This window comes from Gymnodraco acuticeps, unplaced genomic scaffold (genome assembly GCF_902827175.1).
Source record: "Gymnodraco acuticeps unplaced genomic scaffold, fGymAcu1.1, whole genome shotgun sequence".
NCBI classification, from domain to species: domain Eukaryota; kingdom Metazoa; phylum Chordata; class Actinopteri; order Perciformes; family Bathydraconidae; genus Gymnodraco; species Gymnodraco acuticeps.
This window is the reverse complement of record NW_022990440.1, coordinates 3,736,484-3,880,662: the sequence shown is the minus strand read 5'-3', so window position 1 is coordinate 3,880,662 and position 144,179 is coordinate 3,736,484. Positions and strand designations below refer to the sequence as shown.

General features: G+C 41.6%; 5 protein-coding genes across 6 annotated transcripts in view; 2 read left to right on the top strand and 3 right to left on the bottom strand.

Moving 5' to 3' along the window:
• Window positions 1-10,834, bottom strand: part of LOC117552044 (coiled-coil domain-containing protein 60-like) — a 70,674-nt gene extending 59,840 nt beyond the window's left edge. The window contains 2 exon segments of the mRNA XM_034225237.1: window positions 5,961-6,037; window positions 10,442-10,834. Coding sequence (XP_034081128.1) covers window positions 5,961-6,037; window positions 10,442-10,705 — 341 coding nt within the window. The 5' untranslated portion in view covers window positions 10,706-10,834.
• On the top strand, window positions 10,478-15,463 carry si:dkey-1k23.3 (heat shock protein beta-1). 2 transcript variants are annotated; one of them, XM_034225313.1, is made up of 5 exons: window positions 10,478-10,674; window positions 13,359-13,728; window positions 14,070-14,133; window positions 14,317-14,431; window positions 14,846-15,463. In XM_034225313.1, exons 2-5 carry the CDS (start codon window positions 13,362-13,364, stop codon window positions 15,329-15,331), a joined length of 1,032 nt encoding a protein of 343 aa, XP_034081204.1. In that variant the 5' UTR covers window positions 10,478-10,674; window positions 13,359-13,361; the 3' UTR covers window positions 15,332-15,463. The 2 variants fall into 2 exon arrangements, with proteins under 2 accessions (XP_034081204.1, XP_034081205.1); XM_034225314.1 differs by lacking the exon at window positions 10,478-10,674 and having other exon boundaries at window positions 12,040-13,728.
• Window positions 15,464-16,196: 733 nt separating this feature from the next.
• Window positions 16,197-29,477, bottom strand: hspb8 (heat shock protein b8). Its single transcript, XM_034225335.1, has 3 exons — window positions 28,828-29,477; window positions 25,252-25,315; window positions 16,197-17,556 (listed from the first exon to the last, which is right to left on the bottom strand). The coding sequence occupies exons 1-3, from the start codon at window positions 29,234-29,236 to the stop codon at window positions 17,382-17,384; spliced, it is 648 nt and encodes a 215-aa protein (XP_034081226.1). The 5' UTR covers window positions 29,237-29,477; the 3' UTR covers window positions 16,197-17,381.
• Window positions 29,478-32,808: 3,331 nt separating this feature from the next.
• On the top strand, window positions 32,809-35,845 carry LOC117552101. The gene is made up of 4 exons (XM_034225336.1): window positions 32,809-32,908; window positions 33,044-33,199; window positions 33,445-33,537; window positions 34,846-35,845. The coding sequence occupies exons 1-4, from the start codon at window positions 32,825-32,827 to the stop codon at window positions 35,152-35,154; spliced, it is 642 nt and encodes a 213-aa protein (XP_034081227.1). The 5' UTR covers window positions 32,809-32,824; the 3' UTR covers window positions 35,155-35,845.
• A 609-nt stretch (window positions 35,846-36,454) lies between these two features.
• Window positions 36,455-136,147, bottom strand: srrm4 (serine/arginine repetitive matrix 4). The gene is made up of 13 exons (XM_034225334.1): window positions 135,324-136,147; window positions 71,075-71,209; window positions 60,221-60,304; window positions 60,029-60,112; window positions 59,914-59,940; window positions 59,630-59,680; window positions 50,627-50,704; window positions 49,735-49,900; window positions 39,587-39,909; window positions 39,194-39,388; window positions 38,173-38,265; window positions 37,901-38,056; window positions 36,455-37,032 (listed from the first exon to the last, which is right to left on the bottom strand). The coding sequence occupies exons 1-13, from the start codon at window positions 135,533-135,535 to the stop codon at window positions 36,762-36,764; spliced, it is 1,875 nt and encodes a 624-aa protein (XP_034081225.1). The 5' UTR covers window positions 135,536-136,147; the 3' UTR covers window positions 36,455-36,761.
• Window positions 136,148-144,179: the final 8,032 nt, after the last annotated feature.

The window sequence follows — 144,179 nt, the reverse complement described above, 5'->3', positions numbered from 1 at the left end:
ATTTGACCTGAGAACAGTGAGAAGCAATTTTTTTCACATGGATTTTAGTATACCATTAGGCGCATTCACACCGCAGTACTTTTCCCACAAAGGTTCATGAGAACTCTTTGAACCTGGGGGAGGATTAGGCAAATGAAGCCGCTGACGTCACTTCTTCTTCTTCTGCTTTGGGTTTACTGGCAGGCCGCAAACCACTTCACGGCGTATACTGCCGCCCAAAGTCCCCGGCCGGAAGTCCCCGGAGTTGGGGACTGGCTTCAGTAGAAGCTGCTGGGAGTCCCAGCAGCTTCTACTGAAGCCTTCCGAGTAAATCGCCAGAACGCCGACACCTCCTCATCTCCACCGCTCCCATGTTTTATTTTGTGTTGCCATAAGTTAGTCTCTCTGCGTTTCTGCGCTGGGCTAATGCTAATAATGCTAATGCGAGGATATGGCGACAATGGCGGCTTCACAAAACTTTTTGGGAGTTTTACGGGGCGTGGTTTGCAATCCGCCCAGCCAATCAGACATATAGCTCTCTTCTCACAAGAGAGCCGTACGAAAGTCCCTGCTCTCTAGCAGGGACTTTCGTGGGGTGAACTAATTTTAGTACCGGTTCTTTTTGGTGTGAACGCGATAAAAGAGGCTAACGTCCACGCTAGCTTCCACGCTAGCTGCTATATGTTTTGCATTGAGGTGATACTTGAGGCTTGATGTGCTGCGGTGATATGCGAATTCCTTTTTGCATAATTTGCACACAACCGTGCTCTTATCGACGCTTCCATCCGTCCGTTTTTTAAAACAACATTTCCCACTGTTGTTCACTGTGGTTTGTTGTTGTCTGAAGTCATGAACGTTAGTTGGTGCTCCAGTATAATCGGTACGCCTGAAACTCATCCAGTGAGAAACGTTCCGCGGTGCAAAAATAAGTGCGATTAAAATGCGTTAATTTTTTTAACGCGTTAATTTTTGTGTAATTAATTAATCTTAATTAACGCGTTAAAGTCCCGGCCCTAATTCATATGTATACTTCTTTGTATATATCTTATAATGAGTTACACAGAGTTAACTCATACTATAGTCTGAAGTGAAGTTCACAGAGTTTACTTGATACATACTGAGATATATTGGCTTAAACCAATGCTTTCAAATTGAAAGCATTCTATTGGGTATCAGCTTTCATCAATTCAAGAGTACCCAAACAGTTACGACTGTCAGACAGCACCAATCCTTTATTTTTAGCATATTTTATCTTGCATCGCAGGTTCAGTTACGTGTTAAACCCCATTCTCTGACCCTGTGTTTCTCCCTTGTTTTATAGGGGCCCTATTATGCTAATGTTCAAGTTCCATATTTATATCCTGTGCCTTTATTGGGACACGTTAACATGCTTTAAGGTCTTTATTTTTGTAATCATACTGCCTGTGCTCTAGCACCTTTTTTCACCCTCTGTCTGAAACCAGAGCCCAGTCTGCTCTGATTGGTTAGTTTGACGGCTCTGTTGTGATTGGTCAAACACTTAGAGATGTCCGGCCCCTTAGCCTATCATGTGCAATGTGTTGGAGGGGATTTTTGCCTTTGCAGGCCATTTACATGCACACAAACCTATACAACACACTGCAGGGAAGGACAACCCCAAAAAGCATAATAGGGAACCTTTAACTTCCATTAAGCTTGGCTGCAAATGTGTTTCAGTGGCCATTTGCAATAATGCAATGAAAAAATCTTTGCAGCCTAAGAAGCATTTTCCCACCATTGTATTAGAGACGTATTTGAAAAGATGTATGCAAGTTGAGTGAGCCTTTAACTGTCTCTAGTCCTCTTGGTCTAAGAGCCTGAAAATGCAGAAGCTCAAGCAGGAACAACATCTTGAGTGTATTGCAGTAGGCACATACGTATTGGAACCCAGTATCTACTAAATCAATATATGAAACAAGAATGAAGGTTACAAAATACAAAGTTTTGCAAAAGTAGTAGAGTGAGGGGTCTGAGCCACGGTGACCATAGTTACTCTCGTAACCTTTCTGTTAAAGGCCAAGTGGAATTTGTGCGAGGATAAAGCACAAACGGCACATATGTCTGCATATCCTCTTCTACTCCAGTTCTTATTTGTTATCTAGCGAGCAGCTGGCTGGTAATATTTTTCCCACAAGTAGAGCCAAGCACTTCAGCCTAGGAGGGGGGCACAGAGCACTTGTACTGCAGCATGCTAATTTGGCTCAGTTTGGCGATACACAGAGTGCACCAGTTTAGCTCGGAGGCATGTCTGTTCTATTTGCATACCACCACACCCCTGATATTACTTATTCATCTTCAGATGTGACATCTAAGTCCAAAATGCAGCAGTCTTAATTAAAGTGTGTTTCTATCAGCATCGCTAATGACTCGTAGCTTCAAATGTGCAAACAAGTTTTTCCCCAGAGTAGCTGCCGGCTGCCAATAGAGTGGGAGGTTGCTTGGTGACCTTGCCTCAGACGTGACTCATTTTGTTAGCACTCTGTACTTAAGTGGCTCTTTCACTTTAGTTCATATAAGGTTGTTTTTTAAAATTGATTAATATATTCTTAATGGCAGGCTAGTGGGTGTCTTTTTGATTGTGTTTGATGCACCACATAAACAAATGTTTGTGCAACAGCACCGGCTAAGCCTGAATGTAACATGAAAGCTAAACAATAATGTGCTAAAGGGGAAGACAGGGGGCGAGAGGGAAAGCAGCAGAGAGAATAAAGCTGCCGAGTCAATGGAAGGCTGCAGCATATAAAAGGCATGGAGGAGAAGCAGTGTATCATCAATACGCAAACACACAATGAAACTTTTGTATTTGAAAGCCAAGAAGCTCTGAAGTGAAACCCCATTATGCCTTTTCTCATCACCACCGTCTGTCTTCCCAGTCAATAACAAGTTGTTCTTCTTTTGTGAGAGGGAATCATGACCACAAATCAGAGGCTGGCTTGAAAAGCTCATTAAAGACTACGGCGCTTGGAACGGAGTCTTGAACGGTGGTTAAAAATTGATTTAAAAAATGTCCACATTTGTGCATTGAGGGAGGGTGTTGGTAGAGGGGGGGGGTGTTTTTTTGGATGGCAGCTTGTTGCCAGGCAACAAAAAGAGATAGGGTTTGTGGTAGGTTAGGAATCCTTACAGTGATTAGACCAACTAAGATGTCCGTGTATCATAATCGCACAGGTGCATTTTTGAAGCATGAGTTATGATTCAAGCCTGGATTTCACAGGGTATAATGCACAAGCGACTGCAGCATGACATTAAGGAATTTCAAACACATTTCATAATTAAATCCTAATTATAAGTCTAGCAGAAGAATGCTACTTCTTGGAAGGTATTATCTGTCATCTGCAACGTGTTGAGAAACAGGATTCGCAGCAGTGTTGACAAGACAGCGTGGGATGTTTTGTGTCAACATCGCCAGAGACAAATGGCAGGCCACGACAACACAAGATGGCACAGTCATACGTGACAGACTGCCACAGGCAAGGGTACGAGCAAAAACGCTGATTAAGCTTTGTAGCGTCTACTGAAACAGAACAGGAAAGAAACGGCAAGAAATAAGAAATCAAACTGGACCCTGATGTTATTTTCACATCAGACAATTTCAAGGAGAACCAAAGTTCACCTCCATATTGTGACAGAAATGACTCAATGCATGCATAAGGACTGGTTAAAGCCATGAAAGCATTAGCAAGATGCACAAATGTCCTTAGACATCCTGTAAATAACATGACAGCTGTGGTGCAAAATCTTTAAATGTGTCCTAATTTCCACCTCATCTTCAAAAGGAGACAATTATTACAGTTGCGTATGTGTTTTTGGGATTACCTCCATTATGTGACAAATCCTCGTCCTACGGAGGATTAGGGCCATTTGCAATACATTATTAGACACCCTCAACCAGTTTTTCTGATATTTCTGTGTTTTTAATCTGAGGATAGTGATATTTTTTTCAGAATTCTGTCTATACATGTTAATGGATTGCATGTATATAGAGACGGGATCAGCATGTCAATATTTTCATATTGGTGGATGACATGCTCAAACTCCTGAGCTACAGCTGGCCCTTAAGTCAAAGAGCTCCAATGCTTTTTTTCCACACCACTCATCCTTACTCCTTTTGACATGAATGGAATTAATGAAGATTCTAAAAATGGGAATTATTTTCCCTTGTCAGGATACATTATGTTCTATCTGGATGTCACAAAGTGTTATCATACTTATACCACCTCTCAGAGAAGTTATGATCAAATCCTCCTCTTTAAAACTTTGTTTGCAGACCGCACTTAATGTACTATTATTGTTTCTAGGGATTAAATAAACCTTGTGAACTGATGGTTTAACAGTCTACCTTTAAAGGTCTTATACAGTAAACAAAATTATATATTAGTGTTTCTTTCCAAGCAGATCCATGTGCTACATTACATGTCATTTGTTAGATGCTTTAATCCAAAGCAATTTACATACATTCAGTATAGTGGAGCAATCCCCACAGGAGAAATTTGAGGTGAAGTGTCTTGCCCAGGGACACAACGACATGCTGACTGCAGTGGGACTCGAACCTGCTATCCCCTGAATCCCCTTAATCAGCTGTCAGCATCCAATGTATTCATGTGGCTCTGATCTGTAGCTTATAACCTGCCAGCCAGCAAACAAAAAGTATTGTCTGTCAAACATCCATGTCAAACAAAACTGATACTAAACCCATATTTGATAATCGTATTAGTTGCGTATGGTTTGTGTGAGCTGTATAGCTTAAAGAGTAAATAGAATTCAATAATAGAGCTGTGACAGCAAGACAAGTTGTTCACTGTTAATTACTTTGTTTGAATATTGAAACTACGTCCACTTGCTTTCTTGCAGAGAGTTGGAGTAGATCATCAAAACTATTCTCATATCTAATTATTAAGTATATCGTAGCCTTCACTTAAAACACTAAAGCTCTGATTCTCGATCTTCATCGATGATTTTCCTGTGTTTCAAAAAGCTGAACAGAAAGTGCTAATTTTGGTGAAAAAGAGGTATAAAGTTAAAAAAAAACACCAGTAACTCTTAAGATCATTAGTTTCTTCCTTAGCTAAACACACTAAAAGGGGACACAATTTATTTTTTGTTCTTAGGTTGAACTGACCCTTTAGTGCCATTACTGTTTTGTTTTTTTTAAATTATTTTTGTATTGCTTTTTATTCATTCTACCGTGTTGTGTAATGTTTATTTATACTGTTCATGCTCACTACTTGTAGCACTTCGGGATTTGAAATCAAATATGAAGTGCTTTATAAATGGAACCCATTATTATTATTATTATAGAAGAGACAATGTTGATAGTCATATTTCATGATTTTAGTTCATCAAAATGAAATATTGAGTGCTAAAAAACAGACCACTCTGTGTCAAATGTTTCCACCTGTCCGAGCTGAAAACAAAGTAAGATTGCCAGAAGAGCATTGAGACGTACAGGCTTTAGGCATGAGAGCTGAAAGTAAAATGGGATGCCATATGTCCTTAAAGGCATCACAGACCCAAATCATTAGTACTTTATTCACATGCAGGGACAAACTGCCACAATTCATCTGGGGGTTGCTATCTCCTGTGAAAATGGCAACCTTTCCCCATAACACCTGTATGAATAATTCAACACTCTAGGCTCTATCAGAGGCCGTCAGAAATGTCAGGTTGGAAGTACCCTTGGAGCCCCCAGAGGATGTTGTCTCTGGGGTGGTGGGTTGCACACACAAATACACACACACACATCGGACTAAATGCCAGCGCTTTTTCATTGCCAGGACTCCTCCCCTGCAGGACACACACTGAAACCTTTTTTTAAGAGGTATGTTATTTTTAAATGTAAAGTTTTCCATTTGCTGCTTTTGCAGTCATCCCCCAGGAAAACTCAGCTAGACACCACATATTTGTATCAACAGAAGAGGTCATTTGTTCCATATTTGCTTATCACTCACAGATGTAACTCTCACCTGGTGTGGCCCAGATGCTTCCTCAGGGAAACGATATCAGCTCTCTTTCCAGCCTGCGTAGGACAAACTGGCCATCTCTGGAAAAGAAAGTGCACAAAAACAAAGACGTAAAAACAAAAGGACTAGCAGCCAGCTATTATCTTTTTTTTCGTAAGAGTAGCTCTGGAGCTCAGAGCACTTTTTCACCCATGAAAGACTCTGCTGCATCCCCATGTGACCTCTGCAAATTGGGCAGAAGGCCAGGAGTAAAGATTGTGTCTCTAATATGACATCGCTTTTGGAAATGACAGTTAATCAGGCAATTAATCTTTACATAATTAACTGCAAAGGGTAAAAAAACTCCTTCTGTAAGATAAACTGATGTTTTCAACTATTTAAATTGGATGAGGGTGTGTACGGAGTATAAATGTGGGCTCGAAGATTATCAGTCACCTTACTTCCTCCTGTGGAATCTGGAGGGTTGCTGTTAATGGCTTAGTGGACTATCTATGGTAGGTCATCTGTAGATGAATAGATCATCAAAAAGAATGCAGGGAGGCATTGGCTTGGACTAGATGTTCATTATTAACATTCTTCATTTTCAATGTTCTCTTTACTTGCAAAAAAGAACAGAAATGTACTGTATGTTTTGTCTTCTACACAGATCACCTGGCGAGAAATGACAATGCTAAATTTTTGACACCCAGCTTTGCAGTCTTTTAGCCTGGTATAGTGTAGGCCTTTATATCAATCGAGTACATATTGAAGACTTCATTTACAAGACTGTTTTAAAACCATTAAGCTGAAACTTAAAGAGTCAGCCGGAGACTGCGTATCAACTCATTTGCAGAGCTAATGCTAGCTTACATTGCTAGCTAGCTCTAGCAGCTAGACTCTCTAAGTCTAGCTAAGACTAAGACTAAGACACTTAGCTAGACTAAAAACTTTTTTTGTCTACCTTTTTATGAAGAACCAAATCTTATAAAAAATGACTATAATATTGAGAGCTAAAACTGCCATCATCGTGGTCCACATATGGGCTATTAAAATGGTATGGCTTGAGTCGCTTGACACATTCAGTACATGAATTGGGAGTGAGCCTGAATCTAGAAGTCAAGCTTGTTTTTTTAAACACAAATTACCCTATAGGCCTAAGTGTTCCTAATTTGCAATTAAAGTTAAATGTTTATGTCTTTGCAGCATCTGGCTATTACAACGTTACTAAAAATGCCTACCCACGAAAGTATTTCTGACTGATGACATCTAGTACACCAATCACAATCAAGCCACCTCTTAAACTCTGACCACAGATCAATGACTTAAAGGCCAGCCATCTGTTGTTCCAGATCAATCTTGCGTCTTCTTCATCTTCAAAGGCCTTGTAAGTTAGTAGCCATGCACAATTAACCTGTTTAACTTCACCGAGCCCCTCGTAGGTCAGTTGGGACAAAAATAATTAGGTTCAGTTAAGCTCTTTTTAAACTCACAGAGCACTTATATTTTTATTCCAGGGCGATCCCAAACTTTCTAAAAATAGGAAATATATTTGGCTGCAATTTGGGTTAAATGTGCACAAGCATTCTTGAATATATTTAATTATGGCACCACCATGCTAATATGTCTTGCGTTTGAATATTTCACTCCCTTTTAATATGACATGTCTTCATTGAGAGGTTGGAACAGCATAACAGAGATACAACACAATCTGTTCCAGGGAGTAAACGCTGACTCGCTGGTGGTTAAAGCAGGTAAAAATGTGACTCCTCTAAATGTCATGACTTTCTTCAGAGTAATGGCAAAGCTTCAGGTGGACTCGACAAAGACCAGGCCGAGCTCAGGTCTTCAAGCAGCAACATCCAAAGGACAAAAGCAGGTGCCGGAGAGCATGGAAATGCCACGGCTGTCATATTTCACAGCCCCCTGCTCCGCCCCACCGTCTTTCTTCATCTTCCTCCTCACCCTCATCATCCCCTTGTCCACACACGCTTCTGCTGATGGATGAGCTCATTTGCTGCACATCTCTTTTGAGTTATACTGTTGAGTCACTGTTGTTCTCTCTCTGCTATTTGGACACAGATAATAGAGACCTCAGCCTATGATGCTGTATGTGAATGCAAACAGATAATGCATGTTCCCATACAAAAGTGAATCAGAAAAACTCCTAAAAGAGCTCAGTCATCCTTTCTAACTTTAGAAAATATCTGGGAAAAGGACTTAGGGATGCAGAGAGATGAAACTAATTGGCTCAATATTTGTGAAAGAACACGTTTTCCATTCACAAGCAATAAAATCAAAGAAGCAAACTTTAAATGTATCAACACATGTCACCTCTCACCCATAAAGATGCATACAATTTCCAAAGAAAACTCTCCAAAATGTCCGAGATGTAAAATAAAAGAAGGAACATTCATGCATCTGTTTTGGGATTGTGATCTCTTGAAACATTTCTGGGATTCGATTCATGCGCTCACAAAAGCCGTTTTAGGCATCGAAATGAGCCTAAATCCATGTTTGTTCCTGTTAAATGACATGCCAAACTTTAAACTGAACCCCAAACATTACAGAATACCAATCACAATAACATATTTTGCCAAGAAATGTATACTTTTATTCTGGAAGAATGAACGTCCCCCAACATTTAAACTTTTCATTGATCAGATAATATATTTTTTACCTCTGGAGAAAATGACATTGGAAAAATATAATCGTGGACATGTTTTTCAAGCTCTGTGGTTGCCATTGTTTTCTCACTTGGAAAATATATCTGAGATATGACCAGTGATGGAATGGTGCATTCTATGGCTATTAGTCCTGATGGCCGGAAATAGTAGTTGTGGTGTTGTCGCTGTATTGTATTATTTGTTTGTTTTACTTTGATGTTTTTCTTTTTCTTTTCCTTTCTATGTTTATTTTCATGGCTCTGTTGTTTAAGTTATCTTGATAAGCATGTTTTGGTTTGGCCTGTGTGGGCGTGTGCGGGTGGAGGGAGGGAGTGGGGAGTGTTGTGAGTGTACTGTGAAATGGCATCGATTATTGTACACTATAATGAAATAAAAAGACTTGTAAAAAAAATTAAATAAATAAAAACTCCTTCTGTTGGCCAGCCTGTGTATTTCCATCAACACCGAGGAGTAACAAACTAAACAATTTGTCTTAACAGTACCACAGGGAGGTGAATCAAACGCATTGCAAATACAATAACAGAGATTGCCTTGTTCTCCCTCCTTGTTGATTTACAGTCTATACCAGCTTACTCTTGTTCCCCACAGTCATAGCGGCAATGGATTGGCAACCGGCATGGCTAAACCAATTCAACAAATACATTCCATCTACTGATAGAATCAATGTATGCTAGATCAAGTTTGAAGCATCATTCCAAATTATTTCTGACTCTTTGCTGGCTGCAAAAACGTATAAAACAACTTTTCAAAAATATATTTCCATAGCCACTCCATTCTGATGTGTCAGTTCTGATATGCACCATGCAGGCTGGCCTCAGCAACTGAGCCAGACTCACAGTAACTATGATGAATGCATTGTCCACAGGAACAAACCAGCCATTTGACATTTCATCCCGCTTGATGCATTAGCTGCTAATATCCCATGGATCTGAGTCGCTGCACTGGACTCTGCTGAGCCCTCCCCAGCACATTGGTGGATGCAATCATCATAGAATTGAAGAGGTCTTACTTCAAATGCATTTATTAGTGGAAACTGGCTTTGGGGGATCAGATCAAATCATATCTGAGATTGTCTCCAACTGAAATTGCACTGAAGACAGTTAAAGGAGACTGGGTCATGGCATGAGTGGTTCCCTTCCTTTGATTGCAAGTCCGATTGTTTTCATCTAGGCTAGAAAATGTGGTTTTACAAAATTAAGAAACTGGTATCGGCTGGGACTCCTGTGTAGCCCGGAGTAGGCGGCTGGTGTAACTGATGAATAAAAGATGGAACTGGTGCTATGAATCGAAAGGAATCACACACAGGCCTACATACACAAAGACATATTAATATCACTTGAGAGGGAAAATAGCAGTTCAAAGGAGGAAAAGCAAGAGGGACCATGAAGACCACTGATCTTTAGCAGCTGCCTGATGGGATTTTTTAAATCAAAGATTGTTTTAAAAAAACTAGAGAGAGAGAGAGAGAGAGAGAGAGAGAGAGAGAGAGAGAGAGAGAGAGAGAGAGAGAGAGAGAGAGAGAGGAGAGAGGAGAGAGAGAAGAGAAAAGAGAGAAACGGAAGAAAGAGAAGAGAAAAGAGGGTTTGGGTTTCTTCAAATGTGCTGTTTTTAATTTGGGTGAGATGAATAAACTACCAGCCATCTTTGAAGTTAATCCTGATTCAAAGCATCAAAATGATTTTCTGATGATGTGTTTACAGGGTGTGGGAGAAGTAATCTGAGAGAAGATATTTATACACAGACAAAACAAATTTGTGAATGTGACTGAAACTGACACCAAGCAATTTATTTGGGATAATAATGAAATAGGCCTTAAATTACCTCATGTTGTTCTACCACATTGTCCTGGATCAATGATTTGGTTTCCAGGTGTGAGGAAAGTCTGGTAACCCCACTCTGTCTCCAGGGATCTTCCGGCCAGCCCTGCCCGCTCAACTGCAGCTGTCGGCGGCCACACGTCTCCCGGGAGTCTGGCTCTGTCCGCCCCGGACGCGAGGAACCGCTCCACGGAGGACGGTCACACAGCGGGACATACTTTACCGTTCCCAAACAACGTAGGTCTGGCGTGTAATATCGATGTATCATGATAAATGTGTACAATTACAATTGCATGAAAATGGTGGCTAATCACTGGAGCAAATACACGGAGTTAAAGGGTAGGCTACAAACATTTCACCAACTTCTGGTCCATGCGGTTTGCCCTGCGACCTCCGTTTCCCATAGTTACGACAAATGAAGCTCAGCCCATAGGAAGTAAACGTTACAATGTGGCCAAAAGTAGGCTATGTGGACACTGCATTTTTAAAGCCCTATATCCACATTGCACAAAAATGAAGCTAGAAGGTTGGTGTTCTACTCTGAACAGCTTACTATAATGTGACTGAAACCACTTGAGATTCTAACATGTGAACGAAAATCTGACTGGTAAGGCAGCCAAGTGCACTACCTGATAGCTTTATTTGAGCTGTTTCCAATGACACACTTGACATTTCTATGGCAACATATTGTTTTTATAGTAGGCTACCACAAAACTCGACATTTCAGATTCAGGCGTTTTCTATATTTTGAACCAATTAAGTTCAAAATATAGTAAAAATAAATGCATTGGCAGCAACCATTTCCAGCATGTTATAACCGACACAAACATGACACCCCGTCAAATGAAGAGCGAGGTGATAATTATTATATCATCAACAATGAGTTTATTTGAGTTAGAATCCTTTTTTTCACAGCAGAGTTTATTTTATCGCTGCAGGAAAAGCAATTTATAACATTTATGATGTCTGTGTTCCATTAAGAGTCTTAGTAAGCCTCCCCAAAAAGACAGTAGGCAAGACCCTGAGTAGGCCTACAGGACACACCTATATGGATTGCTTTTAATGTGATTAATTGTCTGTGTTGTTTTCTACCATCAAAAGCCTAATTAAGGCCATAGTGAAAAAGCACAGGTGTTACTAATGAGATTAACGATGGCTCTGTTCTCGTCAAGTTTCCAAGTAAGCCAATATGTGACAGTAAACCAGCACGCACAATACGGACCCCAAAACTGAGTGTCATACATTTTCCTTATATTTGTAGTGAGATTATAGATGCTATCATGCTACTAACCCACCATTGTGACTTTATTGATACTGACTGAAGTGAGCCAAAGCTTTTTTGATAACTGGCTTTGTCAAAATCCCAGCTCTGTGTGAGACTTCATGCAATCAATCCAAATTAATTAATCAAGATAATGTTGCAAAATCAATAATTAATTTCCTCTCAGTCTATTAATCTAACTTTTCATGCTCCATCTGTTCAGTAACATTTTAGTCCATGCAGCACTTAGATGGACCTTGAACACTCTCAACCTGCTAATTTGGAAAATACACTCTAATCACCTTATCAACAATATTAGGTACACAGACCAAGAACAAAATAGGTGATGGAAAACAGGATAATTTCTGGTACAGTGCATCAAATGGTGACATTTATGTATACAGGAAGTAAATGACATAATGAAAAATCAGTTGCCTGACCGACAACATTTGTATACATTTGGAAGAACTTTACCCTACATTTCTGTCTTCTACTTATTTAATCTGGCCAACTATGGTTGAGATATATTTGAGAAAAAAAACTAAATATTTCCGAATAGTCTATTAATGGTGTACAATAATCCCACACAAAAAGTTTTACACTCAAAATATTGTATTAGTCTTTTTGAAGAGTAGCATGAACATCTTGGTGCACCGTGGGCATTATGTGCCTTTTAATGTGAACAGGATGGAAGTCTCTATTGATCGTTGCAACAGAGGGACCCATTTTTCAGGCGACTCCAGCAGCTGCATCAGGAGCAGCAGCAGCAGCAGCAGCAGCAGCGAAGCCCAATTTAACCTCTGAGCATATCCTACAGACAGAATCTGTGGGTGAAGCATCACACAAAGTGTCAGAAACATCTGTTCAATCTGTTTGGTGCTCCAGTGTACAATACGCCAAGATCTCAGGGCACACAGCTCTAAAAATGAAACAGTGACAAGTCTTTCACACTTGATAAAAGAGGGGACAATAATAATCCTGTTGAAACTGCAGAGCATAAGAAAAATGGAGTGAAAGGGAGCTTTGTAAACTCAATACACACGCATGCTACAGAAATGTTTTTGGATAACAGTAAAAAGACAATTTGGGGTCCCCTCAGAATCCACCATCTCATGCTCCAGACAACCCAATGCCAGCTTGAGTCCTTTCAGGGGTGAAACACAGGCAAGATAAACTCTCACCGGTTCATGACAGCACTGAGGATTTCACTGGGATGTGAGAAGAACTGTCTTCAGGCAACAGATGCAACAGACACACAAACTTGCCTCCAGCCAACTGCTCGCTATTTGCCATGGCTCCCTTAAAAGTTATAAATACAACTAATTAGTCTGCCGCCTTTTTCAGGCCTGCAAGAGGTAATGGCCTCCCCTCCACACCCATCACCCCATGCCCACACACCCTTCTCATGGGATCGGAATGAGTGCTTAATAAGTGCTAAAACAGACAGGAGCAGTATATATAACGGCCCTCAGAGATTTCTCCATCTCACCACCCTTAGCTTTCCTTTATCATTCTTTCTCTCATTAAGGAGTTTTTAATTGCTGAAATTTCAACAAGTCAACGCGGAGAGTCCAAAAGTTACTCGCTGAGTTCAGTCTTTACAAAGGGCTGGCATTTTTTTTTTACAATCTCAATAGATTTTGTCCCATTTAATATTTAGAAAATGAGCCAACAAGCTAAAACAGAGCTGTCAAACGAGGAGTCCAACAGGGGAGTGTGTTGGTACCCCCTGAGAAAATGGTGGCAGTCCAGCAGGCTTTTCAATCAGGATCTTGGCCTGCCACCGTTCCTGGAGCCAGGGGACCCTCGATGGAGGGATGTGGACCGGCTCCAGAGGAGTCTGGCAGCCTGCTCCTGGCCAGGGTACATTCCCCCTCCGCTGTTTGTGCCCTACATCTCTGCGTCGATGTATCACTCCGGCCAGAAGATTAGTGAGGAGCAGTACAAGTGGAGGGTCAACCTGGAAGTGGCTCACTTCTTTCCGTCAGACATTTTTGTCAGCATCAGCGACGGATTCCTGGAGGTCAGAGGTACGTTAAACAAACCTGTTATTTAAACAGCTCTGTAAGTTCACTTGGCAGTGTTATTCACTTTTACATACAGGATTGTTTCTGCTCATAATAAAGTAAAACCAAAACAAATCTATCTAATATTATCTCTAAGACTAACTGTTATCTAATTAGACTCAAGGTTCACAGGATAAACCCCTTAAAACTAAAGACTAATGGAAAGGAAGCTGACTGTAACACAATTAGAAAGCTGCTTGAATAATGTGCTCTGGGAAATCAAAGCTCTGTGGCAGAAATTAATTTGTATGTTGAGTGGTTTCTCTGTGTGGTTTGATTCCCCATAAATGGTAATCCATCCCCAGGGAAACACGAGGAGAGGCCAGATGAGCATGGATTTATTGCCAGATGTTTTACAAGGAAATACAGGTACTGTATGCAAAGTAAACACCGTTGTTAACCTTTTGACAATTATGTACCCACAGTTAAGCCTTTTCCAATCCCTAAAATGCTCACTGGAATGAAACATGATATTACGTACATCAATTTGACTATTTAAATACTGGCACTTTTATGTAGATATATTGTTAACAGGATCCTGTCTTTGTTCAGGCTCCCCGAAGACCTTGATGCAACCAAAATCGTCTCCACTCTTTCTGCTGATGGTATCCTGACTGTAGAAGCACCGGTTTCCGAGAACTCAATTCCTGCTGCCATCATCATAAAGGTGATACAAACTACGGTGTTTATTTAAATATGAAGAAATAGTTAATTAGTGATATTTTGAAGTGATGGAAGGATATTTTAGTCATCATTTGAAGGAGCCAGGCTGGTAATTTCTAAGCAAATGTGCTGCTGGCTGTAGTCTTAGTCACTTTACCAGACACAAAAAACACTGTTGTCAACCTTTTGCATCCAATGCTTAGCAAAAAAACACATTAAAAAAATGTAACATTGTTTTGAAGGTGGCCTGTCATAACACCCATTCACACACACCTGAAATCAATTTTTGAACCTGAAAATGAGCATGATGATCAATGTTGTTTCAATATCCCTCTTGAGTTTCAACTTGTGCATTGGCAGTGAGGAAATGGGTACAGTCGAGCAACATTTTCCAAATATGTATGTATGTACAATACAGGTGGAGGTGGAGGCGACTGGAGAGGAACAGGAGAAAGAAGAAGCCCCTGATACAGACCCAGGTAGCTGCAGAGCCCCAGAGGCCCCATGTCTGCCATCTGCAGAGGATGACGGGGAAGAGTCTCCACTAGAGGTCCATGGAGATCAGGCCCACACTGGCAGCACCACAGCTGGGCTTGAAGAGAGGAGGGACCAGGAGGAGGAGACCCTTGAAAAGCCAGCTGGAGAGTCCCACCCATCAGCGCCTGTAGATGGCGAAGGCACAGATCATTTCCAAGTGTCTTCTGAGCACAATGAAGCCCAGGAAATCCTAGAAATTCCAGACACAGAACACCAAGAACCAGCAGGGGATGGAGAGATGCAGCCAGGCTCAGGGGAGACTACTGATGACATCACCCACCATGAGGAGCAAGAGCTAGGCAAGAGTCCACCGAATGATGCCCCAAGCCAAGAGTTGGAGGTCCCCGACATAACACAAGAAAACTGAGTACAAACACAAGTTTTCCCCAAATGTTGCACCAACATACAGAAACAGCCTGCACTGCTTACCTTGCACCAGGTCAGATGCATTTTAGATACAATATTTAATAGCCATAACCATGCTTCCATTGGAGCTCCAATAAAGCAATAGCATGTGAACATGTTAGAAACTGTGTTGGCGTCACTCATTATTTATACATGAATTTACTTCCTCTTAATCTTGAAATGATCATGTGAACTTGCAACCGTTCATGAATAAGTGATCACATTTATAGCCACCTCTGGATAAATGTGGGTGCTAAAATGGAAAAAGTGGTTCATTAGCATGCTGTTTCAGCTAAAAGGTTTTGACATTAATCAGATACTATACATTAACACAGCTGTGCATTAGTCACTTCTACACGAGTAACTTGCCCAATTATGCTGTTGCCACGGCAGCACAAGTGTGTGTGCATTATCGAATACCATCAAATACAGCAGTAAAAGTGAGCTCATGACACAAAAGAAGCGCAGTAGTGCTGACAAAATAGTGGAGGCCCTTTGTTTTTTTTTCAATTCAAAAACTTTTCAAACTGATAATCCCCTCCTGATTCCAATGCACTGAGAAGATTACAAAAATATTGTATCACATGACACATGCATAGCAACTGCCCCAATTGTTTTGTACTTGCATAAAAGGCTCTGGCGGTGCTGCTTCTGTGCGTTCGTCCCATTCTGAAAACACCAGTGCCAATCTCAGCCTGCACTAAGCCCTTCGCTAATCTGCTGCCCAATTCCTTCTGTTATCCAACAATAACACCACAGGCTCCCATGGTGCCAGACCAGTGAGTGGCATGATTCTCAATAAAAGACACAGATGTTATAACACGCTGGGAGATTGGTTGGACAGTTTTATTGCGTCAGCCGATACAAAGACATGGACAGAGAAGAAGGCAGGAAACAAACGTCTTTGGCAAACAAGGGAGTCTGTCCGCTCCAACAATCATGCAGCCATCTTCCTGAATGCTCAAATAGAAAAGAAAAAAAATGCAAACCATATTGCAAAAACCTGGAACACTTTAGATTCATATTTATAATGAATTGGCACATGTTGAAGTATATTTACAATACTCTTTGGTAGAATACAGTATGAATGCACACAATTCACACTTTAATGAAGCCACAAAAGGTAGCTTGCTTTCGTTTCTTGTCAGTTTAAGTGACATTCATTAACTCAAAAAATAAACAACTGTAAAGTCAAGGCACTCCAGTAAATAAAGGCACATTAGTTTCAGACCAACAAAATCACATATAATACGTTTGATGCAAAGATAATAATAATCATAAATACAAATTTGATACACATACTTACTGGTAAGGGAGAATTCTTTGGCTTATAATGTATAAGTGGCCCAGCTGATATTTCATGACCTCGGGATATAGCCATATATAATATTAAAGCTGCACAAGACAAGTTCACACTATGGCTCCTCCATAAGCTGTTTGAACATTTGTGATCTTTAAAATGTGTCCAGAACGTTGTATGAGAATGTTCTTTGTTTCCGACTTCAATCCCAGAGTTTCATTTTTGTTATCCTTATGGTCACGTAAAGTTTCACTTTACAGTTATTTGAACTGAAACCACAATCTTTTCCATATCCTGACCATAACGTTGTGTTGCCTAACGTTACGTCTCAGTCAGTTTTACAACATGATACACTTTCTTTTTTTTACTTTTACAACAGTAGATCTGGATTGTCTTAGCTGATGCATTACAGTTATAGTAACAACCGCTGATTTAATCAGAAGATATCTTTCAAAATCGTGCACCGAAATCTTGCACCGTGGCAAATCTATAGCGTCTCTGCCAGTAGGGGGAGGTGACTCTTCACTACTCTGCTTGCATATATAACCTTTTTGTCTTGTGCAGCTTTAATAAAGACATACAACAGGTCATAACTATTTACCTTACATACCTTCCCATTGGAATTTTAACAACAGGAAGCTATAGGTCACATCATTCATTTCATTCATCAATTGCGCAGGATGATTTGATAGGATAGTGAGGAGTTGGGGGTTTAGACCATGGGGGCCTCTTGGGGCTTGAGTGCCTCCACCTCCTGGTCCTCTTCACCTTGGGAGCCCTCGTTGCTGAAGAGGTAATATGGAGGCGTCTGCCGAGCTTCGATGATGAGGACGCCCTCGGGGGACAATGAGGCGAGAACGGTCAGAGGGTCCACATCTATTGGGATCCTGGTGAATCAGAGGAGAAGCGAAGTGAGAAAGTCTGTATGTGGGCTTTTTAATCTGTAAGCTTCTGTGTGTATTCAGCGGGTTCAAAAACACCAATTGGAAGAACAAAAAAAGGGAGAGTGATTAGGAGAAACTGTTCACTTCCTGCTTGGAAGTCATGCAAAACTCGGAAGTTGTCCTTCACTAATGCAGGGTCCTGTCTGGCCAATTTCTAGGCCTTCATTACTGGTGCTTTCTCAAGAACTGCTCATCCAAACAGGTTCACACTCAATAATGCACTTCCCTTGATCCTCAACAATACACCCTCCAAGTATGAAGTAAATCACATGAACGGTTGTCAAGAAAAAAAAGGACAGCCATACTGTACATACAACCAGACTCCTTCCATTTTAGTCAGATAAGACTTGCTGTGCAAACATTGTTAAATGCAGCAATTTATTATGGACACTTTGTAAAAACCATTAAAACGCCCACAGTCTTAGCACCGTATGCCTGGGAATAGAAAAAAAAGAAGGCTTGAGATTTTGACGGTTATTAAAAAACGTTCACCCCGTCCTCTTTGGCTAGCACTCACTCCAGACTCGCACAAACTAGCTCACACCCAGGGGATGAGCTGAAAGAGAGGATCTGAGTCTGAGGTAACAAATTATCTTGATTCCAATTAATGAGAGGGTCTGTCTGCAGAAGTTCAACACCTGTACATTTGTATTGGTGTATACTTGCCTAATCTGATGCTCTCATCTGTCACATAGGCAACAGCTAATTTTGTGTCTGGCATTTTTTTCTCACCTCTTCGCTTCACTTTTTGACACCTCTCATGCTGAAAATGTTACATTTGCCAGAGAAGAGCGAGATAATTGGCTTCCAAATCTTGCAGGAAGATATAAGGTGATGGAAAATCAGCCAAGCTGCAGTATGTAAGAGATAACTTCTCACATGAAGCGCATCTAAAACCGTATATAACAAAGTTATTTAACGAGGTTACATTATCAAACTTCACTTTGGAATGAAAGTCATCTGCTGTAAAGACAAACACAGACATCAAGGCTAACTCTGTTCTTTGTCCAGACAGTGTGGCCAAATATGGGTATTGTAGGTTTTCTGTGTGAGCAGCCAAGTGTCTCTGGGAGTTAATATAAACATCAGGCTGCCCTGCTCAGACGTGAGACTGTGGGTTTAATTAGAGAGGACCCTCCACTGGCTTCCCACTCCACTGAGAAATACAAGTCAGAAGGGAAACGTCACCACACAGAAGCAGAGGTCACATCAGGTCTATTCCTGTAGAGGAACCAGCATTTCATTGAGCTCAGTCTGTTACCATATAGCTTATACCTGCACAAAACCTTAGCTGTAATGTGTATATACCACAATAACAGACATGCATTTCATATAATTGGGAACCAGGAAGTTTTAAGAGCAACAACGTCTGAAAAATAGGGAATACACTTTTAGAAAGGTATCATACAAATTAACCTAAAGGGTGATGAGCTTTACAGGTCCACTACAGCATCAACCTCCACACAGACCGAACACCCCCTTTTAAAACTAAGGAGCACAATACAAAAAAATGGTGTTCAATCTGGAACAGAGAAAACAAATAGAGACACCCTTGGGATATAATACGAGCCATAGTTGGGTCAAAAGGCAATTACAAAAAACTAAAGAGAACATTTTAGAAATAATAGAAACAGTGGAATATAGTAAATCCAATTTAAATAGAACAAGACCAATACAATACACGTACAAAGAGATAAATTGCATGAAGTAGTTCACTGAAAATGTCTTCACATCTCATGCGAGTGTTGGGTTTGGTCGAGAGTAAGTACAAATTACATCCTCGAGGATGTGAGGGAGGAAGATAGAGGTGGCCCAGAGATTTGAAGAAAAACAATAATTTACAGTGTATCTAAACTAGAATAATATATGTACTAGACACAAGCATACAAATAATCTTCTAATCTGAATTTTTTCAACTACAGCTAATGGTGCATCTCATTGTAGGTATACTATATGTCATGTTCACCCTAATTTAGCATGTTTAAATTAGCTAATTATCACTTAAAACAAAGTGAGGCTGAGGGGATTTTGTGATAACAACAACATTGAAATATTTCCTTCTGAATGGCTGGTGGCTTTATAGAGAAAATGTATGTACAGTCAATTTATATTTTTGGGGGAAAAACCCCATCTTTTGTGCCAATTTATCCAATAGCTGTTGTGGCATTTTACCAAAAAAACACCAATGTTGGAGTCATCCATATTCACCCTCTGAGGACTATGAATGTCAGTACATATATTCATAGCAAAACATCTGTTAGGTGTTGAGATGTTACAGTCTAGACCCAAGTGATGAACCAACCAACTATTATTGCCATACATAGAGTCATGACACTACCATGGCTAATAATATAATATATACTGTTCATTAAGGAAAACATTAACCAAGGAGCCGATTGCTTTGAAGCAGTTGCCCCTCTTGACAAAGTCAAATCACTCAGCTGACGCATTACGTGGGACTCTGGCAAAAACCTTATCTGTCCAGCTTCGTGGACTTTATTTACAGTCCAGCACATCATTTATCTCACACATTGATGTTGTACAGCTGCCAACACACTGTTCAATATGCTTTCCCCCCGCAGAGATGCTGAGACAGGGACATGGTTAGTGTGTTCACTGACTGTGTAAAACATGTTCCATTTGTTCCTGACCTTTCTATAGACCTTTACCCTCAGAACTCAACAACAACCTATTTGGTTAATAACTGACATATTTCAGGTTTAACAGAGGAAAACACCCTTTGACCCTGTTCAGCTGTTTACTGTCCATCTCAGTCTATCAATGGCTTCTTTAAAATGGCCCCATTATGCTTTTAGGGCTTTTGTCTTTCCTGTAATGTGTTATAATGGTTTTTGTGCATGTGAAAGGTCTGCAAAGACTAAAATCCTAAAGTACCCTCTCAAAGGAGTTTCTCTCCCACACACTCCCCCTTGTCTGAAAACACCTTGATCTAAATCCTTTGTTTACTTCTGTATCATAATGACATCACTATGTAAAATGTCTCTTCTTTTGGCTAGTTTTCAACACATTGTACATAATAGGGCAGAGACATCTCTAAGCCAATCACAACAGAGCCGGCCAGCTAACCAATCAGAGCAGACTGGGCAATGGTCTCAGACAGAGGGTGAAAAGAGGTGCTGCAGCACAGGCAGTATGAGAAAAATAAAGAGCTTTTTGAACATTAAAGCATGGACACATGTCACAGTAGAGGCGCAACATACAACTAGAAAATTCATTTCCTGCTGAAAATGCGTGTGAATGCTGTAAATTGTGTACATTTGTTGCTGAATTTTGCTGAAAATGCAGAAAAAGCTGAATATTGTATTAGTTGAATGGTCTCTGTAGCTGCTTTAGCTACAACAACCAAGTAAGTGTGTTGCTGAACTTAGCGGAGAAATGCAAAAAAGTGAAATGATTTGAATCAAATTGTTACAGCTCAAATGCATTGCAATGACTTTGTGGAAAACTTGAAAGTGAAATGTTAAACGGGAAGAGTAGGACAAATAGTGAAGAAGCTTAATATTTAATGAAAAGGTTTAAAAAATGTATAAACAACTAAATGTATAGCCTCAATGTCCTGAAATAGCTGAATAATTTAATAGTTGAATGGTTTCTGTAGCTGAAAGTAGGCTGAAGGAGTTAGATATTAAATGTAAGTAGTAGTGAATGAATGTGTATTAAGAAGAGAAAATAAAATAAAAACGCTTTGAAAAGCAGCAGAATATTTTAACTGCAAACTTTTGAACTAAAACCATACGTCAACAATAAAAAATATGTGGAACGTGTTGAAGTCAGTATCAAGTCTCTATCAGATAGAAAATAATAGGCTGAGTCAGTCTTTAAACTCCAGTCTGTGTGTTTGTGTTTGAGTTGACGACGTTATCAAACACCTGTGTGTGAGCCCAGAGATCAAAGGTTACCATGGTGATGTGCAGTGATCTGTGAGAGGAGAGCCTTTCCATTGTTCTGAATGAGAGATAAACCTCTCTAACTATATATAAGTAGCTGCTATCGGTAAAATGTCAACGCGTGCAGCATGTCAGGACTCTGACGAGCGCCTGAGTCTGCTTTTTGTGTACTTTCGGGTCAATAATGTGGCCTTTTTGGCAGATTTACTAAAGGTGTGCAGCTGCTGCTCTGAGGAAAGATCAGGCTGAATTTACAATAGGCCTTAATGTAGACATGTTGAAAGTTTTTGTCACTTCATGCCCTCAAGAGGCATTTTGCTTAATTATTTTAAATTGTTTTACCTAAGAGAGGTATTCCTACAATTCAAGCATACAATGATGTCCCAGAAGTATAGGGTTTGGGAATTATGGCAGGTTTAAAAAAAACATTTAAGGCGAATTTCAAGCTCTCATTTACTTTAGCTGTGACATCACGCACTCTAAGCCTTAACGAGCTGCGCAATAGAGCGCCACAGTGACGCATCCTAAAACCCGGAAGTGAACTTCTTCCGGTTCCTTCGACAAAAACCAATGCATTTTCTTTATAGGATTTTGGAAAATAGCTCGAAATAAGGTCTGTGGTTGACACAAATTGAAGAGACAGATCACGTTTTGTTCAGCCGGATAATATCCACATGTTTACCCTACTTTTATAATTTTCGAATCATAAATCTATCAATTAGATTTATCATTAGAAAATTATAAATGTAGTGTACCGGAAGTGGTAAAATGCTAACTTACTTCCGGGTTTTAGGATGCGTCACTGTGGCACTCTATACACACTAATGTTAAAATCTGAAGAAGGCCACTTTACCAAGCTCCAAACTAAGTTAAATATCTCAAAAAGTGTAAAAGATATCAGAAATCTGAATATAATTTTAATAGCTGCATGTCTTGTGATCATTTTAAAGTTGGAATGAAGTCTCTAGCTGAACGTATATGGAAGGAGTAGCATTTGGCGCACGGTGTAGGTAAAAGAGGATTTGAAGGTTCCTCCCAGTGAGTTACATGTTTAAAAAATAGTTTAAAAAGCTGAATATTTTTGAATGGTTTCTGTAGCTGTATGCTGACGTTATTGAGAGCCAAACTATTTGGTTGAAATAAGAAGAAGAAGATGAAGAATAAAGATTTGAAGAACTAATTATGAAACCTGAAAATGAGCATAATATGGCCCCTTTAAATAAACTTTTTGGAAGTTTCTACTCTTTCTTTAATCTTCCTATTCCCTTGTTATTGGAGCATTAACTTTGCATTTATTTATAACCGTTATACAATCATTGGGGGGAAATAACGTTTAAAGTAAAAATTAGTCAATTATTAAATCAATCACCAACTAGTTGGGTTTTTAGTCAGTTTGAGTATTTGTTAAATAATTGCATTACATTTCATTTAGCTGACGCTTTTATCCAAAGAGACTTACAATAAGTGCATTCAACCAAGAAGATACAAACTTGAAGAAAACAGAATCATATAAGTATCAAGTTTCATAGAGCCAAACAATTTCAAGTGATACTCAGGCTTTAGATAAACCAGTCCTTTGTTAGTATATATATATAAGTGATTTTACGTAAGTGCTTAGTTAGTATATAAGTGCTTAGTTAGTATCTACGTTTATTTTATTTTATTCATTTTATTGCTCGAAGTGGAGTCGAAATTACAGCTCCTGAAATGTAAATACTTGCTAGTTACTTTACTACTCTATGAACTTAATATCTTTGAGTTGTGGACAAATCAAGACATTCAAAGACAACATCTTACACTTGAAACACTGGTTGATACTTTACACACTTTTCTGACATTTTATAGACCAATTAAAATTGCTAGATCAAACATAATTGGTGGTTTCAGCCCTGACTTACAGTACGTTTAATTGTGAGGCACATCAATATTTCCATTGAATGCTTCCTTATATTTATACAACTAATTTTGCATTTGAACTCCACTGAATACAAGTAATGTCTGCCATTATTCTAACAAAAGAAACAGAATGAGCTAGTGCTTCAATTAAAAGTACATTCCCAGTCATACTAACTTGTACTGTGACTCTCCTGTGCTATCTCCCTCTTTCATATACGTAGAGGATTTGGGTATCGAGGTCAGTTATTTATATATAAGCCCCTCGCCCCCACCCTCCCCCTCCACCAGCAGTCATTGGTTTTAGGTTGTGCTTAGCTGAGGAGCACAGGCCTGATCTGAAAGGCTTTCCAATTAAAAGTATTGTGATATGAACACTGCGCGGCTAGCACAACCGCTTACTAATTAGCTAACGGGAAATGAGCAGATCCGGAGAGACGCGCCAGCGATACGCCGATGCACCCCAGCGATTAGCTCTGCTGTTTGAAGTCTTCTGCTGCCCAATTACAGGCGGAGAGCCGGCAGGTTGAGGAAACTTCTATGGCCTGTTTGGCTTGGATGACTAACAATATGAAAAGTCGACAATGTGCGAGACGTTGGTGCAGGTCTGCTCGAATCAACAATACCTTTCCTCGAAGTAAATGTTTCAGTATTCTAGAGTTAGTGAGTGTTGTTTGGAGTTTAGGATTATTTTTTTCAAGGAGAGTTTGTTGTCAACTCAATGCTGGTTTAAGTTTGGAGCAGCTGTTTTAGGGCTGTGGACTGATTTGACTTTTAAGTTCTTAATAAACAGCAATGATAATAGCACGATGTTGTCATGTTGTTGAAAGGGGAAATGCTTCGCCGTATGTCCATGTATTAACTCTTCTATTTAAAGTTTAGTACACAGTACAAAGTCCTGACCTTTGTTCCAGGTTAGCTTCTGATCAACTAGCGGTAAGGTATCAGTATTTACGCTAATGTTACCATACAATGCAGTATAATAAGTACCCTTTCCTTTATGTTCTTGTGGTAAGGTTAAGGCCACGTTTACACAGAGACTAAACTGGTTGTTTCACCATAGAGAGTATCCTGACTGGCTGCTTCACGGCCTGGTACCGGCAGCTGCACCGCCCTCAATCGTAAAGGCTTTACAGAGGGTGGTGAAAACTGCACAGAACATCACCAGGACGGAGTAGCCATCCATGGAGGATCTTTACTCCCAGCGCCTGGGTAGATCTACAGACGAAACGCTCTGGGGGGGGGGGGGGGCAAACGGCTCCGTGTGTACGTCCTATACGATCATTTCCTGATAACGATGACGCCATAGCCCCGCCTCTCCCCACCTCTGCTGCTCACTCCCGCGTCATATCGACATCGGTTCGTTTTCGTCTCCGTGTAAACGTGTCCTAAATACATATAACTTTTCATAACACAACAAAAGTAACTACAATGGTTCTGAACAGAAGGAGGAAAGAAAGAAAAAAGTGACAGAGAGGACTAGATATGTTTCTCTGAAAAAATTCAAATCAGCATGAAAAGAGTATAACAAATAACTAATCCACCCAGGAAATATTATTCCTTATTATTTTGACTAAAACAAAAAAGACAGATTAGTCAGCTAATCGTAACATGTACAGTATGTGCCTGCGGTTCAGATTTGACTTTTTTATGTTTTAATTATTAATTAATACCTAGTTCAGAATTCAGGTAGCTTTGCTCAGTGTAATTAACCCTTGTCTTTTACCACCGGGGGTAGAAACCACAACTGTACTGCATTCTTAAAAACTTTTTGGCATAAATGTAACAACACTTCCACACATATAATATCTTGAATATGTGGTGAGATTATACTCACTGTATCTTCTTTGTGAAATTCTTTGTCACTATGCCTCCTTCTTCCTGCTTCTCTTCATGTTTTCCTGTTAGTAAAGAAAAAAACAACATCAGCAGATGGGACCCTGGGACAGTTTTTGTTCTTACTTTGTTCCCAGAATTTCTGCAGGCAGCTCAATCAGAAGCTGTGGTTGCAGCTCAGAGTAACTTTAAATAACCTCAGATATGATTAAGCTCAGTATTGTGCAATAGTTTGAACATTTCATGGATCCTAAACAAGTTATCATCAGTTCAAAACGACATCATGTACATTGAATGGCTCTTTAATCCTCTAAATATAGCAAAAAGCTACAGAATGAATTTATATTCAAAAGGTTATGGTGACACTGACATTAAAATACACATTGCAATTTGGCAAACACAATTTCCTGTTGCTCAACCACAGCAGTGTTTTCACTTTGGGGCCTCTGGGAGGGTTGCAATGGGAACATGTTGAAATGATTAATCAAACTTTTCAGTCACCCCCAAGTATGATCCACCTGCAGAAAGACACTTAGGGCCTGTTTTTCCGTAGTTGGGGAGACAAGCTAAGGCTGGAAATCCCCCCCTCCCTCCACCCTTTTCTTCCTGGCTCTGTTTATGGCCGCTCCATCTCTCGGGCTGGTTAGCAGCTGCTGTGGGGCTGCTAAATATCCCTGCTCCCGCCAACAGTGTAGCCTGCACCCCCCCCCCCGTCAGCCACAGTCTGCACTCCAGGCCAGACTATGTGCTGCCCTATACCCCCACTGTGACGTCTCCGCCTGCAGAAAGTGCTGGAAAGATCGATGGGCTGGAATGAAACCCCAGATGAAACTGTGCCTATCACCGGTGAAGTCATAGCAGGATTATTTCAACTCCACCAACACTTAAAACTGGTCCCATTTCATGATTAATGGAGGTTTGGTCAGATAGTAATCCTACAGGGAGCTGCCTCTCCTTGTTAATAAGTCTCTTACGACAGAGATGCCAAATTCCAGATGCTCTATGTAATGCTCCTGAATATGAATGTTCCGACAGGAGAGATCTTAGCGTCATGTACAACGCACTAAAAGTTATTTTCTGTCTGTACAAGTGTCAAGGACAGGGCTGTGGTTTTCACATTTGCAGATGAAGCTGATACTTTGTGTCACAGAGGATTGCATAAGCTGTGTGTCCTTTTGTACATGTAGCAAGCGCTAAGTCCACAGAATCACTATTGTACTTCGCTGGTTTTTATTTTGTTTTAAAGCTTCACATTTCCATATCTTTATAATAATAATGTGTCAAGGTGTTGCCCATGGTGAAGAACCCACAAAGACTAATCGTCAAGTACTTTTTAGTGTCCTTCAAAAGAAACATATTGCTTTTTAATGTCCAAACATTGACTATTTTGATTCCCTCTCGTCTCACTTTTTTCTGTCGCCCGTGGCAGCTAATTATTTTGGGAGGAAAAACTCTTATAAGACCACTGTTGTCTACTTGCCTTAAAACTGGCATACTCAAAACAATTCTCTGCAGTTGTCTCTGCAACAGTAAATGTCTCCAGGAGCACATTTTGCCAGTGAAAACCATAAAACAAATATAAAAAATCATCACTGCTTTAAAAAGGACCAGTGTGTGGGATTTAGTAGCATCTAAGGTTGAGGTTGTAGTTTCCAACCAACAAAAACAACCCTCCTTCATTTACAAGCATGTTAGGAGCTACGTCAACCTTCAGGTATAGTAAGTACGCAACAAGACCCTCTCTAAAGTTCAGTTTGTCTATTTTGGGCTACTGTAGAAACATGGTTGTTCAACCAGAAAGACTCCAGGAAGAGGACGTGCTCTAAATGTAGAGATGAAAGGCTAATTTTAAGCTAACAAAAACACACCCATTCAATAGCTTCCGGTGATTATACAATAATGTAGATATATTTATGAATACATTTTTTATTTCTGCCAATAAATAAATGCTGGGATATTAAACAGATTGGATAGATTGTAGTTCAGTATGCTTCTGTTGCTCAAGAACAAGCACCATAAAAGCAGCATTTGTGACATTAATATTGTAGTAACAACAGAATTTGTAGGTTTTTTTCAAACTTTCCTTGTATCTGTTAAGGTTAAATTCTGAAGGATAAGAATAATGTTAAAATCCTCAGTAAGATTATAATTAAACTGGTACTTCCAGTGACTGTCACCAGGCAGACAATTGCTCTTGGACCCACTGGGGTGGACTAAAAGCCTCCGATGAGTACACTTAGTTCATCTGGAGGAGTCCGTGTTCAACATTTGTTCGCACAGCTCGTACACCTCCGACACGCTTTTATCAAACTCCCTGTCACACTTTTAGAATGGGGTTGAGTCACTGGGGCTGATTGAATAACCCAACTGGCATACCAACAATGTGTTTATAAAAAACTCAGAGTTGGGGGGCCTGCTGTCCTCTGTGCCCTCCTCAGCCCCGGGTATCCCTGGAATCCATCCCTCGTTTGAATCACCGACATGAGGAAGCAATTCTGAAACCCTTACTTCTAACACTTACTCCCATAATCAGTGGGAGTGAGCCTGAACATGACACCAGCAGAACAAGGACTGCTGGGTAAAATCCTATTTCCAGAACATTCTCTCTCTCTCTCTTGGCGTGTCTTATTGTAAACAGAGACTGTTGTCACAGGCCTTGCCTCAAATCTAAATCGAGCTCATGGGCGACTGAGGGAGTGATTCTCCAGGAATCTGAAACAGGTGTCCAAGTTTGAGGATCTGCCTGCCAACGTGCGAGTCCCAGTCCCCAAAATCTGTTCAGCTCGTCCACATCAAGAGTCATTAAAGCTGAGCCCACCGAAGCTTTCATTGTGTGGCTTTTGATCTGTTTTCAAAGGTAAAGCGCACAGCCAGGTTAGAGTGAGGATCCTGAGAGATGCAATTCTGCCTTTTGATTGGGTTGTACTTCTGCTTTTTGATCAGCTAACCACATTTGTGTATGTGTTTTGAGTGTGATTTTCATGGTCATATGGCTAACAGGATGGTAGTCTTAGCTGTCTAAGAACAACACTCGATTACCTGGAGAAGGTTTATAGATTTATAGATAGGCCAAATTCCCTCAAATTAAATCCCAGTACTCTGTGGGATAATAATAAAACTACAGTCATATAGATATTGAGAGTTTAGCAACTGCAGAATTCACCTTTAATAAAACGGTGTGTAATTTATACCATTAGCAATACTGAGGGCATGACCTCAATGTCCTCAATGGCAGCTACAGCCCTGCATTTTTTTTATCACAAGCAGATGATACTATTTGTCTAATTGTTTTGGTTTGTATTCTATTAGTTGTGTTTTCTTGTGCACTACTGTATGCCTTCCATTTTGATTATGTATCTTGTCAGTTAAATCCACATTTTAAGAATATTTGCACATCATTTGTTGTGTTTAAATTAGCTCCAAGTATAAATTGTTGTTTGGGGAAATTGGGTTAAAGTTAAGAGGGTTAACATTGTTCTTCCCTTACAGGCCTTCTTCCCCAATGAACCTGCTTTTAAAGTAACGTATCCTCCTGAAAAAGTAGTTGTATTTACTTCAGGCCTGTGCAACAACTCACCTGACACTTCTACAAAACCGTCTCTCGTTTTGACGTTTAATTCCTCTGGTTTGAAGCTGTGGACGTTCACGCAAACTTTCCAGGGTTCCCCCCCGGTGGTGGTGGGGGAGCTCCGGGAGGAAGGCTCGCCGTACATGCTGGTGTACAGCGTGGGGCCTCCCGTGGACTGGCGCGAGGGGAAACCTGTGCGTAAAGTGGTGCTGAAGGGCGAGGAACTGAGGCGCGTGCCGAGCCGGCCCGGCCGAGCCCAGCCCGGCCAGTCCATGGACAGATCTTCGGGGAAAGCGGGCATCCCAAAGTCATCCTCCATAAACCGAGATCCCAGTTGATCCCTGAACGGAGACTCTCCAAACGGATCCCTGGGAAACCTCTGCCGGTTCCCCATCGTGTAGAAGTCTCCCTCTGCCATGTTAGTCCAGCCGAGTTAAAAACCAGTTAAAGGTCTGCCAAAAAACACCGAATACAAACTTTTCTTTTAAGATAAAAACTAATAAAAACAACAATGTGTGGTAAACTGTATCGCTCTTTGGGTTTTGCGCATCACCGTTACACAACAAGTCACCAGATTCAACAACAAACTGTTAAAGTGTGCTCTGCCTCTCATAAAGTCCTACTGGCTGTGGGTTTTATACTGGACGGTGATCACACAGACCATGAGTCGACACAGTGCAAATGTCGGGAAAGTGCTGGGAGGATCTGGAAAGCGGCCACACTGCAAAAAATATCCTGAAGAGAAGTTAAGCCGAGTCTTTATATATTCAAAATAAAGATGATTTGGTCAAATCATAAGCATATTATACTTTAGATTAACTGTTCCAGCTGTTTGTAAGGGTAAATACAAGTGATTTAGTAATAGATTAGGTATAAATGTACTGCTTTGGATATTTCTTGCAGCGCAGGCGCAACAGCTGACCAGAGAGCAGCCACCCCCTTCTCCAAATTAAGTTACATGTCCAGATGTCACTCAGACAGAGTTAGAGTTCCTCCTATTGGTGAGTCACTTGCTTTTTAATAGAAGATAACACAGAGCTTCAGGTCAACACACTGATGTCACAGTACGGATAAAACAAAACAGCTAAGAGAAGTCAACTTTGTGAAGGAGGCTTGTGTTTATGGGGCAAATAAGTGTGATTTAGGAGCATAACACATTTTATTCAGAACATGATTTTATAGAGCTTATTCTAAACACGCAGTGAAAGGGAAAGTTGATTTCCTGGCGACAATTCAATTTCCAGGTGTTATTACAGTGCGGAGTTCCCACTGACACAAGATAACACGTGACAGTACGAACAACATCATTTTGCAATACGCTCTTTCATATGGAAAACAAGGGGGTTATGCATAATTCAACACTGAAACACTGGATCACTATTGCTATGACCTTGTTATTGGGATTTTTTTTAAATAACATGACATGATCAGAAGGGTCTTTAGCACAGACACATCTAGAGTCCATGGATTGTGCCAGACGGGAATATTGTCTTCTGTTCCTCGACCACTGCTCAATGCATCATATCTATACCAACAATTATAACATCTTTATACAACGTAGATGCATATTTACACCACAGGAATCACATATACAAAATTATCTTGAACGAGAACCGATTTCAAACTTTACATTGTGAGATAGGGAGAGGGCCGCGCTGGGGCCTGGGAGCCCATGTCGTTTATCAACGCGACTGCACAAATCTTCCACCGGCACTTCGTCAACGCTGGTTGACACGAGTCGTCATCACTTTATGGTTTATGGATGACTTTTGTGGCACCTCCCTTCGTCTTCCAGCATCATAATTCCCTCATTCGTCCAATTTAGTTGACATTCAGGGACATAAACTGGGAGTATTGAGTGCATAGAGAGCAGTCTGTGAGGCCTGGAGCAGTTACACAGACACGATGATGGATTTGAAATAAGCCAGAATAATGAGTATCTTAATTATATGCAAAGGCTGTCTCAAACTTCCTTTGTAGATTCAAACTCAGTGAAAGCAGCTTCAAAATGAAATACCTTTCAACTTTACTAAAATAATTTGCTTTCTTGCCGAGTTAAATGTAATGCAAATATCAAGTGATGATGAGCCACCAGTTAGCTTAGCATAAAGACTGGAAACAATGGACACATCATTATGTCTTATGTCACAAGTTAAAAACTCTAGGAGGTTAAACAGAATGTATTTCCCTCTTTAATATCTATTTTTGAATTGCTTGAGAAAAATCTTTAACTGTGATTATCCAAGTTTCACGCAAAAAAAACTTTTTTTAAAATATCACTTTGAATGCATCATGATAACATTGGAATTCACATTAAGCCATTCTTTATTTTACTTAGTAGATTTGGCTGTTATAGCTCCATTTTTTAGCCAAGCCAGACAGTGACCTTGGGTCCCATGAAAGGCGCTATACTGTCTTTATTTTAAACCTTTTATGCTCTTAACCTTTTATTTTTATTTTTTATATTACCATATTTTATTCAATATGCTCTTTAGATATATTTTTATTTTATTTGTTTTATTATTTTCTCCAGCTTTGTGAAGCACCTTGAGATGACGTTGTTTTTAAAGTGTGCTATCAAATGTATTATTATTATTATTATTATTATATAAATGTAAGCTATTATTATTATTATTAGTGCTGCCCACCAGCTGCTAACAGCTAATTAGCTTAGCTCTCCTCCAGACCTTTCCAACAAGGATTAGTTGTTAAAAGTAGCATTAGCAGGAAAAAAAGTTGCATCCCTGTATAAACACACATTGTCAAATGCACAGTTAAAATTAGTGCGCTTCTCAGGCAGATCTTATCTTAGCTGTTTTTCCTTGGGTAGTCTCTATGCTATGCTAAGCTAAGTTAGCCAGCTGCAGGCTGTAGCTTCATATTCAGCAGACTAAAATGATAGTGGGATTAATCTTTTCATTACATTTTTGGCAAGAGAGCAATTAAATGTGAAAACTTAACACAAAGTTAGAACTATTTCCTGCTATTTCAGTTTCTGCTCCTCAGTCTCTGTATGTTTGAGTGAAGTGGCAAAATCCACAATAATTTACAACCAACCAAAAATAAATTACAGCAAGTGTCATAACTACAAATCGACAGTGTTGCATAGAAAGATTTGCCACTACTGGCAGGGACAACAAACCAATACATATGAAATAAGTAATAAATAAAGGTGGTGTTGCACAATAAAAAAAACTTGACCTTCCTTTGTCATACACTCAAAAAAACGATTCAAGCCCTTCTTAGACTTGACACATTAATAATTGTTTCACTTTACTTAAATATTTTTATTTAAGAAATAAACCTAAGTATAGTTCATTAGTGTAACACAAATTACATTAATCAATTCACTTATTAAATGTATTTAAGACAGAGCAACTCAAAATGAATTGTTTTCATTTGGGACCGCCCCTTTGCACATCACCTTTGCGCATGCACAAGATCCGTTCTGTCATTTGCCGCCTTTTGTCTAACACTGACTGTGCAAACTGACTGGGGAAACTGACGGTGGAAAGTCTATTATTTGGTAAGTATTTGTTTTTTCTAGTAGTTTAGAATGTTCCCTGTTTCCAAGTAGGCCTAATGCCTTTTCATTATATCGACAAGAATATTTGAAACCACCGTGTTATATTTTGCTCCGTTTTTAGTTGGGTCTAAACAGCAAGCTAGCTAGCTTGCTAGATATGGTTAGCATTGAATACTGGATAGTAGAGATCATTAGATTATATTAAATTAGATGTCACGTTATTGTCATTGAACACAGTACACCGAAATTCAGTTTAAATTCAACCAAAAAATGCAAAGAGTAATTCAAGTGCACGAGGTAAAGCTAGCTAGCTGGATAACTGGTTTGTTAGCTAGCTTGCTAGATACGGTTAGCATTGAATACTGGATAATGGAGATCATTAGATTATATTACATTCGATTTAACGTTATTGTCATTGAACACAGTACACCGAAATTCAGTTTAAATTCAACCAAAAAATGCAAAGAGTAATTCAAGTGAATGAGACGCCTTGAGATTGTGGAGCAAAGGCCTTTGATAGGGGACTTCAAATGCAGATGGCCTGCTCTGTTTCAGCAGAGTGAAGTAAGTAAATATTTGTATTTGTTGACAGTCTTTTATTATTGTCTTTTGTGATTCATGTCTACATCCTTGCATGGTTGTGATTCTAATAAACAAGTAACAATTGGTTGTATTGTGCTTGTTAATAATATTTTTAAGGTGAATGCGGAGTTTTTGAGGATCACAACATCACCACTTCAATCAAAGTTCATGTGGCAGCTGGACCACTTCTCAGACAAGCTCTTGAAGATCTTCAAGACCAAAGGAGGAGTGAAGGGGCACAAAATCAAGGAAGCCCTTGCAATATCAGATTCGGTTAGTATAAATGCAGAGAACCTCGTTTTTCACTGTATTGTTTTTGTCCATGATCATATGAACACATTTAAGAAATTGTCTGCTTTTATAGTGTTTTTAAGGCAATAGCTTATTGTGGAAATGTAGGTGTAAGGAGTCCTGCTTAGGGACACACACGACAGATACAGCCCTCTACTTTGTAAACTACCTGCTCTGTTGCACATGCATTGTGCTTAATTGTCTTTGATTTATCGCCCCTGCTTTAGTTTGAAAACATCCACATCAAGAGGGGGTGCATCCTGCGAAGCATCGCGATCTACCTCAACGAGGATCCAGACTCTTTTTTTAAGGAGTATCAGGTATGTTTATCACAATATGTTTTCAATGTATTGGTTAACAGTGTTACCCACAATTATAACCACCATTACTTACATTTATAATAAGAAAATTATATGGCACACAACCCTATCCCTGCTTACATCTAAATATCTTATCACATATCATAAATACATGCAGAAATAAATAAATCTATACATTAATATAGGAATGAATATATGTAAGAATGAATAAATACAGAAATAAAAAAATAATAATAAATAGATACAGAAGTAATTTCATCGGGCAAGTGTTAAAATAAATATAGAAAAAAGTGAATTAATACATTTATACAGATATAAATACATCTATAAATTAACATAGGAATACAATTGATAAATACAAATGTGAATTAAAACATGAATATATCTGGAAATAAATACAAATAATAAATGAATGCTGAAATAAATATTTACATTTATATATAAATACATCTATAAATGAATAAATAAATATGGACATGAATACATATGTAAGAACTTATAAATAATTGAATAAATACATAAATAAAATAATAAATAAATGCTGAAATATATTAATCAATAGATTCATGTTTAAAAAGGTATGTGAATGCAGCAATTACTAAATTGTTAAAGGAATAATTACATAATCACATAACAAGGAAATAAATTATTAAAGAATAAATAATCAAATACATATCGAAATAAGTAGGTAAATGCATAATTAACTACAGGAATAACAACAAATTACATTATTAAGTAGGGACGTAAACAAATAATACCTGAATTAATAAATAAGATAACGTTGATAATCAAACAGAACATACAGGAATATATCTTTATAACTTATTTATGCAAACATTTTCTTACAAGCTTAATTTAGTTCTGTGTTGGAGGTCCTAACCTTCTCTGGTATCACTCGGACATTTTTGTCCAAATTGGTAATTTTTCACATCAGATTTGGCTATAATGATTTTGTGTTTTTTCTAGATACTTTTTGGAATTTCAATTTTTCTAATCGGTCTCGAATACACTGTGTACAAATTACCCTAATTGTCCATTTAAAAAATGTTCCCACACTTCCCAAAAAGTGTGGGGGAAAAATATTTAAATATAATATTTGTATCATATCATTTTATCATTCAAGTTTTTGAAAGTGGACATTTTTATCCTGAGTGGCCAGATTGGGTAGTACATTTGAGTGATACCAGAGGGTTAGTCTAAAACTGTTTTGATCAATGAGGAGAGCCACATAAGTAAATCTGCTTCTATAAAATGTAGTAATTCAGGTTTTAGTTAACACATGTGTTGTATGCTTGTGTCTTTGTTCAGGCCTCTGCCTCTGAAGATGCCAAGAGGGACATGGCAAACACAGTCATGGGCATATACACACTTCAAAGAGATGTGGATGGGCAGCCAGAGGACGTGGGAATTGTCATCGAAGGCAATATAGTCATGGACAACTTGGGCAGCGTGATTGTGGGGTTTGTCATGCTATTGGGACTTATTTATGCCCTGGATTTGAGCTTTCCGGACAACCTCAAACACACCTTCGAGTTCATGCAGAAGGTAGTGATGAATCTGGATGGGCACAAGCTGAATGGTAAAATCGAAAGTCTGAAGATCAAGTTGTTCGATTGAAATGTGAAAAAGAAGTGACTCATGAGTTCATTGTTGTCATTTTATTCACGAGTTTCCTAGTCAGAGCAGATTGAGCCGTTATATCAATCATTTGTTCTGTGCTTTTCTGTATTTGTTTCAACACACTGTAACACTATTTCCATATGTTGGTGTTTGCAGTGCACTCTTTATGTTATGTGTTATTGTCCTGTTAGAAGAGCAGTGCATACCCCTGTTATATTGTATTCATTGTATTTGGCAAAGGGAGATTTGTAAGTTAATTATAGGAGTTCCATTTCTCTGCCATTTTAAAAATGGTATTATCTTTCAGAAATGTTTTTCATCTTTCAGTGTGAATTCATTCATTTTTAAAACACTGTATTGAATGGAGGATTGTTTTGAATAATGTGAATTTAAAAATAAAAAAAACTAAACCATGTTTTCTATCATGTGTAACACATTTTTATTAAATTATATTTAACCTCATTATTTCATTTTCAATTAATTAAATAGGATTTAGGTGGACTAGCATTATTTAAATTCATAAAGGTAATGTTATCATTTTACTTAAACTCTATTTGAAAAATTTGAGTTGGACTAACTCATTTACATTATACTGCATGGATGCCATTAGTTTGAGTTTGTGCCACATATATTTATTGGATGGAAAACCTGCCAACAATAAAATTGAGTTAATCCAATGAGTTATTTCTTTGAGTGTATAACACAAGATAAAAACAGTGTTGATTTATGTGTTTTGTTCCAGTGTTGTAACAAAAAAAACAATATTCAAGTAAATTGAGAATAAATGCCATCATAAGTTAATTATTATAGTCAAAAGGTTGCAACCACATGTGGTACAACTTCTCAACAAGTCCAATATATTCACCTTTAAAGTATTCATATTTTTTTTAAACAAATGCCTCCTCTGACACTAGAATTGTTCCTGTTGCAGCACAATGTTTCAATCGCTGTCTGTGGTATTACATGGACTGACATTTCAATTGTGTTCCACTTGATCAGAGGATAAATTAATTTGACATTTGCTCGCCGTCAGGCCAGCCTCGTTGTGTCATTTTTCACAGGAAACGCGTTTGTTCTCCACCTTTTGAAGTGCAAAGATCAGAGCAATAAACCTTTCCTTATTTCCGACGACTATTCCTCTGAAACACTCAGATCAAACAGCTCCAAAGTTCACTTCTCTGCACAAAAGTCTACAACATTCAGTATTGTGCCACCAAACAAATGTTTAAAAAGTAAATTCAACCCTTGTTGGTACCTTCAGGCCTTAATATGCCCCGTTTTAAAAAATAAATATTAAACATTTTAAAGCATATATTTTAAAGAATAATGCAGTGCTTGAACATTAAAATAAAAAACAACATTGTGTGTGGACCAAATACATAAACACGGTCTCTGTGTTATGTGTAGTTTCTATTATTAAACAGACAAAAAGACATTCAGTCTCCTTCCTCAGTAAAATACTTGGTGGGACCCCTGTGGGGACATTTCCACTTAAGTGTTGAAGCGCAGCACAGAGACGCACACAGTCAGTTAATCCAACCCAGTGTCCTCTCTGAAATAGAAACAAGAATGGTGCTTTGCTTCCTTAACTTGCTCTTAAAATCTTAATGCCTTGTTTTGCTGCGTTTGTGTAACGAACAGCGACTCCGACTCCGGCTGCGACTCCCAAAGACGGAGTTCCAGGATGAACTGCGGCTGTAGCTCCTGTAAGAGGAGTAACTGTGTCTCCGGCTCCGGCTCCTGCTCCTGCTGAGGCTGAGTATCGGACTGCGGCTGCGGCTACGGGTGAAGAGGCTGCTCCAGGACGACACGCTGGTGGACCGACTGCTGGAAGAAGGACTGGGGCGGAAATAAGGGATGGGCCGCTTCCTGGCACTGCGGAGAGACATAAAGGTAAGTGGTGTGAAATGGACAGAAAGGATTTAAGCAACAATGTGTAGATTTGATCACAGATTAAAAGGGCATTGACCATTGTTTTCATGTAAATAACGTGTCAAATTAGCTTTACAGAGCAGCAACCTCCGGGTATAAAAATTAAGCCAACTGCAGTTCCTCAAATTACTTCAAAAGCGAGTCTGTAAATTGGTCCTAAACCTTTTACCAGATAGTTGCTGCATATAGAAAACTTTATTTTAGCTGAAATTCAAAACCTCCTTTACAAGCATGTCGTGTTAGTAAAACCAAAAAGTCAGATGGTAGATGCCAAAATGCTCTGTAGAGCTGAGGAACTGCAAAGTCAGGTGACAATTCTTCACTATGAGCCACTATTTTCACACCATTTGGCCTATAGGTAATATACAAAGCTGTTAACAGTAGGTATAGATTGGTGGAGAAATAACTGTATAAAATACTTTAGTTTAATCATCCTGTGTCGTGCTTTTGTGCATATTTCTGGGTTTATATCATTTGTTGCACTCATACAGGACTATGAAATTAAGTGTGTGGCAGATCTGTTAAAAATGAAGCAGTGATTATCACACTTGCTTGTTTTGTTTTTTTACTTCTCAGATTGCCTGTGTTCCACCATCTGCTGCTTTAGCACCTGCCGTGGCTTTAGAGCTGACACTTATCTCCTCCTCTGGCTAAATGCCATTTCAAGGTACACAGCTCATCAACACAATTAGAAATATTTCAGTTCAGAGAGGTGAGGGGGCGAAGGAGGGGACCTGCAGTAGATATTTGCTACCTTTAGGCATAGCAATGTATATTGTAGCTTTAAATAACCAGACTCGGAAAGCCTTACCTTGTGATCCGGCGTGCTTCCAGATGGCTCGGTGAGTCTCTTCTCCTCTTCTTCATAGGAGAGTAGGATTTGCGTCTTTGTCTCTTCCCACTAACCTTTTGTGCATGCTTCACATCTGCATCTCTGGAGCTATGAGTTCTCTTTCTTTCTCGTAATCTGGGAAGCAGACATGACAATGAGAAACATGGATAACCAACAATGTTTATGTTTATTTGTTCCTGTACACCCCAAATGAGGAGTCATTGGCAGCCGGGAGGTTTTGCAATGTTTACCTGTCAGCACTGTATCTGGAGTGGCTTCCTCTAGAGCTCAGGCTAGCCACGCTGCCTCGCCGCCTCAGATCAGCTGAATGACTCGAGTATGAGCTGGCAAAGAAAAAAGGACAATTATCTCCTGGTATTGAGCATAGATGCAGAAGTAACGATTCCATAATCTAATTTCCTTTACTCCTGGAATTCAGTATCAAACAATGTTATTTTGCTATTTACAAAAGGCTGTTTCCCAAAGTAAATCTATGGGATAAATCATGTTTAGGGTAAATGGTATCACATGATGACGGGGAAGTTGGAATTACACCGTTTGTTAAATTGGCTTTAAAGAATGGCACTGTTCCTGACGGATTGATAGCACACGCTCACAGTGACAATGCTAGTGTACTTTTAGTATGCTAACATAACATATTAGCACTTAACATAAAGCAACAGTTCTTGGTTTTGCAGGTAAAATAAAGTATTGGATGGATTGATTATTTTTTTAGATACCTTCATTGAATAGTGTTAGTGAGCGTGGGAAATGACATGCAGCAAGCAGTCAGGACAGGCAAATCATTTACCCTGGAACTCACTAGCTGCTCAGGACATGTGGTTAACCCCCTAACCTAAAGTTTTTTCAGTCATCCAGAGTGAATCTCCAACCCCAAATATGAACCTCATGCTTACAGGAAGTCACTGAACCACCAAAACCAAGAGTAAATGTCTGTGATGTATCTTTTGCCAATTAATCAGGTAGATGTTGTGACATTTTCAGGATAAGCAACAACTTTGACCTGCAGGTGGCACTCGGAAAATGGATCACCAAAGCCATGAGGTTTTGTTTTTTTGGCAACACAGACACCCGTACAACATTTCATGGCAATTCATTTTAACAGTTGTTGAGATATTTCAGCCTGGATCTACTGTGGTCTCCTACATTTTCACTTTTTGATGTGCTAATTGAAGTACATAAGAGTGGAAATGTACTTATTAACTTTGGAATTAGTGGATGATGGTCATTTACAACGAGTAGTTAACCCACCTGCATGATGACCGTGACAGGCTTCGGGAATAGCGTCCGGAATATCTGGAACTTCCTGAGGATCTGCTCCTACTCCTGCTGCTGGATAATCGGGCCTTCAGTCGCCTTCGAGACGACTTCCTCGCCCTTCGAGAGCAGTGGGAGGTCTTTGGAGATCTCACAACATCTACCCGGCACCCCAAGGTTATCTGCTCTCTGCGAAGAAAACAAGTTTCACTACTTTAAAAGACAAAAACCAAAACGGTATCTTGGGTTGTTTTTAATAAAAGCTCTTCCTTTTTCTGACTCGAGATATGAATATTTTCAAAATAGGGAAACAGAGTGTGAAGATCAACAACCTGCAGTTTTTCTGGTAAGTATGAATTCAGATGCCATATTTATTAAGAACTTTACCTCTTGCCGTTTCCACTGAAAAGCGTTGCAGACAAGCTGTCCTCTCTGTAAGGTTTGCACAGGGAAGCGTAGCTTGTCACAGAGTTTCCTGAATCAGAGGCATTGTCTCTGTCAGTGAACTTCAGCTTCTCTGGCGAGGCCAGGCGTTTGCAGTGGTTCCTCTTGTTGTCAGTGACAATCGCCTGAAAAACACCAGTTTTGCTTGACGGAGGCGAAGACGTGTCATTCCCAGAATCGTAATCGTGTGGAACTTTGGTCTGGCCCGATAAATGCTGAGACTCTTTTCCGTGTAAAAGCTCGTTTCCAGGTTTTGGTGACAAAATCTGTAAACAGACAAATAAGCTGCAGTTTAAAACCAAACGAGTTGATGAATGGAACCTGCTATCTGCTTTGATGCACTGTGAATACTCTACTACAAAGGCACATATTCCCCTTGAAAACAAAGAGAAGGGATTTTTTTTTCCTCAGGACAGAACATTTTAAAAGATAAAGACATCATGCAAATTTGAAGCATGCGATTAACCCCAAAAGAAAGTCTGAAATGAACTATAAACAAATAAATCAAAAAGAAACTAATTGAGATAAAGTAAGTCTAATCTAAAACAATTATATGAAAGGAACAACAAAAGAGCAGAGAAGAGAGAGAAACTATGCGTGGAAAGATCTACCGGTTCTAACTCGAGTGAAGAGAAAAAGAGTAAACAATAGCCCCCTTGAAAAGCCTCATTTAAGAACATTGAACAAACATCACAAAATGGGTATTATGTATAAATGAAAAGGATTTGCAGACAAAGAGAGATCCCATCATTCTAACTAAGAAAGCCCTCAGAATGGGACAGATGACTGTGCTCTTTCTCCTGTAAGAAGTAAATCATTTGCCTGCAGCGACCTACAAGTAAATCCCTAAATCTGTGGATAGCATCGACTTACCAATCAAGATTTCCTCCTTAAGTAGGTAAGGTGTAAGAAAAAGGGAAGAGCGGGCAACATAAGTGCATCATTAGAGTCGTCAATTGCAAGAAAAAGACAATAACCCTCTCTTCAAACCCAGAGCCAGTTAGACCTATATTGGTATATTCATCTTTCTCTCCTTAATGGTGCATTGTTATGGAGTTTTTCTGAGAGCGTACTTTTAAAGTACAACTGCACAAAGCAGCTGTTGAAGTTTTTTACTGCAGACGTCCATGCACGGGAAAAATATAGTGTCTCTCCAAGGATCATATAGCTGACTAATAAAATGATGATCTCTGTTTATTTATTGATAAGGAGTCACTCTTTCTTTATCTAGTCTGTCCTCCCGAAGGTGTTCCATTATCTAGTCTAAAGTCAATACAACAGAGGAACCCCTGAGGGAAATAAACACATGACATGTTCCTCTACAATCCTGTCTACCACTCGCATCGTTCTCGCTCACAGAAAGACATTTTTTAAACAGAGACATCTTTTACCGTCACCTGGAGATATTTGGATAAGTTGCCTTCAAATAAACATTTCAAATGGTTCTTGTGAGCTTTCAATTTTGTTTTTGTCTTTTTTATTCTCCCACCACAAAATCATTTCATTAGTTACATTTACAGGGTTAAAGGGTTTTCTGGGGGTTATTCTGTCTGGTCATACCTACCTGTCCCTTTCTGGATTGCTTTTTTGGGGAAAGAAATATTAAACAAAGATCATTCGGCATTGCTTTTGAAATTACATTTACCAAACCAAACCCCCAAAACAAATGCAAATACCACAGAGTTATTGCAATACAGTAAGGCGTCCCCTCAGCAACCAACTGTGAATTCCTCCTAAAAGACTTTGGGATATTGAATGCCAGGCATGATTCAATGTATGGATTCATTTATTGTATTTCAATGAAAACCCTGTGGTGTGTAATTCAAAACATTATGTGCAATTAGCATAATGTAATGATTGCTGGTGAGAAATTAAATATATTTCACACTCCGTAAGCACGGGACAATGAGTTGAAGGTCAAAGCTGTACAGCCTTGATAAGGCTCTATGGGAGAACATCACTTAAAAGAAAAAAAGATAATCAACCTGCAATAAACAGCATATCTGGACAATTCTGTCATCTAAACGCTGTGATTCACAGTTGAGTCGTGGATATATATATATATATATATATATATATATATATATAAAAAACATATTTTGATGTATGTACAGTAAATCCTCAGTCCAGAAAGAAAGCTAGTATGCAAGTATTTAGACATCAAACACAAAATACTGTCCGTCTAAACCAGAAGTGTTTACTGGTAATTAGATACAAAAAAAAGAAAGAAGTAAATAACAATTTTTTACCTGATTTTTGTTGTTGCTTATTTTGGTCAAAAGTGGCAAGAAAATACTAATAATTGAAAAAATCAAGTGATCATTCTGTTACTTATTTTCCTGCTTCAGCCCAGTCTCCCTTACAATTATTCTGACATGAATTAAGTAGGTACAATTGAATCCAATGCCAGCAATGTGTGTGTGTGTGTGTGTGTGTGTGTGTGTGTGTGTGTGTGTGTGTGTGTGTGTGTGTTCTATTTCATCCTTACTGACCGCCAGAGGCGGTGCTTTAGCACTGGATATCTTCTGTCTCGCGCATGCGCAGGTCGAATATGTATATCAACAAAGTCACGTGTGACCTCGTATGACCCCGGAAGGCATAAGTTCCGGTGCCGTCAACGAGTTCAGTCCTTTTTCATCTTCTCGCAGCGCAGGTTACTACTTTATGAGTAAAAGCCAAGCTAGCTTACTGAACAATTAAGATCCTAGATCTGTAGCCTTGTGATCGTCTAGATCGGAGCTGCGGGCTAGAAAGTAGTGATGGCAAGATGAAGCCTTAGGAAGCTTTGAAGCTTTCCAGCCAATTGGTTCGCAAAAGGGTTCATCTCATGAGGCTTCATCATGGGCTTCATTTGAACATAAACCCCCTGTTGGTCAAAGTGTGTATAACAGGCAGATTGGACATCTCAACAGTGTGCTCTTTCTCATACCGAGTTCCCAATGAGTAACGCCTTAGAATAACTCTAAACAACCAACATTAATATTATCATATCATATTTTCATGTTAACAATATTGTTTTTATTCCAGTTGAATGATTGTGATTGAAAAGCCTAAGGAATACAACCAAAGAATACATTTATTAACTACATTATCTCATTTCGCTGTAGCTTTTATAAACAACAAAAAATACGTATTGTTCAGTCGTTGAACCAGGGACCCTGCGGTCATGAGTCAACTGCTTTCCAGCTGAGCCACAGCACACACACTGAATCTCCCTGACAACACTGGACCATATTTATTCATGTTTTTATTCCTACATTTATTTATGCTTGTATCTATTTATACTTATGACATGTTCTGACCTCTATATAGGTGAGGGTCTGAGCTCTCTTAATTCCATCGTGTCACCGGGCCCGGGTACAGGAGGGGTAATATGGTTCTTATTATACATCCATGGCATGGGGAATATGAGCGCTGTGGTTCAACCGGGTTCAACCGATCTGAATCGCTTCGTGAAGCAGTCACGTGGTATCGACAGGCAGCGAGGCTTCGTTTGTCATCGATGACGTCACTGGCCCAAAACGATACAAGCTTCACAAAAAGCTTCGGGGATTACTCGACACACGCTCCGAAGCCTCGGCGCAATACGTAACATCACTACTAGAAAGACGCTCGCCCTCCAAAGGCTGCGACGAGCTAGCTGTCCGCCCTCCCAAGGGAGGGGACCGCGGTGTTCACCGCTCGGATCCTAGGAGCTCCGGATCGGTAAAGAGCGGACGCTCCTGCACGTCAGCCGGTGAGATCGCTACCGTTTATTGCTGATTGTGCTATATATTCTCAAACTAATGAGATAATTGTGTACAAATTAGCCGAGGGCTCTCGCTAATTTGTTACTGCATTAGTGAAGAGAGCGTCTCCGCCCTCCTCTCACTACATACATTTGGTTCCTTACCTGATTCTATTGTCCAGTTAGCTGAGTGCTCCCGTTCAAGCTAGCTGTTACTGCACTAGTGAAGAGAGCGTCTCCGCCCTCCTCTCACTACATACATTTGGTTCCTTACCTGTTATATCGTCCAGTTAGTTGAGTGCTCCCGTTCAAGCTAACTGTTACGGCGCTAGTGAAAAGAGTGTCTTCGCCCCTCTCACGGCGCACAATTGTTTTCTGTTCCATCCTCCAGTTAGCTGAGTGCTCTCGCTCAAAGCTAACTCGCTACAGCGCTAGTGAAGAGAGTGTTTTCGCTCCCCTCTCCCTGCACACAGTTGGTTTCTGTTCCATCCTCCAGTTAGCTGAGTGCTCTCGCTCAAGGCTAACTTGCTACAGCGCTAGTGAAGAGAGTGCTTCCGCTCCCCTCTCACTACACACAGTTGGTTTAATACCCGTTCCATCTCCAGTTAGCAGAGTGCTTTCGCTCAGGCTAACTCGCTACGGTGCTAGTGGAGAGAGTATTCCCGCTCTCCTCCCACAGCATATATACCACTAACTGACCACTAATTTGTTCGCACCCCAGTTAGCAGAGTGCGCAGTTGGCGCTATGTTTAATGGCTGTAACACCTGTATGGCCTCTCTGCAACCAGAGGATGGCCATGACCTTTGCCCCTCTTGTCTTGGCCTCGAGCATCTGAGGGAGGGCCTTTCGGAGGACTCGTGCATGAATTGCACCATCATGCCTCGTGCGGTAAGAGCTGCTAGACTACCCGGGGTTGAACTACTGACTGAGGGTGGCCTTCCCCCTGCACAGTCGACTACATCCCAACCTACCCGTCCTAGGCGTCGGGCAGCAGAGGCTGCGGGTGCCCCGCCCAAGAAAAGGACTAAGCCTGATAGGCTGTCCTCTAGGGTGGACCTACTCACTACTGAGCTTGCCCAGATGAAGTCACTCCTCTTGGCTCTCCATTCTGGTGTCCGTACAGAGCACGCCGCTGCACCCAGTCCACCCATGGCTGAACTGATTCCAGATGACGATGTGCTCTCGATGGCAGCTTGGCGCCTGCCAGTGCGTTCTTCAGGCGCACTTTGGCACCCGCCACCCTTGCAGTTCCTCCCTCTTGTGAGTATCTGAGGGAGTTACATGCATGCTGGAGGGACACTAAGACTCTTTCCGGTCTTACGTCTGATGGCCGAGCCCTAGCAACCATGCAAGATGCGGCAAAGGTCGGTCTTGACTACATGCCGGCTGTGGAGCCTACCATTGCTTCCCTCATAGTTTCCCCTGACGAAGCTCTGAGGTCGGAGGCCAGGTGCCCTCGACCCCAATGTCGGGTCACTGATGACCTGCTCACTAAAGCTTACGATGCAGCGGGCCGTATAGGCAATTCCCTCTCTCACCTCATGCTCGCCCTCTCGGCTTCCCTGCAGCAGGAGGCTCTTAGCGCTTCTGCTACCAGCCTCAGTGACGCCTCATTACAGGCGTTTGCTCTGATGTCAAGAGAGCTTGGGCGCCTGATGTCCACTCTCGTCCAGACTCGTCGCCAGGTTTGGCTGGCACAGTCACCCTTATCAGAGGCATGTAGGAGGACTCTCCTTGCTGTCCCAGTGGAGCCCGGGGAACTGTTCGGTTCAGCTGCCGTACAGGTGCTCGAACGGACTGTCCAAGCTAGTCAGACCAGGCAACAGTTCTCAGCTCTTCGCAGAGACATGCCCCCCCCCGGTAGGCCGAGAGGCTCCGCATCTGCCTCCCGAGGCCGCTCCCGTCCACCGGCTCACCCCAGTGCCCGCCAGGGACCTCAGTATCCCACGAGGGGGCCGGCCCGCTACGGTCCTGTTAACTCGCCCCCAAGGCAGTCTCGGTATCCGGTGCCTAACCGTCCCCCCCCAGAGGCCGGGGGGCAAGGTACTGAGGGTCTGGGGCCGGCTGTCGGTTATTTCTCCCAGCAGCAGCTCAACTACTGGGTAGCTCAAGCTTCAGACCCCTGGGTGGTTTCCACCTTAACCCAAGGGTACAAGCTTCAGTTCCGACGCCGGCCCCCAGCCAGGTCAAAATGACCACCATAAACGACCCGGCAAAAGAAATCGCCCTAAATCAGGAGCTGTCAGTCCTCCTTGCCAAGGGTGCAATCGAGCCTGTGGACCCCATCTCAAAGCCCGGGGGCTTCTACTCGACCTACTTCCTGGTAAGGAAGAAAGGCGGTGGACTTCGCCCAATCCTCGATCTGAGGGGACTCAACAAGTTCCTAAAGTACTTGCCTTTCCATATGCTGAGCACAGCGGACGTTCTTCGTACCGTAGCCAGGGGGGAATGGTTCACGTCCATCGATTTAAAGGACGCTTATTTTCATGTGCCTATTGTACCTCATCACAGGCAGTTTCTTCGCTTTGCCTTCAGAGGCCGTCATTTCCAGTTCAGGGTGCTCCCATTCGGACTCTCCCTCTCCCCAAGGGTGTTCACCAGGTGTGTCGCGGCAGCCCTCTCACCCCTGCAGTCTCAGGGTATGAAGATTCTGCCATACTTAGACGACTGGCTAATCTGTGCACCATCCCGGTTGCAGTCGACCCAGGACACGGCTCTCCTTCTCTCTCATGTCGCCCGGCTAGGCCTCAAGGTGAACATGGAGAAGAGTTGTCTGAACCCCTCTCAGAGCCTAACCTTCATTGGGGTGGCTCTGGACACAGTCACTATGCGGGCCTGTCCATCTGCTCAGCGCCTGGAAGACATCCTCCAGCTTCTTCCCCTCTTCAAAAGGGGCAGGTCTCTGGCATTTATCCTGTTTCTCCGCCTCTTGGGCATGCTGACAGCTGCCTCAACTGTCATTCCCTTGGGCTTGTTGTCACTGCGCCCCCTGCAGAGATGGCTGAACGGCCTCCACCTAGACCCCAAGTTGCACAGGCACAGAAAAATCAGGGTGTCACAACAGTGCCTCTCCACTCTATCCCCATGGAGGGAGAGGTCATATATGTCGAGGGGCGTGGCCATGGGCTCCGTGGCAAAACAGGACAGTGGGCAGTGGTCTACTCTGGACGGCACGGAACACATCAATGTGCTAGAGCTACGAGCTACGAGCTGTGCACCTAGCACTCAGGCACTTCCTGCCATACCTAAGGGGGAGGCATGTGCTTGTCCGCTCGGACAACACTACAACGGTGTATCATATACAAGATCTGGGGTCTCTTCGGCAGGGCAGAGGTAGATCTCTTTGCCTCGAAGATGTCGACCCACTGCCTCCTGTGGTTCTCCTTGAGGGAGAAAACCAGCCCTTTGGGTCAGGACGCCCTGGCTCATTCATGGCCAGGGTGTCTTCTCTATGCCTATCCACCCCTCCCTCTGATCCTACCAACACTCCTCAGAGTGCTTCATCAGGGCCACAGGCTTCTTCTGGTGGCCCCCTTCTGGCCAGCCAGGACTTGGTTCTCCCTGCTGCACAGACTCTGTTGCGGGACACCTTGGCGTCTCCCCAACAGGAAGGACCTCTTGTCTCAGCTGGAGGGTCAAATATGGCACCCCGACCCCTGCCGCCTCCAGCTGTGGGTCTGGCCACTGGAGGGCCCGACCCACTGCTGAGCGACTGCATAGAGCCTGTCAGGAGGACTATTCTCAATGCGAGGGCACCATCTACTCGTAGACCGTACGAAAACAGGTGGAAACTGTTCTCTGACTGGTGCCAAGGGCGAAATGAGGACCCAGTACATTGCTCGGTGCCTACTACCCTTGAGTTCCTACAGTCCCTCCTGGATGACGGCCGGTGTCCCGCTACCGTCAGGGTGTATGTGGCTGCTATATCAGCCCAACATGCAAGGGTTGACAACAGCACAGTAGGGAGCCATAGGCTGGTATCCCTCTTTTTAAGGGGAGCACTGAGACTTCGCCCCCCGAACATCCCAAGGGCCCCTACATGGGATCTGCCCTTGGTGCTGGATGCCCTATGCTCGCCTCCCTTTGAACCCTTGTTAGAGGCAGATCTGAGGTGGCTCTCAGCCAAGACTGCTTTCCTTCTTTCCATCACCTCAGCAAAGCGTGTAAGCGAGCTTCAGGCCTTGTCCGTGAACAGCTCGTGTCTGAGGTGGAACTCAGATGGCTCAGGTGTCACCTTATGGCCGAACACAGCGTTCCTCCCTAAGGTGCTGGCACGCTCTCACTTTAATCGGCCTATCCAGCTGGCACGGTTTGACCCCCCATCAGGAGAGGGGGAAGAGAGGTCAAGACTCCTATGCCCGGTGCGGGCCCTTAGAGCTTATGTCCAGACTACCGCAGGCATGCGTCAGTCTGACCAGCTCTTTTTGTGTTACGGTGGTCCTAGAAGGGGCCGTGCGCTCTCAAAACAGCGCTTGTCCCACTGGATCGTGGATGTCATTGCCCAGGCATACAGGGCGAATGACCATCCCTTGCCACCCAGAGTAAAGTGCCACTCTACCAGGAGTGTCTCCACGTCATGGGCAACCTTGAGAGGTGTGCCCCTGGAGGACATATGTGCTGCGGCCACATGGGCATCTCCGAGCACATTGGCCAGATACTACAGGGTGAATGTTGCCGCCCCTCACCCGCTGGGTGTGGTCCTCCTGCAGAGTCCGCCTAGGCCATCCTTATAGGGTGAGTATTCAGACTTCCTCGTGACTCTGTTGGTATAGGTCATCCAGTGCTAAAGCACCGCCTCTGGCGGTCAGTAAGGATGAAATAGAACGATAGTTACGTATGTAACTACGGTTCTATGAATACTGGATGACCGCCAGAGTTCTTGGTCACTCGGAATTTCGTGTTTCTGCGAGAAGATTCAATAGGAATGAACTCGTTGACGGCACCGGAACTTATGCCTTCCGGGGTCATACGAGGTCACACGTGACTTTGTTGATATAAATATTCGACCTGCGCATGCGCGAGACAGAAGATATCCAGTGCTAAAGCACCGCCTCTGGCGGTCATCCAGTATTCATAGAACCGTAGTTACATACGTAACTATCGTTTGTGTGTGTGAGTGTGTGTGGAGGAAGCAGAAGTGACTAATCCCAGTATGTTGAGCTTTCGATGACCCAAGACAATACACATGTGCTTCCTTTCTCCTTCTAGCATGAAAACAGTTTTTTTAAATCTAATTTGTGTTCCTTATACACAACAAATGCTTCACTTCCTGTGCAGCTATACTCAATTTAGCTGTGTTCCAAGCAGTACCCCGCACATCTAACTACAGACACATCTTAATATAAAGTACTGGCTTTTTTACATCCAGTATACTGTACGTCAACTCAAAATCTATATTAGCAAGTCAACAGTTAAAGCTGACACACAGTATTATGCTCACCTTGACCAAGGATGCAACACAGTCCTAAAACAATTATTGAAAAATATTGGCACTGAATATTCTTTGACATCACTGAACACATTTTTCTAAATGAAATTCATAGTAATAGCTCCGAAAATTGAATATTTTTTTCTTGGTGTTGGTTTTCATTTGAATCCAGAACTTTATTTATAAAAGGGAAAATAAGAATTAAAAAACACTGTACTCACATTGCCTCAATACAAAGAATGTGTCCTTTTCCCAGCAGTATCATTATAGTTATGGAGAGGTCTATATTAGGTTTTAGAAACAAGAACTGACAAAATAACTGTACAAATAAAGAATTCATAAAAGATCAGTCAGGCCATGAATATTTTTTGGGAATATTGATCCTTTAAAGGTGGGGTAGGTAAGTTTGAGAAACCGGCTCGAGATACACTTTTTGTTATATTCCATGGAATGCTCTTAACATCCCGATAGCAATGAATATCTTAAGAGCTTTGACAAAAAATCCATAAAAAAATGTAATCTGTGGAAGCCGTGGTACTGTAAAAAGCACGACCAATCATCTGAGCCGGTCCGGCTAAAATAACTGGATGGCCTACCTGCCTGTCAGCCTTCTATCTGTGCACAAACTTATCTCGTGCCCTCATTGGTCATGTGCGCGTTCGTGTGTGTTGGAGGAGGGGCTCTGTAAGGAAGTAGCAGATTTTTTCCGGCTGTGTATTTTCAAATTCTAGCTGGTTTCTCCAAAATTACCTACCCCACCTTTAAAGCAGCTGAGTTTCAAAATATAATTTCTTCTTTTAAATGAGGATTTTCCAAACCCAACTGCCTCTCTGTAGGCATTTCATTTTGACTGAGAATGAGCTGTTTCACATGGCCATACTGTAACTGAGAAATGGAATTGACCCAGCAGCGTTAGAGGCCTGAAGTGTACTTACGGTGGCGGTGGACAGGATGGAGCGATATTTTGGAGCCGTTTTACACACTGATTTGGTGGCGGGTCTCCACTTCAGGTCGGTATGGTCAAGCATTCCGTTGTTTTCCTCTACTACAGCTGCCAGGTCTCCTAATGTGTGATGAACAACAGATCTCTGCAGGTGGTGTCTGTGGGAAAATGCTTAGTTTAAGTCACATAGCATCGTGACATTAATGCTTCAAATCACTTACAGCTAATTCTGCACTCAAGAGAATGTCTTCTCAAGCCTTTTTCTACCTAGGAAAATAGCTGAAATTATTTTTTATTTTCTTTATAATAATGTATTTTAAAGCCAAATCATTATTTCTCTAAACCCAATAAAATCATAATAATAATAATTGTGTAATAAAAAGCTATAAACATATTTAATATAATTAAATGTAATTGTTCTTTTGAACAGATTAACAGGTCAAAGTTCACTTATTGAAGTGTTCATAAAGATGGCGCTAAGTGGCGCTCTGATGCTAAGTGCAATGTTCTGCATTCAGTGTTGATCAATGATTATTTAAAAAGCAATTATCACCAGGGTCAACTTCTTCCTCTAGCTCTAGAGATCCTTACGTGTCCACCCTTTTCAGTAAAATCCATAAAAACTGAAAAACAACATCCTTCATCTTTCAAGATTTTTGCAATATGTCATTATAATGGAGTGCATTGATCTGTGGAGGGAATATGGGGCCACTTCCTGTGAAGCTGTGATAAGGGCCGGTCGTGCCTGAGATCAGGAAGTCACCTCTGCCTTATCAGTCATCGCTCTGGTGTGACCAGGAAACCGGCAGACACCCGGAGCTGATAAGATAAACTGAGGGAGTAAAGGGGGGTGAGGAGGGGGAGGGGGAGGGACAGCTTCCTACCTGTCCTCTGCGGACGATCGGTAAGAAGAACTGTCCGACTCTGACCTCCGATAGCGTCGCCTCCGCCGAGTCCGTGAACTGATGAGGAGAGAAGACACCAGTGGATAAGGAGCTCAGAGTACTACAAGCAATCAATCAATTTGTTGGAAGTACTTGACTACTTTTATAATCAGCTTATCAGTTTATTTCATTTACCAAGTATTGACTCCTTCTTCTATTTGTTCTATACTGTACCAATGGAAATGGCTTACATTTGCATCTTTGTACATATTGCACATACTGTATATACCCTTTATGTTGTGTAATAAAGGAAGACGTGCTCCGCTATGTCTTCAGCCTCCACCTTTTACCTTCTTATACCATCATGATATACTAAATTAAGTGCTGAGAACAGGGAACAAAACATCGCTATCACAAAGTGAGACATTTAAATAAACACAAGCAGTCAAACGATCAGCCTATCAATGAACAACAGTTAGTTATCTAAACCAATGGATTAACCTTTTTCAAGTCAGGCACTTCAATTCAGGTATATTGGATCAAAAGCCTGTTTATTTAAAAATGTTTCAGGGACCGTCATCTGAAAAGAGTTTGGTTATTGGATCATAAAAAGCACTGGATTCTATGGTTCTTTACTTACGTTGAGGAAATAAGTTCAACAAGTGAAACCTATGTTAAAATAGTCACTGTTATGGGTATTAGTTACATACTGTAAGGCTCAATTCTATAGTGAATTGATTAGTATAACATACCCTTTCTCTAGGGACCATTGGAACTATCTGAATGCCCTCTTGGGGTCCACTGACATTGTAGAAAACTCTGAAATAAACCACTTAAAACTCAAAGATCTGTAATAATGGCTGCACAGGTGGCTGTGTGTTTGTGTGCAACTGCACAAAGTCGGCAGGTCAATGAAGAACAAGGAAAATAGTCCATTAACTATTTAGGACATTTACACCTGACAATTCTACTGCTAGGACCGTGTTGGCCTAGGGTTAGAGGCTCCATCAACATACCCCAGCCTGATATCTGGCCCAGGAACTTTGATTTGTGATATTCTCCATCTTAGTCTCCCCGCATTTCTTGCAAGTAACATTAAATTACATTGTAGATCCTGTTTGAAAACATATGTGTAACCCTAACCCTCCCCATTGGGCATCTTTTTCTTGGCATTAGCGCTGCTTTACCAAATGTCAGCAACTAACTTACTGACTTTCTTTAAAAGTAATTCAAATAGGTCAGGGGTTGTGCACTGCTTACTGATGTTTTGCCCCCCCGTTGATAAAACAATCAACCAATCAGATCACAGCAAGAAGGGTTAGGAATGTGGATGGCATCTTGCTCACTGGCTATACCCTGTAGCATACGTAAAATGACTGGCATATGCAAAATGTTTGAATCTTGTTTTTTGTGATGCATATGAGCAGGAAAAATAGGAGAGCACATCAGAGAAAGTGAAAGTATAAAGAAACAGCGAAGGCATGAAGAGCATAAAAGAGGCGAGAGTTGAAGTGAGCTGGAAAAGAAATGGATTCTGTTGAAGTAAGAAGCAACTGAACTTGGCTCTGTGCTTACAAACAACGGCGCGCTCATTCAAAGTCGAATTATAAGATTTTGCAAGATCACAGTATGAAATTGGTTTCTCTTACCCTCTTCCACCCCTTTTTTAACTCCCTTTGTGGCTCAAGCATTCAATCGCTTTTTCCTCTTCTACGAGGGCTTTTTCAAGCTTTGCTCAGAGAAATAAACGCCTGCGAGTTTGTGTATTCACCCTTCGTGTCCCTACATGTGAGGATGCTTTCTATTTCTTCCTCAGCAATGGCTGTTCTGAAAAGGTTGGATAGGCGGTCAGTGTATGTTTTGGTCATTAGATTTTCTTTTCACAAATGGATATTCAAAAACAAAAAACGACTGGATATTTGATTTTCGTTTTAAAATTGAAAAACCAAAATTGAAATAAAAGGCGTTTTTCTTTATCATGGTCAAAAATGGATTTACTAAACTTAAAAAACGGGATGATTTTCATTTTCTACTTCTCAAAACTAAAAATTAAATCAATAGAAAACAGAAACAAAAAAACTACCGGTTTTTCATATTTTGCTACCGGAAGTTACCTTACAAAATAAGAATGCAGATGAGGACGGTCAATCCGTGTATCTACGGTCCATTTGTTTTCACAACAAAAAAAGGCAAGACACATATTGAGCCCAGAAAATGGATGTTATTAAGGGCTGTAAAATATAACAGGCCTATGTCTAAAATGGACAACATTGTTAGGAGATTTAAACTATAGGCCTCCAGCGATTCTTCACTGCGGTAAACTCAGCTGTCACTAGGGTGACCAGATGTCCCGCTTTGTGCGGTACTGCACAGCATTTTCACGACTTTTGGTGCGTCCCGCAAATTGAGACGATGTCCCGCATATTTCATTTTGATTGGCTAAAACGCTTTTCTAAAATCTGATTTATGACATGAATCAGATGCGGAGAAAGGCCGGCTCGGTTCGCTGACGGCCGGTGTTGTGTCAAATGATGCACCCCCGTTGTGAAATGCACCCCCTGGCCTGCCGTAAAAAGCACCCGCCCAAAGAATATGCTTCTATTAATCCTTCTATTACGTTTCATGTATGTGACACATTTATTGTCAGAGATAGCAAGGGGTGCATATCGTGGCAACCAGGCTGTTCATAAAAAGCACCCCCCTAAATACAAATGTTTCTATTAATCACCCTCAAGCACTTGATGTAAACATAAACAATACATTGTAAAGCACAAGTACAAGCACAAGTATACAGACAGGACGTCACAATTAAATAAAAACATATTAAATAAAAAATGTACTGAAAAATAAATGACAAATTAATGCAAAATCCAGGATTCAACAACCCAACCATCAAAAAGACAACATAGAATAGCGGACTACACATTAAAATGCGCATTCCCTTGTCAAGGGGTGCATTTCACGACGGGGGTGCATAATTTGACACAACACCGGCACCGCCCTTTATCATTATATGTTTTAAACGGCATCATGTAAGTTGCGCTGACAGGCAACAGAGGTCCACAGTGTGCCACCCCCCGCTGACAGTTCACGAGCGTCCACTCCATAGTGTCTCTCCATCCCCCGTTGACAGTTCACGCGTCGACATTGCATTTACATGTCCCACATTGTCCCACACAAACATACTCGAGCAGAAGTGGCTTGATTTTGTTCTCAGCAGGGGACTTTGACAGAGGATTTCTCATAAAGTACAGCGTACAATTACTTCAATATATTGTTAGTAGTAGGCTAACTAATACAAAGTCAAACAGTATCAATATCATTTCGAACTAATGGTAAAATTGTCTTTTTATAACTCATCAAAGATAGCAGATAAACATGCATTATGTAGGCTACTATGGAGGGGACTTTGACAGAGGATTACTCAAAAAGTACACAGTAAAAGTACTTAATTTCATTTCTGGTTCTGGTTAACTAGTACCGAGTGTCAGTCTTATTAAGAACTTGTAGTAAAAAACTCTAGAGTATGTTTGTGCCACAAATGGGACAGTCAGAGCTCTGTCCCACTTGTGGCTTTTCTGGCACCTGGTCACCTCAGCCGTCTCGAGTTTGTTTTATCAAATCAGCTGCTCTTCATTTTTGTGTGATACACATATTTTTTACCACAAGTTCTTAATAAAACTGACTGGTACTAGTTTGTCTGCTACCAGAAATGAAATTAAGTAGGCTACTTTTACTGTGTACTTTTTGAGTAATCCTCTGTCAAAGTCCCCTCCATAGTACATAATGCATGTTTATCTGCTATCTTTGATGAGTGATAAAAAAGACAATTTTACCAATAGTTCTTAATGAAATTGATACTGCTGGACTGAGTAGTCTATGGCGCATTTCCACTACAGCGCGGAGCTCGCTTTAAGCGTGCCATGCCCGGACCGTATTTGGTTGCGTTTCCACTTGGCGTAGTTCCGGCTAGCGGGTACTATTTCACAGTTTTTCTGGCCCCATAAAATCGAGGTTCTTTCCGGGCCAACAACCCAACCCAGTCTCACGGCATTTCATGTTATAGTCACGACATTTAATCTATTGATTCGTGTTCACTAACACGATTTTCCCCTTTTTTTTCGTGTCACACAGAACGATTTTAAAAGCAATGGATTTCTATTGGTAGTATGTTTCGTGCCTGCAGCACGTCTTTTTGTCTGTTCGGGTTGGAAGACCGGAAGCTGTGGGGTTCATAAAAACATGTTCTTACCAAGCGGCAAACTCTGGGGAACAGCCGGGAAGCCAATACGGAAGTGCCACACACTGCAGTTCATACATGGGCCGCTAGGGACTGGCTGCAGAAAGGAGCAATTTCCATAGACCCCCATGTTAAAATGCCCAACTTTACAGCAGAAAAAAACATGTTTCTACCCATGGATGCAATAAATATTATTATCGATATAGTTAGATTCCACCTTCATGATTATGAATCTGTGAGTGAATTGTTTTCTAACACGACCCTTTTATTTATATTAGGTCTTAATGTTTTTGCATAAATTAGGGCGTGGTCACGTTGATGGACACGTACATGCCTCACTGTCAGCTAACAGCAACTTGTCCACTCTGCTAGGCTACAACCATAGAGGCTACAACGTTAGTTAGTCATAGTACTGTACTTGACCCTTTAGCTTTAGCCGTGTTCGTGGTGATTGTGCCTTTTAGGGAATATTGTTACAAATACCAGACAATTAAAATGTCGTGCTGTGTGCTTGAATGTACTAACAGAACTTCCAAGAAGTCTAAAATGATAATATTATACATGTTAACCCCGTTCGCAGGTGTTTGTGTGCTTGGTAGCTTAGCTTGTTACTTATTAGCCAGCTAAGGACGTAACCCTTTATGCATACATATACATTTTAGTTTATGATTCAGCCTTGGGTAAGACTTTTATAGTCTATGGCTATGACGCCCATAATGCTAAACGGGAGCAAATGTTAATAGGGGACCCAATTATCCCAGTGGTGTCCGCCGGAGCTAACGGAGCCGCAGGGGGCTAGCTCCAGCCGGCGTTCCGGAGCTAGCCCACTGCGGCTCCATTAGGTCCGGGCGGAGGAGTCCGTCTTTTCTCAACGTGTGACAAGCATTAAGAATAACAAAATATAGCTAATTCTCTTGCAGATTGTCTCATTTGATTATTAATGTAACGTTTATATAGGGGAATGACACTGTTAGCAGTAACTTGGTATGCATGTATTTCATGTTAGCTTAGCTTCTTAGCCTGAGCTAGCTCTGTTTACTTCCAGTTCGGAGGCAGCAGGTCCCGCCTCGGCTCCGCCTCTTTGCCCTTATTTGGAGCAGGCGGGATTAGACTCTGACGTCACAGTCGAGCCGTTAGTGGCCGACTCCGCCTACTAAGGGCTTCACGGCAACTCTTCAGAATCCTATGGGTGACGTCACGGACACTACGTCCATTTATATATACAGTCTATGGTTCTTACTCAATATCAAGCCACGATTATTGTTTTTATTTTAAATCGTATAATGTCGGACTTTTTTTGTAGTCTGTGAGGAAAAGAAATGGGGCTCAGAGCCTTAGAATACTGAAATCTGTATTTTTAAAATATTTTTTTCCTTCTAATTTGTTATTCTTTTCTAAATAACACACTGTTATTTACTCACTAATAACACACAATTATACTTGTTTTTATTTATTTGTTTAATTCCATAATCTCTGGCTTTTTTGGCGTCCGTCAGGACTGAATTTCAAAATAAAAATAACCGGAAACAGACGTAGGCCTATAAGGGACATTTCGAGCACCATTGCGATACACAGCCACTGAACTGATCCTCAGCTATGGTTTAAGCTCACTGATTGGATGTTTTAGCCGCAATACATGTAGGGATATGGTGTTAATGCCATATCAAATCCGAAAAACATTTCTGAGTTTAGGATGGCCGAAGACACTACACTACCCATAATCCCCAGCTATCGTTTAGGACTACTGTCCCTGTGATTAATCTTCAAGCTCTGGGATTGGATGTTGGAGTGGCAGTGCGCCAAGGTTACGCCGAGCGTCAAACAGCTGTTTGAAATGGAACAAAACCACGCCAGACTATCCAAAACTGGAATCGAACGCCCCCCCAGAACTACACATGCTGGCTATTGTGTTTCGCAAAATGTTCTATGGGACGTCTCTACTGAACGTTTTCGTTTTTCCCACAATTAGAAGTTGCCAGTATTAAACACATTGGTGCTATCAAATGTAAAACATATAATTAATAAATGGGTGAAAATCGCTTGTATCCATAATGTGCAGCATTAATATATACCCACATGACAGCTCATTGTTACTTTGTAATTCTACTCCACTACAATTCTGAGGTTAACCTGGTATTTTTACTCCACTACATTTATTTGAGTTACTTTGCAGATTCTGATTAATGATGTAAAATATAAACAACCCTTAAATCAGACTTTAGTTACACCTGAGTAAAATTCAGGTAAGGTGATTGTCAAGTGCCAACAATCAGGAGAGATATTTGATAGTTGGTGCTTGAGAAGACTAAACATTTATCTGCAATTGACATGAATGGAAACGAGTAATAAAGTATATTCATTACTAGTTATTCTCTACTAATAGTTAATTAAAGACTGTATATTATGGCTATTTTGCACATCCCTTTCAAGATTTCAAGATTTTATAAGGTTTATTGACATATCATATATACAACTATGGTGTAGTTATGCAATGAATGAAAAACTTGGGTCGCAGCTGAGGTTCCTCAACAGTGCATTACAAGACATCTATCAATATGTGTGTATACCTCCACCATTAAACTGTCATATTCTGCACATTTCTTATACTATCTATCTACATACATAAGAGTATAATTCATATGTATAATATCAGTTAAAATAAGTGCTTCAACATATCAATCAATCAATCAATGTTTATTTATATAGCCCAATATCACAAATGTTACATTTGTCTCCGTGGTCTTCACAGTTTGTTCAGAATATCAGTATGAGAAAAACGACACCCTCAGTCCCTAGACCCTCACATCGTACAAATAAACACTTCCGGAGAAAACCCACAGTTTAAAGGGAAAAATGGGAGAAACCTCAGGGAGAGCAACAGAGGAGGGATCCCTCTCCCAGGACGGACAGATGTGCAATAGATGCCGTGTGTAAATTGAAAAGATAATACATTTGCAACATAGGTAGTCCAAATATTTGGAAATGCATGTGTTTAAACATAGTTAACATTACAGGAAAGCAATATATTAGACGTTAAGTACTTTGTCAGGCTTAATATTTATCTTTTGATACCCCCAAAGCTTTTTTCTTATTTAAAAGAAGACCTTCATCTAAAGTATTATTTAATGTTTAAATAAAGGTTAATTCGTTTTTCTGTTTTGCACCTCCTCCTATTAATATCTTTGTACATCACTTATAGTATCTTCTTGATTTTTCATATTCTATATTTCTATCACAGACCTTCTACTTTCCCCCTATGAAAGTATGTACTCTTAATATTTTTTTCATCAAATATAACACATAAAACCAATAATTCAATAACGTGCTTTGACCACTAGGCGGTGCACACAAGGTACACACAGCCATAATAACTTTGTATTATTAGTGTAGGACACTTATGTATGTACAACAAGATGTGTAGTTTTATTCATGTTTTCACATAATTTTACAGCATATTGCTATATTATTTCAGACTCAGTATTTGCATTCTTATATTCAAAGAAAATCAGTAATATCTTTAAAAAGTACAAGTCCTTTTATATCAGCTGTGCACCGTTATGGTGTAAATATAATCTATCTATGAATTAGATCAAATGTAAAAGCCAGCCGAATTAGTGTTGATACTGCAAAGAGACGTACAGTGTATTGTGTAAAGAGAAATTGAAGATGTTGTTTAATTGTTGATATATTTATGATCCACTTCAAGTATTCAGTTTCGGCGGCATTTCTTCCAGTTTTTCCAAAGGTCTTCTCATCAGGGCTCTATAAATAAAGAACTACGGCAGATCTGTAATATGTAATGCAGCCGAACCGTGTATTACAATGCTGTTATGTGATGACTTTCAAAGAGAAAAGCAAAAACACTCGGAATAAAGTATTATTATTTTTTTTTTATTAAGTTTTTCGGATTTGATATGGCATGAACACCATATCCCTACATGCATTGCGGCTAAAACATCCAATCAGCGAGCTTAAACCATAGCTGAGGATCTTGGGTAATCAGTTCAGTGGCTGTGTATCGCAATGATGCTATGTCTGTTTCCGGTTCTTTTTATTTTGAAATTCAGTTCCTGACGGACGCCAAAAAAGCCAGAGATTATGGAATTAAACAAATAAATAAAAACAAGGATAATTGTGTGTTATTGGTGAGTAAATAACAGTGTGTTATTTAGAAAAGAATAACAAATTAGAAGGAAAAAAAGATTAAAAAAAATACAGATGTATTCTGAGGCTCTGAGCCCCATTTATTTTCCTCACAGACGACAAAAAAAGTCCGACATTATACGATTTAAAATAAAAACAATAATCGTGGCTTGATATTGAGTAAGAACCAAGCCCCCAGGAAGTGCGCCGGACTCAGATGAAAATATTCGTGGTGGCCAAACGGTGGTACTACATGGGGAAAGAGTGGTCTGTAAATCGTTGGATTTTTTTTTTTTTAACTAAATACCCAGTATGAACGTTTGTATAGCCCTTATTAAAAACATTAGGTCCTCAAGTTGTAAAATGTGCTAACGTTATTCTGAGAGTTATTTTCCTCGGCATTATGAATGCGGATCTAACCCACGGGAATGCACCGCCCGGCACGTTCATGTGACTTGTTCAGTACTACATGAGTTTTTGAATATCCATTTGTGAAAAGAAAATCCAATGACCAAAACCGGCTTACCATGGAGGAGGAAAAGGAGGCTGAGGGAATACAAAATAAAAAAAGTTGTGTATGATTTAGAGAGTACGTGATTCTAATGCAATCACAGACTGACCTTTTCTTGTGCTTGCGCTCATCCTTCCTCTTATGTTTTAAACTTGAAGAACTGGTGGGAAGAAAAATAATAGAATTAAGAGTGAGGCGTATAAAGCCTACACAAGCAGCCTGCTTTCTTACTCATACATGAAAGGAATTGGCTTTTCAGTTGGAAATCTTACCGAAAGCAGAAGCTAAATATTAACTACTTTAAGACACAAATTAATCCAGGTGTTTACATTTTGCTCTTTCAAATGAATATTTAACCATTTGAAAGGCATACATTTGTAATCAAACACATACCTGTGCTTTGACTTTTTGGAGGTATACCTGGAACAGGGGAAAAAAGAGGATTTCAGTTATTTTAAAATAAATGTCATGCCATATTTCCAATATTGTTGTAGAAAGCAAGAACTACCTATGCCGTTTGCTTTTCTTGGAGCTCTTCTTCTTCTTCTTCTTTTTCTTCTTCCTCAGCGGGGACAGGCTGTAGGAAGGAGACCTAAAGCCAGAGAACAAATAAACATGAACTATAGAGAGAACCAAGCTTCTTCCTGTACACATTTTCTTAGTTTGTTTAGTTTAGAGTCATATCATTTTGAGAACTGACCTTTTCCTTTTCCTCTTACGCTCAGACTTTCGCTTTTTCTTCTTCCCCTTGGGCCGAGGGGAGAGCTCCTCATCAACGGAGGGGCTGCGAGCAGAGACAGAACAGAGGGGGCACGTCAGTCTTCAGTGATATGAAATGGGGAATCTCAGCAGCAGCAGAGATTCTAATACTTCTTCCAATGTTTGGACTTTTGGAATTGTATTTACAGAATATATTGCGTTTGCTGAGAGTTAAAAGGTTATTCCACTCAATTTCGAAAAGTTACTTTTTGCTTCCCTCTTGTATTATCTACCAACACAGATAGTTTAAGTTTTATTTGCCAAGTTGGGGTATCCGTCTCTGATATTTCTTCCTCCACCTTATACAACAGAGGTTAATGGATTCTCAACATCCCAGTGGTCATGGGAAATAGGTCCATATTGGACAATTCTAGAGCTCGCAATTTAAATGCAATGCCAAAGATAAGTACATACATTCAGAGTAGGGTGGTCCTTAGTGCCATGCACATTTTCAAATTCATTTATTTTAAGCTCCAACCACCTTCATTCGTTATGATAGTCAAGAAAACTCTCCTGGTGAATTTTATTCAAATTCCAACAGCATTTACCCCTCCCTCATTAACCGTGAAGTTTAGCCTCACGTAGGGTGGTCCTTAAAATCGAAAGTCGGGAAGTCTAAGCTCCAACCCCCAGAATTTATTCTATTGGTCAAGAACACTCACATTCGACCTGGGCTGCCACACCAGCAGCCATGGTGCTGCAACTGAGGCTAAACTTCAAGGTTGATGAGGGAGGGGTAAATGTTGTCAGATTGAGGAAAAAATTCACCAGGAGAGTTTTATTGACTAATAGAATGAATTCTGGGTGTTGGAGCTTAGACTTTCCGACTTTCAATTTTAAGGACCACCCTAATACAGAGCGTGCCTGTGGCATTACATTACATTACATTGCATTTAGCTGACGCTTTTATCCAAAGCGACTTACAATAAGTACATTCGACCAGGAAGACACAACCTTGAAGAAAACAGAATCATATAAGTACATCAGGTTTCATAGAGCCAAACATTTCAAGTGCTACTCAACTGGCTTTAGGTAAGCCAGTCCTTTATTAGTATAAAAGTGCTTCGTTAATAGTTCTAACGCTCGAAGTGGAGTCGAAAGAGATGAGTTTTCAGTTTGCGCCGGAAGATGTGCAAGCTATCTGCCGTCCTGATGTCAATGGGGAGCTCATTCCACCATCTTGGAGCCAGGACAGCAAACCCACGTGTTTTCGCCGATGGGAACTTGGGTCCCCCTCGCAGCGAGGGCGCAACGAGTCGTTTGGCTGATGCAGAGCGTAGTGCACGTGCTGGGGTGTACGGTTTAACCATGTCCTGGATGTAGGAAGGGCCAGATCCATTCGCAGCATGGCAAGCAAGTACCAGTGTCTTGAAGTGGATTCTAGCAGTTACCGGAAGCCAGTGAAGGGAGCGGAGGAGCGGAGTGGTGTGGGAGAATTTAGGAAGGTTGAAGACCAGACGAGCCGCTGCATTCTGGATGAGCTGCAGAGGTCGGATGGCACATGCAGGTAGACCAGCCAGGAGGGAGTTGCAGTAGTCTAGGCGTGAGATGACGAGAGCCTGGACCAGAACCTGAGTCGCTTTCTGAGTCAGCTGGGGATGTATCTTCCTGATGTTGTAAAGCGTGTATCTGCAGCAACGGGTTGTAGCAGCGATGTTTGCAGTGAAGGACAGGTTGTTATCTAGGGTCACACCCAGATTCCTTGCAGTCTGAGTCGGGGAAACAACTAAGGTGCCGATGTTGATTGTTAGGTCAAGAGTGGGACAATCTTTTCCCGGGAGGAAGAGCAGCTCAGTCTTGTCAAGGTTGAGCTTGAGGTGATGATCAGACATCCACTGAGAGATGTCAGCTAGACAAGCAGAGATGCGTGCAACGACCTGGGTCTCTGAGCGGGGAAAGGACAGAATTAATTGGGTGTCATCAGCGTAGCAGTGGTAAGAAAAACCATGCGGGCTAATGACTGATCCGAGCGAGTTTGTGTACAGGGAGAAGAGGAGGGGACCAAGAACAGAGCCCTGAGGGACCCCCGTAGTTAATTGACAAGGGTCGGACTCAGACCCTCTCCAAGTCACCCTGTAGGTACGGTCTTTCAGGTATGAGGTGAGGAGGGAAAGTGCAGAGCCTGAAACTCCAAGTTTTCGGAGAGTGCGAAGGAGGATCTGGTGATTCACCGTGTCGAATGCAGCAGACAGGTCCAACAGGATGATGACAGAGGAGAGGGATGCAGTTTTGGCAGTGTGCAGTTCCTCCGTGACAGCAATGAGAGCAGTTTCTGTGGAGTGACCTGCCTTGAAACCAGACTGGTGCGGATCCAGAAGGTTGTTCTGATGGAGATAACAGGAGAGTTGTTTAAAGACAGCGCGTTCAAGTGATTTAGACAGGAACGGGAGGAGAGAGACAGGCCTGTAGTTTATAACATCAGACGGGTTGAGAGTGGGTTTCTTTAGGAGAGGGTTTACTCTTGCCTCCTTGAGACTGTTTGGAAAGTGACCAGAAGTTAGAGAAGTGTTGATGAAATGGGTGAGAAACGGTAGAATATCAGGAGCGATAGTCTGAAGGAGGTTTGAAGGGATAGGGTCCAGAGGACAGGTGGTAGGGCGGGCAGAGGTAATGAGGGTAAGAACCTCACTTGGAGAGAGAGGGGAAAAGGAGGTAAGTGTGTTGGTGGAAGGAGGGTCTGGTGACCCAGCGGTGAGTAAAGGTGAGTCAGAAAAAGAAGAGCGAATATCATCAACCTTTTTTTCAAAGTGGGTAACAAAGTCGCTTGACAGAAGTGAGGAGGGGGAGGAGCTTTTGGAGGGTCCAAGAGGGTGGAGAAGATGGAAAATAGTTTTTTAGGATTGGAATAGGAAGATTGGATCTTATCTTGAAAGAAAGTGCTTTTTGCCTGAGAGATCGAAGCAGAGAAAGAGGAGAGGAGAGCTTGATAGGTTAGGAGGTCGTCATGGTGTTTGGATTTCCACCATTTCCGCTCTGCTGCCCTAAGGACGGTTCTATTAGCACGCAGTGCATCATTTAGCCAGGGAGCAGGAGGGGACTGACGAGCCTGCCGAGATGTGAGAGGACAGAGCGAGTCCAGAGTGGATGAGAGAGTAGAGAGGAGAGTTTCTGCAGCAGAGTTTGGAGGCAGGAGATGGAACGAATCAGAGGAAGGGAGGGCTGAGAGCACCGACGAGGCAAAGGTAGAGGGGGAGAGGGAGCGAAGGTTACGGCGGACAAGTGCAGGATGGGAAGAGATTAGTTTGTTATGTTTGGAAAGGGATAGAGAGAATGAAATGAAGAAGTGATCGGATGTGTGGAGCGGGTTTACAGAGAGGTTAGAAGTAGCGCAGTTCCTTGAGAATAGACAGTGTGGTGGAGCAGTGTGCATTCAAAAATGACCAATTAAGCGTTGGGTTTTTTATTGACTTTAACCACGACCTTACCCTGAGCTTAGCCATAGTGCAGTTGCTATGCACACATTCAGTGGAACAAGATAATTAAAAAAACAAGCATTGTTCGAAGCGGATAACACAAAACAGAAGCATTGGTACTGAACAAAAGTGAAAAACAATCAATCTTGACATGCTTTCCAGGCAACAGGGTTGACGATCCTGTGGTGGTGCTCAAAGTATTACAAAATATCTAAAGTATTTAGGTTAATAGTGGTTCTTTGTCCATTTCAAATTTCACTTTTCAAGGCTGTGAGCGCAACTAAAGAGAATTGTGAACATTTGTTTTTGTGCCATAGCCCTTGCTGGAGGCAATATATTATAAGTTATCTACCAATTTGTACATGTGATGCCCCAGTGTAAAAGTTGCTTACTTTTCTACAGTTTTCTATACCTTTCAAGTCATAAAAAATTGTTTTCCTAAATTATTTTCCGGCAAATAACCCTCACAGAATGAGTGGGGTAAAATAATCCACATGACTCATGGCTGGCATCACACAACTGCACGCAAATGCATCCTGATTCCCTCTCACAACAAACACAAGCAAGATTATCTGTGAGCTGAATGTCCTATACCAGATGATCCCATCACAACAGGATGATGAAATCCTATCGGGACTGTTTTAAAGTACAAAGCAGATCGCATGCCAGTGAGTGTCACTGAAGTTGAGGCTGATGACAACATGGCCTCTCTCAGAGGGGGAGATAGATATGTGATACACCCCATCCCCTGCCAGCGCCCATAGCTTAAGCCTTGGAATCTGTGTTGTACATTTCTATTGGCTGTAATAATTGTATATTTTCTACTGTACCAACACATATACGGTACAAAACATAACCTGTAATCTTTCACTGTGTTCAATGTACATTCAGGCAATAATCCCTATACAATATTACCTTTATGAATGTAAGAATTGATTGTTTAATAATATCCTTTTTTTATCCTGATAATTAAAACATTTTGGATTCTTGTGAGAAAAACTATGTTAGGAAAAGTGTTTTTATTTATCTTAGGGATTCTCTATAATTCAATTGAGTATGGGTACTTAGAGAGTACTAAGAGACTTGTTTTACTCTATTAAGTGAAATATTGATCACTGAGCATTTGGGATCTGAGTAGCTGCGACTTGGCTGTGTGACCAAATTATGTCACTGCAGGTATATTTCTCCGGACCACAGGAAGCGTGCACATGAGCGTTCTCGCGCAAAAATACCAGTCCAAACAAATCCTTTCCAAAAAGGCATGTTTTGCACAAGTCATTACCAATAAACGAAACTTGTCTGATTCCATCTGTTGAACAGCTTGATTGCTGTCCAGAGGTCCGCTTAATTTTCTCTCTGAAAATGACTGATGTGCGAAGGGAGATGAGGGCCTTTGAAGCACCACAGGTTCACTGAGTGAGCCTTTCAAGTGCAGACCAACTGAATCTCATAAGAAGCAAAGACAGGGGGTGTGAGCGAGCATGTAGGGTGGTACAGGGTAAAGGAGAGATGTACAATAACATCATGTTGAATGCAACTCACTCCGGCAGCTTCACCTTGCCTTTGATAAGGAGGTTTAACATTTGCTTCATTTGGAAATCTGGAAATGGTGTCTGGTGTAGGATAAACCTGAATTGATGTAGAATGAATGTAGAAGTGATGGGGTAGTAAATAAGGGTAGTAAATAAGGGTAGTAAATAAGGTAGAGGAGGGAGTTGGCATGGAGACATGATGCACTACAACTACTGCACTGGCATTTACTCAGATACAGACAGAAATATATTTCTACATGCACACAGAAGAGTTTTATGGATTCATAATTGAAGCTTATCCAATGAACAATGCATCCGTATTCCCAGTCCACACAGAAGGTGCCTTTGCGACTAGCAACTCAAGGAAAGTCAACCTTAACCTTTCATTTGTTAAACGTCAAGTTCCTTTCACTACTTACTATTACATTTGTATGGTAAACTCCAACCAGCTTTGAGCCAAGCCTCTCAGATTTGTTTTGATCCTCCATCAAGTGAGAAACAAGCTTCAATCTTTTCAATCCCCAAGCACTAGATATATCAAATCTTTCTAACAAATAAATCCATAGGGAAGATCCAAAAAATATATTCTTTTCCTGGCAGCTCTTTTTTGAAGAACTAAATGTAATGATTATTAATTATTTGGTCAAGCAAAAACAAAAAACATTCACAGGATCCAGGTTCTTCAATTGTTATAAGTTGCTGCTTTTCTCTCACTCCTGTATGTTAATATAATTCTAAATATAATGTCTTTGTGTTCGAGACTGTTGGTCCATTATCAATATGACTTTTGAGACTCATTTCTGAGGTTTATTGAACTCAAGATAATCCATATATTAACCACTCCCTGAAATTGCTGTATGCAGTGTAGCATGGCTCTCATTGGCTCAGTTGTTTCTGGGGCCATTTAGATTAAGTGTTTACAAAGAGCCTTGCGCTAGACAAATGAACACAAGCAGCAGACTCCTCCTCGAGAAACATCTGCCGCCATCCACCGTGACTCAAGGACGTGGGGAAGGTGAAGCTTCAGCTGAATTCAAGGACACGCAGGAGTGGCAATCAATCAAGTTTTTTATCGATTCCTTCGTGACATACAAGTGCTAGTTGTTTTCTTCTCCACTGAAAAACAAAAGTTCCCTCCAGAGGAAGTTTCCCTCCCACACACTCCGCCCCTGCCTGAAACGCCCTGTGTGTAGTCCTTGGTTTACTTCCCTTTACATAGTGACATCACTATGTAACACTTCTATTGACTAGCGCTCCAACACATTGTACGTAATAGGCTAAGGGGCGGGACATCTCTAAGCGGTTGACCAATCACAACAGAGCCGCGCGGCTGACTGGGCTCTGGTTTCAGACAGAGGGTGAAAAGAGGTGCTGCAGCACAGGCAGTATGAGATGGATAAAGACCTTTTTGAACTTTTTGAGCATGGAAACATGTCACGGTAAAGGCACTAAACAATAACGAAACCTAAAAATCAGCATGACAGGGCCCCTTCAAGCACTTTCTTAATACTTGACTTTTGCATCGAACCAACAGCAGGTCACAGTTACAGGTGAGTGTGATCAGAAGTGGTCCGGACAGGGACAAACTGCACCCCAGCTTGATGTATGCGACTACAGAGCTCTGGAGACTATCTGCCTGTTCCATTGGATGTAGAAGACTGTCTCTCTATAATAAATGGCCCTGCTTGTAGTCGGCAGTTTGGAACTGAAATGCATTAGGGCTGATTAGACCGACCAAGCCCACGTACCCTCTCCTGGTAATGTGAACACTTTGTCACTCATTAACACTTCTACCATTCTGGCCTTGTAGGAAGAGAGCACAAGGAAAGCATTTGCATTTGTTCTTGCCAGCAGAAGCAGTTTCTTTTTGATGAGGTGGAGAGAATGAAAGGGACAATGAGAGAATAGTCAATTGCTGGCTACACTGGGAATGGTGATTGCGCAAAACAATGGCGTATGGAAAAAAGAGATTTAGGGGACACCTGATGAGAATATGCTCAATGCAGTCTATTTTCCTGAAAACATGTTGCTTTTTCCCGGGGTCGCTATCATGCACATGTACTGTAATTGTAACTGCATCTTAGATATGCTGTTATAGAAAAAAATACATCACTCAAAGCCCATATATTGTACATTTGGATATTGAATTTCTTATGTTTCTAGTGGGGTTGTCGAGGAATAAAACCTTTTCTGGGAACAGAATTAAATGCAAATGGTTAATTTCAGTGTCACTTGTTCTATTAAAAGATGTGTTGGTAACACGTGCTTTCTGAAACACTGTAGCTAATTTATAGTGTCTATAAGGGAGCTGCTGTCAGTTGGTTCTGTTTCATGTTATAATTAACATTGGTTGTTCTGCTGAATAAGGTGGCTTCTGGCCAATTAGCAAGATAACAATTCAAAGAACAAATGTCTTTCTCAACAGAGGAGAGTTTTCACAGGCAGTTGCAGTGCTTTGTAAATGAGACAAAGACTTTGGAAGTGTATCCACCTCATTAGCCACTTTTTACCAGACGGAGATGAATAAACACAAACAATTTATTTCGTTCTTGGTCATTTTTGATTAATTAATGATGTGTTTATAGCCAGAGATGCCTCTGTGTAGCTGTAGAAGCTTGATCCTGTCAGTAACTGAATAACCTTCCATTGCTCTTGATGACAATCCCATAGACAAAGTTCACCATTTAGATAAGTAGTGATTGTCAGAAAATATTGAAGTTGGAGGATTTATAACAGTATAGTCCCAATTCTCTAAAATCTGTTTTAGAATTCCTTTTAAAGTGATAATATTTAAAATCAAGGCTCAGCATGACCCTGAGGTCTGCATTTTTGGATATTTATCTATTCCAGAGTCAAGGTTAATAACCAAGTGTGATGAAAGCTGTGTTGGCTCCTTGGCTCTGAAACAGCCTTCTACTACAGCCCTGCCAACAATGTCTCTGCTTTAAATTTCACATGTTATTGAAAGGTTTTTCATAACAAGTATCACAGACATAACACATATTCACTGTTTTATTGTAAGATGACCTTTTTGAATAGGACATCTTCTGTTATAATGAATGTGTTGTGCTTTTATAAATACATATAATTATTTTTGTGATAATGACTATTATAAAAATCAACCAGCTGAATGTTAACAATTTTTAGGGTGCCTTCAAACCGACAATAAAAAATCATGCATAAAAAATGCAGCTCCTTCAGCAATTGCAGTTGTACATGTATCCAGTATACTACTATCATATTATATAATATCAGATAAGGCATGAGTTAAAAAACGTTTTTAACTACTCAGTATATGCACCAATGCTGTAGCTTGACTTTTTTCTAACTTTAATCTTGAAATGTCAAGTTTATTCTTAGCATTTCAACTTTATTTTCAATATTATAACTTTATCCTTTTCTTATTTTGACCATATTTTCAAACAAATAACATAGAAAATATTCATCCTCTGATTTATATCTACTAAAAAAGGCACTTAGACTGAAAGTTCAAGTTTATTCTCAAAATGTGAAAGAAGATCTTTTTTCTCTGATTCATTTTTTTGTCACATGTAAGGCAAGGCAAGGCAAGTTTATTTATATAGCACTTTTCAACACAAGGCAATTCAAAGTGCTTTACAAAAAATGAAAGACATTAAGAAAATGGCATTTAAAATCAATCATTAAAAAGCAAAGATAATAAAATAAACATTAAAAGAAAAAATACATGGATAAAAGTTACAGTGCAGTCTAAGATATGAATAGTTCAATTAAAAGCAGCGACAAAAAGAAAAGTCTTCAGCCTGGATTTAAAAGTATTCAGAGTTGCAGCGGACCGGCAGGTTTCTGGGAGTTTGTTCCAGATATTTGGAGCATAATAACTGAACGCTGCTTTACCATGTTTAGTTCTGACTCTGGGGACAGAAAGCTGACCAGTCCCTGAAGACCTGAGAGATCTGGATGGTTCATAATTTAGCAGGAGGTCAGAAATGTATTTTGGGCCTAAACCATTCAGTGCTTTATAAACCAGCAGCAGTATTTTGAAATCTATTCTTTGACACACAGGAAGCCAGTGTAAAGACTTCAGAACTGGAGTGATGTGATCCACTTTCTTAGTGTTAGTGAGGACTCGAGCAGCAGCGTTCTGAATTAGCTGCAGCTTCCTAATAGATTTTTTAGTGAGACCTGTGAAGACACCATTACAGTAGTCGAGTCTACTGAAGATAAAAGCATGGACAAGTTTTTCCAAATCCTGCTGTGACATCAGTCTTTTAATCCTAGATATGTTCTTTAGGTGATAGTAGGCTGATTTAGTAACTGTTTTAATGTGACTGTTGAAACTCAGGTCAGAGTCCATGACTACACCTAGATTTCTGGCTTTATCTGTTGTTTTGAACATTGCAGACTGAAGCTCAGCGCTAACTTTTATACGTTCTGACTTGGTTCCAAAAACCATTACCTCAGTTTTATCTTTGTTTAATTGGAGAAAGTTCTGACACATCCAGTCATTGATTTGTTCAATGCACTTACTCAGTGTTTGAATTGGAGCATAGTCTCCTGGTGAAATTGTTACATAAATTTGTGTGTCATCTGCATAGCTATGGTAACTTATTTTATTGTTCTTCATTATCTGAGCCAGTGGTAGCATGTAGACGTTAAAGAGAAGAGGCCCCAAAACAATGCGGGATTTTTGTGGCCTCAGGGTGAAATATAAGAAATCACTCAACTAAGATACATCAGACTAAACATCACAACATAGTTGGGCACAGTGCCTAGGCTGAAACTCTGAAAAGACTAAAACACTTTTAAACCTCATTATAGATACATATTTATTAAGCTTATGGGAAAGTGTACAAAAAAAGCAGGGTATTTTATCTGTGTAATAACTATTTAAATGAATGTTTTTGTAACTAAAATGATTATGATATGCTCTTGATATCCTTCCATAGGAAAACATTGGCTGGGCGGGTGATAATGATGTCACCAGGTCTACTTTCCTTAAGACATGTCTTGTGATTCCTCAGTGAAGTTAAAACAACTCACTGCTACTTAAAGCTGAAGTGCTCCAGTGCAACTTCAAATCGCAGAAAAAGGCTCTATTTCAAGGATAACAAACACCATACATCTTTCTCAGTGCGCTCCTTCTATCAGATGTTTCTTCTTGCACGCACAAACTAGAAAAATGATTATCACAAGCCGCATTGGCTGCATGTTCTCTGCACTCGCTGTCTAATTCAAAAACAAAGAGAAGCAGCCGCTGGGTAAAGTTCATCCGAAGAGAAGTGATTCATGTTTATGATCCTCTCTAACACCTCCAATGTGGCTTCCGTTGTGTTTTACATATCGCTGTCTGCTCCCCTGGTGTGTAACTGCAAAGGCTTTGAAGGTGTCAGATTAATTGAGAGGTTTCTTTTTAAAGGACAAAAATGCCTTAATCGATTTTTCCCACCTCAGAATAAAAAAGCCTGAAAACTATTCTCAGTGTGTGAAGGAGACTTTTGGTTTAAGGTGCTGGTGAAAAGAAAGGTTCTGAATGACACAGTGTGGGATTCCTCACAACATGTTTGTATTTCTCCACTGGGCCAGGGCTGATAACACTGTTTACTTTCCCCGAACCAGAATACAGAGATTAGCTCTGTTTTTCTCACCGAGAGTCGAGCCCTCAAGGAGTTTTTGGTGTACTGCTTTATCATCGGTACCAATATCTACAAAAGCATCAACCACAAAACTAATAACATCACAAACCATTCATCATCTGAAATGTTTCATTATGATCAACAATCCTACAACTTCAAGGGATGACTTTCAAGATCAGAAGAACTTCCTTGATGGTATTCAAGTGCTTTTTTGAAATCATTGATTCTCACTCACCTCCGGGCCCTGCGATGACTGTGGTGTTTGCGTCCTTTCCCTTTGATGCAGCCATTTCTGTCCGCGCTGTCCACCCTGGTGTCCACAACTTTCCTCTCATCAGTCTTGAGCGGCTGGCAGGCGGCTGTCTCCAAGCTGTGAGGCAAGGAAAAAAATTGAATTACTGTTTGCTCTCCTGCCTTTGCATGAGAACTTTTCTTAAAGCCTCTATCATACAAAAGTGAGGACGATTGTGGCATGCTTGGTTAGCCTTATTCACTCTGGTCTACTGGATAAGCATTTTATTCCCCTCCATTTCTCCCTGCCAGCCATTCTCTGGGGAAATTGGAGGGCAGCCATTTCCCATTCAAATCGAGGTGTCAATTGAAATGTTATTTACATGCTTCAGTTAACCTGCATTTTGGTAAAGGGTGTTTTCTATCTTGTGCTGGGCAGATGTAGTGACATGAGATGCATAGTTATTGGTATGGTTGAAGTTCTCTTTCAAATGTTTTTCTGATAAACCAGAGCTATACAATTTTAGTTAGCAGTCTATTTTAAAGCAGGCATACAAAATAAAAGGTTTAAGCAATTTTTAAAACAAGGTATATCATTTCTGACTTCCGAACAATGCTGCTTTAAGTCAGGTGTTCAAAATGTTCATCCATAGTCAAATTTGGCTGCAGAACAAATGACTAAATAAACTGAATGATTAGATGTGAGCACACAGTTCTAGCCCTGCCTATTATCCTCTGTTTTGGTCATGGGAGATTTGAGCGTAATTACACATTCTCCTCTTCTTCGAGTGGCTCCCGTCTGATTGTAATGAGAAGATAATCAGAGCCGGAGATTACTCCTCCTCTTCCCCCAGAGACGAGCAGGCAGGAGCCGTCCCTTTCCATCTTCCTCACCTTCACTTCCCTCTGATTCTCTGCATAGTAGGGGATTGCCCCCCGGCACGGAACTCATAATGTAAAATGGCAGACTGGGTGCCCCAACATGACCAAGGTTTGGAAGGTGATGAAGGAGATAAAGATGATTACTCTGATGAAGGAGGCTGATGGGAAAGGAACCTTCAAAGGTCCTGGTGATCATTGCAAATGTTCTCCAATGTTTGTTAGAGACGAAAATACAAGTTTGATAGTATTATTCAATGTATCGTTGCATGGAATTATTGCTGTTAGAGATGACAAATTGAGGATTGATGTATAATTATTTTTACAGTGGTTGATCATTTAAGACAGTCGATTGGTCTGTTCAATTTTCTATACTGCTCCTTAAGGCTGCATTTTAGTTGGAACGGAGTGTGTGTTTCTGCACAAATGTTAACATGGCAAAGTGAACGGGGAACATTCTTTGTTGGTGGCGTCAGGTCAAACAGCGAATATGGTTACATTATCTTTTCCGATCACCTGCGTACTTCACGACAGTTGTGGTTAATTGGTCGGCATCATACATGTCTGCCATGTCTCGAGGCAGTAATTTATTGGTATTTGATTAGTTATTTTGTAACAGTGACCATCTAAAATGGGAAATTATTTTCTAGACTAATCCCAGCTAACAGTAGGAGGTTCATATAGTGATTTTGTGCATACCCCAATAATAGGCCCAGCAGCACTTCTGCCTGATTTCAGCTATTTAATGTTCTCCTGCTTCCCTACTGCTCTTGTATTTGCATTTAGATGTAACTGCATTCCTATGTTTCTTATATGTGGGGGTGCATATTGAATGCATAACCAAAACCAACAACTGCGTAACTTCATCGTTACTTCACTGCGATCCGGCAATAATAAAGTAGAATATAAAGACCATGTTAAACCAAGGACATTTTTTTATTCCTAGGAAATCCTGGCACTATAGGTGAGTCATTCAGACCAATACAACACCAAACTCCTGAATTTTTTTACTCATCTGGTGCATTCTAAAAAATCCAACATAGCACAAGAATTCTGCAGAGTCACTGTCAATTCACAGCTATTAAGCAGACCTCATGTAAGGAGGTATTTCTCTGGATTTAGGCAAATATATTGATGTCTAAGACATTGCTAATACTTCCTGCGAAGATCTGAATATAAATAATTATACTTGACACAAAAAGAATGAAACATTTGCGCTGTCAAATGCTCCGTTCAAAGACCATGAATAAAGCAGAAGTGCAAGTGCAGTGGCCAAGGCTCATTGAACCGCCCTCCCTTCTGTGCATCTTTGTTATTTGCTGCCACTGTAAGAGCTGCTTTTGATGAGTTCTAAATTAAATCGATTTGGCCATCACGGATGCACATTCCCTTGATGATATATATTATATATATATATATATATCCCTCAATTTATGGCCCAAACATTCCAAGCTATAAGCACCAGGATTTATCTCGGACTGTTTGTATCTGTCACACACACAAACACACAGGCGTTCAAACAAACACACACAAGCATGGAAAATCCTTTTTGAAAAAGTCCTTCATAACCAGGCAGCGGTTGAAGGTATTTAAAAAGGGACAATTCAAAGCACCAGACTTGCAAAAAGCTTGAAATGAAAGCAAATACTGAGTCGATTAAGTGACAGTACTTGATGACGAAGAATTATGTGGACACTAATCCTCCAACATACTGACTGGATTTGTTTACCATAACACAGGTGAAATAAAGTCATAGGCTGGGATCAGCTCCATTACACTCCCTGTTGAAATAAGGCATGATGGGAATGCCACTCATTGAAACCATTGACTGCATACAGCCGATTCTGGAAGCATCTCACTTTTTGACTTTGTGACCCTTTCCTCTCATCATGTGTCATACTGTACATGTATGCCTCAGCACCACTGCCTTGGCGATGAGTAATTCTGTCACCGGAGGCTAAGAGGGGTGACCATGCGGTGACTAGCTCTCATTTAAGTCGTTGTCTCCTCTCAACATGGGGCTTCTCGGCCTTGTCATACAGGGCTGCTGTATGCTGGCACGTGGATGGATAACACATACTGACAGATGGTGCACACTGCAAACAGGAAGAGAGCACTCTTGTAAAAGAGAGTGAGGATGTGATTTTTAGATCCTCCTCTAAATGTGGGATAGATTGTTGCAGTGATTCCTGAAGTGAATTTCATCCAGAGCACTATTCTTTTAGTGCCACATATGTGTTAGTGCAAATGAGTTGAATCTATTAATTTACTAAATGTTTTAGCTCCATTTCATCATTTGAATGTATCCATTCATTTAGTAAACAAATGATCTTTGGATTACTGTTGGTCTGACAAAGTAAGCACTTTTTGAGTTACACAGGAATGATCCATATTTGAGAGGCTGAAACATTTTAATGACCAAAATGATAAATGGAGCAACATTTTGTATTTCATAGATAATACATCGTTAGTTGAGGCATTTCATTGCGTGTGGATGTCGTTTTCAGGAAACAGTGCAGGATTACAAATGTGAAACATCATCAATGGGTCTGTTGGTCAAGAAAAAAAGGATGGTAAAAGAGAACTTCTCTGCGCTGATATATTCATAGACCATCATCGACTGCCAGGTCCACGGGAGGATCATCGCAGTTTGTGTACAGTTTCATTGTCCACAGCCCATTTACGATGTTAAATTCAGATAAACTGCTACAATATCTGCCAGGAGCTGCTCTGTAATCTGCCAGCTGCTTTACACAACACTGCATGGCTTTATGTGGGAGGGCTCAAACTCACAACACCAGCTGACATTGTACAGGTGTGCACGAAGCAAAGAAGCATGCAGGCAGCCATTAAACAAACCAGCAAAACAGTGCTGCACAGCTACGGTGTTTGCATTAAAACCGTGTCAAAATCACACCATGCGATTAACACAGATTGCAATATCAGCTGCCTTCAATTACATTCTGCAAAACATGTTTTCATCTGCACTCGGCTTTATCAAATCAAGTGTTTACTCCAAGCATGGGAAGAAAAAACACCTGACAGTTTGCTTCAGGAGGCCTTCTGGGTACGTTTGAGTCTGTGCAGAGCTGGAGGATCTATCCACACAACAACACACACAGCACTCAAATGCAACCTTTTCCTTCTAACCCTTATGTCTATAAACATCCCACTGTGACAGAACAAGATCTTACCAGATAGATTTAAGAGGCACTAGAGGGGCATTTGTACATTTTCTGTGATTCGATCTGTCCCTGAAAGCGTAACAAGACAAATCCACTTTGTTGTGTTCTGCCGTCTCAGCGTAAATCAGTGTACTATCACATACTTTGCTTCTAGGGTCTATTTAGCACAATTATTTTTGTTTGATTAGACCAGTGCTGGATTATCCACACAATTTCAACTCAACTTAATACCTGTGTCCAGCCAAGAAATAGTCTAGTACATAACCATTAATGTGATGCCCCTGTGGGTGCATCAGTAGATAGGGTGTGGCTGTTCTGTCTGTGCTGCATTGGCTCCAGTGATTGCACCGATTGCAGTAACTCAGGGCACCTGGGTCTGGTGCTCTGCAGCTATCTTAAAGCCTCTCTGCTCCTGTCTGCTCTCTCGCTCTGTTTTCCTGCAGGCACCCGGCTCTGATGAGTATAACCAATGTGTTGAATTGACCAGTGTTGTGCAAATAAACACCTTTACCTACCCGTTGACATGTTGTGTCTCCTTTTTGTTGTGGCCTTTTGAGCCAGGTCGCAACAAATGGGGGCTCGTCCAACGGGTTATTTATTTAAAAAGTTTGTGTAGTGCTCATTGAGCAGCTGATTCATTGTTGTGGTCCAGCTGTGTGCTGGCTCTGCGCTGCTATTTGGGGGACACATCATGTCTTTTGGGTTTCAGGATGCTTTAGTGTGTGACATGGCATCAGGGTTTGTGTGCCAATCAGAAGGTAAGATATTGCTGTTTGTTACGCTTTTGTAAAAGAGATTTTCCCCGCTAGGCTTAAGTGGCGTTTCCCCTTGGGTTCCGTCTGTTTGTTTTTTTTCATAGTGTTGTGGCGACGTGGTTGGTGTCAGCTGTTTTCGGACAGCTGTCTCGGGGGCACATCCGCGTGATTTCTTGGTGTTACCTGCGTGCAGGTCGCTCCATAAATCCGCCGGGTTCCAGTGCGTAATTACCCGCCGCAAGCCACATGAAGACTAGGTGAGATTAGGAAGATTTTGGTAAGGCAGTTAGGGGGGAATTCTCTGTTGGGTTTTGTCTTTTCGCCCAGGCGTGTTGACAGTTGAGTACTTTGCTTTCTGATTGGGTATAGGCAATATATTATGGCTTCTTTGTCAGCGTTTGTGGATGCGCCCTCAGTATCTTTCTTGGATGGTTGCCAGAAGGCGCAGTTGATCGAAATAGCAGAGCATTATGAAATTGCTGTTGTAGGGAGCAAGCGGAAACATGACATTAAAGCTGTCATCGTGTCATCTTTGTTTGAGCGGGGAGTGTTACAGAAGAGTGAGTCTGGTGTGGCAGGGGTCGGGCCAGTAGTGGTTCAGACAGCTGGTTTGACATTCGAACAGCAAAAGGAGCTTTTGGCCATGCAGTTTAATCAGGAGAGATTGGAGTTGAAGTTGGAGCAGGAGAAGTTGCAGTTGGAGTTGAAGTTGGAGAGATTGCAGTTGGAGATGAGGGGTCAGCAGCAGGAGGTAGAGAAGCGTTTAGAGGTGGAGAAGGTGCTGGAGGTGGAAAAGATAAAATGTGAGGTGGAACATGCTAGATTACGGCTGATGGGAGAGGGCAAGTTTTCTCCAGGGGAGGATGGTGGTGCTAGGTTAGCATCAGGCAGTGGCGATATAATTTCTTACTTGCGTTTAGTGCCAAAGTTCAATGAGCGTGACCCGGACATTTTTTTCACTCTATTTGAACACATAGCAGAGGCAAGAAACTGGTCAGATTCGGACAGAGTGCTGTTACTTCAGTGTGTACTCACTGGGCGAGCACAGGAAGCCTATTCAGCTATTTGTGGCGAAAATATTTTGGACTATGATAGAGTAAAATCAGCGGTGTTGAAATCTTACGAACTGGTTCCTGAAGCGTATCGTCAAAGGTTCAGAAGTGGGGTCAAGGGAGATAAGCAGACACATGTGGAGTTTATCCGTGATTTAACTTCTCATTTTCAGCGGTGGTGCGCGGCAGCAAAGGTTGCAAGTTTTGACGGTCTTTGTGAGCTCATTGTCTTGGAACAATTTAAAAACATTCTCCCTCAGCGTGTGGCCACATATGTGAATGAACAGAAACCTCCCACCGCGTTTAGAGCTGCTGAATTAGCGGACGATTTTGTGTTGACACATAAGGGCAGTTTTGCGGAGAAATATTCTAGGGGTGATTGGAAACGTGGAGAAGACAATGGAGATGCCCGTGCAAAGTTTTCACCAGGCTCCTCCCGTAGATTTGCAGGTACAGGGCGACCCGAGGGGGCCAAAGTGGACCAATGTCACTATTGCAAAGGTGGGGGTCATTGGAAGGAGCAGTGTCCATTGCTGGAAACGAAGGGGAAGCCTCGTTTGTCACCACATGCTCCAGCCATGTGTTGTTCTGCCGTGTTGGTTAAAAAGCCACAGGGTGTAGGATCGGGCATGGTGCCTGATAAGAAGCTGGTTTGTGCCGACTTGGATGTGGGTTCTGTTTTTGGGCCGTTCATAACGGAAGCCGTTGTGTCAATAGTTGGTAGTGACAAGTATGTTCCGATTAAGGTGTTGCGTGACACAGCAGCTAGATACTCATTTATTGTTGAGTCAGTGTTGCCTTTTTCGTCAGAGACAGAGACGGGGGATTTTGTGCTGATGAGGGGAATGGAGATGGACTTGATTCCTGTGCGACGTCATACAGTAGTGCTGGATTGTGAGCTGGTACGGGGAGTTGTGTCTATCGGCGTGCGCCCCGCATTGCCACTTGATGGGGTACAGATGATTTTGGGCAACGATCTTGCTGGTTGTGTGGTGTGGGCAGGTGTGCCACCGCCTGTGGTGGTTTCCAGACCGTTGGCATCTGTAGAGCCAGATAAGAGTGGTTTGCAACTTCCAAGTGTGTCTCCTTTTTATACTATTACGCGTGTGCAGAGCCGTAGGATGTCTACTGACCTACCTGTTTCGGAGTCTGGAAAAAGTGGCTCAACACGGTCCTTTGACTTTCAGATCGAGACAAAGGTGAAGGAGAAGAAAGAGAGGAAACGCCGCAAAGCGAAGAAGAGGAGGCCGAAGGAGGTCAGCGCGCCCAAGAGGCCGATGAGCGCCTACATGCTGTGGCTCAACGCCAGCCAACCCAAGGAGGAGTGGGACATAAAGGCAGTGGAATCTAAGAAGCAGTATGAAATCGCAAGGCAAGAGCTCGAAGACAGAGGCGGAGGAGGAGCGTCCTCCAGTCCTAAGATGGAAAGTAAAAAGCTGGAGTTAAGAAGAAGGATGTTGGGTTGTCGTGGACCCCTTTGGGGCCCCGTCTTAAGGGGGGGGCTGTGATGCCCCTGTGGGTGCATCAGTAGATAGGGTGTGGCTGTTCTGTCTGTGCTGCATTGGCTCCAGTGATTGCACCGATTGCAGTAACTCAGGGCACCTGGGTCTGGTGCTCTGCAGCTATCTTAAAGCCTCTCTGCTCCTGTCTGCTCTCGCTCTGTTTTCCTGCAGGCACCCGGCTCTGATGAGTATAACCAATGTGTTGAATTGACCAGTGTTGTGCAAATAAACACCTTTACCTACCCGTTGACATGTTGTGTCTCCTTTTTGTTGTGGCCTTTTGAGCCAGGTCGCAACAATTAATAACACAATTTTTAAGAATTTGTTGCACAAATATAACAATTTCTGTAAAAAATGATAATTAGTAAGCTCTAGAAATGCTGGTATTCCAATGTTGATACCATTGGAGAGCATGAATAGCTGTTTCACCTTAGTAAGTTAACTTCCTGCTGCTGGCAGTTGCTTCATATGAACCATACAGCCATGAGAGTGGTGTTGATTTTCTTATCCTGCACTATTTCTTTAAAATGAAGCTATATTTACTTGGGACATTACATTACAGTGAATGTATGGCCTGTAGTGTGGACATAAATTATTAAAAGTGAAACATTGATTTTTCTTTACTGAGCGATGTTTCAGAGTCTTTCACTTTTGCTAGAAGGGCACTTGCAGAGACTTACACCAAGGCAAACATAAAGAGCATATCCGCCCCGTGATTCGGATCCACTTCCACATTTAATGTAAATGTAAATGAAAAATTGAAAAGAATACTTTCTTGCTAAATGTAAGAAGTATATATTTCTTATCACTTTAATTATCTAAACCCCAAAGTATGAACCATTAAAATTATAATTGCTCATCTCTAATGCCATTTAAGAATGCTTAACTCGATATTTTCTTATAGACACTTTTTTAATGGGTTGAGAAAAACATTTTGATGTTTGTTGTGAAATGTTAAGTGACTTGTTTTTGGTGACTTTATTTTTAAAAACTTAGGGTCATTTGAGTTGCCATGCCATCCCTACATCTTCCTGCAGATTGCAGAGAAGACCTAAACCTAATAGAGAAGGGGAATAACAAACGGTAGCAAACAAGACAGGGGACATACACAGAAGGATCAATACAGCTAACCCAAAAGCAACAACAGGAAAACAACATCAGGCGATCAATGGATGATACGTCAACTTTGAGAAGGATCAAAAGAAAAGGAAAACTTCAGTCCAGAATTACTTTTTTATTCTACATTGAAAAAGCACATGATTTCAACCTTAATTAAGAAGAAAACAAATATCATGTTTTGGTTAATTCAATAATGACTGAAATTAACTGAAGAACGGAGAAGCTTTGCTTTCACATATCATTGGAAAAACATTTCCTCAGTGTCGTTCCTCTTTACAGTGGAGTGGCCCTCAGTTGCCAAATTGCGCACATTAGCACTTTAAGAGCTCTGTTCTAAGTTACAAGCTTGTAAACACGTCAAGGCTTTCAGAGCTGATAATGGAGACTGAGGAGAGTCTGACATGACCTTCGTCCTCTCAAGAGAAATGTCTGTAAGTGACAGTAAAGTAGATTATTTTCCTCCCTATTTTCACAGATGATTTATGAGTTCTCCCGCCACTTGTGAGGTTCAGGAAGGCTAATGAACTTTTCATTATCCCTTTCAGAGCCACCAGGAACAATTGATTATCATTATTAAAGGAGTGATGATAGTTGAGATAAGTACCAGGCAAAGAGGTGATCTACTGCCACAATTAAAACCCAAACAGGGTGGTCCCAAGGCATTTTTCTTTAATTTACACTGAGAGAGTTTATCAAAATGTCAGACTCAAGTCAAGAACAACTTAATCACCACCCAATGGAAGAAAGAAAGCAATTATACCCGCACAAAGCAGATCAAACACTTCCCTCACAAGGCTGACTCTCAAGGCACTTTTCAATGCAAAGAGGATACTTTTGTGGAAGTGTTCTTGATGTAAAGAGATTTTTACAAAACACAAACTTGAAATCAAGCAGTCCAAATCAATTAGGCACATACGCAAATGATGTATTACTGAAGCTGCCATCTTTTCTAAATACAAATTAAATCAAAGCTTTACTCTTAGGGAAAGTGTGATCTAAGGTATCTGACTACTGAACACTTATGTTGCCATGACACTAATCCAGTTTTGTAGCTGCCATTGTAAATGTGTTCTGCGGGTTGTCATGTCCCCTGGAACAAGTCTGCTCATGTCAGAGTGTTGTTTCTTTTTTTAGGTGAGAAAATCACCTCATGAATTCCCTCCCCAGCATTGGAGGTTTTTCTCCCAAATGTGTGTGGATGGTTTAAAGATTTCTTTATCACATTCCTCATATTAGAACACATTGCAAGGATGCATACCAATTATTTTGGGCATCTCAGATCAGCCGAAATTGGCCACCTCTTCTCCCTTACAATGCATGATGGGAAGGCAGCATGATAGAAACGAACATCAAAGATTTAATGGCTGTTCAGCCCCCGTTAGGAGGTAACAGTGGCTCCAGGCAATATCGCGTCTTCGCTAGTTCGCTCCAAATGTAACATCCAACCAGCATTAAGCTTTCACAGTACATTAGTCTGAAATGATGTAACGATGGAATTTTTATTTTCTCTATTTTAATTTCAAGGTTCATGATTTATCTATAAATTGATTCTCTGTAAATTAATTCCCTCAACAATTTATATTGATGAGCTTTACACATTGCAGGGAAGAGCAATGATGGGAAGTAACTAAGTACATTCCCACAAGTGCAACTTTAAGATGCTTGTACTACATTTGAAAAAATATCTCATGTCCAAGCCAAACTACATTATATTGTATGTCAAGGAAAATGAAAATGTTCTCCTGATAATAAAGGTACATTTTGTTTTTAATTGAGCAATATTTTTAAAATGTGGGATTCTTATTTTTACAAGATAGTATTGGTACCTTAACCAATCATTTGAATACTTATTACACCTCTGTCAATTAATTGAATGTTATTTGTTGTAAACAAAGTAGATTACTTAATTACATTGGATGTATAGATAGTAATGTGGCTTTGTGATTACGCTCGGAGAACAACTATTCCTGATTATTTCAATCAGTATTGCCACATAGCCTTTGAATATTAAATTGGCTGATTTAATAAATCGCCTCACTATCAGCCAATCAGCAACAGTGGGCCCTTTACCCTTGCAGCAGGCAAGTGCGCGAGTGACTTTGACGACAAGTGAGGTTGGTTTATTCAATTATTGTGTCCTGATGATCAAATGGGAGCAACATAATGGCTTGATTAATTTCCTTATCACGGTGAGCACAACGAGTAATTACAACCAAATCCACCGCTTGGTGAACCACACATCAATCAAATGAAAGCAGTCTCCACTCAGCAGCAATCACTTCCACACAGAACAAATTAGTCGATTGGCTCAGACCTCCGCCTCCGGCCAGGGAAGTGTTTACCTAAGAACTGTAACTCCAAGCAAAGGTCACTCAGGGTGATTAGTAAGCTCCGAACACGTCCACAATCTAAACAGAAAAATGTGCAGGCAATATTAAAATGCCAGAGTGAGCGTGGCTTAGCAGCAGTGAGTTTATTTGCCTTAAGCGATCATTTAAGCTTGAGACAATCATGACGACCCGACGCTTCTAACCAGCAGGAAAACTGTGTAACTGTGAGACAGCAATCAAATGTCAACGCATAATAATGCAGGAGATACTCCATGACCTCTTCCCACACTGGGATGTATTCGCAATGCTAATTTCCTATTCAACTTTTACATGAGGCTGAATTGACTGGGTCGAGATGACTCTGCTCTAATATCTAGTCAAGGGGCATACTGACTTCTCTTAGCAGTTATTGTCAGGTAGTTACCATTGAGACTGAGTAGGATGTATACAGGTAAAGTATGATTTAAAAAAATCACTACTTGATTGTTTAAAGATATAATGAACTATATTGTGTTAAAAAAACTGAGCCTCAGTTTGTGCCTCTCCTTTTTCAAGTTAAAGAGCTGAGCATCTGTTGTGATCTACAAATATATAAAACCAACCAATGCAAATAAAGGTTCAATTAAGGGACTATTTAAACCATGGGTGGGGAACCTCCGGCCCCCGGTCCGTATACGGCCCGCGAGACCATTTGGTATGGCCCTCGAGGTAATTTATAAACACACGCAAAAAATTAAAGAAATCTAGACCGCAAAATAATTAAACAAGCATGCCTGTTTTTCCTGGCAACGGTCAGGGTCCTTGAACACAACACGAGCCTAACGTGTCATCACGTGGTATATGTCTCGTCTGACAGGGGTGCAGTTCTGACGGAGAGCACAAGAACGCCGCTCTGGGACTTCAAAAAAAATTGCTGTAGGCAACCTACATGTTGAGAGCGGGTCCTCTCCACGCCACGAGGTGAACAAGATGGACGCCCCTCTCCCTCACACCAGAGGAGTCAGGGACTCGGTGGCTCGACTCTGCGGCTGCGGGTTGAAGATCTCGGGCACAGACACACACCAGGTCTGCTCGTCCTGCCTCGGGCTGGAACACGCCCGAGGCGCTATCGACAACCCCGGCTCGTGCGGACATTGTGTCCGCTTCACCGTAAAGAGCCTCCGCCGACGGCTAGCACGCCAAGCTAGCCTGTCGGAGCAGGAACCCCCCATGTCCTCTGACCTGCCGGCCGGCAGTCAAGACGCGGGGACATCTGCCACAGAGAGTGAACCCCTCTCCATGTCGGTCTGGGGCTCAGTATCTGCGATGGCCGCAGAACCGGATTCCCGCGCCCTGGCAGGCCGGGACCCGGTGGCGGCAAGACACGGGGAACGGGACCCCACGCTTTACCGAGCTGGGGCTCCCAGTTAGACCTCACCATGGTCTCACCCGCGGAGGATGTCCTCGAGCTGAATTACGACGAGGACGAAGAGGACGCCTCGGTGTTCCTCCTGTCCGAGTCGGATGAACATGAAGAGGACATCTTCATGTCATCGGCTCAGGTTGCAAAGCCTGGAGCGAGGGCTGCTCTCCCAGACGATAGCATACCAGCTTCGCCCTGTCTGAGTATGGACCTGCAGGCCGTGTGCAAACGCGCTGCGGCCAGACTCGACATCCCGTGGCCTGAAATGGCCAAGGAGACCTCCAGGTCCCGCTACGAAGGGAAACATTTTCCCCAAGCAGCGCGGACAAAGAGACAACTCCTTCCGGTCTTCCCGGAGATGTTGGATGAGGTGTCGGTCTCGTGGAGAGACCGGCCCTTCAGCAACAAGGTCCCAATCCAGGGTGCCTCCTCCCTAGACTGTGACGGAATGGAGAAGCTCGGCCTGCTCCGCATACCGCCCATGGAACCGCTGGTAGCAGCCCACCTCCTACCGAGGATGGGCCCGTCACCAAGCAGGAACCCCACGCTGCCGGCAAAGTCGGACCGATTTCAGTCGACAATGACTGAACGGTCCTACAAAGCCGCAGCGTTGTCCGCCAGGGCCTTGAATGTGGCCTCGCTGCTAACCGCTTACCAAGCGGAGCTCTGCGAGGACCTGTCGGGTAACCCAGGTGCAGCCACTCTGGACGAGATGGCGGCGGTCACAGACATCTGTCTCCGTGTCCAACGCTGCGCCGTCCAGGCCACGGGTAAGGCAATGGGGATCATGGTGGTGCAGGAAAGAGCGAGATGGCTCAACCTCACCAACCTCCCAGACCGGGAAAAGGAGGATGTGCTGGATATGCCCATCGTTCCCGAGGGAATTTTCGGCTCCGCTCTTGCTTCCATGCAAAGGAGGTGTGAGTCGAAAAAGAGGGAGGACGAGGCACTCCACCTCTGCCTCCCTCGAAGGGTCCAGCCGCTGCCTTCGCAGCAGCAGTCCTTCGCCCAAGCTGCCTTGAACCCTGCTCGGTTTAAAACACCGAAAACGCAGAGGTCGCAGCCCAGAAAATCTCCGGTTCCGGCTGCAGCTCAGGCGCAGCCAACCCAGAATTTCGGCCAGCAGGCGAGGAAGAAGAAGCGAGCGGCGTGACAGCCCCTCCTTCTCCCCTCCGTGACAGAGCTGGAAGTCCACGGTTCCCCAGCTCTAAATGTGTTCCCGCCGCCTCGAGAGATGCCTCAACACCATCCTCAAGTCGGCAAAAACACATGTCACAAATCTGTTTGTTCCTCTGTCATTAAACATTTGCCGCTGACGCATCCAGGCTTCAGGCCGAGGGCGCAGCTCAAAAAAATGATAAGAAAAACAATAAAACCAATAAACAGCCCGCCAACTGTTCCCCTTCTGAGAGCAGCTTCGGCATCTCTCAAAAGGCGGATTACAGGCGTGTCTGTGAAGGCACCACCGTTACGCGCATGCGCAGTGCCGGCTGGGGTTTTAAAAGCACCACCGCCACGCGCATGCGCAGTGCCGGCTGGGGTTGTGAAGGCACCACCGTCATGCGCATTCGCAGTGTCGGTGGGGATTGTCGAAAGGGGGCACCACTGTGTTCAGACACTAGAGGGCCCCATAACACAACAAATAGAGACTCAGAGGGGAAGAGATGTGACATCTCCACTGGCTCTAATATAAGGAGCATGCAGTGGAAGATGCTCACATCATCTACTTGGGTTTTCAAGACAGTAACACGGAGCTACAGACTCCAATTCGCTGTCACCCCCCTCGCTTCTCGGGCATTCTGCATTCGCAGGCCCGAGGAGAGTCAGCCCATATTCTGGAGAAATAGATTCTCTCTCTCCTAGAAAAGAGGGCTATATCTATTGTACCCGCTGAGCAGAGTCAGGGCGGCTTCTATTCCAAGTACTTCCTCGTTCCCAAACGGGGAGGGAACGGAATTCGGCCAATACTTGATTTGAGGGCTCTGAACAAATATCTAAGAAGATATAAGTTCAGAATGCTCACTCACACATCTCTGCTGCGGCTCGTGCGACAAGACGACTGGTTCACATCAGTCGACCTGAAAGATGCGTATTTTCACATCCCAGTATATTACCCACACAGGAAATATCTGAGATTCGCATTTCAGGGGATCTGTTATGAATACAGAGTACTCCCCTTCGGTCTGTCTCTCAGTCCAAGGGTGTTTGTACGATGTACGGAAAACGCGATAGCCCCGTTAAGACAACAGGGTATTCGCCTGGCGACCTACCTGGACGACTGGCTGCTTCTCGCACAGTCGGAGCAGGAGGCTGTTACGCAGACAAATGTCCTCGTAAAGCACCTGCTCAACCTGGGTTTCATAATAAACACAGAGAAGAGCATGTTGTGCCCCGCGCAGACTACACTCTTCCTGGGTATACACCTAAACTCGGTGCCCTTTTCAGCTCGCTTGTCAGCGGATAGAGTGAAAGCTTTCAGAGCTTGTCTCGCTCTTTTCCAGCTGCGCAAACATGTTCTCTTCAGATCATGCCTGCGATTGCTGGGGCTCATGGCGTCAGCCATCCTGGTCGTACGACTGGGACGCTTACACATGAGGGAGTTTCAGCGCTGGGTGGCCGCCCTAAAACTAAACCCTGCGCGGAGAGTGATGGTTACTGTGAAATGCGTAATGGCACTGCGCCACTGGCTGCACCCGACTTTTCTAGTACGAGGTGTGCCTATGGGTGCTGTCCTTTCACGGAAAGTGGTCACCACGGACGCATGTCTGACAGGTTGGGGAGGTATTTATGAAGGTCGCCCGGTGAGGGGTCTCTGGAGCAGAGACCTCCAGTGGGCGCACATAAATTACCTGGAGCTTTTAGCGGTATTTCTCACCCTAAAACGCTTTCTGCCTTTCCTCAGGGGACATCACGTCCTCGTGAGGACAGACAATACGACCACAATATCGTATATTAACCGCCAAGGGGGTTTGCGTTCTCTCCAGTTACACACACTGGCGCGCAAACTTATCCTATGGAGCGGTAGGCGTCTCCTCTCTCTGAGAGCGACGCACGTACCGGGAGTGAGGAACCTCGGGGCAGATCTACTGTCCAGAGGTATACCACTTTATGCAGACTGGACTCTACATCCAAGGATTGTGAGCCAGCTGTGGGTGCGTTACGGCAGAGCCGCGGTGGATCTGTTCGCATCGAAAGACAACGCTCAGTGTCAGCTGTTATTTTCGATGCGCGATCTAAATGCACCGTTAGGCGTGGATGGACTCGCGCACGATTGGCCCCGGGCCTTCTGTACGCGTTCCCACCCCTGGCTCTGATACCCCCAACTCTGGCCAGAGTGAGAGAGCAACGCCACACACTTATCCTGATAGCTCCGCACTGGCCAGCTATGTACTGGCTAGCGGAGATATATCAGCTGCTGTGCGGGCAGCCATGGCAGCTCCCACTACGCAGGGACATACTGTCCCAAGCGCGGGGGGCGATCTTTCACCCACACCCAGAGCGCTTGGCTCTATGGGCCTGGCCCGTCAGTGGTACAATCTAAATACAGTGTGACATGACGCTGACCCTGGCAGCTGCCAAGCGAGCCAGTGGCACTCATGCACTATCTGTACAGTTTTCATGCACTCAGTTTGCCCCAGGGCAAACAGAGTGTGGTTGAAGCCTGACCCTGCCTTTATCTTAAGGTGGTCGGTTCGGGTACCACATTTGACATTAAGGCATCCCCCCCGCCACTGTATTCCTCCGGGGAACAGCGGCCGGATTTGCCGTGTCCAGCCCGTGCTTCACGCACGTACAGGGACAGATCAAGGGTGCTTTGTCATAATGACCAACCCCTTGTGTCCTGGGCTAACCCTTATAAGGGCAAGCCTGTTACTAAGCAACGGCTCTCCCACTGGTCTGTGGAAGCAATTGCTTTGGGGCTCATACGAGTCAGAGTTCGCAGGCACCCTCGGGTCCGCGAGCTCTTTCGACTCAGAGTCTGGCTGCATTCTGGACTCTGTCCAGGATGTCTCCCATCAAAGACATTGGTGCAGCGGCGAGCTGGTCCTCGCCGCTCACTTTTGTCTGCCTCCTAACAGGCTGGACGTTCTGCTCCCAGTGTGACTCAAGCAGTGCTGGGCACCTGGTTGAGTCAGAGCTCTACCTGTTAAGTTCTGGTTGGTTTGGTGATTTTCGAGATAAGCTCGTCTGGCAATACGGGAGCTACAATTTCCCATAGTGAGACATCGAACGGAGTGTTATGAATGAGAACTATAGGTTACTTGCGTAACCCCAGTTCTCAGAGTGACATGAAGTGAGATGTCTCACCAGACGGCCCTCCTTGCTATGGTGACGCAAGAGGTGCTTATTTTGAATGGCGCATGCGTTGTGGCGCAAGCTACTTATAGGGGGTGATTTCCCTGACGCTGACGTCAAGATCTCCAGCCAATCAGGATTGGCGTAATGAGATTGATGCTTCTGTTTGCTCTGCGATGAGGCGCATCCCATAGTGAGACATCTCACTTCATGTTACTCTGAGAACTGGGGTTACGCAAGTAACCTATAGTTATTACACGTTTTTTTGTGAGACTGGGTTGGTCATTCTGATCATACAGTCAATAACTTTGTTGTTATTAGCATCTGGTTAGCTAGCTATGCTAACGAATATAAGAAGCTTTTTCTCCAACCAAGGCACATCTTTATATGATCATTATAGTTATCAAAAAACAAGAGAATAAAGTAAACAGGTATAAAATACTATATGACAGTAAACAAAAGTTGTTATTATTTGTTACAGTGTACCGTGCACCAGGTCCTTATTCAGAATTCTTATCTGAATTCTCTGAGTTTTTATCAACTTTGGTTAAAACAGATAAAGTAATTATCGTAGGTAACTTTAATATTCATGTTGACGATGATAAACATAGCCTTAGCCTACTGTTGCATTTAACTCTATATTAGATTCTGTTGGTTTTTGTCAGAGTGTAAATAAACCAACCCACTGCTATAATCACACTCTCGACCTTGTTCTGACTTATGGTATTGAAATTGAGCAACTATTAGTCGAACCGCATAATCCTGCTTTATCCGACCATTTCTTAGTAACTTTTGAAGTACTGTTACGAGACTACAAAGCATTAGTCAAAAGCTCCTGCAGCAGAAACCTATCTGTTAGTGCTATAGCCAAATTTAAGGAAGATATTCCACCAATACTTAACTCGATAGCATGTCTGCATGTAAGGGAGGAAACTTATACAAAATGTACACCACCCCAAATTGATCATGTTGTTGATAGTGCTACAGATGCGCTGCGAATAAAATTAGACTATGTTGCTCCTTTGAAAAAGAAGAAAATAAAACAACATAGATTAGCTCCATGGCATAATGCCGAAACCCGCAAAATAAAGCAAAAGTCGAGACAACTTGAAAGGATATGGCGTTCCACTAAACTTGAAGAATCTCGTTTAATTTGGCATATTACTCTCAATGAATATAAGAAAGCACTGCGTAAAGCGAGAGCAGCCTACTACTCTTCATTAATAGATGAGAATAAGAATAATGCAAGATTTCTTTTCAGCACTGACAGGCTGACAGAAAGCCACAGCTCGATTGAGCCTTCTATTCCCATAGCACTCAGTAGTAATGATTTTATGTGCTTTTTTAACGATAAAATTGTTACTCTTAGAAACAAAATTAATGACCTCTTGTCTTTGACCAGTATAGTGTTATCAACAGCTCCCGGAAACGTAAGTTCTAATATTACACTAGATAGTAAACTAGAATGCTTTTTAGCCATACACCTTGAACAATTAAATTCAATGATTCTCTCTTCTAAACCATCAACGTGTATGTTAGATCCAATTCCAACTAAGCTGTTGAAGGAAGTTTTTCCATTAATTAGCACTTATTTATTAAATATTATGAATATGTCTTTATTATCAGGCTATGTTCCACAATCATTCAAAGTAGCAGTGATAAAACCGTTTCTTAAAAAGCACAACCTCGATCCAGAGGTTTTAGCCAATTATAGACCTATTTCCAATCTTCCGTTCCTCTCAAAAATTCTTGAGAAAGTGGTCGCAAAACAGTTGTGTGATTACTTAAAAAACAATGATTTATTTGAAGATTTTCAGTCTGGCTTTAGAACACATCATAGCACAGAGACAGCTCTGGTTAAAGTCACAAATTACATTCTAATAGCCTCTGACAAGGGACGTGTCTCTATTCTTGTTTTGCTCGATCTCAGTGCTGCATTTGATACTATCGACCATGATATCTTATTGCAAAGACTAGAGCACTTAGTTGGCATACAGGGAACTGCTTTAGACTGGTTTAGGTCCTATCTATCTGAACGCTCTCAGTTTGTACGTGTCAATGATGAATCTTCCACGCAAACCAAAGTTAGCCATGGAGTGCCACAGGGCTCAGTGCTCGGACCTATTTTGTTCACATTATATATGCTTCCGTTAGGCAATATTATAAGGAATCATTCTGTACATTTTCATTGTTATGCGGATGATACTCAACTATATTTATCAATCAAGCCTGATGAAATTAATCATCTAAATAAAATTCAAGACTGCCTTAAGGACTTAAAAACGTGGATGACCTTAAACTTTTTGATGTTAAACACGACCAAAACTGAAGTTATTGTACTTGGCCCGAAGAATCTACGAAACAAATTATCTAAGGATATACTAACTATGGATGGCATTAATTTGGCCTCCAGTGAGACTGTAAGGAATGTTGGTGTTATATTTGATCAGGATTTATCCTTTAACGCCCACATAAAATCAATTTCAAGGACCGCCTACTTCCATCTACGTAACATTGCAAAAATCAGGCATATCTTGCCTCAAAACGATGCAGAGAAACTAGTCCATGCATTTGTTACTTCAAGGCTGGATTATTGTAACTCTTTATTATCAGGGTGTACCAAGAAGTCAGTCAAGTCGCTTCAGCTGAAAATGCTGCAGCTCGTGTACTAACCAGAGTTAGGAAAAGGGACCACATTACTCCTGTTCTGGCTGCCTTACACTGGCTCCCTATAGAACACAGGATAAAATTTAAAATTATTATTCTCGCCTACAAAGCCCTTAATGGGCAGGCGCCATCTTACCTTAAATAACTCATTATACCCTACTGTCCTACTAGGGCATTGCGTTCCAAGAATGCAGGGTTGTTGGTTGTTCCTAGAGTCTCTAAAAGTACAATGGGAGCCAGAGCCTTTTCTTATCAAGCTCCACATTTGTGGAATCAGCTTCCAGTTTGTGTTCGGGCGGCAGACACCCTATCCGTTTTTAAGAGTGCGCTTAAGACCTTCCTTTTTGATAAAGCTTATAGTTAGGGCTGATTAGATTCAGCCCCTAGTTTTGCTGATATAGGCTTAGTTTGTCGGGGGACATCTTACTTCTTCCTTCTCTCTGTCTATACCTGTGTACTCTCATGTTCCGATTAACCCAGCTTCCCCAAATGTCTTTCTTTTTGGTGTCTATATACGCCGGGATCCGGAGTCATGGATGATCCTGTGCTCCTCTGTCCTGGATCGCGAGCCCTGGATCTTGAGTCGTGGCTGTGGTCCTGGATCATAGGTCCTGGATGGATATCCTCGTGGATTCATCTTCCTATTATACACACATGCATTTCCAAACATTTGGACTACCTATGTTGCGCAAATATATTATCTTTTCAATTTACACACGGCATCTATTGCACGTCTGTCCGTCCTGGGAGAGGGATCCCTCCTCTGTTGCTCTCCCTGAGGTTTCTCCCATTTTTCCCTTTAAACTGTGGGTTTTCTTCGGAAGTTTTTCCTTGTACGATGTGAGGGTCTAAGGACAGAGGGTGTCGTATTGTCATACTGATATTTTGTACAAACTGTAAAGTCCACTGAGACAAATGTAACATTTGTGATATTGGGCTATATAAATAAACATTGATTGATTGATTGATTATTAATAAACAAGAATACAGTTTGAAAGGAGAGTGATTTGTAAAATATCCATAAAGAAAAAGAAAATCTGCTTACTGTTCTGTTTCATATGGGTGTTGAGAGATGTATCCATAGATCTCCTAATGTTGCTCTCAAAGTGCACCAGATTGATGCTTTTAACTTCAATATTTAAAAAAAAATCTTCCCCCAAGAGGAGGTTAGGTCCCCCCCACTTAAATCATGTTCACATGGATAGGAAACTAATACATTTGCACACATCTTGTGTCCATATCTTTCTGTTTGGTGGTCATGCCACACCGTGCACTTGCATGCATGCGCGAGTCATGGCCCTAGGAGGATGTTGAAAAAATTGAAATGGCCCTTGAGAGGAAAAAGGTTCCCCACCCCTGATAAACAATGGAATTAAAAAGAACAAAAGCATTACAAGCAGAGTGTAAAACATACCAGGGGATCTTAGCATAACATAAACCTCCTTAGGACCTTGTTTTCCCTTGTTTAAATAGAAAGCCTAGAGGTCTCTTTACATATAATCAGCTATTCAGCTAGTGAATTAAGATATTGCGCAGTAAAGAACAGATCTATTGTTTAAGAAAGAAAAATAAAGTCAAAGCCGATATGACATTGAATAAAGTAAATGTTACAATAAATATAACTGTCAGAAAAGTCGAAACCCCATCTTTACCCAAATATTTACCACTTAAGTCGGAAGATTGTATTGCAATTATGATAGAGGAAAAGATGTTCCTCAACAGAGTTATGTACAAGTGTATCATCATAGAGCAGATTAGCATTTTTGAATTCATTTTTTTGCCAGTAAGTCACAGCCTAAAGGCTTCATTTGACTTGAGTAACCCTGCCATTCGTATTGGCAGCTCTTTCTATTTGCCTACTGAGTTGAGCTAAAATCAAATCATAGTCATAGTGCTCTGATTTACAAGAGCTGTTAGGGTTAAGGTTCATTATAAGAGCTGCCTCATCCTGTGAGGAGTGGAGACCGTGTAGGTGGGAACGTTGAGGAATGTCCACATTTTAATAATATCTCTATACGATAAGCTGCTCCTCCACAACGTGTGTGAGTCTTATTGGATGGTGACATGTCAAATATTGTCACATGTATGTGTCAGTGCTGTCTGCATGGTAATTTCTCTTGCCCGAGTGAGCTCATGTCAGAGTAAGGGCATCAGCACTTCCCTGTGAATTGCATGCTGAAACCCGGGACTCTGACAAAGATGGCACCATTTCCTGTAGCTGCTGCTTTCCATTTCATTTCTGCTACAAGACGCTTTGGCCTGAGAAACTAAATGTGAGGCGAAGTTTATTCCAGTGTGGATCATCATCATCATCATTGACGTTATGCCCTTTGTGGTCTAAACCAACGAAGCAATTTCAGAAGCATTTAGAAGAGGAATAACTCCAGCGCCAGATTGTCCTCTTGGTCCAGATTGTTCATCCAAACTGGTAGTGCTTCTCCTGTTTCACACATCATAAACCTTACGTGTGCATCAATTACTTGCTTCCAAATCGAGTTAGAAGTGATTAGAGGATTCTTTGTGTGGAGGCGTAGGGAGGGAAGCGGGCCTGGTTGGGTTTAATTAGCAGCTTGTGGGGTGCACTTCCTCATTGCACTTCTTCCTGTATGAAGGAGATTACTGAAGAGCCTTCTGCAGATGCTAATGTAGCTAATGTATGTGGAGTGCAGCGAGCAATAATCATTGCTCACACCACCCCATGTTTAATTGGCACGACTTTGACATTGCGCCAGGAGGAAGCTGCTGAGGAAAAAGCCCATGGAAGACTGGCAGAAGGTTTTTCTGCAGAGTTTACCAAAGAAGGAGAAAAGAAAGAGTTGAGGTTATCAAAAGAAAGTTGGATCAGTTTGAAATGGGCTAACAATGCTGTGAAATGGTTATTTTTTCCAATTCAGTCTAATTTGCTCACTCAAAGAGCAGCTGACAGATGGGTGCAGGAATGGAAAATATGTCTTGCTCAATTTCTCTAGTTGTTGGGCTTCTAGAAGGAAGATTTCCCTTAATTTGTTGGGTGAGACAAAACAAACATTTCCAACTTTTGCAGCACACCTCACCCAATTAATAGAGAGAACAAACAGAAAATAAAACTGCCATGGCTGAACTTAATCAGCCAATTAAACAAGTGATATTTATCAGCAACTGCAAGGAAAACCATATATCACATTTCCCCATGACACTGCAGCTAATTTAGAATCTGCTTTGACAGACAATCAACCACTTTCTGTGCATTAAGGAACGCCTTTTCCTACTTCTGCCTCCAATTATCCACCGTTTTCTTGTTGTTGCTCCATGGGAACAATTCCTGGCATTAAATTAGGGGTTTCTCCACACACCTGTCTGGATGTTCAGACCTCAATGGGGGAACACATTAGGACCCTATATTTTGCTATTGAAATCTTCCCCCCTGCCTTAATGAGCTTCTGGAGTTCCACACTCATTTGTGTCAGTAAACATATCAAGTTTGCAGTCGGCCATGACAGGCGGAATGAAACTCAATGGGCCAATCGACATCTCGGTGCGGGAGAGAGTGAGGGAACTCCTGACATCCAGATATATGCTGGTAATTGGAGAACAGCTTCAAGATGGAAAAACATGTTACCTTATTTTCCCATCTCTCTGTCTTTTTTTTTTTTATCTCAGCATTGATGCCCTCTTCTATGCAAAATAGCCATGTGAATTATTCACCAAGGCCCGCCTTTGAGCATGTTTCACAGTATCTGTTCTCCCATTAAATAATCAATGTCAAAAGATAAAAAATGACTAGAATTAAGAATGAAGGAGATTTCTTTCCACCCTTCTTGCTGATTGATGTGCCCTAAGAGCAATGAACAATATGTCAGGGAGGGGGGTAAGGCTTGACATAATGTCACAAGTAACATCTGGATTCCTGGATAACAATGTGTTTTCACACTTCACTTTCATGTCATGTCCACACATTCCAATATGAATTTCAAATAGGCATGTTTATAATAAGTAAGGTCTGGGCCAGAAAATGGCTAAAAGTGAGGTTGATGATTGGATTCATGGAATTCAATGTATTCTAAATTATACCTCAAATTGATCTGCCTGCCTAGGGTAGAGAAATAGAATATACACTTTTTTTTAACCACAAATCCAAAGTTAAATAATATTATACAGCACTTTCACTGAAGCTGCACATCACAAAATTAATAGCAATTAAAACCTGTTCCCTTTTTTGAGCTTTTTACAGTTTACACACATTGTCTTATCATGCAGATTTTGGCTTGCCAATGTGAACAGGTAAACTATCCCCATGATCCTTCGTGCTCTCATCCCTGCCACCTACCAGGTGTGCCGCACTGGCAGATGGAGCCGCATCATCCATCCAATCCAGCAGATCTACCACTATGCTGATGCTAATAATGTACCTTGGTGGTTGATGTAATATGCAATCTCCAGCCAAGAATCTCCCCACTGTGTTTGTATGTTTGTATCAGACCTCAGGCTTGTTCGTCTTTGTTTTTGTGCTGCTTTAACCTTCTGTCTCTGTTTTCTATCTGAGTCTCATCCAAGAAGCTAAGTCTTGGTTTTGCTACTAGAGCTCCACAGTCCCATGGCATTGGCTGTCTGTGGTATATCAGAGTCAGGACCTCCTCCCACGTCTGCTACTTCACCCTTTGGGCTGTTACGGGCAACGGGTGTCATATCCTCAGTGTTATCTCTTTCTCCATTTCTTCTCTTTATTCACCTGACTGCATTCTCTGTCCCTCAATATTGTCTCTTTATTAGGGCTGTCAGTCGATTCAAATATGTAATCGCGATTAATTGCATGATGTCCATAGTTAATCGCGATTAATCGCAAATTAATCGCACATTCTGTATCTTTTCTAAATGTACCTTGGAGGAATACTTTTCAAGTTTTTAATACTCTTATCAACATATGAGTGGACAAATATGCTTTATGCAAATGCATTTTTAAAACAAATATTTGCATAAAGCATATTTGTCCACTCATATGTTGATAAGAGTATTGAAAAGTATTCCTCTAAGGTACATTTAGAACAGATAATCAGCCCTAATCCATATCTCTCCTCGCTAAAATCTCCCACCATCCAACTAACAACAACAACAACAACAACAACAACAACAACAACAACAACAACAACAACAACAATGGCAAGCCTTTGGGCTCTGAAACTACGGGGCGGGCCGAAGACAAATACACATGCGTTAATCGCACGTTAAAATAATTAGTGGCGTGTGGTGACACCATGCGGGACCATAATTCACCTTGCTTATTGTGTTGCCACACGGACCCTTTAGTGGGGAACACCTGTAGCTTTAGCTGCCATTCCTGCTTGTCACTACCCAATCTGCAGCTCTGCCCGATCTGCAGTGCGCATGTGCGAGATGGTCCGCCATATTGGACAACGCCGGACGGCAACCCAAGTAGGACAACATTGACACAGTGGCTTTTGGCAAAGCTCAAAAGGAAAACTCGAGAGAGATGAGTTATTGTTATTACAACGTGACTTCACTATTATTTAACAACTCTTTTTATTGGGTTCTTTTATTTGGGGTTAAGTACATTGTCAGAATAAGTGAGAAATGGATTTAACTTCTGTTAGACAGCTATCATACTGAATACATATTTACTGTGAATGTGTGCAAAAATGTATGGCATATAGCTACATAACGATTGATGTGCACATTAGCATAATTATTCTCTTTTCACGGCACTACACTGGTGACTCTGACTTTTCCGAGAAAGTTTCCGGAAAATTAACGAACATGGCTGAGCGCGATGTTTTCATAAAGCTGTCGGAATTCTGGGAGCACGCCGCGGAGGCATGGTTCGCACACGTGGAGGCACACTTCGCTTGCCGACAGGTCCGTGACGGGGACCTGAAATACTACCATGTGGTAGCAGCGCTGAGGAGCTCCACGTCGTCCAGGTTGGTGGGATTCATCGCAGCCCCCCCACACCATGGCAAATATGAGGCGATTAAGGCCCTTCTCCTTAAGACATGTAGCTTATCTGCTAAGGAGAGGGCCCGCCAGATAGCCTACTTGACATTCAAGGCCTAGGAGACAGCAAGCCATCCCAGCTAATGGAGAAAATGCAAAATCTGCTAGGGGGGGAAGATCCCCGGATTTTATTCACGGAGATTTTCCTGCGTCACTTGCCTCCCCGGGTCCAGACGGCGCTGGCCAACACGCCTGTCACGGAGCCCCGTGCCTTGGCTGAGGAAGCGGATCGTTTTTTCCTGGCTACACAACAGCCCGGTGCAGAGACATTAGCCGCGATGCTCAGCGGCCCATCTGCAGTCAAGAAAGCGTGGCGGAGGCAGGACACGGCTGTATCGAGCCGGCGTGGAGACACCGGAGAGTGCTTTTACCACGCACGTTTCGGGACAATGGCGAATAAATGCATTGCTCCGTGCAGCTACAAACCCCCGGGAAACGGAGGGGCCGGCGCTCAGTAGTGGCTCTGAGCGTCGGCGGCACGTGCAGGCTCCTCATCGTCAGCGACAGCGTTTCGGGGAGCCTGTTTCTGTGTGACACGGGCGCTCAACGGAGCGTAGTTCCAGCGTCGAGTGAAGACGTCACCCGGGGTGGGCACGGACCGCGATTGACGACGGCTAACGGCGGTCCCATTCGCACGTACGGCGTGAGGCCTACAGTATGTGTTTGTGCATCGGAGGACAGCGTTTCAGCTGGGATTTTGTGATAGCGGACATTGATTTTCCCCTCCTCGGAGCAAATTTTTTGTGTGCTCATGGACGTTAAGAATAGGCGTTTGGTTGATGCCTTAACGTTTTCTTCCCTCGTGTGCACACTTGGCAGCGCAGCGTATGACGGGCTGTCAGGCTCGCTGTCGGGGGCAGACACATTTCTCAGACTGTTGGCCGAGTTTCCAGACCTGTCGCTACCCACCTTCTCTGCGCTTACCACTAAGCATGGCGTGGAGCACCACGTCACTACCGAGGGGCCTCCTGTCTACGCCAGGGCCCGGCGGTTGAACCCTTCTAAGCTGGCTGTAGCGAGGGCAGAGTTCGCAACTATGGAGCGCCTGGGCATTGTCCGCCGCTCCGACAGTCCTTGGGCTTCCCCCCTGCACGTCGTCCCCAAACTGAACGGCGGGTTCCGCCCATGCGGGGATTACCGCCGACTCAACGACGCCACTACGCCTGACCGCTATCCGGTGCCGCACATTCAGGACTTTTCGCGCATCTGGCCGGTACGGGGGTGTTTTCCAAGGCCCATGCACCCTCTGGACATTCCCAAGACAGCAGTGATAACGCCTTTTGGACTTTTTGAGTTCCTGCGGATGCCTTTTGGACTCAAGAATGCCGCTCAGACATTCCAGCGCCTGATGGATTCGGTGCTAAGGGACCTGCCTTTTGTGTTTGTCTACCTCGACGACATACTCGTCGCCAGCGCTTCAGTGCAGGAGCACCTGTCCCACCTCCGAGCCCTTTTCACGCGGCTCAACGAACACAGATTAATCATCAATCCTGCAAAGTGCCAGTTCGGGGTGTCTGACATTGATTTCCTGGGGCATCGCGTCACCAAGGGCGGTGCGGCACCTCTGCCGGCGAAGGTGGAGGCTGTTGCGGCTTTTCCTCGCCCGCTCACAGCCCGGTCGCTCCGTGAGTTTCTTGGGATGGTGACCTTCTACCACAGTGTCATCCCCCGGGCCGCACACATCATGCGGCCGCTGTATGAAGCATTGAAGGGCAAGACCCCCGTCCAGGCGATCGACTGGACGGCAGAGGCGGACGTCGCTTTTGTTGAGGTCAAGACCGCGTTGGCTCAGGCGGCTTTGCTGGCACACCCATCATCTACGGCTCTCATCTCCATCACCACGGACGCGTCGGACTACGCGGTTGGCGCGGTGCACGAGCAGTGGGTGGAGCGCGCTTGGCAGCCGCTCGCCTTTTTCAGCCGCCAGCTGACGCCCAGAGAACGCAGGTACAGCGCTTTTGACCGTGAGCTCCTGGGTCTTTATTTGGCCGTGCGGCACTTCCGTTTCATGCTGGAAGGCCGGGAGTTTACGGCGTTTGTCGACCACAAGCCACTCACTTTCCCCATATCTAAAGTGGCGGAGCCTTGGTCGGCACGTCAGCAGCGGCAGCTTTCCTACATCTCTGAGTTCACCACAGACATTAAGCACGTGGAACCTGGTTGCAGATTGCCTCTCCAGAGTCGTCATCGGAGCCGTCCAGTTGGGCCTGGACTATACACGCATGGCGGCGGACCAGGTCACAGACCCCGGCATGACCTGGGCGCCTCCCTAGGGAGGTGTTCCAGGCACGTCCAGCTGGGAAGAGACCAAGGGGTAAACCTAGGACCAGGTGGAGGGATTATATCTCTTCGCTGGCCTGGGAGCGCCTTGGGATCCCCCAGTAAGAGCTGGTTGATGTGGCCATGGAAAAGAAAGTTTGGGGCTCTCTGCTGGAACTGCTACCCCCGCGACCCGACCACGGATAAGCGGGAGAACATGGATGGATGGAACTCGGGAGATCAATAAACCTGCATTATTTAAAATGACCTCTAGGTGGCTACTCCACCTTGGTTGCAAAAATAAGTCAGATCGTTTGGTAGTCTACAAGAAAAAGACCCTACTTCTCATGAAGTTTATCCCCTAAGCAAACATTTTCCAAATGACTTTATGGTTTCAAACTTGTCTTAATACAGCATGATGTACATTTAGCACATTATGGTCTCATTGAGAGTCAAATAGATGCTAAGGCAGGGTATGTATTAACAAGTAAGTATGTTTATTTCTGGTTTCGGTGTTGTTGTTGCCTAAAATATACTGCTCAGCGATTTGGTTGCACTTTTTTCCACCCTCTCATATCTTTGCTAATTCCAATAAAACATGATGGAGAAGGCAAAAATACAAAACTAAAGGCTTCAAAACCGTAGTTCAAAAACAAATGTCACTGTGACCATGTCATCCTTTTCCTACATTTACATATATTTACACTGCTGACAGACCATTAATTAGAATAAGTAATACCACGTAGTAGTAACACGCTGCCCACCGATACATGACTATGCATGTGTGCCTAGGAGAAGTTGAAGGCTTCAGTTACAAGTGTGACATATTACTGTTGGCTCTTAAGATGACATTACATTAGCTATGCAACCTGGCATTCACATCTAAAATAATCATCTTAAAAATGGAGCAGGGTATGCAGAATGTGACGACTATAGAGAGCAATCAAGACCCCTACTGTCTTCCCCTTCCTCCGCCCACCTCTCCCCCCTCCATGCTAATCAGTGTGGGCACTGCTGGCTGTTAGCTCGACTTGATCTGATTTTGAGACAGAAACACCATTAGCATTTCATGATAGGCAGAGCAGCCTCCAACATATACTTTACTACTCAGAGGTGGCATGGTAGTCAAGTTTGGTTTTTATGCAACATAGGGTCAATCTCGCATTAAATCCCGAGGATAAATCCATCCCAATCAGCTGACACTGACCTTCCACTCACTTGAATATTGTGTTATTAATAATTCCATTGTTTTTATAATTTCTCGTGCCTATTTAAGATAATTTAAATAACTGCATGCAGTTCACCTGGACCTTGGCGCATTGGCGGGTTTAGACTGATGTGGGGACATACTGTAGTATACACCATACAGTACAACTTCAAGAAAAATGCAATTTACGTGTAACTAATTACTTTGACAATTTATAAGCCAAACAATTTGTATATTTAGATGTGACTTAATCAAAGATTAGTTAATGGTAAAATAATTATTGTTGCAGCCCCACAGGATCACTCTGCATTTTCAATCAGAGGTTTGGGTTTGATTTTCCTCAGTAAAGCTGCACCGGCAGAGGTAACCAGATGTTTTTTTTTACTACCTATCTTGCTTCTCAATTAATTGGGTTTTGTGTCGCAGCCCCTCATCATGATTTAGATTGGCGAGACTGGGATTGCATTACAAGCATGTTTATGAAGGTCTACCAGCACATTTGATATCACACACAGAATGCATCCTCTTGGCTCTCAGAACTGATAGCCACAGAGCAAAAAGAGAAAATGTGCCTATTGTGTCATAAACTGGCCAAACATTGAGCCATTTCATGTAAATATTCAGATTTTTTAATTGTAATTACACTTTGAGCTAAATCTTCTTGTAAATAGGTTTTTCAGCCTGAAATGATCTGTCAGTATTTAACAATGTATCTCTTTGAGCAGAATAGTTTGGCACAACCATGCTGTTGCATCATTTAAAATTAAAACCCAGTCTTTGAGAAACACATGTAAGGGCAATAAATCATATATGCCTTACTGTTCATAAAAAGGAATACTTTCACATCACCATGAACGCAAACAATGACATAAAGCCATTTAGTCCATGCTTAAACAATACTGTTCCACAACACAGAGCTACTTCCTCCCTGGAGGATTTCCAACCCTTCCCGGTGGTGGCTGGAGGTCATGGAGGCATGTTGGTACACATAATTATCATTTCCCTACGGGAGAACAGGTGATCAATGAGAGAGTGACCTTCCCCTTGGTACGCACCTTCTTCAAAGTCGGATAATAAATTGGTTCATCTCACCTCCCCGTACCGTCCATGTTATTTAGAGGGCTATCCGAGGGAGTCCATTACGTTTTTATGGAAAGGAGGTTCATTCAATTTGCTGGCAACCCAATAAGAAGTTCTGTATGAATGCACGGCAAGGGGCTCAAGGGCAAGTGAATTATTCCATTATCTTTAATGTGTGGGATGGCCAACGCCGCCAAGGTCCTGAGGGGATTTATTTAGCTATGTAACCTCTGATCCTCAGGAGGAAACAATTAGAGTTAATAACAAGTTGCTCTATTAAATAATATTAAGAATGCATTCCTTCAGTATAATTGTATTATTGTCCAGTCAATGTACAGTAACTTGCACCAGAACACTGTCTTTCTCTTTGTTTAAGGTTGGAAGCTGATGTGACAAACGTACAACTTTAATAGGATTTGATTCAAAAGCTTAAAAGCCAAATGGCTCTAAATGATTTTCTTAATTAAAGGGTCATCTTAAATTTGCCTTAAACCTTATTAAAAGATAATCCCCCTTAAAGTCAAAAGTACTGTTCATCTTTTAACACTATAATACCGTTGGTTCTACAAATTATCCGACAAACCTTAAAAGGTTATTTAGTAGATTTTGGACTAAACAATAGCAAATTAATTTAACAGCATATTCTTAAAGGTGCACATATTTTCCATTTTAGTGCAGATATTTTATACTTTATCTTTTTTAAATGTTCTTCTTCTTGATATTTATATGTCTTGTACTTATCTGTTTATAGATTTAGATTTAATTGTATCTTTCTTCTATTTTATTTAAATATTTCTCCAACCCTTGCTTTTAAATTGAATTTCACTTACTATGTTATGCACCAATATTCCAAAGCAAACCTATTTGTTAATACACTAGATTAAGATTCACAAAGTGTTACCTCTCCTCCTTTACCTAAAGTTTAACACTTTTTTTCATTAAAATAAATATAAAATATATGAGAATCCCTGATTTTGTAGATGCTCAAAAAGCCAAGACAACATGCAACCTCTCCACTAATGGTTTTATAGGGAACATTTGACATTTTGGGCAATATGTCTTTCTAGTCGAGATTGAAATAAGAAGATTAGTAACATATCAACCATATCTATATATATCTATATAAATAAATGTACAGCCGCAGCCAGCCGCAGCCAGCCTCAGCCAGCCTCAGCCAGCCGCAGCCAGCCGCAGCCAGCCTCAGCCAGCCGCAGCCAGCCTCAGCCAGCCGCAGCCAGCCGCAGCCAGCCGCAGCCAGCCTCAGCCAGCCGCAGCCAGCCGCAGCCAGCCGCAGCCAGCCTCAGCCAGCCGCAGCCAGCCGCAGCCAGCCGCAGCCAGCCGCAGCCAGCCGCAGCCAGCCGCAGCCAGCCGCAGCCAGCCGCAGCCAGCCGCCTCTTAGATTATGAGCTTGTTAGCTCTGGATGATTAGCAGTACGTTGTTACCACAGTTTTTGAAGGTACAGTCATTCTGAAAAATATAAGAACACTAGACCTAAAAAAATAAGTAAAATATTAATTATTTGAATTTCCCCTATCATGACCAAATGGTTGACGGTCCTGCCAGCTAGAGTTCTAATGAAGTGATTCTCAAGGTGAAGACATATTTAATCGATGTATTATGTAGTGTGTACACACACCGAGCATATTGAATCCCGATCTATTTTAAAAACTCGCTGGAAAGCATCACTGCTTCATAACATAGGTAAACAGGCATAATAAATTGCATATTTAATATCGGTTTTCATTGTGCAGGACAATTTGGGAAATAAGATATGTTGGAGAATATTCCTTAAGGCATGTATGAGGTATCTGGCAGAAAGCCTGTCAGCTTCTTTGAACGTTGTCAGTGTATTGACCGCAGGTTTTTTGTCATTTTGCTGGGAAACGCAGCCCTTCTCTGAGTGAACATCAAAAGCAGCAGGGCAGCAGAAGTGGGCAGATAGATGTAAACTTGAATCTCTTCCTTTTGTCGCAGACTTACAATAAGCAGGATATAATAGCGAGGGAAGGACGAAGTGAAAGTGACTCAGGAGTGTGATGACCAATCTCTGTCCTCAGGGGAACTGAAGGAGACAAAGTTTAAAAGAAAGGCAGTCTGATTGTGCAATGTTTGGAGCTGATACAGTTTAGTATGCTGAGAACTGTATGCAAACAATCCCCAGAACAGCAGTAGTACAATATAAATATTATATAATATGCTGTTTTTTGGAAGAACTTTGGGATAATCGCACAATGAGAGGACCTTCTATAATAGGAGAGCAAAGGTTTTCCTTTTAATAGAGAATTGAACAAATACTGACCTTTTTAGATATTTTCATTCAATTATTTTGGATGGATGGATGTGAAACTGTGATAAGGTTTGCCATCATCTCACTGTACTGCTGCCATATTGTTCCCCTGCCTAGGTCATGCGCTCTTGTAAAGACCCCATTTCAAACCCAGTTCCATCCATCCATCCATCTTCTCCCACTTATCCGTGGTCGGGTCGCGGAGGTAGCAGTTCCAGCAGAGAGCCCCAAACTTTCTTTTCCCTGGCGACATCAACCAGCTCTGACTGGGGGATCCCAAGGCGCTCCCAGGCCAGCGAAGAGATATAATCCCTCCACCTGGTCCTAGGTCTACCCCTTGGTCTCTTCCCAGCTGGACGTGCCTGGAACACCTCCCTAGGGAGGCGCCCAGGTGGCATCCTAACTAGGTGCCCGAACCACCTCAACTGGCTCCTTTCGACGCGAAGGATACAAACCCAGTTGCATAATTGCATTGTAAATAAATCAGGTTTATCCAGCAGATATCTTGCCGTATGAACAAGGCTTCTCTAATCCATTATTCCAATTATAGAAACTGGGTCTCTCCCTTACTGTACGTGACATTTAAGAAATAATTTGTCGCAGAACAATGCAGTTATTAAATTGGATGCACCGTTAATACTTTTTTCCACCTATGTCTCCATGTTTTATGAAAGAACAGGTCCCTGCTTCAAGCCACTGTTGACTTACTGAATTTACATTTTATCAGTATATCATACATTAACTACTACAGGTGGATATTGAAAAAACTAAGTTTTTCAGATATGATCATTATGAACATTGTGGGACTTTGCAAATACATCAAATGCACTTAAAGCATTTCATTATCATGTTGATGAAAAGAACAGTATTTGGTCTGCCAGTAGGTATTTGCGGTTGAATATTTGTAGAATATTAATGTAATTTCTAAGAGAAAGAGTTAGAAGAGAGCAAATGGAAAAAACTTAGTTAAAAAATGTAATTTCCATTTGGTATTATCAGGAGACTTTTGCCTTTCTTTGAATTACAGTCAGGAACTTGCCATCAATTTTACAATTTATAGACGTCACAAAATCCCTATATATCTTTGAAAAGTTATTGCAAAACCATTGTGAGTCCCAAAGCAATATTGGTCCAGTGGTAACAGGGAACGGAGCTTCGGGCCAGGATTAGAGCTGATAGCACAGGCGGTCATCCCCAATGATGACCTGAGGGCTAAGGCGGTACGTTGCTAACCGGCTTTTAAACTCCTCCAATCTGACGTTTTGTAACCTTGGCGGCTGTCATTCAATGAGTGCAGCAGTGTGTCAGTCAGGCTGTAAGACTTTCCTCTCATCTCAGAGTTTATGAGAAAAGATAGGGTGTCTGTGAGATTATTCCTACTTTTCCAATACCATATTAGCCCCTAATCTCTTGCCTCTATCTGTCCATTCTCAACAGGATGAGGTGTCGTTAAGGGCAGCGGCAGATGGAGAGGGATGGTGGAGGACTTTTAGTAGTAAATATGTCAATCACGCAAGAGGTTTTCTTGAAGACGAGGAGAGGAGAGTCAACAAGCAAACCTTTTTCCTCTACAACGTCTCTACATCTAAGGCATTAAGACTACCCCAGAATATGCGTCTGCTGCTGGATAGTTATTATGCAGAATGAGTTTAAATAAAATGTTTAATTATCAACCCAGACACACACACACAAATTATTCACATCATATGCTTTTTAAAACCACTTTACATCAAGTTGAATAAGGAGGCAAGAAGTAAAAAATCAAGGACTACAAACATTTGATTAAAATAGACTCTGTTATACTCTTTGACTTTGACATTGATATCTCATTGCATTAAGTTTGCCCTTTGGCCATCATGAGAGCGATTATGCCACCAGTCAGGATCTATTTGTTTACGCAAATCATCACTTGATAGGCCAACCTCCCCCCAACCTTGGCTAAATATATTAAACAAGATGAGGGCGTCCTGCAGTCAAATTGTAGCCGGCAGCTCAATGTCCATGCCATGATGTAATGGAGTCTGCTGCATTCTGCCGCAGTAAGTGCTGTAATAATATCCAAATATAGACAATGTAGCTTAATGTGAAGTTGATGAGATCAGGCAGATGTTCAGCAATGTCAGTCTATGAGGCATTGTGATTAATGCAAAACCAAATCCTTTCTATTTTTAATATTTAGATTTTTGAGACAACGGTTTCCTCAGAGCAATCCAATGCAAGAAAAATCTAAAAGTCAAACTTCTAGCACAAGCTTAATAATTTAGTAGGATTCCACAGAACTCATTTCAGTTGGGGACAAAAGGAACTCGTGCATTGCTTTAGTTGGATCAAAGGCAAATCATTCATTCTGAGCCTCCTGTAGTGAAATCTGGTGTTTTATTGCGACTAGATTTCTTTAAACTGTCTTTGGAGTCAAAGAGAGTGCTGAGACAAAGCAATTATCTTTATACAGTACAGTACTGCAAGGGTACTGCTGAGCACAAGTTTAAATTGAACGCCCCCAAAATAACAGTTTAATTATGTGGCTATCGGAGAGCCTTTCATGTTTTCCGAATTAATCAGGGCTAGTGGGATAAAAAAAGGAAAAAAGCCTTCTTCGCTTCTATCAAAAATGATAGGAAGCCACTGAAATGAGCTCATATGCCAGAGACATTCATTATCTTTTTTATAATTAGGTATAATACAGTTGCAAGAAAAAGTATCTGAACCCTTTGGAATTACCTGGATTTCTGTATAAGTTAGTCATAAAATGTGTTCTGACCTTCATCTAAGTCACAACAATAGACAAACACAGTCTGCTTAAACTAATACCACACAAACAATTATATGTTTTCATGTTTTTATTGAACACACCATGTAAACATTCACAGTGCAGGGTGGAAAAAGTATGTGAACCCCTAGGCTAAAGACTTGTTCAAGAGCTAATTGGAGTCAGGAGTCAGCCAACCTAGAGTCCAATCAATGAGACGAGACTGGAGGTGTTGGTTAAAGCTGCCCTGCCCTATAAAAAATACACACCAGTTTTGAATTTGCTATTCTTAAGAAGCATTGCCAGATGTGAACCATGCCTCGCACAAAAGAGCTCTCAGAAGACCTACGATTAAGAATTGTTGACTTGCATAAAGCTGGAAAGGGTTACAAAAGTATCTCTAAAAGCCTTGATGTTCATCAGTCCAAGACAAATTGTCTATAAATGGAGAAAGTTCAGCACTGTTGCTACTCTCCCTAGGAGTGGCCGTCCTGTAAAGATGACTGCAAGAGCACAGCGCAGAATGCTCAATGAGGTGAAGAAGAATCCTAGAGTGTCAGCTAGAGACTTAAAGAAATCTCTGGCACATGCTAACATCTCTGTTGACGAATCTACGATACGTAAAACACTGAACAAGAATGGAGTTCATGGGAGGACACCACGGAGGAAGCCACTGCTGTCCAGAAAAAACATTGCTGCACGTTTGAAGTTTGCAAAAGAGCACCTGGATGTTCCAAATATTCTGTGGACAGATTAAACCAAAATTGAGTTGTTTGGAAGGAACACACAACGCTATGTGTGGAGAATCCAAAGGGTTCACATACTTTTTCTTGTAACTGTATCCCCAGATCACACCAATCCCTGCCAGATAAATGTTATTAGTGGACAACATGCTATGTCCATATCTCCGTAAAGCAGTCATTTGGTGGCTGGTAGATGTCTCAGTTTCTCATTCTTTTTTATCTCCAAGTATGGTCAAAGACACATTTCCACCACCGCACAAAAAGGACACCATTTTGCAGTAAATTGAAGGCAGTTATTTCAAATAAAACAGTGACACAAAGAATACAGAAATACATCAAGAAAAACAACAATTTCTATTTAAGAAAGTTCTGCCCCAAGTTTGAATGGTAATATTATTACTACAATTGCCAAACAACCTAATTTTGCCGCTTTAAGCATCAAATTAAATAAGGACCTGTCAAAAAAGTAGGACACAAGCCACGAGATAGATTTCCAACCAATATTTCCGAAGTGTCAGACAAGAAAATAGAATTGCCAATAGAAATGATAATTGACTTGCCAAAGTAGAACGTTTTCTCAGCTGGAGAAAACGTCATGCAATCACCCAATTCATAAGGATTCATAGTCACTATAGCCTGTATTAAACTCATTTAATAGTTATTGATGGCTGAAAACCGACAGCATGTCTCTTATTTATACCTTTTGATAGTTGGTCATTCAAACCTGATGATGATTTTCAGTAGTCCGCAAATATTACATTTGAAAATGGCAGAACTATTATTTGCTGAGTCATTATAATTTCAAAGATATATGTTTTTATTGCAAGTCATTTGGGGTTGTAATGAGGAGATGGCTAGGAAATGCTCAGTTTTTATGACAAAAAAAGGCAAAACGTCTAAAAGAAGTGATTCCAAGTTCCCTAAAAGGATCATATCACCCATCTCGCCACAGTGTGATTTGGCCTGACAGAACAGGAGATTTCTACTCTACTTCCTAACATGTCCTTCTCAGCCACAAACCTGTCAGCTCCATTTGTCCTAATCAGTTCTCAGTAGGATGTGCCGGCTACTGGAATGTCATTGCGAATAAAACTCACACTTGAAAGTAGCACACTGGGAAGATAACCCTTTGCAAAATAGTCAGTGCCCTCAGAGTACCAATCTTGACCCTCTACGTTGTTTTCTTTGACCTTGATAATGACCTTGAAATGGCGGTGGCACTGCTCAGAATCAGCTTGTTGCTTTGGATACCTTATCTATGTTCATCTGATGTGGCAATAAGGAAGCTCTGATATTTCATTGGAAGCTGTGTGCAGGTGAACAAATGATTATAAGTGCCAAAAACTACGAATTAAAACTAAAATATCAAGAAATTGTGTCAGTTTTCAAGGGAATCAAGCCTAGACAGTAGTCTCTCTGTTAAAGTTTGAATATATCATTATGCCAGGAAGTGAAATAAAGGAATAGAGTCAAGGTTCTGTCAAATGAGAAAGACATACATCCTCACAAAACAGCCACTGTTAAAGGTTTAGTAATGTATGGACTCTTTAGTTGGTGAACTGCTGCCGAGCAAATGACCAAAAAGTCGCAAGCGGACAAAATGCTTGTCAATTTCAATGGCTTTTCTGAACTTCTTTGTTCTTTGTCTGTACTGTGGCATTTACTAAACTCTGAAATGTTGTATACAGATTTTACATCATTTTAAAGAGGGGGGATGATAACGCTCTACAAGCTAGCTCACTTGCTAACTTTCAGCTAGCTTGTTCTCATTCAGCAAACATATTAACTTGACTCCTTTTTACCATTCCAATTTGGTGTAACAATTTGTTCTCCAACAGATGAAGTTAAAAGGAAGTTGATATTGCAACATACAGTAAGATAGCTTTCATTTTGTTGACTCAGTCAAAATCCACTGATCATGACAGTTGAAACAAAAATGCATAATTTCTTTCACAAAAAGTTGCTATACCAAGCCTTTAGCTCCACAGCACTTCACGGACAAAAATAAACAAACTTATATATTCATTTATTTATTAGGCTATTTTCTACAGACTCTATTTTGCCTAGTTCTGAGCAAATATCTGAAAAGGGAGCTCATCACATTCTGGTCAATTTACTCTTTTGACAATCCGGTTAAATCATGCTGCCATTCACATTGTATTAAGAGTCAGAGTATAACAGAGTGTCAATGCAAAGAATAATAGCCAACATTGTAACCATTAAAATCTAAGTCTACGACATTGCTTAACTAATTAAGCCAACGTGTAACTGAACAGACTGGATCATTCACATACCATGTCTCTGTGATAATACTAAACAGTGAAGGGTGGTTCACTGTCTGTGACACTGAGTCCTTGTTTCATTAAAGGTTTCCCTGGAGCAGCTATAACTGCACTAATGACTAGCTGTTATATGCCTAGGGTCGCTTTAAAACCGGGAGACACTGGTATTGATCAACACCCCTGACAACCCCTCAGATATAATCTAGTCAATTTACTGCTAAAAGGCAATACAAGTTATTTTATAGGTTTAAAAAAAGCATGAATCCTGGCTTGTGGGAACATTTTGATGTTACAGTGAAGCACAAGGCCAAATGGATTCTTTATTTATGACTGAATATTGGAAACAGGAATAATAACATAATGCAACACACTCTCACTCCATAATCGTCCAGGAGCGACGTTTGGTCAGTGTCCGTGGCGTGCAGTTGTGACGCTCCTAGGCTCCTTCAGCTTCATAAAGGGACGCAAATAGCTTTCAACTGATTGCAATGTATTCCCATCTGCAGCGGGATCTGACGCTCATGGAAGCACTGCATTCGTTTGTGTCGGCTGCCCTTAAAGGCAATGTGAGCGTCCATTCTCATTGGATAACGGAGAATTGTACACCCGGAAGTAAGTATTCCCCTTACTGTTGATTGATTTTACAGTGATATCTGCACTACTCATCGACTAAAAAACACCAGATTATCCTTGTTAATTACACAACATTGATTGGTTTAAATTGTGTTCAATGCTTTTGTATTTTTCCCCTTCGATTCGGAGAAACAAATATTTTTTCGGAGTAAAGGATGGCAGAAGACACTGCACTACCCAGAATCCCCAGCTATCGTTTAGGACTACACCATGTGCTCTTTTTGACAAACCCCGTTTTTTTTCACCATTCATTCCAATGGCACGTGATCTTAAAATTTCTCCCTGCAGAAAAAATTAAACATGGCCGAACTTCGTTTTATTCTCGGTGGAAAATGCCTATTTTAAAGTTAGTTTGGCCATTAAAATGCTTTTGATGTCATTTGATGCGAGAAATATGAGTTGTTATTTCAGATTATGTGTGCAGTGGATGTACATGATCTTTAGTTTGCTAGTTATTACGAAGATTACTTCAGGAAATTGTGTCCATAGAACGTTTTCATTGTTACCAAGGTGGTTGCTAGGGACGCTGCTATCGATATTATTTCTGTTATGTTGTGTAACTGTTTAATGGTGTTATCTTTATTGCTACCCCCTTCCCCGTCAACGTATAGTGTTGGTCCACAGCGCAAACGTATTAGTTTAACAAAATCCGCATCTAAAGATAGCCTACGTTATTTCCCCCTGTGCAATTCCAGTCTCACATCTCACAGCACATCGTCATTAACAAATACCGGAAACAGACCGAAAACATTTAAAAAAAATAAAATAATACTTTATTCCGAGTGTGCTTGCTTTTCTCTTTGAAAGTCATCACATAATGGCATTGTAATACACGGTTCGGCTGCATTAAATATTACATATCTGCCGTAGTTCTGTATTTATAGAGCCCTGATGAGAAGACTTATAGACAAACATGAGGAACTGAAAACGTGACGTGGATCATAAATATATCAGCCATTAAACAACATCTTACATTTCTTTTCACACAATACGTCTCCTTGCAGTATCAACACTAATTCGGCTGACTTTTATATTTGATCCAATTGGTAGATAGGCTGTATTTACACCATAAAGGTGCACAGCTGATATAAAGGGACACCTAGTGGTTAAAGCATGTTATTGAATTTCATTATTTGTATTATTAGATATTAATAGGATCCATAAAGTATATTCATTACTCGTTATTCTCTACTAATAGTTAATTAAAGACTGTATATAATTACTATTTTGCACATCCCTTTCAAGATTTCAAGATTTGCTCAGGTTTATTGACATATCATATAGGCCTACACAACTATGGTGTAGTTATGCATTGAATGAAAAACTTGGGTCACAGGTTCCTCAATAGTGCATTACAAGACATCTATTACATTTTGTGCATACCTCCAGCAATGTTAACTATGTTGAAGCACTTATTTTTAACTGATATTATACATAATGTATTATACTCTTATAAGATGTATGTAGATATTTCATCTCCGGCCTTGTCAGGTATTGAACAATCAATAAATAAAGAACACAGAATTGTTAAATATAAAACACAGAATTTGTGTGATTATACTAAATGATTTACAAATACACACCACTGCATATTTACAACTGTTACACATGCTGATGTAACGCAAATGTTCCAACTTGGGATCAATAAAGTATATCTTATCTTAAGCTGATCGATGGCTACTGCCATATTTGCAAAATTTGCCTTTGAACCTTGACAAGTGCACGTTTCCGGCTTATCAATTGATGTAATGTAATGTTATCAATTAACAACAGGGGTCACAAACATAAGACCAGCTGTTAAATAAAGCTCTTCTGACCTTAGCTGGCATGTGGGTATATATTAATGCTGCCCATTATGGGCACAAGCAATTTTCACCCATTTATTAATTATATGTTTTAAATTTGAGTGTTTCCTATCCCCTAAACCTCCAGGGATGTACACAGTTTAATACTGGCAACTTCTTATTATGGGAAATACGAAAACGTCTTTTAAAACTACAACTCCAGAGACGTGCCATAGATAGAGAACATGTTGCGAAACACAATAGCCAGCATGTGTAGTTCTGGGGACGGGGTGGGGGGAGGGGGGGGACGCGGTGGACCCGTTCAAATCCAGTTTTGGACAGTCTGCCGTGGTTCCATCCCATTTCAAGTGCTGTTCGAGGCTCGGCGTAACCCTCGGAGCACACTCTCCAATCACAGAGCTTGAGGACTATCACGGGGTTTGTCAAACAGAGCACATGGTGTAGTCCAAACGATAGCTGGGGATTCTGGGTATAGTGTCTTCTGCTATCATTTACTCCGAAAAAATATTTGTTTCTCCGAATCAAAGGGGAAAAATACAAAAGCATTGCACACAATTTAAACCAATCAATGTTGTGTAATTATGAAGGATAATCTGGTGTTTTTTAGTCAATGAGTAGTGCAGATGTCGCTGTAAAATCAATCGACAGTAAGGGGAATAATACTTACTTCCGGGTGTACAATTCTCCGTTATCCAATGAGAATGGACGCTCACATTGCCTTTAAGGGCAGCCGACACAAACGAATGCCGTACTTCCATGAGCGTCAAATCCCGCCGCAGATGGGAATACATTGCAATCAGTTGAAAGCTATTTGCGTCCCTTTATGAAGCTGAAGGAGCCTAGGAGCGTCACAACTGCACGCCACGGACACTGACCAAACGTCGCTCCTGGACGATTATGGAGTGAGAGTGTGTTACATAATGAGCCAAGAGTGTTATACTTAACTGCATCATAAGAGGTTTAGCGACATACATTCTTAATATAGACATTTGAGGCAGTTAGACATGTTCCTTTTCATTTATTTGGGCCAATGCAGCTAAAAACAAACATTTCAGCCTCTGAAAACAAGCATCTGTTCTCTGTTTCAATTTCACCACAAAGTTTCTCCAGAGTACAGAATAAAAAGCAACCTGCCGTGAACCTTAATGGTGACATTTTGTGTCAAGAAGCGACAGCAGAGGTAAAAGTGACAATGGAGGGAGGGAGAAATGCTGGGGGCCAATTAATTCCTCCGCTCCCATCTCCGATTGCATTTCTGACATCAACACCGCCACAGTGTTCACCCTTACCCTTCCATCAGTTATGCAAATGTTGGCAATTTCACATGAATGGCAGATCGTCTTCCTGAAATGAGGATGGGCAAGAAGCGAACATGAAAAATGAAATATAAGCCAGAGACGTGGGAGCCAGTCAGCCTTGAAATGATTTAATTTAAGCGATGAGGAGTTGACTTTGATAAGTTTGCATTTTAATAATGAATACTATGACCGCTTCAGGGGTCCAGCTACAAAGAAGAAGCATACTTGGCAAAAAAAGGAAAAATTAAATATGAAACCAACAAGTCTGAGAGACAGTCACTGTAGGAAAAAAATCTGTTGTTTAAATGTGTGTGTGTGTGTGTGTGTGTGTGTGTGTGTGTGTGTGTGTGTGTGTGTGTGTGTGTGTGTGTGTGTGTGTGTGTGTGTGTGTGTGTGTTTGTGTGTGTATAACCTAAATAAGATGCTCCTGGGAGTTTTCTGACTCTGGAGTTAAATTTGATGCCAGGGGAAAACGGCTCCAGCCTATTATGTAGGACTTTTCAGTTTTTCCAATACACCAAACTCTGCGGTGTGTATGAATATTTAATAGGGGCTTTGCCTTGGTGCAATGCTAGTCTGAGAGGGATTTCTGCCTACTGTCATTATGAGTGATTGTGCTTCCTTGTGGCAAATTTCAGTTGGATGCGGCAATAACTATCAGTCTATCCCCCAAAGCACCACTGATCTTATTATGATTAGGATTTTTTCAGCTGCTGTATATTCAAAACCTGTCACATCATATAATGTATGCAAGCTCTTACAAATGTTGGCAGCGAAAGCTTTTAGGGCATGGTTCCCTTGTGTTTGCAGGTCGCTCCCACAGTGTTGTCCGGCTTGGGTATGTTTTTTTTGGTTGCGGAACCTATCAATTTGTGTTTATAGTTCTTAAAAGGTAATTGTAAGGTTTTGTGTAGCCTAAACATTGATTTGTTAGCGTTTAGTTGAACATATCTCCACCATCTAGTGTCACTTTTGTTTCCAAAAACAAGATAGTGACGTCCATGCTCTAGGATTCAAACTGTAGTCCTAAAATCAATGTGTGTGGTTATTAAATCCAATTCTTATACAGTATATAGAATAGAATAGAATTCCTTTATTGTCATCGCACCAGGTACAACGACATTTAAAAAAACAATCCTCACAGTGCATTTCCACATAAAACGAATAAATATATATCTAGATAAACATATACATACATAAACATATGCTCACACATCCATACCAACATGCATACATGCCCGCACATCATTTAAATACAGTTTACAATATACAAAACACAGTGATGATATTTTGCATCTCTGATGTCGATCAGTTAATAAATTAATAAAACTATTAAAAAGTAGTGCAGTTGCAAGTTGTAACTGTGTGTGTGCTAGTTCAGTGTTTGACGGTGTTCAGTTCTCGTATGGCTCTGGGGTAGAAACTGTTTTTCAGTTGGTTTGTCCTTGATTGAATTGACCTGTAGCGTCTACCGGAGGGCAGAAGAGCAAACAGGAAGTGTCCAGGGTGTGAAGAGTCTGCAATTGACGGGACGGGTGGCGCAGTGGTCTGTGCATCAGATCATCAGATCAAGGGGGAGTGCTGGGGAACTCCAGTTCGAAACCTGCTCCTGCTGCCACTGCGTCAGGCCGTTGTGTCCTTGGGCAAGACACTTCACCCGGATTTGCTCCTGTGGGTATTGTCCACAGTATATGTATAATACCAATGTGTACTTGTAAAAGCGCCTCGATGACCTCAAGGCGTGAAGATGGACGGTGTGGCGCAGTGCGCTGTGCAATGATCATCAGATCAAGGGGTAAAACCCACCGCTGCTGCGTCTGTAAAGCTGGTGTGTCCTTGGGCAAGACACTTCACCTGAACTTGCTCCTGTGGGTATTGTCCACAGTATCTGACATGTATGTAATGTGTGTATATGTAAAGCGCTTTGAGTCATTGAAAAAGCGCTATAATAAATGTAAGGAATTATTATTAATTAATTATTTTGCCTGCTCTGTTGAGGCAACGTTGGCTGAAGAGTTCCTCCAGAGAAGGCAGTGAGCAGCCGATGACCTTCTGGGCTGTGTTGATGACCCTCTGAAGGGCTTTCCTGTCCTTTTCTGAGCAGCTGGCACACCACATGGTTAGGCAATATGCCAGCACACTCTCTATGGAGCAGCGGTAGAAAGACACCAGAAGCTTCTCATCCAGGTTGTTTTTCCTGAGGGTCCTCAGGATGTGGAGTCGCTGCTGGGCCTTTTTCACAGATTTTGTGGTGTTGATAGACCAGGATGGATCTTCAGCAATGTGTGTGCCGAGGAACCTGAAGGCGGGAACCCTTTCCACACAGTTGCCGTTGCTCCTCCGCTCCCTTCACTGGCTTCCGGTAACTGCTAGAATCCACTTCAAGACACTGGTACTTGCTTACCGTGCTGCGAATGGATCTGGCCCTTCCTACATCCAGGACATGGTTAAACCGTACACCCCAGCGCGTGCACTACGCTCTGCATCAGCCAAACGACTCGTTGCGCCCTCGCTGCGAGGGGGACCCAAGTTCCCATCGGCGAAAACACGTGGGTTTGCTATCCTGGCTCCAAGATGGTGGAATGAGCTCCCCATTGACATCAGGACGGCAGATAGCTTGCACATCTTCCGGCGCAAACTGAAAACTCATCTCTTTCGACTCCACTTCGAGCGTTAGAACGATTAACGAAGCACTTTTATACCAATAAAGGACTGGATTACCTAAAGCCAGTTGAGTAGCACTTGAAATGTTTGGCTCTATGAAACCTGATATACTTATATGATTCTGTTTTCTTCAAGGTTGTGTCTTCCTGGTCGAATGTACTTATTGTAAGTCGCTTTGGACAAAAGCGTCAGCTAAATGCAATGTAATGTAATGTAATGTAATGTACAGTGGATCTGGTGTTGTGCTGTTTTTCCTGAAGTCTATAATGAGTTATTTTGTTTTTATGGAGTTCAGAACAAGGTTATTATCTGAACACCACACTGCCAGTCTCTGGATTTCATCCCTGTAGGCTGACTACATCTCCTCTTGTGATCAATCCAACCACGGTTGTGTCGTCCGCGAACTTGACGATGGTGTTGGTGGGGTGAGTGGGGGCACAGTCATAGGTGTACAGGGAGTAGACTAGAGCATGGGGCTCAGCACACAGCCTTGTGGTGAACCGGTGCTGAGTGTGAGGGTGGAGGAGAGGTGAGGGCCTATTCTCACTGTCTGGGGGCGGTTAGTTAGGAAGTCCTTAATCCATTGGCAGATGTTTGGAATACTGCATACATTTTATGTTTTAAGTCAAGAAATATCAGCTCATTTGATATCAAGAAGAAAAATCAATCCTTCTCGGAGCTAACAAAACGCATGACTTTATTTCTCTTTTAGTGTGACCCATTTTGCTGGAGGCCAAATGACTCGCATTGAAAGTTAGGTCATATATTTTTCATGTCCAGGGACGTCCCCGCTTTGTGAATATCTAATAGGAGGTAATGACCGAGCCGTCCCTCTCTCTCAGCTACCACACTCACAGATAATGACTCTCTCAAAGGAATAGGTCATTTCTTACTGTCTGTAAGATTACCTACTCTCCATTTCATGTCAAGCCGGTAAGAGCACAAAGGAGTGTTTCAACTTCTCTCTCATCTTTTATACGTGTATTCAATGCTGTACATTATGTGCCTACATATAATTCAATTCCCTTTAGCCGAGATTCAAGAAATAATTCAGATTCATAAGAGTATGATATTAAGTAAAATGTAATAACCTTGGCTGCTCCTGTGTCCCCAAAAGTCTAATCTCAAAATGTCACTCTCAGAGTCTTCCTTGTCAATTATTTGTTTCCTTCTACTTATTTTTCCTTTCACACAGTTCTTCGTAATGCTTTGCAGTGCTGTTGTATTTCCATCAAACTTATTTATTGATTTTTTTTTTCTCTTTCCTCTTTCACCCTGTTTCTTTCACAAAATAAAGAAGCCAATTACACAAGGCTGTTTGCTGCTGTTCACACTCTTATCAAGTTCAAAATACGCATTTTCGCAAGACAAAATGTTATGAACTAAAGTAAAGCTTGTTCTTTAGTCTTTTATTTTTTGCTTATTCAGTTGAGTCAGCTTTAACCTTGTTGTGTACTTGCTCACCAATGTTAAAGGTGGGGTATGTAATTTATTTCAGAAACACTTTTTGTTATATTCCATGGAATGACTTATAGATATATATATATATCTCTTAACATCCCGATAGCAATGAATACATTAAATGCTTTGACAAAAAATACATACAAAAATGTAATCTGTGGAAGCCGTAGTACTGTAAAAAGCACGACCAATCATTTTAACCGGCCCGGCTAAAATAACTGGATGGCCTACCTGCCTGTCAGCCTTCCATCTGTGCACAAACTTATCTCGTGCCCTCATTGGTCATGTGCGCGTTTGTGTGTGTTGGAGGAGGGGCTCTGTAAGGAAGGGGCAGATTTTTTCCGGTTGTATTTTCAAATTCTAGCGCACTCGAGCTGGTTTCTCCAAAATTACCTACCCCACCTTTAAAGTAATACACACCAACTCATTCAAAGTGTTCTGAAGGTTGAGCTGTGAAGCAGCCAAAGGCAACAAAGCTGAAAGTCCATTGAAGTATCAGAGGCAACATCTGTCTGCATGTGTTACTCACATCACCAAATAAAGTTGAATAGTAAGAACATTACATGCCAAAAGGTCATAGAGATAAGAAACAACTAATACATCTTGAAAGACTAAAGCTAGTGATTCTTAACAGTTTCTGAAAGAAATACGCAGACCTCAGAATTTGTGTCAACCAAAATACTAAGAAAATAATCAGTGTTAGAGATATTTTACCCATTGATTACGATTCCGCACCTTTGTGTCTCTGTGTGCCTCAGATTGTTCACTTGGCAAACTGATAAAATGACAAGCATACACCATAACATCTTGTGAACAAGCAAATACAATTTACTATGTTAATGGACTTAAATGTCATGAGTCTTTTTAAATGTCAGTGCACTGGGTTTTAACATAAAGTACTCTAAGTGCAAGCAGGCCCCTGTGAGATGGAGTTCATGACTTTATGAGCTGTTCATGAGCACTCATGAAACATTCATGAACTCATTATATGTTCACTTGTCATGTTCATGAACCAACATTCTTAAAATGCTCATGAACCATTTTAAAGAGCAGTTCATGAAATTTGTATGAACATTGTTCATTCATATAAAGTTCCTGTTTTGCTCATGACAGACTTTTATGAGCAATTCATGAACTTTTCATGATCCAGCCAATCACAAAATTATAATTAAAACCCCAAAAAGTTTGCATGAGCATTTCATGAACTTTTCATGACTATGAGCATTTCATGAATTTTGGATGATTGTGGCAAGTTCAGAATATTTTTGAGTATTCATGAGCATTTTATGAACTTTTGATGATCAGTGTGATGATTTTAAAGACCTCTTCATCTACTATTTGAACATTTCTTTATTTTTTAAAACGTTTAATCTTAAAACAAAACAATAGTGAATTTAAAACTGAACATTTTCTGTATTTATTTTGGTGACATTCATATCCTTTTATGGTTTATCTGTGCTGTTTGAGAAGCAGTACGAGTAAGTAGCGCCAAGGTGGAACCTTTGGCAGGCGAGTGGTGACATCTGGGTTATTTTAGGGGGGACACTTCCGCCCCCTCCTCAGAAGTAATCCAGACGATCAACCGGATCCTGTGTATAATTATTGCTGCTGCACTTTTCTGTTTTCTACAGGTCAGTACATGATGAAAATGATCGATGTTAACTTGTGTGAATTAGATATGATGTTGGAGATGTTTAGGAGAGTGTGTCAGAAAGGTTTGAGCATGTTTGACATAGTAACGGTATTTTAAAAATACTAAACTGTCGGCAACAATAGATGCCATTTTCGCGGGCTTCAGCCACGCCTGGGTAAATGTGACCTGAGCGAAGGCTCGCGGCAGGTTAGCTGCTGCGCACGGGTAATATGTTTAGTTTACCTGAGTGAAGTCTTGCAGGCACATTGCCTTGTTTTTTGTTTATTAACATTGACAGTGTATTTTTGTGATCTCCATAATATGTTATATTTGGTAAAGATAGATATATTGATAGAAAGTATTATTTGATAGCGTTATGTGTTTATATTGACTATGTTGAATTTCTCCTTGAGATACAGTAATTGACTGTGACAGACGGATAACGGAAATGTGATGTTTGTAAAGTACAGCTATTTGAATGTAACTGTGTACTTTGAATTTTGAATAAGAAGCAATCCAGACGATCAACCGGATCCTGTGTATAATTATTGCTGCTGCACTTTTCTGTTTTCTACAGAAATCATTTATTGTTGCTGTGGTACCCAAGCTTTTGGGACACGTAACCAATTTTTTTGTGCAGCTGAGTGTCAATAACTGTGCTTCAAATAGTGATAGGATTAATTGTAGTGCTCCACCTGTATACATGTATGTTTGTTTGTTAATTTGAGTAAAGTTCCATTGTGATATAATTGTTGTTTTCTATGGTTGCTAATTGACCCACAGTCAATGGTTCATGAACAGTTCATGTACATGAACGGTTCATGAACAGTTCATGAACAGTTCATAGCCAGCCATTGAATTATATTCAGTGACTGGGTATTAACTGTTCATGAACTGTTCATGAAGTTGTTATGAACAATTCTTGAAATGTTCTTGGTTGAATACTGAATATCCCTACACACTCACTGAAAACTCCATTTCATGAATTGTTCATGAACCTGCCTAAAACCATATTCCATGAATTGTTCATGAACCATTCCAGCACAGGAGTTTCATGAGTAGTTCATGAACTGCCCTAGTGCCATTTAATGTTCATGCAAATTTCATGAACAGTTCATCAACTTTGTTATGAGCTGTTTATTAGCTGTTCATGAATATGGTTCACTGATATTCCATGAACTTTTCATGACAAGTTCATGAACAGTTCACTATCATCTCACTGGGGCTGCTGTACAGATACACACTGCAGTAGTTCATTTTATACATGAACAGATTTCATTTAAATGAACAAGACAGTCATTTTTAAGCAGGGCTTGTGTTTTTTTGTCCTCACTGTTATGATTATGGAATTAAACTAATTCAGGCATAACAACACAAGTTCAAACTAAATTGGTTAACCCCTCTGCCATCAGAGCAGAACAACTCTCTCTACAGCTTGACAGAATACATTCTCGCCTATTATTTTACTGATGCTGATGAACCACTGTATTGCAATTTAGAAGCATACAAGAAGGTTATAATTCTACATCACTTTTGGTGTCCTGTCAAGTGTTACATGCAAAATGTATGATGAGCTTAAAAAACGTGTTGAATTTGTTGACAATGACATGTTTTTTCTTTTAAATGTTCAATCTCATTGCCAAATGAGGTAACTATGGAGTCATTATTAGAATGAGTTATGCAGTTAACTACACCTTTAATACAACATTTAAAATTAAGTCTATTACTCTGCTTGTTTTAATAATTGTATTTGTATTCCATTAAATGAATAGTATTACATATGTTTACACTGTAAGGAACTTTTCTCATAAAGTAAATATATTTACTTTTAATAATATAATTTGGAGTATAGCTTGTCACGTGACTTCTATGACGCGCGAAATTCAAGTGGAGGTCAGGAAGTGAAAACGCAATCATTCATCAACGCAGGAATCATGGAGGACACCGACTATGTCAAACAATTAAATGAACCTGCACGCCGCAGATATCGTGAAAAAATCACAGCACACATCGGATACGATCCGTATCAGCTGAAAAAAAACGACTTTTCTCGTGATTTATCCGATTTGCCCGCTGTCGAGGCGATGGATATCACCAGCTACCTCGTCCTTCATACCTCCTACTACACGGCTAGCCAGATGAAAGCGTATAAAAGCCTGGAAGCTTTCAACTACTTCGTGTGTGGATGGGTGAATGACCTCGGCACCAAAGAGGCATTAAACAAATGTCGCCTTGTTTTTGCCCGGGTGAGTGTTAACTACCTATACCTTCTTACCTCTAAGTAGCATTATTAGGAGACATCTAGCTAGCTAACTTTAGCTACATGGACTCATGTAAGGCAGGGTTACGGCTGTCGCCTTGCCTTCAGCATTAACTGGCCTGTGAGTGTGTTGTGTGTGTATATATGTGTATGTTTGTTATGTGTATGTGTTTAGCTTAGGATATATTGTGTTTTGTGTGTATAGACAGCTCAGAGCCTTTGAACAGCCTGCACGTTGTTTATATCACTCTATGTTGAGGTTAATATTAAAAACAACCTCTTTACCAAGACCATCTGGTTATGTGTTCCTTGTGATGTTGTTAAATGTATGTTACCAACTCGCAAGTTGTGAACTGGAGCTTCAATTGTGTAGGTCAACCATTCCCAGAGGTCTGGAGAAACACCATTAAAAACGTGGATTGTAGCTAAAGAAGATGGAGAGGTTGTTACAGCACACTGTAACTGTATGGCTGGGTAAGTCATAAAATAAATATCCCAACCCAAAGCATATTTGACACAACACTTAAGCTCAGACAAAATAATGCCTGCTATAATATTCATGTTATACCATTACTAGCTTTTACGATCAATCTAGTTATTCTAGTATGTCTCTGTCTATACAGTTTGTCAGAATCCTGCTCACATGTTGGAGCAGTTCTGTTTGCAATCGAAGCAGGTGTGAAGATGAGAGAGACTGCATCCTGCACCACTGAGAAGTGCAAGTGTCAAAAAGGTATTCAGACCCCAGTGGTCAGTCAGCTGTTCATGCCGTCCTTGCCTGTCTCATTGTTACACTGTTACACTGTCTGTCTCTCACATGTGCAGATTCCTGCTGCTCCAGTTGCGATGATAGACTTTTCATCCGCAAAATCCAAAAAGCAAAAACTGGATGATGCCATTGCTGGAAGGACAGGTGAGAAGCACACATTTCAGCGTCCCACAGTCCAGGGTTCAAAATTGGAGCGAGGATCAGAGAGGTATATGCAGTTTTTCAAGACTTTGAGCAGAAATTCCCCAAGAAGTGCTGCACTGATGTCCAGGGAACCATATTACAGAGAATTTGTCCCTAAATCTGTGAGCAAGCTACCTAAACCACTACCTCAGTATAGGACACCAGAGATGCTACAGCTATCCCCAACAGAGTTGCAGAATGCATGCCAGGACTTCAGACAGGAAGAGCTGACACAGCCACAGGTCCAGGCAGTAGAGGAGGAGACCAGAAACCAGAGCTTATCAGCAATATGGTTTAGCCAAAGAGCAGGAAGGATCACAGCCTCAAGACTGAAGCAGGTTCTACAGACTAGTCTTGCACAGCCATCAAAGTCCTTGATCAAGTCCATATGCTACCCAGAGGCATATAAGTTCTCTACAGCTGCAACAAGGTATTTATTAGGGATTAGGGAGCCAATCAGAAAAGCAAACTGTATACAGTTTTTCTCAGACGCGGAGGGATACCGACTTGTTGTGAAAAGTAACTTACAATTCTACCCGTGGTATACGCTGATTATATCACGTATATCAGTAAGTTACAGTACAAGTAACTTATAACTAAATTCATTATCATTACAAAACATGATTCACAAAATATTCAATGCATACAAATACAGAATAAATGTGTGTGTGTGTGTGTGTGTCAGGTATGGATGCAAATACGAGGCAACTGCCCGAAAGCAGTATGAAGGAGTACAAAGTCTGCACCACCAGGGTTTCAGCTGTAAAGACAGCGGGCTTTGGCTGAACACTCAATGGCCATACACGGGATGTGTCACGTGCACCTGCCATGGAACTGGTATCTGTGAGATAAAGGTAAGTTATTTGTTCAGTATTGTGCTACAGTAAAGCGGGTAAGTATAGGATTGTGACGTGATCCTGAGTCTGGGGATCCTCTCCCAATACATTTTGAGCTGCAGACACTTATTTACAGTACAATATATTACTTTTCTTTTCATTGAACTTTTAGTGCCCACACAGCAAACAAGAGGAGGCCAATCTTCGCCTGTGTGCTGGAGAACAGGGCTTCTGTCTCGTCAACGATGGGGGCACTGTGAAGCTGGACAGGAGACATGCCTACTACCATCAAATACAGGCTCAGCTCCACCTCGTTGATGTTGACTACTGCGACTTTGTTGTCTGGACTAAAAATGACCTCTTTGTAGAGAGAATTGTGCGTGATGTGGACCTGTGGGACAACATCATTCCCAGAGTTGAGCGTTTCTTCAGACTATGTGTTCTCCCTGAAGTGTTGGGACAGCAACTTACAAGGGGAAAGGTAAAAGTCATAAAGAGTTGGTGTGCTCATTTTTTTCCACAAGAACATGTTAGTGCATAACTATCAGGTGACTAAAAGCCTCCTCTCCCTGTCTGCTGTTCCATTTTTCAGTTTCAGTTGCAAGATGATCAGGAGGGAGAGAAGGCGTGATTACCAGCACCTGTGGTCTGTCCTGGTCCCGGAAGTTGTGGTTCTCTCCTTGTTGCATTATTATTACGTGCCGTAGTGGGTGCTGGTGTTTGGGTGTGTGTGGGTGTCTTTTTCTCTCTCCCTCTGATCTCCCCAGGTGCTCCCAATCTCCAATCAGCGCCTCCATATAGGACATGAGGAAGGTTGCAGTCGCTCTCCCCTTATCTTAAGCTTTGTTTGACAAGTTGGCTGGTGAGCCCTTTTTCGTTGTGTTAATTAAAAGACCACTTTATGGCGTCAGAGATCAGTTTCCTCTCCTTTTTCTCTCGGCCGGTTATGTTGTGTGTCGCTACTTCCCTTTGTACCCCTATATTTACAAGGGAACGTAACATTTGCACAGTGGCAGCTCTTTAACCTGCATTACAGCACCTTCATATTCACTGACCACACTCACTAGAGGAAGTAGGGCTGTGTGATATATTGCTATTGTAAAAAAGATGTTTACTGAAAAGATTAAATGATACTAAGACTGAATAATACATGGTTTCTTATTTACATTTACAATAACCCTCAATGGCCATACATGGGAGCGTCACCAGACCAATTGTCATCTCTAGAATATTGTTGAATGAATTAAGCCTGAATGTAGATGAAAGTTGTATATTGAGTAGGGCTACACAATTTTCAACACAAAAAGATGTTTACTGAAAAGACTTGAACACAAGATGTTTGAACACAAAAAGATGTTTACTGAAAAGATTAAATGATACTGAATAATACATGGTTTCTTATTTACAAGACTACAGCTCCATGACTTTACTCCAATGGGACGACACACTGACAGATTAGACAAAGCACAGCAAATAACCCCAATCTTGTCAATTAATGCTAGTGCCTCACCTGGTTTTGTTAGCATGTGCTCTATGGGCACAGCCCTGCTTTGCAGAATCTGATATTTTCTTCTGACTAATCCTATGACTCTTTCAACATGAATACGCACATTAGCTATTTTTCTTGTCTCTTCCACCTCGTATGCTGACAGCTGACTTTTCCCCCTGGTGAATGCAGGCATCTTTAGTGAAGCACAGTAAAATCCCACACTATCGGCAATATCGAACCCACGGTCTGCTAGGACAATATCTCCAGGTAACAGGTTTTTTAGGAGCCCACTCTGTATTGTGATCTATTTATCACTAACTCTTCCTCCCCAGGCACAAGATATGTAGGTAACATAGCCTTGGGGAGCAACACCAATCAGACATTTAACAGTATGGTGATGCTTGTAGTTGGACCATGTTTGTGCTCTAGCTAGTAAATTAGAGGGCCTCTCAATAAAAACTTCAAAACAGTCAACAATCACAGCAACTCTACATCCAAATGCCTGTCTGAATCCCATTGGCATTGTAGCTTGAAGTACATGTCGCTCTGGCCACTCAATTATAAATTCTGTACTCTCGTGAAGTATGTCAATTAACTTATGCCAAATTCTAGAAGCAGTGGAGAGAGAGAGATGTTGAACCTGAAAGCCAAATCTTTCAGAGGGAGATTTAGTCTCAGCCTCAGCAAAACTAAAATGAACTGTTCAAATTTGGAGAGCACAGACATAGGGCCACAGGTAATGTAGGGCTCGCACAGTTGAAAAACCTGAAGTAAAACTAAGAAGTTGGGGAGCCCGGTGTAAAACTTTGTTTTCTCTTCGTTGTTCTCAAAGGACTCCTGGTTGAACTTTGTGTCCAGTGCCTTTGTCCGAAGATCTCCCAGCTCTGTTGTGTTCTGTCTCAGAACATCCTCCATCCTCTCGATGTCCTCCATCGTTAAATCAGTCTGGCATCCTGCATCTGCATACAATATAGCAGTAGCAAGCATAATTAGTTATTTAAAATAGTCAAATATGAATGTGAATTTTTGTGAAGTTATCTTTTTGCTACCCCCGCGACCCGACCACGGATAAGCGGGAGAAGATGGATGGATGGATCTTTTTGACAACCTTTTTACAGACATGCAAGTTCTCTGTTCCAATTATTGCAGATTCTCAAATTAGTGCTCTATTTTCTAAACCTAATTCAAAGTTTGCATTGATTTTCTGACAATCAGATTTGTAATATTTAATAATAATGCTGCTGGTTAATTTACCTTGTTGGTCATTTAATATCCCACTGGTGTCCTCTGGTTTGTGGGCTGTCAGACGGGGGCTGCGTCGGTTCTGGGCTCTCGGTTGTCTGCAGGAGATCCAACAAAGCCTCTGCACATTCTGATTGTCTTTGTTGGTCTTCCTTGAGCTCCATCCTCTGCTCTCGTCGAAGAGATGCCTCTGATCTGGGCTTACTTGTTGTGTGGTAACCGAGGCTAACAGTGGGAGCCCAGTCTACCGACTCAACGTCACCCAAAACGCTAGGGCACCCTAAAAAGTCCCAACAAAGTCCATATTAGACTACAGGTAACTTAAACATGATCAGTATTACTAAGTAAATACGCATTTAACCACAACCCAATAATACCTAAACAAAGCCACAAAAACCAAGTTATCTAATACCTCTGATGAAGTGGTCGCTGCAGACCCGTGCATTAGACGGCTCTGCTCCTCCCGACCGCAGATGTAGGTTTGAAAGCCATTTTTTCCGGCGTTCTTCGGTTAGCTTCTTAAATTGCTCAGCTTTATGGACGACAACCTTCGGCACTCGGTAAAACCTCTTGTTTTTCTCTCGGCCGGATCGATTGGAACAACCGTAAACTACACAACACACCGGCATTTTCACAATGGTAACAGCAGCTAGATCCTCTGTAGAAAATTACTTCCTGACCTCCAATGGAATTTCGCGCCAAAGGAACGCAACGGTGTGACGTCACGTGAAACCAAGCTATTAAGATATTTGTTCTAAAACCTTCTTTTACTTTGGTTACATTTTAATTTGGGATAATACAGAAAGACGACCCTTTTATTGTAGTATAAAATATATTTTATATCAAGAAAATTCGTAGGAAAAAGAATAGCACATAGTGTACAGTAAGGGTAGAGCTATTTTACGTATATTAACCAAAGGGAACTTGATGGTAAATTAAGACAGTAGTGACCACTAGGGGTGGGCGGATCGATCCCAAAATATCGATACGTCCGATATTACGTTACGTTTCAAAATATCGATACTAGAGCCAATAGGATCGATACTGTTATACTTTTTTTCTCGTCTCCTCTACTCGTCAATTTCTTCAAAAAACTATGTGCAGACGAACACAAGTATATGCTCTTTTCTTCTCTCTCCACTGCTGTCCTCTTCTCCTCGAGGCTCCCTGCCTGAACGCCGATTATCAAGCTGACTGACAGCAGCCAGCAGGGCAGGACAGCAGCAGCCAGCGACTCGCGAGTGCAACACACACACGCGCATGATGGCTGAGAGAAAGAGCAGCGTTGTGTGGAGCAATTTCACAACTGGCCATTAAAACTTAGCGAACTGTGATGTGTGCAAGAAGACAGTTCGCTACTTTGGCCACTTTGTATTGTTATTTTTCATGTTTGCACTTTAAATTTGCAAAAGTAAAACGTGTATTTGTCTATAAAAACTGTCCTGTCTTTATTCATGAAAATGAATTCAGATTTAGTCTATTTATGATGATTTCAGCTCAAAACTCATGTCATGTAGCTCTCCCCTATATGAAAGTACATAAGACGCTTTTCATTAAAAAAAGTATCGGTATCGATATCGGTATCGGCGATACTGGCCCCTGAAATACTTGGTATCGGATCGAATCCAGATTTTGTGGTATCGCCCACCCCTAGTGACCACCAACTGGCGGCCCGCGGGCCACATCCGGCCCGCCAGACATTCTCATCCGGCCCGCAGGACGGGGGTGGCGTTGGTGGAGTGGTTACTGCGTTCGCCCCCCACCCATTTTTTTTTTTTACAACGTCTCGTGAGTAAGGTGCAGTACCGGAATCCAACAGAGAGGCAGCAGCTGCAGGACAGTAGACTGCGTACTGCGAAACCTTCCCTGCCTTGAAGAAGAAGTGATCCTTCGTTGTGAAGAGTCTGCTTTGTGCGCTCCGCACCACAGCAGCAGCCCCGCTGCGACAGAGTCCAACAGAGAGGCAGGAGCTGCGGGACAGTAGCCTAGAAGCAGGGTTGGGTTGTAACGGAATACATGTAACGGCGTTACGTAATCAGAATACAAAAATCAAGTAGGCTAACTGTATTCAGCTGGCGTTACATTTGAAAAACGAGTAATCTGATTACAGTTACTTTCGTAAACCTGAAGTGAATACATTTTGGAATACTTATTGGAATTATTGGTGGAAAAGTTTCCTCACAAAATGTAATATTCATTACCGGCAGAACTGTGTGCACACTGCACAGCGCTGCAGCATGTCTGTGAGCGAGAGAGATGCAGCGTCTGTGAGGCCCCGCCCCCGCACGCAGATGAGAGAGAGATCTCTTAAAATATATTGAAAGTTAGAAACGGAGATGGTTGGATAAAATGTGCAAGATAACGTTTATGTAGCATTTCTTTATTGTCGAAATTATGACATTTCATAACGGGATCAAATCAAAGTGAATGGCCTGCTGCTGCTGAATGCATGGGGCAAGTGACTGAAAAAAGTTATTACATCGTTTCAGATAATAATAATGATAATTTATTCTATTTAGGGGCGCCTTTCAAAGCACCCAAGGACACCTTACAATTCATAACATATTCCAAGGAAAGGTTTTAAGACAGTACAAAGAATGCAATCCGGGTGATGTTTTTGATGTGGGGTGCAGAGAGAGAGAGCTGTCCAGAATGACGCCAAGATGTTGTGTTTGAGTTCTTGATAAGCCATTAAAACAGTAAAATACGTGTCTCCTGTTCACCAAAACATACCCATCTGTTATGGAAAAAGAAAGTATTCCAAAAGTATTCTAAAAGTAATCTGAATACGTAACTGTATTCTGATACTTTCAGAGTATGTATTCAGTAACTGATTACATTTACAAAATAACCCTCCCAACCCTGCCTAGAAGTGATCCTTCGTTAGCGTGAAGAGTCTGCTAAGCTTTATGCGGTCCACACTACCTGAGCGTGCTCCACTAGCAACCCCCCCCCCCCCCCCCCCCCCCCCCCCCCCCCCCCCCCCTTTCTGGGCTATATAAAAATCGTTGGCCCGCGATAGTGTCTATTGGACACATTTTGGCCCTTGGACAAATGTAGTTGGTGATCCCTACAGTAGAGGTTACCTGTTTGTTTAAAAAAAAAAAACAGCCGGATGACCACATCCCTGAATTAAAGTCTGACCCCTGCACCACTCACGATATGAACCAGATGCAAAGCAAGGGATTACTAGTGTGATTAGGTGGAATTAATCCACAATATAATGATGTCATTTTGCTTCAAAATGGTCGGGGATGCCAGATAGGATCACATGTTGACGTTTGTATCCTCTAAACTTGGATATGAAACCTCAACTGCAAGAATATGTTGCACATGAAAATGTGCTACTCAGGATATGAGCCTTCACAGTGTGTGGCATTTTCCCCTCTAAGGTGGACTTTTGGCTTGGAGCTGTGATCCCTGAGGGGGAACTTTCACAGCAGCTTTGAGCTGATGTTTGAAGGAAAGGGTTAACTCTCAGCTCTTTGCTTTCATCCTCGAAAATGCTGCTGTTGCTGTTCAGCTCTGGAGGAATTATCACCCCCCCCCATGGGCAATGTGTCAGTCTCCATATGTGCATGACCATATATGTTCTTATAGGTAGGTGCCTGCACATAATTCTGATGTATATGCTTCTATAAGAACCAAATATCCTCATGAGAACAGGAAATCCTCCCAAGTGAAGTCCTCACTTTTCTGGGATGAGGGTTAAGGTAATTAATAGGCAACTACAATAAAGATTTACCTTTTCAAGGTATGTTTAAAAACAAAATGCCATATTTTTGCCGAACAAATTTCAGATGTGCTTTCTTCTAGCAAAGTGTCTTTATATTAAAACATTTGTCCATTGCTTTTGTTTATTTTCGCTATGATAATCAATTCTTTAAAATGTCTTGCTGAACAAATTAAAAGGTTTTCTTTGATCTTCTTTGACCTTCAGCTGCTAAATAGTGCCTTTCTGCTGCATGCCTGGCATGAAGACAATAACACAATGAACATCATAAAAAGAGAGTTCATGTGTGGTTCCCATTAAGATATGTTCCTCTTCGTTGCCAGCATGTTGATGCCTTTAGGGGTTTAGATGCACTCAACCATTGAACACAGTACTAATAATCAAATGTATAAATATATACACACACTATATAAACAGTTTATTGTGTGTGTGTGTGTGTGTAGAAGGGTTCAAAGAAGCTCCTTCGCATAACCCAGAGCAAGCAACAGCCTATTAGAACAACAAAGAAAATGATGGAGTTATTAAAAAAATCACAGAGAATTCTGAAGCTTTTTTTACCCTCCTGGCAATATCGACCATCCATTACAAGTTAGCAGTCAAGTGCAATATCGTCTCCTGGAAACAAACGGAGTGTCATTATAGCTCGAGTAATGTCTCACAGTACCTTTGTCATGATGAGAACAGGGTGATATTTCGAAATTAGACAGAATGATGGTAAATTGTACAGTCTTTTGAGACCCCTCAAAGCACTTTTACACAAGCACGTTGGGTCAGGTATCTTGCCGTTAGACCCTTAGACTGCTGGGGCTGAGGATTAAACCTCCAACCGTTCAATTGGTGCACGACCATTTACCTCCTGAGCCACAGCTGCTCCAAAGTCATATTTTCTGTTAATTCAAAATCAGAACACAGCCAACAGAGCTTTACTTTTTTTAGCTATGTATTCTATTTCACAGCAGTACTTGGAAGAGATTAGACTAGTTGGTACAGCAATACCCTGCAGGTAGAGAGGAATATAGATGGTGGCAGTGTTTCTAATTAGAAAAGTAAAAGCGGTCTGGCAGACTGGCCTCTGCAGGTTGACGTTGCAGTAGAATAAATAACAGCATCCCTTCATTTCTACTAAGAATTACGATGGCCTGTCTGGTGAGTTAATGTGACAGATATACAATTATTTTTCTTCCTTAACCCATCAAGACTATGTGATACAACACATACTGGCTTAGTAAAGCAAGACTATGCAAGTTTTGAAGAAGAAATCAAATAGTATTCTATTAAGAAACGGAAAGTTAAATTACTAAGTAAAAAAAGGTCTTTGTTTATTATAGACTCAACAGTTTTGCATCTACAGCTTTACTGTGACCGGCATACTGAGTAGGCTAAGTCAGCTACAGTAATGTTATTTGACAAAAAAAAAGATTGCATACATATTGCTACAGTATAAAATGGACATAACTGACACAATATGACTCCTTTATATGTGCAGAAAAAAGGAAAATGTTGATTTTCTACCATTTGCTGACTACAGTAGATAGTTGTGTTAAAAGTTTTGAAATACTTTGAATGTATAGTTGAAAAAGCTGGGTGATTCAGTATTGTTTGGGAATTTGAGGATGTTCTACACATCTTGGTAGTTTCAAACCATCAACCTCAAAAATGCTTGATCATTAAGATTTAAACTACTCTCACTCTCTATTTGTTAATGAGCCAACATATCTTCAGCCAAACAAGAAATGAGCAGTCGTATTAGTCTTAGCTTCTGCATTACAATGTCCTTTCGGAAATGAAAAACACCAAGCCTTCTGTCAAACACCTGGGTTTGTTGTTTGATGCACATTTCTTGTTAAATTGCATATGTCTAATCTTGATTTAAGTATTCAAGAAACATTTCCAAAATAATTTCAATTAAGTAAATGTTTCTCTTTTCCTCCTGTTCTTTTCCACCGCTTACTTCCTTTGTATCTTGGATTTCTTAAATGCCTTCTAATGCAACTACATGCTGTGACTGTGTATCAGATATACAGAAAACAATGCCAAATATAAACCACCTTTACCTAATAGCCTCTCTATTGTAGCTGCTGACATACAAAATGCATCCTGCTGCAAACACACACTGGAACGATGTCTAATGTGTTAAGCCAAAGAAAATGGTTTGATTCAAATGGACTGGCTACATTGGAATACATATTACATGTGAATTCATTGCAGTGATAAGTCCTATTCCTGCCCGGGGAGTCTGGGAGTATCATCTCCTACTCTCTTGTCAGCATGCCTCAGCAGCCGCCTCCTGTGTGCTCTGAGTAATACCACACAGACACAGAGAGGGCGAGTTTACGCAAAATAAAAAGATACAGAGAGAAAGAGGTAGAGAAATACTGATGTGAGGCGAGGGAGAGAAGTCGCGTAAAGATACTCAGCGATGAAAAGAGTAGGGTTGCAGACAGAGAGATATATAACGGCAGACAAACCCCTCGTCCGTCACTAAATCATGTTTGTCATTCTCACAGAGAGAAGGAAAGAGAGAGACGCTATGTCCCAGGGGGAGCTCTGACTGCTTCTCCTTGATGTTATCCTCAATTCATTTATTCTCACTCTCAGAACATTTTATGTCTGTTTGTGTTTATGTGGGGGAAATTGCCAGCATGCTATAACACAGACGTAGACATTCAGACAAAATCCCTAAACAGGGAGTGGACACCAAAGCATTTTTTGAGAATGACAACATAAGTAATTCTGAGGAGACAAAAACTCTAGCTGTCAAACAATCATATATATTGTTAACAAACCACCATTTCGGCCAAACTTATGTTAAAGAGAAAAGGTACATTATTACCTAAACTATCAATTCATCAAAGAGTAGAAGCTCAACAATGACCTACCAAACGTGCTAAAGTTGTGAACACAGTTTTCCTGTGCAATGGGGAGACAATAGTTGTTGCAGTTCAGAAAATTGCGCCAGAGTTTCCGAATTCTGCTAAATTGAGCCCTGAATTCTGGGCTCTCTTGAGTTTTCCATTCACATGCTGCCAATAGGCCGCACATTTGATGACCGTATTGATTTTCATATCTATGGCGATGACATACAGCTGTTTGCCCTTTGAGAATGCAAATATAGCCTCGCTCCTCAGCTGTTTCCCTGACCGTGAGTGCTGGATGACTCAGCGTTTCCTGTAAATACATCAATCATCATTCACAATCATCTTATCTAAAAGGAGTCCTCGCCATTCAAAAACTGAGCAACTAGAGTGGTTCAATAATACTTCCTTCAACCTATTTCCTCTCAGTTTGACTACTGTTCAAATCAGATCCCATCATTCCCATTGTTGAATCTCTGCATCTTCTCCCTGTGTTTTTCTTTTTATTGATTATAAGATGTTCCTTGTACATTTAAGGCTTTGCTTGGCCAGGCCTCTGGAATTGTTGATTTGTTAATCCCTTATGAGCCACTGAGATCCTCAGGCGGGGGTCTCCTAGTTGTTCCACCCACTTGCTTTGTTACTCGAGGTCACTTTTCACTCTGTGCCTTCTGCTTTGGAACCCCCATTCATAGTATCTCAGAATAGCCATAACTGTTTACTATTTTGTTTTTTACTGCACTTTGTAACTATGTTTACAAGTTTTCTTATAATTATCAATTATTTAAAAGACCATTTCAAACATGTTGAATGCATTTTTTCCAGCTTTAGTGATCCAGCTTTTTTGTCCACCCGGCTGTATATTCCCACTGGTGCTGTCAGTGAACAAGCCCCTCCAAACCCTTTTCCTCTTCCTTGTTAAACCAGCATCTGCTGAGGTAAGAGGCCTGAACCCCCCTGAAACACACAAACACACTCTCCCTTCTCCCATGCATTGCATTCGCTCAAGCCTGCCATCTGCCACTGAGTTGGACAATACCCCACTTATTGCAGCCACACATACACACACATGCACGGAGACACACACAGGCTTAAAGCATCATTTAAAACCCTTGCAGTTTCTGAAAAACATTTCCAGTACAGAAGAACATGAATGCACTCACAAACACACTCTCACACAACCCAAAGTTAGCCAGCCTGCATATTTAATTAGGAGCCCCCCACGAACAAAACAGCTTGCAGGGGTCAATGGTTTTAAGCAGAGCCCCACCCCGCTGCACAGAGCCAGTGAACTCCTCCCCTGCACTGAGTGACTGGCCTGAAGAGGGGGGAGACAGTGAGGACAGAGAGGGGAGGACAACAAAACTCTAATTACTCCTCTGTGGCTCACTGGCGCCTCTAACATTTTGATTTCAGCAGTACTGAGACAGAAGGAGGAGAACAGAAAGCAAGGGTGAGGACGGTGCAAAAAGAGAAAGACGCGTGCTGATTGAACATGAAACATCTCTCTGTGGCTTTCTCTCTGTCTTCCCTCTTCTCTCCCTCTCTGCTTGTTGAAGATAATGGCCTCTCACTTTCACTGCAATTGTTCTTCATCCCCTCACTTATCCACGGTGAATAATGATGCTTTCTCTCGGAGAGAAGGAGGAAGAGGACCAAGCCGTAGGCCATGCAATCTGATGGTCTTAGCATTCCCCGGCCACACTCGGCTCGAACAAAATCAACAGTTTGAGTCCTCTCCTGTATTTATATTCTCTGTGTGTATTGCTTGTTGTGTTTTACTTATTATTTACAATCTGTATCACCCAAAAGTCCATCTGCATTTCAGCAAATGTACAAAGAGACAGGACCCCAGAGGAAAAGCGGACGAAGGAGTCTGCTCACGTCTTAAAAACAGACCCAGGCGAATTAGCAACATTATGTCTGCTCTCTGGGGATGTTGAGTCTCCGCCTGCCCCTACCATGCCGCCATCATTGTCACTGTCACCCTGATGGAGTCCATGCAGGGGCAATGCCACTTGAGGAGAGTTTCCTTCCTTAAAAATCTAAAGCTGAAGAGACAGCTGGGCCCCGCTCCAGAGTCTCCAGCTATTTCAAAAAAAGGCTGCTCAGTTCATGGCGGCCAGCCACATTGAAGCTAATTTTCTCCTGTGTTAATTTGTTCTCTTTCAATTCGATTTTTGCCAGTTTCCCTAAATAGTATGCGATGGATTCCATCTTATGTACCAGGTTATGGTTGTTTTTGTCTTTTTAAAATAGGGCTGTAGTTATTTGGTTAGATTGCTGAGCTGGGGGCACGATTAAATAAGTCATATTCTATCATATTCTTACAAGTAAAGTGTTATTTTTTGTCATATCATGCAAGGTTATAAAATAGTTTATAACCAGGCCATGTGCAGCATTATGGCCCTGCTGTAATTGAACCCATTAAACGCACATTATCTGGTTCAGTGTGTTGCACCGCCTGTGCCGATGTAGGATGAAATGGGCCATTCTAATCCTCATTAACATAGCTAATTTCACATAAGAGAAAGTTGATAGTGGGTGTCAAAACCATCCAAAGGTCAACCAAGCAAGCTACATCATTTGGCGTGTGAGTACGCATGCGCAAACGCACAAGTGTGTTAAATGATGTACCTGTTTGATCACTCATTACGTTTTCTGTATTACTGCCAAAATGGTATGGTATTTGACAAAAAAGGCAGAGCAGTGCATGACACAATCGATCAAATTGTCAAGGCCAGCAGTTGATGGTTGATTGCACACTAAGGAGCAAAGATGGGATTAAAAGGAATGGATGAAGAAGAGAAAGGGCAGCAGATATTTTTCATTTCTTCTCGGGCTAACCTTTGGTTGGATGGATGAAAAGGGGGGAAAAACACGTGACATGTGACTTCTTTAACCGAGACTGTCACAAAGCAATGTCACAAGTGGAAAGAGTGGGACAAGTGTGACATTAGAGGCATTTAGATGCCGCCATGTGACCTTTAAAAGGGACAATTAACTGAGCGTCACACTCTCCATGCCAGCTGTGTTTGGCCGTATGTCAAATGTCCAGCTGCATTCAAAAACAAAAAAGGGAGATAATTCAAATGGGTGGAGATAAATCAACACCAAAGACATATTTTGAGATATTTTCATCAGAAAGGATTGGATTGGAAGAGACAAACATATCAAGGTGTACATGTAGTAGCTAGTATAACATATATAGACGTGGAAAGGCTGTTCAAATTATGCTTTTATGCCACCTAGATATCTTAATTCAGTGTTGTCAACTGGACAGCTGTCTCTTGACAAACACAGGGTGATATGATGGATGCTAGGGAATGTCTGACACAACAAGGATCCGTCCTGTTGTTGACAATAGAGTTCAGTGATTCTGGCATGGCTACATTTAGGAAACTGCTTACAAACAAACATCAGTGTCCTGCTTGACAAAACCTCTACAACCACCTGTTTTGTGTAAAAGCAAAGGAGATTTACTACCTCAAAAAAAAAAAGCTTGACCTTCTTTGACAGCTTACACTGAAGCAGCAACACAATTCAAAAGTGTGAGTAATACCAAGATGTGTGTATTCCTTAACTGTGATGAAAAGGTAGAGAACTTACTTGGTCACCCTCCTGTGTGCGGTGATGCTGGCCACAATGACGCTCTCCGCTCGCGGGGTGGCCACAGCCTTGAAAGTCCCCCTCCAAAACTTCTCAAAGAGCTGCTTTTCCTCCAGCTGCTCGAAGCCGGCAGTGCTGCTCTGCGATCCAAGGGATGGAGAGGGGCCACAGGGGCCACAGGGGCCGAGTTGGAGCGAACACGGGGGCTCCATCTGTGGTGTCTTAGTCTCCGAACCAAAAACAATATTGTCTACACACTCATGGAAACACTCGGCCGGCTGGTTGCTCAGGAGCTGTCCAAGTACTGAATGAAATCTTTCCAAGCGCAGTGACTGCTTTGCGCGATCCCCTCCTCTCAAAGCAGCGGGTCAATGTGTCAGCTCGTCTGTCTGCTCCTCGCTCTTCAGTGGGAGCGTGGGGAGAGGGACAAAAGCTGACCCTCTCCAACTGAAAGCTGGTTATTGTTCTCCCAGATGAGGGAAGGAGGGGTGGGGGGGGGGGATTGTGTTTCTTTCTCTCCGCCTCTCCTTCTCTGTCACATCTGCTGCTTTTTGGTTTCGGGACGGGGTCGGGGTCTGGGCTGCGAGTCGGAGCTCTCCTTTTTCTCCCGTGTGCTCCCGGTCGGCAGCCTCACACAGGATGAGGCATCACTCACAGGAGCTTGTTTCAGTCCCGAGGAGTGAGAGTGGCTTTTCTTGATGCTGGAGTGCAATGTTTTGGTGTAGAGATGATTGCACTCCCACGCACACCGGCTGAAGGCTGAGCGGGTATCGAAGCAAGTGTTGCTCCGTGTCTGAGGGCACGCGGGAGTGTGCGCTGGAGAGCATGCGGTTGGAAAGCGAGTGAGGAGCTCAGCAGAGACGCTTGTTTTGTGTGTCTCGGTCTGTGACGTCAAAGACGGGGGTTGGGCGCAGGGGAGAGGGACACCCTCTGTCATCCTCACTGTCTTTGTGTTACACTTGTTTCACTCTGCCTTACCTTTGATTAGGTTCACATTTCATCAGTTTCTCTCTTTCTTACAATTCAAATTCAATTCAAAACCTTTATTTATCCAGGTAAAATCCCATTGAGATCAATGATCTCTTTTTCAAGGGAGACCTGCAGCAGTAGGTTCCACAAGAAGACATAAAAACATAAACCAGAACCTTACATCTGTTCCTTCTATGTGTCATCATTTATTTTTTCTCCCTTCACTCATATCTTAGTATTTTTTCTCCTTCTGGTATTTACTTTTTAACACTTCGATACTTCTGTTATTTAGCCAATTTTTTCGATCAACAATTTTCTAATCGATGAGGCAAAAACTCAAAACACTGGCTTCTACGTTGTGAGGATTGTCTGTTTTTCATCAATGCAAATGTAATATCTTGGAGATTCAGACCGTCGTTATGTTAACTACAACTATAAAATCCTGCAATGTGTTTATGTCTTTACTATTTTTCGGACATTTAAAGGCCGAATGATAAATCCATAATAAAATAATTGTTAGTTTCAGACCTATGCATTTACTTCTTAAAATAAATAATGTGTGTCTGGAAGAAGTTTCACGCTTTTTAAAAGGTGTTTTCTATTAATAAATGGATATTTTGTTCTTTAAAAATAAATAAACCTGTTGCTTTTGTTTTGGTTGGTGCACCATGCATGACTATACACCCTCTACAGAGGGTGGAACAATTAATGTAGACAATATCACAGCTCAGAACATTTATAGTGTCTTGATATATAATAGGCCTAAACCAGACCATGCTGGCCCACCTGCAGCTGGTACAAAACGCTGTGGCTCGGCTGCTTACAGGAACACGCAAGCATGAACACATCACACCGATTCTGGCTTCCCTCCATTTTAGAGTTCATTTTAAGATGTTATTTTTTTTAAATCGCTGAATGGGCTGGCCCCTCAGTACATCTCTGACCTCCTACAGGTGTACACCCCCTCAAGGGCTTTGAGGTCGGCTAATCAGCTGCGGCTGGTAGTTCACAAAAACCAAGAAAAAGACCAGGGGAGACCGAGCCTTCTCAGCGGTAGCCCCCAGGCTCTGGAACGACCTGCCCCCCCATGTCAAATGATCGCCCACCCTTTAAACTTTTAAGTCCCGTCAGAAGTCCCACCTCTTTTCCCTCGCTTTCGAGTCAGTTTGAGCTACATTTTAACAATTTGTATGTTTTTATTTGTCTGTCCATAGCCTTTATGTGCTTTGTATCTATTCTTATGTGCGCCTTTTATCTATTATTGTAATATTATATTTTATGATAATGTTATGTTTGCTGTGAAGCACTTCGGTAAACCCTCTGTTTTTAATGTGTTATATAAATAAAGTGGATTGGATTGGATATATCACTTATATCAACCTTGTTACGTGTAACGTTGTTATTTATTCATGCTTTTTCATAAATGTGCAGAGTTCTGTGTGTTGAACCATACTGTCACCACCAAGACTAATGTTGTTGGAGAACAAACCAACTGGGACCAATACATGTCTTCAGTATCTACACCCGCAAAGATAATATACACTAAATGATATCGGTAAGTTGATAAATAATAAAAAACTTCCTTTAAAAAGGACAAATCTTTGCCTTGAAGATGAAGATTAATGTATTTTAACATTTTCAGTTTCATCATAAACTTGTATTATTAAATCAGTATTGAATAGGATAGCATGATATTCCAAAGTGCTGCTATCGCCTGAATATTATAAAGATGTATTCTGTAAAATGTTGAAAACGATGTCAGTCTTTCTCTCTTTCTTGTCCTCTCACTCACGCAGACACTCTGTGGGAGTCTTGGACAAAAGGCTGAGTAAATCAGCATAACAAAGGGCCGGCTCGGTGAGGAGCAGCCGGAGCCTGTGGCTGACACAAACCTCCCCCAGGGGGTTTCATCTTTTCCCTGCCGTCGGATACCTCCTCCTTTCCTCTCCAGGCTGCTTCTACACGACACATAACACGGAGCAACAGCTCAACAAGCTCCACCCCACTTCCTTCCCTCCCTCTCTTTCCTCTTCTTTGCTCTGGCTCTAATGCTGCGAGTCATCTGCTGCTTCTCAGTGCTCTAACATGTGGCGCTCTGCTTTGAAACTTTGGGGGGGATTATTGACTGCTAGAGGGAACCCACCCTGTTTAGGCTACAACAAACAGCTAGTGTAACACTTGAAAGGATAATACTATTTTGGGAATGTATTGCATGCTTACATAACCTTTTAATACTTTCACATTTATTTGACAATTGTCGTTACTTTTACCTTGCAAATCCATATGAATAATACCAAAATGCAACCAAATAAATGAAAATGTATAATTATGGATTACGCTTTTTGGGGTTTTCCCTGCCCTGTAGTGTGTTATATAGGTTTGTGTGCATGCAAGTGGTCTGCGAAATCTAAAATCCCAAAGTTCTCTCTAGAGGGAGTTTCTTTTTCTTTTTTTCTATTTCCCCCCTCAAGGCTCCATCTTAGGACCTTTGCTTTTTAATGCTACCTCTGGCTGAAATTATTAAAAAGAGCAATCTAAGTTATCACATCTATGCAGACGACACCCAGATTTATTTTAAAATCACACCAGGAGACTGTTCTCCGATTAGAACACTGAGCAAGTGCATTGAGCACATCACTGACTGGATGACTCAGAACTTTCTCCAACTGAACAAACAAAACACTGAGATCATTGTTTTTGGAGCAAAGAAGGACCGATTAAAAGTAATCGCAGAGCTTCAGTCAGCAGACTACAAAACCACTAATAAAGCCAGAAATCTAGGTGTAGTGATGGACTCAGACCTGAATTTCAACAGCCACATTACAACAGTCATTAGGTCTGCTTATTATCACCTGAAGAATATATCGAGGATTAAAAAACTAATGTCACAACAGGACTTAGAAAAGCTTGTCCATGCTTTTATTTTCAGTAGACTCGACTACTGCAATAGTGTATTCACAGGGCTGACAAAAAAATCCATCAGAAAACTGCAGCTGATTCAGAACGCTGCTGCACGTGTCCTCACTAACACTAAAAGAATGGATCACATCAGTCCGGTTCTGAAATCTCTACATTGGCTTCCAGTCGGCCAAAGAATTGATTTTAAAGTGCTATTGCTAGTTTTTAAATCATTACATGGTTTAGGACCAAAGTATATTGTTGAACTCCTGCATAATTACGAGCCATCAAGGTGCCTCAGTTCTTCTGGGACGGGTCTGCTATCGTCTCCGAGAGTAAAAACAAAACATGGAGAGGCAGCATTTAGCTGTTATGCCCCGACACTCTGGAACAATCTACCCAAATCATGCACGTCAGCAGAAACGCGTACTATTTTTAAATCGAGACTAAAAACATATCTCTTTGCCGCTGCTTTTAATTGAGATGCTCATATTCGAACTACAGTATGCCTTTTAAACATGTATTGTTTACCTGTGGTGTTTATTTTTATTATTGTATTATCTTTGCTTTGTAATGTCTGTTGTAAAATTGTATAATGTGTTTTTAATGTATTTAATTTATTCCTAAAAAGTATTTTAATTTGTTTTGTAAAGCACTTTGAATTGTCGCGTACAGAAAAGTGTTTTATAAATAAACTTTCCTCGCCTTGCCTTGAAAGTAAGGTTGAATGTAATATTACAAAGATTGTATACACTCACCCTCTTTCAGCTGGAGGTCCAGACTCAAACACATGAACTCCTTATTGTTCTTCATGATCCTCTGCTCAAACTTCTTAACTTCCCTTGAAATGTTTCTCTAGATTGGAAGAAACAACAGAGAGCAGATAAGATATATTTGTAGTGTAGCTTAGATATGTGACAGCCATTGTGTTAAAACTGTTTTCTTACAGGATTTAAATGTAAAAGGACAAATAGAATTCATGTAATTTACCTTAAAATAACCATAAGTGAAATAGGACTGAATTATAATACATAGTATTTATTGTTGTAATGGCATAGATTTTTGCACTGATTGGTCATTTATTATAAGATTTATTTATTTTTTCTAACAATTTTAAAGTTATTTTCTTTAAATATGTTTTAACAGTGTTGGAATTCATTAAGAAATAGCACTTTGTCTGGATTTATAATGCATATACAAACTGATAACATGAAACCTTGATGTATAACCACCGCAGCCACTTAATGATAAGTGGCTGCTTCATCAGTGTGCTTTGCATAAAGATGAGAAGCATCAAATCAGAGGGCAGAGAGGAGCAGGCCCTGCAAAACACAGAATATGTTTCACTTATGGTGGCGAATACCAAACAGCTGTTTCTGCCCTGGGAGGAAGTCCAGGTTATATTGGAGGCTGTGCCGAGGTCAGCTTGCTCCTCAGTGCTTCTGCTAGCTTCTGGTTCTATATGGAACATTGAGCTGAAGGACACCCAGGCATTAAACAGAGGAGGGACAACTTTACATTTTTCAGCTTTGGCGTTTTAATGGGGAGATTTGTTTTATTCATTTATTTTATTCACATTATTAACATGAGCACTTGAGTCCATCATGTAAATGTGCCAGATTTAGTCATAGATTTTCACCTATGAAAACAAGGCATCACTTACACTATAAGAGACTTTTTCAAAATAATTGATACGTAACTGATTTTATGGTAAAGGCGTCAAAATATAATCAAAGGCTGGAATAACTGCAAATTGAGCAATCTACCTCTACAAATCATCGACAATTTGAAGGCTCTTAACAAGGCAGCTGAACAGTCCTCTGTAATTTGTCCTCCATCCATTGTACATCACCAATTAGTTGATGTATTTTAAAAGAAGCAGAGGGAATGTCTGCCATGTTTCGGCTGGGCTCAATGGCTTTGCACTGTCAGATCTCATGCTGACAGTAATTGCAGTTGTTAGCGCAGACAGATTCATCTCCATGGGTTTTTTAAACAAATATATTCAGCATGAACAGGAAAAAGGCAAAGTGTTTGTGTTTCACAGTGTAAGTCAATACATTTCTTTTCACGCCACTGTTTGCATCATTTCAAAATTATGTTTTTTCTGGTGAAACTTGTGAAAGAAAAAGCTTAGCATAACCTTTCATTCAAAACCATGATCAGTACTTTCTTTTCAAAGCGTTCAGGACAGCCACGCTTTTCTCTAAACATGTGTGATCCATGTTGTTGTCAGAATAGATAATCAGATGGCTCATCATGCTCTGATAGGTGCAATAGAAGTTACAGATGTCAAAATGTATAATATTACTTGCGAACACAAAATAGAGAAACTATTTCCAGATCAGGAAGTGGGAAAGAGAAATGTAAATAATGGTACATTTGGTGTCTTCTATTATTTTCTGTGGTGGTCTTTGTTCAACAGAAGTATGAACATGTTGCAAACAGTGTGGACATTTAGTATGCTTAACTGACTCACATGATTTATGACTTTCAATCATGTGATTATAAGCTCATAGATGTTTAAAGAACCTACAATGTCACAAACGTTGGACCCTAAAAATAATTCTACAAGTTATGATGTAAGATTTTTAGGAAATAAGCACACAATGTATCGTTGAATCTTTTCTATTGCTCCTGCAGTCTTTCAGAAAGACAGATGAACAGCTTTGAACACTTTGCATAGCGTTTACGCCAACAAGTCCTCCAACTCATACGACCAAATAGGTCGATTGTTCAAGCGCTTAATACGTCCTATAATCACGTTTTAAAGTTTTCGACCTCCAGTGCTCCCGTTGATTGCAAACGTTACAGAGGGTAGTTTATTCACAAATAACCCTCTCTGTAAAATCCTAAATTGTAGGATAGTTTGGCCATTAAAACGCGTTTTGATTAGATTTCTAGCGAGAAGTGTATATTGTACTTTTAGAATCCACGTCCAGTCGATGTGTAGGATCTATAGTTTGATAGATATTACGAAGATGATTTGAGGTTTCGCCAGGAGAACGTGTAGGCTATATGCGGCAGCTTCCATGTAAAGTTAGCGTCAACCCTCACGGGGTGAAAACAGTATTTCCGGTCTCGAGGTTTTCATAATAAAACCAATGATCAAATGATTTAACAGTGATATATGCAGTGCTGGAATTGGGCCGGTACTCACCGGTACGCAGTACCGGCACTTCTGGTTCTGACCCATGGAGTACCGGCACTTCTTGCTCAGTACCGGCATGCTGGCGGTACTCCGGTACTCATGCACCGTGCCAGTACTCAACACTCTCCCGCCGTTCTTATTATACATCCATATATATATATACAGCCGCCCGGTACTCAGTAGATGCGTCATGAGGTGCCGAACGGACATTCTCATCGCTCTAACCGCTGGAGTTTCACAGCGGCTGTCAGCTGTTTACTCCTGTCATTCAAACAGAACGTGCTGGAGAGGGGGCGGGGCTTATCTTCTCCATGTAAATACTGTGGTGGAAACGACTATGTCAAAATTAACCTATTTGACCATGATTTAATAGTAATACACGTTTCAAAATAATAATAATAATAATAATAATGCCGAAGTAACAACATACTGAAAACTGTTAGTAAAACCATGTTTTAATGCTTTACAATTTACATACCTAGATGCACGTGTGTTGTGTTTATGCAGTGCAACTCCCACCCAGTGGGTGGCTATGTAGAGTGATAGAACAGAGCAGGCACGCCCCCGAGAGAAGGAAAGCAAGTCACGTCACAAATTAGCATTTCTAAAATGTTAGCGTGGATTAATAAAAGTGCAAAAAGACAGCGGTTGTCGCCGGAAGAAACTTCAAATACAGAGAATGCTGTGCCTGTGTTGGAAATTGTGTCTGATGGGGAGCTTTCTTTGGTTGATCCTCCTGCTCCAAGTTCTAGTGCATTAGCATTAGCTCCGCCGCCTCCTCCAGAGCCTCTAACGTTAGCTGCTGCTGGCGCAACTGCCACCACCAACACCGGGCAAAGCGATGCACCTGACTGCTGGACAACAGACCAGGTGCAATATTTTTGCAAGACCAATGCATGGCTCCTTCTTAAAGATAAGAAGCTAGGATGTCGGATATGCAGAGATGTCAAATCTTTGGGAATACACACTGGACAAGGACTGAAACTGTCAACTGAATGGGGTGAGTGTGCAGTGTCTCATTTCGGTGTTGACAAGGGCAAACAACAAGCTAGCCTGAGAAAAAAAATCAAAGAACATAAAGAATCACAAGCTGTATGTAAAAGCTGCTGACATCCTTACATCTGCTTCACGTGAAACTATTCAACATCAAGTGCAGTCTATGCATAAATCTGAATTAGACACCACTATCAGAGTTTTTCGAACGGCATATAAAATTGGCAAACATAGCCGGCCATTCACAGACATGCCAATTGATTTGAATGTACAGAAACTGAATGGGCTGAACGTGGGCAGGGTTTTGCACTCCAATAAAACCTGTGGCGAAATCATCGACCACATAGCTCATGAGCTGAAGAAAAAAATGGCAAAAGACATTACAGAAAACCAAAGAAAACTCTGTGTTTTGGTCGATGAATCTACCACTATTAGTGGTAAAACGGTGCTTGTTGTGTGTCTACGCTCAGCATTAGCTGATGCTGAGCCCGAAACGTTTTTTTGGGAGCTGATCGAGTTGGATGGAACAACGGCTGATGACATCACAAAGGCGTTAATGGAGTGTCTTGGAAGAGATTTTAACGAGGACTTTTTAGGTCAGTGTTTCGTTTCTTTTGCATGTGATGGGGCTTCAGTCATGCTAGGGAAGAGAACAGGCGTTGCTACCCAGTTGTGTAGTAAATTCCCAAGCCTGTTTGTGTGGCACTGCTCCAATCATCGTCTAGAGCTGGCAGTTGGGGATGTGGTCAAGGAGGTCTCAGGGCTCAATCATTTCCAGATCTTTTTGACAAACTCTATTCCTTGTTCCATGCCTCCCCCAAAAATCAGAGGCAGTTAGCGCAGTG

Bases quoted from the DNA above. Each gene is read 5' to 3' on its own strand.
- si:dkey-1k23.3 (XM_034225313.1), top strand. From the start codon at position 13,362: ATGAGCCAACAAGCTAAAACAGAGCTGTCAAACGAGGAGTCCAACAGG. The intron at 13,729-14,069 runs GTACGTTAAACA...ATCCATCCCCAG, and splicing joins CGGATTCCTGGAGGTCAGAG to GGAAACACGAGGAGAGGCCA. The intron at 14,134-14,316 runs GTACTGTATGCA...GTCTTTGTTCAG, and splicing joins TGTTTTACAAGGAAATACAG to GCTCCCCGAAGACCTTGATG.
- hspb8 (XM_034225335.1), bottom strand. From the start codon at position 29,236: ATGGCAGAGGGAGACTTCTACACGATGGGGAACCGGCAGAGGTTTCCC. The intron at 25,316-28,827 runs GTGAGTTGTTGC...CTTTACTAACAG, and splicing joins CGGTTTTGTAGAAGTGTCAG to GAAAACATGAAGAGAAGCAG. The intron at 17,557-25,251 runs GTGAGTATAATC...CTGATTCACCAG, and splicing joins AATTTCACAAAGAAGATACA to GATCCCAATAGATGTGGACC.
- LOC117552101 (XM_034225336.1), top strand. From the start codon at position 32,825: ATGAGACGCCTTGAGATTGTGGAGCAAAGGCCTTTGATAGGGGACTTC. The intron at 32,909-33,043 runs GTAAGTAAATAT...AATATTTTTAAG, and splicing joins CTCTGTTTCAGCAGAGTGAA to GTGAATGCGGAGTTTTTGAG. The intron at 33,200-33,444 runs GTTAGTATAAAT...CCCCTGCTTTAG, and splicing joins CCCTTGCAATATCAGATTCG to TTTGAAAACATCCACATCAA.
- srrm4 (XM_034225334.1), bottom strand. From the start codon at position 135,535: ATGGAGCCCCCGTGTTCGCTCCAACTCGGCCCCTGTGGCCCCTGTGGC. The intron at 71,210-135,323 runs GTAAGTTCTCTA...CTTGCCTCACAG, and splicing joins GCACACAGGAGGGTGACCAA to CTTGGAGACAGCCGCCTGCC. The intron at 39,389-39,586 runs GTAAAGTTCTTA...TTTTCTTCGCAG, and splicing joins TTCAGTGGAAACGGCAAGAG to AGAGCAGATAACCTTGGGGT.